The sequence below is a fragment of the Cervus canadensis genome, chromosome 11 (genome assembly GCF_019320065.1).
Source record: "Cervus canadensis isolate Bull #8, Minnesota chromosome 11, ASM1932006v1, whole genome shotgun sequence".
Taxonomy (NCBI): domain Eukaryota; kingdom Metazoa; phylum Chordata; class Mammalia; order Artiodactyla; family Cervidae; genus Cervus; species Cervus canadensis.
This window is the reverse complement of record NC_057396.1, coordinates 13,555,075-13,676,970: the sequence shown is the minus strand read 5'-3', so window position 1 is coordinate 13,676,970 and position 121,896 is coordinate 13,555,075. Positions and strand designations below refer to the sequence as shown.

The 121,896-nt window shown below is 41.2% G+C and overlaps 2 protein-coding genes across 3 annotated transcripts; both read left to right on the top strand.

The window, feature by feature from the left end:
- The first annotated feature begins 4,138 nt into the window (after positions 1-4,138).
- PIWIL4 (piwi like RNA-mediated gene silencing 4) lies at positions 4,139-60,816 on the top strand. Of its 2 annotated transcripts, none has more exons than XM_043482694.1 (20): positions 4,139-4,345; positions 5,887-5,965; positions 11,071-11,202; positions 16,521-16,735; positions 21,384-21,505; positions 23,788-23,868; positions 27,271-27,468; positions 29,183-29,294; positions 34,634-34,757; positions 36,052-36,169; positions 36,930-37,041; positions 43,204-43,388; positions 45,314-45,386; positions 49,735-49,935; positions 51,015-51,118; positions 52,940-53,010; positions 54,245-54,398; positions 59,495-59,620; positions 59,727-59,874; positions 60,556-60,816. In XM_043482694.1, exons 1-20 carry the CDS (start codon positions 4,286-4,288, stop codon positions 60,670-60,672), a joined length of 2,532 nt encoding a protein of 843 aa, XP_043338629.1. In that variant the 5' UTR covers positions 4,139-4,285; the 3' UTR covers positions 60,673-60,816. The 2 variants fall into 2 exon arrangements, with proteins under 2 accessions (XP_043338629.1, XP_043338628.1); XM_043482693.1 differs by having other exon boundaries at positions 4,139-4,372.
- On the top strand, positions 18,457-19,442 carry LOC122450380 (V-type proton ATPase subunit D-like). The gene has a single exon (XM_043482695.1). It carries the CDS (start codon positions 18,530-18,532, stop codon positions 19,271-19,273), a length of 744 nt encoding a protein of 247 aa, XP_043338630.1. The 5' UTR covers positions 18,457-18,529; the 3' UTR covers positions 19,274-19,442.
- Positions 60,817-121,896: the final 61,080 nt, after the last annotated feature.

Genomic DNA, 121,896 nt, shown 5'->3' with positions numbered 1-121,896 from the left:
AATATGACTCCCAAAACCTTCCCTCCCCAGTGAATATTTTACCTTTTCATTTCTACATTCCACATAACCAACCTGCCGAAGAAACTCAGGACAGCTGTTCACCTGAGTCTGCCTGCTTTCCCCTAAGAGCATATCACCTATATAAACCCTCATTTTGCTTTCTTGACCTCCTTCTCTTATTTTTGAATTCTTTATGCCATGAGACAAGAACCTACCCTCTGATATCAATAATAACTAATTATACAATTTGTTATTGTTGTTCAGTTGTTCAGTCGTGTCCGACTCTTTGTGACTCCGTGGACTGCAGCACGCCAGACTTCCCTGTCCTTTACCATCTCCCAGAGCTTGCTCAAACTCATGTCCATTGAGTCAGGGATACCATCCAACCATCTCATCCTCTGTCGTCCCCTTCTCCTCCTGCCTTCAATCTTTCCCGGCATCAGGGTCTTTTCCAATGAGTTGATGCTGCATCTGGTGGCCAAAGTACTGGAACTTCAGTTTTTATTACATGCCACACACTACACTGTGTCATTATTATTATTTCATTTAATCCTCAAAACAGTCAAAACAACCTTGAGAGGTAGCCATATCTTGGTGGGTCTTCGTGTTTGTTTTTTTTTTTTAATGTGGACCATTTTCAAAGTCTTTACTGAATTTTTTACAGTAGTGCTTCTGTTTTAGGTTTTCATTTTTCAGCTGTGAGGTATGTGAGATCTTAGCTCTCTGACCAGGGATTGAACTCACACCCTATGCACTGGAAGGCAAAGTCTTTTTTATTTTTTATTTTTTGATTGCTCTGGGTCTTCATTGCTGTGTGTGGGCTTTTCTCTAGTTGTGATAGGTGGGCACTACTCACTAGTTGCAGGGCTCGGAATTCTTACTGCAGTGGCTTCTCTTGTTCCAGAGCATCAGCTCTAGAGAGGCGGCCCAGTAGTTGTGGCACACGGGCTAAGTCCCCCCGTGGCATATGGGATCTTCCTGGACTAGGAATCAAATCCATGTCCCTTGCATTGGCAAGTTGACTCATAACCACTGGACCACCAGGGAAGTCCCTCAGTGGTTCTTTATCTAGGGCAATTTACCTTGCAAAAGACATTTGTCAAAATCTATGGATGTTTTTGGTTCTCACAATGACAAGAGTTACTGGTGTCTAGTGAGTAGAGGCCAAGATTACTGCTAAACATCCTATAATATAGAGGACAGATCCCCCTCCCCCCCAAATAATGCGTTATCTGGGCCAAAATGTGAATAGTGCCAAGGTTGAGAAATCCTGGCCTACCTTTATCTCCATTTTACGGTTGAAGAAACTGAGGCTAAATGAGATTAAGTGCATTTTCTTGAGACAGAAAGCTAGTGGGTTGATGGAGTTAAGATATAAATCCTAATCTTTAGGACTCTAAAGCCCGTGTGTGCTTGTAACCATGCTGTGAATTCCCTAATACAGGGAATACACAAGTGCCTTTAAAAATCATATGTGGAGGTCACAGTGTGAATTTGTATGTCAGTTATTATAATAATTATAGCATAGAGGTGAAAATGCAGATAATGATTGGAAATAATCAATATTTCTGATTTCATAATGAGTCAGTATTTGGAAAATTGAAAGGATTTGACTGACGTTGTCTGTGGTGTTCTCAGTGCTTCTCATCACTGTTAGTGTTCTCACATCAATATAAGTCAAATTCATCTGAGGCGATCAATTTGGAAAACATGACGTAAAGATTATTTTTATATTCACAAACAAAGCTCAGATTTTTCAGAAGTAGATTCCTTGCCCAGATTCTGTTCTCACCTGCCCTACTTTTTAATATGCATTTTATGATCATTCACAACTTTCAGACTCATTCATTTTCAAAGAAACATATTTATTACCGTGGCTTCACTGAGCCAAGTCCAGACTGGTCATCTCTGTCCAAGGCTACTATACCTCTTGCACTGCCAGCCCTTAGGGCTAATGGTTTCCCAAGACAACTGAATAAAAGAATATTCTGATGTGAAATATATAAATAAATAACTTCAATAAACAGCCTATACAATAAGCAGTCTATAACCTCTGCACAACTTTTCAATACATCCATAGATATATTTACTAAAGTTCTATACATATTCATGATTAAAGTAATCTTTGAAAATTAGGGTTAGAAGAGGAGTTTCCTTAAAATATGAAAGACTATAAACCTGATATTTATGGCAGACTCAGAATGGAAACATTTCAGAGATAGTCTCCTTAAAGTCAGGAAGAAAACAATATCAGCTATCACAGTCACTTTCAATACTATTCAGGAAAACTTGATCAACGTGATAAGACAAGTAAAAGAAGAATAAGAAGGGATGAGACAAAATTACTATTATTTGTATATGACATGATCATCTAAATGCAAACTTAGTGAAATCAAAGGACAAGCTATATGAACTAAGGAGTTCAGCAAATCTGATACCAACTTACAAAAATCAATATCCTGTATCTACATTAATAATAACCAAATAGAAAACATAATAAAAAAAGAGAAGCTTCAAACTACTAATAAGACTATGTTTCTATAAATAATATACAAGGCTTTTGTGAAAAAGTTAAATTTTATTAAAGGATATAAAGAGATACTTGAATAAATGAAGAAATAAAACTGCAAGAGTGACAGTTCTTCTGAAACTAATTTCTATATTCCATACAGTGCCTGTTGGAAATTAATCAGGAAATTTTTTGTCAAGAAGCCTGACAAACTTATTTTAAAAACTTATATGGAAGAATACAGTTTGCAAAAAATAAATCAATCAAAAAATCAAAGAATAAAGACTTTCCCCACCAGATTTTAGGAGTAATACAAAGAAACAATTAAAAGAGGTAAAGTACTGCGACTTCCCTGGCGGTCCGGTGGTTAAGATTCTGTGCTTCCACTGCAGGGGCTGCAGGTCGACCCCTCCTTGGGGTACTAAGATCCCACATGCCATGCAGTGTGGCCAAAAAATAAGTAAATGCTAAAGTCATTAAAAATTCTTTTAAAGGGATAAAGTATTGATTCTGAGCAGATATAAATAAGTACAACAGAAACGGAAGACACAAAATCAGATCCAGATACATATGGGAATTTGCTATTTCTTGACAGTGCCTCCAGAAACCATTGTAAGTTTAATAGATGATGTTAAGAGTAAACAGCTTACCAAAGTGATATAAAGTTAGATCCCTACCTCACATCATACATATCATATAAATATATATTTATATGTATATATATGAATAAACTCTTAAAGGATACAAGGTAGCTTATGTGAATAGAAAACATAAAATTAATAAATGTCATATGAAATCGAAAGAAATGAAACTGTTAGTCCCTCAGTCATGTCTGACTCTTTGTGACCCCATGGACTGTCCATGGAATTTTCCAGGCAAGAATAGTGGAGTGGGTTGCCATTCCCTTCTCCAGGGTATATTCCCAATCCAGGGATCAAACCCAGGTCTCCTGCATTGCAGGCAGATCCCTCACCATCTGAGCTACCAGGGAAACACAATGTCCTATGAAGTCCTTGTAAATTCAGGGCAGGGAAAATTTTCTTTCAAGAAAATCTCAAAAGCACAAACAATAAAATAGATTTGACTACATCGAAAGTAAGACTTGATTAGATAAAGAACTTCATAGTTAAAATTAACAAGTGATAAATCAAGAGTAGGTATTTGCTATGTTATGAAAAAAAATTCTTTCAAATGACAAGAAAAACACGAGAAGTGCAGTTTAAAACAGCCAAGAATATAAACAGGCAATTCACAGAACAATAACAGAAAAACCCTCACATCTATCACACAGATGAAGATACGGCTACCATTTTTTTAAAGCATTCCTGCACATTTTTATATTAATTTAATTTTAAATGAATCCTCCCAATGCCCCAGTAGATGAATCAGATATTTCTCAGAAACAACACTGACATGACATATTCTAAAACATCCAGAAGCCAGGAGCAGAAGTGAGCAGATAACACAGACAAAAAAGTGTGATGCAACCTTATATACACCTCTGATGGGCAAAAACTAGAAAGCTGGATACATTTGAGGGGGTGCGGATGCAAAGAAAAGTCTGGAGGCAGCCTCCCAACCCCCTCCGGCCCAGGCGCTGGCCCCGCCCCCGCCGCGGGAAGACGGCGGGCTGCGCGCCCGTCTCCACCCACGCGGGAGCCGGGCCTCGATTCTGCGGAGATCCACCTCCTCCGCCCCTGTTGGCTCTATGCGGCCCGGGTGCTGGTGAAGAAGCGCCCTCAGTGAGACTTGGCGGCCTCTGGGCTCCGCGGGGACATGAGCGGCCGCGCCCGCGTGAGGGCGCGAGGCATGGCCCGCAGCCCCGGCGCCGCGGAGGTGGGGCGCCCCCAGGGGCATCCGTCGGTGTGTAGGCCGCTTAGCAGCTGAGCTGTCTCCCTCCTACAACTCCTTCGTGGACACTGCCCTTCTCTGCACATCTCTTTTCCTCTCTAATAGAAAGCAGCGACTTCTCTTCTCTCTTCTCTTTCAACTTTGAGTCTTTCCAGGGTTTCTCATGTTCATATATATATATATATATTTCCCGTTGGGGAGCTTATCAGAGTAAGATATTAATGTAGATGTTTTGGCCGCTGAAAAGGACTGAAAGTGGGAGGCGAGTGGATCACTCTTCTGTTTTCTGAGTTTTAATTACTTCATTCGTTTTTAAGTCTCCTGGTGAAAAGGACTGTACCTTAAAGGTACTATTATTTGGTATGTAACATAATATGATTCATCTTGCTAATTTATATAAAGAGAAATAATTTCAAACACAACGGAAATTTAGAATCAACCGCTGTGCATAGGGCTCCTTATTAAACTTAGGCAGCTAGGTTGAATCGAGAAGCAAATCTGCAATTTCTGAGTGATGTTACACTTAGTATTTGGAGCAATACTTAGCAAAAACTTAGTATTTGGAGTAATATCTTAGACCAGAAGTGTTACCTGAGTAGTGTGTCGTCAATATGCCTTTACTCTCATAAAGAGACCTGTTGATTTCCCCCATTTAAAAAAAAAGAAATCAGGCCTCTTCAACAGGGAATTACTGTGAAGAGAAAATATTAATGGTTCTCTTCATCTATTTTGTGAACTAATTTTGGACCAGTTTTTTCAGGAGCCTCATCATCTGGCTGGTGGCCCAGATCCTCTGGGCTCAGTTTATTTTCTTGTATAAACTTGTTCACATCAGAGTCCCTATGTCTGAGAGCTACAGAAGCATAAGGTCTGTGATCATCTGTATGTGTCTTAGTCGCTTTAGTCGTGTCCAACCCTGTGCGATCCCGTGGACTATAGCCCAACAGGGTCCTCTGTCCATGAATTTCTCCAGGCAAGAACACTGGAGTGGGTTGCCAGTTCCTTCTCCAGGGACTGAACCTTCGTCTCCTGCACTGTAGGCAAATTCTTTATCATCGTCACCAGGAAGCTTGTGACCACCTGTACCACCTTCCATTTGATGACCTTCTTGGAGAAGGAAATGGCAACCCACTCCAATATTCTTGCCTGGGAAAATCCCATGGACAGAGGAGCCTGGTAGGCTACAGTCCAGGGGGTCACAAAGAGTTGGACACGACTGAGAGACTTCACTTTTGGGGGCAAGGCTCACACCTTTGCCTCCGGGGTCTAAAGGCTGTATCTGGCTCACAGCATTGAAATCAAAGATTCATGAATGGGGAACACTGTAGCTTGGCCTTATCTATTTTTCTAAAATGGGCAATCTTTCCTCCTCTTTCAAGCATCTTACCTGCTAACATTTTCTTTTCCTAGCTCGTGGTACTCTAATGACACAGGACATGATTTCCGTTCTCCTTCTCATCTCGTGATAATGTTTTGGTTTATGACTTAATATCTTAAATCTGACCAAATATCTTTACTCATTTCAGCCTCCATCTGTTGCACTTATTGATAACGAAGCATCCTCTAGCAGTGACTGTGATAGAACAAGCAGGATTTCACAGAAATGTAAGTGCAGCTCCGTCTGACCATTCGGTTGCATCCCATCTGAATGAAATAGGAGTGACTCGACCAAGCCTTTGAGCAGAAGACTCACTTCTTTTTTTTTTTTTCATTGATTTTAAAATGTACATTCTTTATATTTTGACATTATTATAAGATGTCTTATAATTGATAATGTCTTATAGTTGTTATTGGCCAGGGAACAGTCTTTTTTTTTCTGCAATCTATTTTATTTTTTCATTAATTTTTATTAGTTGGAGGATAATTACTTTACAATATTGTAGTGGTTTTTGCCATACATTGACGTGAATCAGCCATGGATTTACATGTGTTCCCCATCCCAATCCCCCTCCCGCCTCCCTCCCCATCCCATCCCTCTGGGTCTTCCCAGTGCACCAGCCCTGAGCACTTGTCTCATGCATCCAACCTGGGCTGGTGATCTGTTTCACCCTTGATAGTATACTTGTTTCAATGCTGTTCTCTCAGAACATCCCACCCTCGCCTTCTCCCACAGAGTCCCAAAGTCTGTTCTGTACATCTGTGTCTCTTTTTCTGTTTTGCATATAGGGTTATCGTTACCATCTTTTTAAATTCCATATATATGTGTCAGTATACTGTATTGGTGTTTATCTTTCTGGCTTACTTCACTCTGTTTAATGGGCTCCAGTTTCATCCATCTTATTAGAACTGATTCAAATGAATTCTTTTTAATGGCTGAGTAATATTCCATTGTGTATATGTACCATAGCTTCCTTATCCATTCGTCTGCTGATGGACATCTAGGTTGCTTCCATGTCCTGGCAATTGTAAACAGTGCTGGGATAAACATTGGGGTACACGTGTCTCTTTCACATCTGGTTTTCTCGGTGTGTATGCCCAGGAGTGGGATTGCTGGGTCATATGGCAGTTCTATTTCCAGTTTTTTAAGAAATCTCCACACTGTTCTCCATAGCAGCTATACTAGTTTGCATTCCCACCAACAGTGTAAGAGGGTTCCCTTTTCTCCACACCCTCTCCAGCATTTATTGCTTGTAGACTTTTGGATAGCAGCCATCCTGACTGGCGTGTAATGGTACCTCATTGAGGTTTTGATTTGCATTTCTCTGATAATGAGTGATGTTGAGCATCTTTTCATGTGTTTGTCAGCCATCTGTATGTCTTCTTTGGAGAAATGTCTGTTTAGTTCTTTGGCCCTTTTTTTGATTGGGTCATTTATTTTTCTGGAATTGAGCTGCAGGAGTTGCTTGTATATTTTTGAGATTAATCCTTTGTCTTTTGCTTCGTTTGCTATTATTTTCTCCCAATCTGAGGGCTGTCTTTTCACCTTGCTTATAGTTTCCTTTGTTGTGCAAAAGCTTTTAAGTTTCATTAGGTTCCATTTGTTTATTTTTGCTTTTATCTCCAATATTCTGGGAGGTGAGTCATAGAGGATCCTGCTGTGATTTATGTCGGAGAGTGTTTTGCCTATGTTTTCCTCTGGGAGTTTTATAGTTTCTGGTCTTACATTTAGATCTTTAATCCATTTTGAGTTTATTTTTGTGTATGTTAGAAAGTGTTCTAGTTTCATTCTTTTACAAGTGGTTAACCAGTTTTCCCAGCACCACTTGTTGAAGAGGTTGTCTTTTTTCCATTGTATATCCTTGCCTCCTTTGTCGAAGATAAGGTGTCCATAGGTACGTGGGTTTATCTCTGGGCTTTCTATTCTGTCCCATTGATCTGTATTTCTTTGTGCCAGTACTGTACTGTCTTGATGACTGTGGCTTTGTAGTAGAGTCTGAAGTCAGGCAGGTTGATTCCTCCAGTTCCATTCTTCTTTCTCAAGATTACTTTCGCTATTCGAGGTTTTTTTGTATTTCCATACAAATTGTGAAATTATTTGTTCTAGTTCTGTGAAAAATACCATTGGTAGCTTGATAGGGATTGCATTGAATCTATAGATTGCTTTGGGTAGTATAGTCATTTTCACAATATTGATTCCTCCAATCCATGAACTCGGTATATTTCTCCATCTGTTTGTGTCCTCTTTGATTTCTTTCATCAGTGTTTTATAGTTTTCTATATATAGGTCTTTTGTTTCTTTAGGTAGATATACTCCTAAGTATTTTATTCTTTTTGTTGCAATGGTGAATGGTATTGTTTCCTTAATTTCTCTTTCTGTTTTCTCATTGTTAGTGTATAGGAATGCAAGGGATTTCTGTGTGTTAATTTTATATCCTGCAACTTTACTATATTCATTGATTAGCTCTAATAATTTTCTGGCAGAGTCTTTTTTTTTTTTTTTCTTGTAGAGTCTTTAGGGTTTTCTATGTAGAGGATCATGTCATCTGCAAACAGTGAGAGTTTTACTTCTTCTTTTCCTATCTGGATTCCTTTTATTACCCTCTTCCAGAAAATTGCAGAAGAAGGCAAACTTCCAAACTCATTCTATGAGGCCACCATCACCCTAATACCGAAACCAGACAAAGATGCCACAAAAAAAGAAAATTACAGGCCAATATCACTGATGAACATAGATGCAAAAATCCTTAACAAAATTCTAGCAGATAGATTCCAACAACGTATTAAAAAGATCATATATCATGACCAAGTGGGCTTTATCCCAGGAATGCAAGAAATTCTTTAATATCTGCAAATCAATCAATGTAATACACCGCATTAACAAATTGAAAGATAAAAACCATATGATTATCTTAATAGATGCAGAAAAAGCCTTTGACAAAATTCACCATCCATTTATGATAAAAAGTCTCCAGAAAGCAGGCATAGAAGGAACATACCTCAACATAATAAAAGCTATATATGACAAACCCACAGCAAACATTATCCTCAGTGGTGAAAAATTGAAAGCATTTCCCTTAAAGTCAGGAACAAGACAAGGGTGCCCACTCTCACCACTACTATTCAACATAGTTTTGGAAGTGTTGGCCACAGCTATCAGAGCAGACTCACTTCTTGAGCATCCCGTCTTCCTTTCCTTGAAGCATCCCTCTGTGTTTGTTGTGTTTCTTTGAGACTCCCAAACAGAGACTGCCACTGAATTTCCTGATGGTGTTTGGCCGTTGGGAACCCCCAGACATTAGGAAGCCAATTTTTCTGATTTATTTGTTTCTTACTGAATAAATTTGGGAAAAAAAATTTAAAAATTCTTTATGACATACAAATGTCAACACTGTTGCCTTGCAGAGATGGTAGAAACCTGGTGTGCCTGTTTCCCAGTCTGTTTTCATTTCCCACCTGTAGTAAACATCACCGTTTGGTGGAAGCCCTCTTCCCTGCAAATCCAGATTTGACCTCAAGATACTTGTCGACAGGCTACTCTAAATAGCCCATAGCACACAGTGCGAGTTGGCTGCCCGATGTGCTAGTTTCCTAGGGCCGCTGTGATAGAGTACCGCAGACCCAGTGACTTAGACAATGTAAATGTCTGGTCTCATAATTCCAGCCCCTGTTGCCATCATGCAAGTGCCATTCCAGCTTTTCTTTGAGAATTTCTTCCCACATCTTCTGCACATCCTTGTGACTAGCAAGTGATGGAAACCCTTCATCCTTTGAGGGTAGACTGAATATTTTTACTTTTAAAAATTGTGGTAAAACATGTGGAGTGTAAAATTGACCATTTTAACGATATTGAAGTGCACAGTCCAGTGTGGCCTTAACAATATTCACATTGTTGTGCAACCATTGCCATTATCCATCTCTGGAACCTTTCTCCTCTTGCAAAATTGAAACTTTGTACACATTTAACAGTACCTTTCCATTTGCCCCTCACCCCAAACTCTGGCCGGCTTCCCTGATAGCTCAGTTGGTAAAGAATCTGCCTGCAATGCTGGAGACCTGGGTTCGATCCCTGGGTTGGGAAGATTCCCTGGAGAAGGGAAAGGCTACCCGCTCCAGTATTCTGGCCTGGAAATTCCATGGACTGTATAGTTCATGGGGTCGCAAAGAGTCGGACACGACTGAGCGATTTTCACCAGACTCTGGCAACTACCATTCTATCAGTTCAGTTGCTCAGTCGTGTCCCACTCTTTGCAACCCCATGGACTGCAACGTGCCAGGCCTCCCTGTCCATCACCAACTCCAGGAGCTTGCTCAGACTCATGTCCATCGAGTTGGTGATGCCATCCAACCATCTCATCCTCTGTCATCCCATTCTCCTCCTGCCTTCAATCTTTCCCAGCATCTATGGTAGACTGAATTTTTAGAAACCACCAGACATCATTTGAGCAGTAAGCTATATGGATAATTAGCAGGAATAATCAAATTTTTAAAAATGAAATAAATTTTGTGATTTTCCTGAAAGACTGACTCCACCAAAAAGGGTATGGACAGCAGTTTTGGGTGAGTGGGTAGTGCCATTTGGGGTAGTTGCAGATCATGACTATTTCAAAGGAAGGAGATTTGTTTACTATTAGTCATGTTTCTTTGTAGTAATAATTTTGTAATGTAAAATTGATATTTTCACATTATCTTCAAAGTGTCAAAGTTGTATCCGAAATCAGCATCTCTTTATACTCGTTTAAAAAAGAAAATATCCATCTGGAAATAGATTTCAATTTCATGTTTTCTAGAACCTAACACAGTGACATTCCCAAGGTGAAGTGGTGACTTTCATTCTCAGAGGAATGATCTAGCATAAAAACTGATGACAGCCTCTGGGCATTTCTCTTCCTGTGGTTGGGGAAGTTGAGAGATTTTCAGCCTCAATCTGTGCAGAAGTTGACGTGGACAATCTTAATGTGTAATTCTTTAGGTGCTACACAAGGGCTACAGGAGGGAGACCAGCTCTCCATTAGTGGGTGTGGAGCAGAGTGTGGGGAGAGACAGCCTCCTTCTTAGTCAAGAGGAGAATCAGAGCAGCCCCAAATGTTATATGAGGTGGGACTAACTCAGGGTCTGCTACGTTTAAGAAAAGACCATGCTTCCTTCACGATTTTCAATTTTCAGTCTGCAGACTTCTGTACATTCCCCATTGTTTTCAGTAATGTGGGTCAGTTTTATTAAAAGCCACAAAAATCTGAGTTTTGGTTCTAGATGCGTTTTTTATATAGAGGTTATAAGCAATATCACTAGCATGAAATATGAGATATTATGGTGTTTTCATCATATTTTAGATGCAGGTGGTATATCTTCGGGCGATTCTGGATGTACCATCAAGGAAAGAGGTGGGAAAGTCAGAGGAGACATCATGGACTTGGCTGTCTGTACCAGGGAGAAACTGGCCCATGTTAGAGACTGCAAAACAGGTACCCACTCTTCATGTTACTTACCTTTCTTTTTTTTTAATATTACCAAATCTTGCCTAAGGAATTTTAATTTCCAGATCTAAAATAAGTTCATATGTTGACTTCAAAGATATGTATTGAACATCTGCTATATTTTAAACATTGTCTAAGGGTGGGAGGGAGGGGACATATGTACACCTACGGTTAATTCATGTTGATGTATGACAGAAATCAAACCAATATTGGAAAGCAATCATCAATCAATTAAAAATAAATATAGAAAAAGAAAGGCAAAAAACCCAAACCAAACAAACAAAAACATTATCTAGACACTCGTTTTAGCCTTAATTCTCTCTTTTATTAATAGGAAGAGTAACATTTTCTGTAAAACTACATTTCATACATTGAAAACATTTTCTCCTTACCTCTGAGGTAGGGGTCCACGAAGATGCTTTGTCCCTTTCTCAACTTTTTCTTATATGGGGAAAAATAACCTTTCTGGACTTAAGCTCTAAAAAGAAAAGTGTAGCCTGTTTGGGGAATTCTTTATGCTGATGCTAGCCTAGGCGTACCCTTGAAATTACAACCTAAAATTTTATGTGTATTTTTGGAAAAGTAGGCCTACTGTTTTCATAGGAGCCTCAAAAGACTTTGTAATTCCCTCTAAAAGTTAAGACTCAGTGATGCAGAAAGCCTGCAGATCAGTCTTTTTCAAACTCTTTCAAACCGTGCAACAAAAATAAGATAAATCCTTATCCATCACACACTACACAAACACAATTGAAACAAAGTTTCATGAGGCAGCGTTGCCCTTCCAGTGGCCAGCTCTTGGATCCATTCTGTTGTATCCTAGTCTTTCTATAAAACGTGATGGTTCGCCTCACTTATTTTCATAACTGGAGCACTAACGAGACAAGGATTACAGTTTGAACACACTTGGTTAAGTGATCTCAAAGGGTTGCCTGCCTGCTTGGACATTCTAGATGACTTCTCTTTGTCCATTAATATGAGCAGCTAAAACACGTTGGCATGGCCTTTGGGAGGACAGTGACAAAAAAGCTTTCCTTTGAATAAAATAGCACAATGATTCCTTGTTCCTACTGGGTATGTACACATGTCAATGAAAAAAAGTATCGCCTACCATATCAGTAAATTAAGGGTGTTGTTAATTTATCATATCAGTACATTAAGGATGAGGGCTGCCCACTGCCAAGCCTTTCAGTTACTGCAGCTACTCTCCAACAATGTACCCTAAGGAGACTCGGGGTGGGAAAGAATACGACACTGGCCCCTATAGCTGAGGTGCATGGCAAAGGAATGATTTCAGTGAACCCTGACTTTTGCATCTTCCCAGGTAGTAAAGAATCCATCTGCAATGCAGGAAACCCAGGTTTGATCCCTGGGTCAGGAAGATCCCCTGGAGAAGGGAATGGCAACAACCCTCTCCAGTATTCTTACCTGGAGAGTTCCATGGACAGAGGAGCCTGGATGGCTTATAGTCCATGGGGTCTCAAAGAGCTGGACATGACTGAGTGGCTAACACTTTCACTTTCATACATAGCAAAGTGCTAAAGTCATTAATACAGGATGTCTGGCTTTCTTTAATTCCAGTCTTCTTTAGAGGTTCTGACTCCCTGGTCTTTGTTGCAAAAACTCCTGTCTATCCTGCTCTTCCCTTGCCTCCTTGCAGGCAGACTTTCAGAGTTATCTGAGATGCTGTGTTCCAAGCTTAAGCCCTTAGTTTTGTCCTCTGAACAAAACGTAATCCTCATCTTTTAAGTTGTGCATTATTTTTCCATCAATACACATGTCAAAACTGGGGGAATATTTCCTAAGGTACACAGGATACTCTTTCATCCTCATGACCTCAGGGCTCATGCTTCCACTTCCTCCATGAGACATGCAAAACAGTGACTGTTTGATAATTCTGTCCTGTAAGGCAAACACTGGATAATTCCTTCGGAGGAGAGGTGAGAGTACTTCCTTTGTGCCCTCCGAGTCTGTCCTGATGGAGTTTACAGCATCCTGGGCACCGACCAACTGTTTCACGGCCATCTCTGAATTTGTCCTATAAAACAATTTAAAAAATATGTATTTATTTATTCAGCTGTGCCGGGTGTCTTCAGGGTGTCCTGAATGCCTTGCTGCATTTAGGATCTTTGGTTGTGGCCTGCAAACTCTTGGTTGCAGTGTGTGGGATCTGCTTCCCTGACCGGGGATGGAACCCAGGTACCCTGCACTGGGAGCCTGAAATCTTTGCCACTGACCCAGGGAAGTCCCTGTCCTGTAGACTTTGAAGAGGTGAATAAAAGTTCTGTAGGGCCTGGAGTTCCGGGAAGCTCACATGGCCTTCCTGTGCCTGCAAAAAACAGAAGCCCAGAGTCCTGTCTGTTCTCATACAGGGAAGATGTGAAATTTCTTCTTCTGCCCCTTCTCTGGGGCTTACAGAGCCATCTAACCACTGACTGTAGTGTTTCAACATTTTCTGAAATATGATGAACTTTTGATTATCTGAATTTCCGAAAGAATGGCAGGGGTGGGGCGGCGGCCAAATTCATGGTAAAAACTGGAGAGTTTCTTTATAGTCTGAGAGCACCATAATTTCAGAGCAGCATCTGAAGCTCTTATCAAACCAAACAGGTCCCCTCACCTGCACACAGTAAAGTCAATCTACTGACATACCATGTTGTGGTGAAGGGAATTATTGTGAGGCATTGTATAAGGATGCATTGGCTATACAGTCCATTGAACTCTCCAGGCCAGAATACTGGAGTGGGTAGCCTTTCCATTCTCCAGGGAGTCTTCCCAACCCAGGTCCTGCATTGCAGCAGATTCTTTACCAGATTCTTTATAAGGAAGCCCTATAATTTCAGAGCAGCATCTGAAACTTGTCAAGCCAAGTGGGTCCCCTCACCCATGCACAGTGGTCAGTCTCCTGACACGCCAGGCTGTGGTTAGGGGGAGTGCAGTGTTTACTAGGAGGCCCTGTACAAGGAGTCTAGGACAGCTTGTGCTCAGAAAGCCCAAACTTCCTGATGTGTGTGTATGCTCAGATGTTCAGTTGTGTCTTGACTCTTTGCAGCCACATGGACTATAGCCAGCCAGGCTCCTCTGTCCATGGGCTTTCCCGGGCAAGAATTCTGGAGCAAGCTGACATTTCCTTCTCCAGGGGATCTTTGCGACCCAGGGATTGGACTCAGGTCCCCTACATTGACAGGTGGGTTCTGTACCACTGAGCCACCTGGGAAGCCCTATTGATTCTTAGGTGCCAGTAGGTCTCGAAGCTATGTGATCAAGTAGCTTGGTTGATCGAGACAGCTATGGTTGTCAAGTAGTTAACTTCTTCCATTGGGTGGGGGTTTTAGCATCTGTGAAACAACCCAGGTGCACTAGGTATTATTATCTGTTCACTAGGTATTATTATCTGGGTACTTAGAGAGGAGCGAAAGTAGACGATATGGGAGAGAGGTCTGTCTCAGGAAGGCTCCATGGGGTCTTGCTCATTTACAAAATTATCACTTGAATGATTTGAGTTGCACAGAATCAGCTGGAAGGCAGTCTTTGGAAGAAGTTCTAGGATTGTTGGGGTCCAGCCCCACAGGGTCCAGGAACACCAAAGGGATGAGTGGCATCGACGAAGAAGACAGACACATACAGAAGGTTGCATAGAAGAGGTAGCTTTTTTTTATTTTTAGGATAGCTCAGTTTTTGTAGAATGAATGTTACCTCCCCCTTAAGTCACCACATATTACATCAGATATTGGTTTCATGCTCCTGTCAATATTTTTATTTCTCATGTTTTTCCCCTATGCATTCTTCTGGAACATTTCCGATTACAGGGTTTTTTCTTAAATATCCCGTACATAGTCTTCTTGCCTCAATGGCCTAACATTTTCATTCTAACAAAACAATGTTCTACAAATCTCAGGTATAGTGTAAATTCTTTGGACAATAAAACAATACATGGGAAGGGTCACAGTAACATGTTTGACATTTCTGAGAATAGTACCATGAGAAAAACCTTGATATTTTTCTTTACCTGAAACCACAAAATCTCAATTTACAATGATTAACTATTAAACAGCAAAAACACCTCTAAAGCAGCAAAACACCTCTATTAATAGTGAGATAATGGCAGTGAAGCTGGTTAATTTAAATCTTCTATTAAAATCCTATGTACCCCATTTCCTAACTCTACAAAAATACCCATAATATCCCATGTTGTTTAAAGAAAGGGAAACAATGGACAAATAGCAGCAAGGAAATAGCAATAATGAAAACCCTGTCAACCAAGGAGCAAGTAAACTGAAGCAGTATATCTACTTCTAAATCTAAATGCCTCTACTATTTTCTATTCTAGAACATTATAATCTTTTAAGCAAGCAGCCAAACTGTACCTGTGGCCTTTTCTTTTCTGACTTGATGTTTATGGTCGTGTCCTGAGCCAGAGCAATCATGAGCATTTCCAAAAAGGCTTGGACTTTTCCAGGGAGGCCTTATTACTATATATTATATTTCCAAAAATTAATAGAAAGCCCAACAACAGTAAGACAGAAAGAAGAAAGGGACATACTGGGCCCCCGGGACAACCTCGAGGGGAAGAGCTGCCTTGCAGATTCCTTTCTCATGCCATGACCTTGTCCCCGGGACAACCTCAAGGCGAAGAGCTGCCTTGCAGGTTCCTTTCTCATCCTGGAGGCTCCCAAGGGGACATATTGGGCCCCCGGGGCAGCCCCATGTGAGGAAGAGCTGCCTTTCAGGTTCCTCTCTCATCCCATGACCTTGTCACGGACTGGGCGCATCCTGGTGGCTCCTGACGTATGATAGTTGAATTCAGATGTTTCTCTTCTCCCCAAAGGTCCTTCTCCCAAAGGTCAGTTCCTGCTCTTAGGTTCTTATGAGGCCTGCTTTGCCATTGTAATCCTTTTGTTTGTAGGGCTCTGCTTCCCAGGTGGCGCTAGTGGTAAAGAATCTGCCTGCTGATGCAGGGGACATAAGACACGGTTCGATCCCTGAGGTGGGAAGATCCCCTAGAGGAGGGCATGGCAACCCACTCCAGTATTCTTGCCTGGAGAATCCCATGGACAGAGGAGCCTGGTGGGCTACAGTCCATAAGATCCCAAAGAGTCAGCCAGGACTGAAGTGACTTAGAGTTGGGTGCATGCATGCATGTAAGGTTATCAGGCTGCCGGTTACTCGAGCTTACTTTGTGTCACTGAAAAAAAGTTCTTGCTTTCCAGCAACAATTAGCATATGCAAATGAATTTTTGAATGCTGTGATTAATATGAACATGATGTATTTTTTTCATTAAAAAATATTTTTTATTTGTTTTCTTCAGGTTCCAGTGGAATACCTGTGAAACTGGTCACAAATCTCTTTAATTTAGACTTGCCCCAGGACTGGCAGCTATACCAGTATCATGTGACATATAGTCCGGATATAGAATCTAGAAGGCTGAGAATTGCTCTGCTTTATAGTCACAGGGAACTCTCCAACAAAGCAAAAGCATTCGATGGTGTCATCCTTTTTCTCTCACAAAAGCTAGAAGAAAAGGTAAAGTATGGTTCATTTTTAAACACACACATATGCATATATTTATACTCCCCCATATAGATTTTAGAGGGTAGCTGATTTTCATGACAGTTGGGATAAGTGTGTTACTCACTCCTTTTCTCTTTCCTATTCCCATGCCTGAGAGCAAAAGACTTCTTAATTAAGACCTCATCAGTAATTGATTTCCTAATTAGGAAGCTACTGGTCTGGCATTTCAGAAAGAAGAGCTGTAATACAAATACTGCTTTTTTGACAGTTTTTTTCAAGGCAGAGTGTCCTTGAGAGAGGAATTCTTTTTAAACTTTTCCCCAAATAGGCAAGAATTTTAAGAAACAGCATTTAACCTGTGGCCTCAGACCTTTAAATTTATTCTTTTTTTTTTTTTTGCTCCTGTGCATTGTGTCCATCTGTCCAAAGAACTTTACATCAATCCTGATTCTAAAACTGTCATTTTTCATGACTTGTTCCATCATATGAAATAGGAGTTACTTATATCAGTCTTGCTCCTTGGAGGAAAAGCTATCACCAACTTAGACAGCATATTAAAAAGCAGAGACATTACTTGCCAATCTAGTCAAGGTCCATCTAGTCAAGGCTATGGTTTTTCCAGTGGTCATGTATGGATGTGAGAGTTGGACTGTAAAGAAAGCTGAGCGCCAAAGAATTAATGCTTTTGAACTGTGGTGTTGGAGAAGACTCTGGAGAGTCCCTTGGACTGTAAGGAGATCCAACCACTCAATCCTAAAGGGTATCAGTCCTGAATAGTCATTGGAAGGACTGATGCTGAAGCTGAAACTGCAATACTTTGGCTACTCGATGCAAAGAACTAACTCATTGGAAAAGACCCTGATACTGGGAAAGATTGAAGGCAGGAGGAGAAGGGGATGGCAGAGAATGAGATGGTTGGATGGCATCACCAACTCAATGGACATGAATTTGAGCACACTCCAGGAGTTGGTGATGGACAGGGAGGCCTGGCGTGCTGCAGTCCGTGGGGTCGCAAAGAGTGAGATGAGACTGAGCGACTGAACTGAACTGATATCAATCTTCCCTGGTAGCTCAGCAGAAAAGAATCTGCCTACAATGCAGGAGATGTAGGTTCCATCCATGGGTTGAGAAGATCCCCTGGAGAAGGGAATGGCGACCCACTCCAATATTCTTGTGTAGAGAACCCCGTGGACAGAGGAGCCTGACAGGCTATAGTCCATAGAGTCACAATGGATTGGACATGGCTGAAGCAACTGAGGCAGATGCACGTGTCAATCTTAAGGATATTTTTGAATGGTTATGACCTTTGGATATGGCAATTGCATGATTCATATCCATTTTTTACACCTTCTCATTTTTAGTCCTAAAATCAAAATATCAATATTGAGGTTTTTATCATATGCTTTGTTCTAAGGCAATATTAAAATTATTGCAAAGAAAAAGAACCAGTTTCTGTATGAAAAACTAAAGCAGAGTATTGAATTAAAACTTGATGCTTCTGTCCCCTGGAAAGTGTAATCATTTTAGTTCCTCATCTTGAACAGGATGACAGCAAGAGCATAAATATAAATTTCTAGATTCCCTGTGAACCTTTGTGAATCTCCTTAAGAAGTGCTTTTCTGAACACTCTTGGAGCCTTTTTATCCTTTTATGAAATTCTAAGATTTATAGGAGCAACCTGAGTGTTTATTTCATCTAAATATGGGATTTTAAAATTATATCATGTGGTAGAGAAAGACTCAGTGGCTGGGTTGTTGCAGCCACGGTTGCCCGACCAGGAACCCGAGCCGAAGAGTCATCGTCAGAATGTCGGGCAAAGACCGAATTGAAATCTTTCCCTCGCGAATGGCACAGACCATCATGAAGGCTCGGTTAAAAGGAGCACAGACAGGTCGAAACCTCCTGAAGAAAAAATCTGATGCCTTAACTCTTCGATTTCGACAGATCCTTAAGAAGATAATAGAGACTAAAATGTTGATGGGTGAAGTGATGAGAGAAGCTGCCTTTTCACTTGCCGAGGCCAAGTTCACAGCCGGGGACTTCAGCACCACAGTTATCCAAAATGTAAATAAGGCCCAAGTGAAGATTAGAGCAAAGAAAGATAATGTAGCAGGTGTTACATTGCCAGTATTTGAACATTATCATGAAGGAACTGACAGTTATGAACTGACTGGTTTAGCCAGAGGTGGGGAACAGTTGGCTAAACTGAAGAGGAATTATGCCAAAGCAGTGGAACTACTGGTGGAACGGGCTTCACTGCAGACTTCCTTTGTTACTTTGGATGAAGCTATTAAGATAACCAACAGGCGTGTAAATGCTATTGAACATGTCATCATTCCCCGGATTGAACGTACCCTTGCTTATATCATCACAGAGCTGGATGAGAGAGAGCGAGAGGAGTTCTACAGGTTAAAGAAAATACAGGAGAAGAAAAAGGTTCTCAAGGAAAAGTCTGAACAGGACTTGGAGCAACGGAGGGCAGCTGGAGAGGTGATGGAGCCTGCTAATCTCCTGGCTGAGGAGAAGGATGAAGATCTTCTGTTTGAATAAGCTTTCCTGCTCTGGTTCTTTCAGAAGGCCTAACATGTCACCATTTTAATTCATGGTGTGTAAGGTTGTTATGTGTGGCTATTTATTTTTTGGCTTAAGAATTTCACCAGTGGTAAAATTTCCCTGGATGTCTGTTTATGGGATCTACCTTTGCAGAATCATAATTAAGCAACAGTTAATCACCAATGAAATTTGTAGAACCTGTCCCGAAACCTATAGAATTTATGCTGCAGAAGTGTCACCCTACTTTAATTATACATCTGTTACAATTCATCTGCTTACCGAACATAAGAAAATCCCTTTAGGAAGCAGCAGTGCTCTCAGGCCAACACACATTCGTAGGCCAGCTACTCTGGAGCACCCTTTGTTCCTACCTCCTCACACACCTTGGCATCATTGTCTGAGATTGCTACAGCCATTCTTGTGTTAGTTACTATGGGACATCTCTCCTTAAGCTTTAGGAAAACCTTCACTTATTTTTCCTTGAATAACAGGTCCCTGGTCTGTCATGGGAACAGTTCTGCCAATTCAAATGTGACTATGGTATAAACAGTAAAATGATTTAAAAAAAAAATTATATCATGTGATTAGATTTAAGAACATGTAAGATCTGGATCTGTAAATTTAGAAACATTTTTATTCATCCTAAGTCCTTATTGGTCCCTCAATATTTTGTCCTATGACCAGATGTTGATAGCATGCTAGTATAGTCTCTCATACTTAAATGACATATTTCAAGGGTATTACTATCATTAAAGATCATCTTGTCCTACATACAGGCAGATTCTTAATCACTGGACCACCAGGGAAGTCCCAGACTTTTGTACAGTTATACCTGAGGCAAGAAATACTTCAGTGAAATATTTCATCACTTGTGAAAGGATGCATTGCATTTCTCTTTGTTTCAGTCCCTGCCCTACATTCTTGGTTCAGGCCGAAAGCCGTTAAAACTACACTTTCACTATAGAAAATACATAAATGCCTGCGAATGAACTGACCTCTTCTAATTCCTCACCCTTCTGAAAAATCCTTGACCATTGATTCTTACCGGCTGATCTATTCATTCTTTTATTCCAAAAAATCTGTACTGAGCCTTGCTTGGTCTAAGGAGCTTTACATTTAGTTAGGCACCTGGTATAAAGACCTATTCATGCATTCACTATACTGTTAGCATGTGGTTCCAGATTATAAGATCCCTAGGGCTTTCTCTAGGCCTTTTAAAAATGAAAGCAGATTTCCTGTCTAAACTGTCACCATTTTCTTCTCTCTCTTTCCACATTTACTTTCCCTATGGTCTGTTCCCTATCCTTTCCTTTTTTCTTCTCTTCCGCTCCTCTATTGTTTTTTTTTTAATAAACTTTTGAGAGGCTTCTTTCTGAAATCCATGAACTCAAGGTGGGCAACGTGCAATGTGCATGCGTCCTCAGTTGTGTCCAACTCTATGTGACCCCATGGACCATAGCCTTCCAGGCTCTTCTCTCCATTGTGTTCTCCGGTAAGAATACTGGAGTGGGTTGCCATTACCTACTCCAGGGGATCTTCTTGACCCAGAGATCGAACCCATGTCTCCTGCATCTCCTGCATTGCAGGCAGATTCCTTTCTGCTGAGTCATGGGGGAATCCCCAAGATGGGCAGGACACTTTATTAATAGGTTTTTGGGTATCCATGAAATCCTGTAAATGGGTACAGTATATACCTTGTTGTAGTATTCAAATACGTGACATTTTCTTGGGAGAATGTCTGTAACTTTCATCAGACTCTCAAAGTAGGTTGTGACCTGCTTTCCTATACCTCCCCATTCCCCCAAAAGGTCAAGAGCCCTGCTCCTGAATTCTCTTTGGATTGAATCTTTGAACCCTGAGTCTGGTTTTGATTCTCTGTTAAGAAATTTGAGAGTGGAGAGATGTGTTGCTTTTCTGGGATTAGCAAAATACAGAGGGGAAAAAAACCTTCCAAACGTAACCCGATGATTAGATGATCACTCACATTACTAACAGCTGCATCTTTGTTTTCGTTAGAGCCTGTGAAGCTTTGGCAGCTTTAGCATAGCCACATTCTGTGCGCTGGAGGATAAGCTATAGAGTCTGTTTTAAGTACTTCTTTTTCCAGGTCACGGAGTTGTCAAGTGAAACCCAAAGAGGCAAGACTGTAAAGATGACTATCACTCTGACGAGAGAGCTGCCGGCAAGTTCTCCTGTGTGCATCCAGGTCTTCAATATCATCTTCAAAAAGTAAAGTGCCTTAAGTGTGAATTTAGTTTAGGCCGGTGATACCTCTCCGCATAGAGCCTGGGTATTAAAAGTACTGACAATTTTGCAGGTGGTGTGCCGGCAGCAGTGTCATCTTGAGGGCAGTTTTCTGTGTACTTCCGTGTACTTGCGCAGAAGTGCGCACCACAGCCCATCACAGCCTTGACCTGGCACCTCGGTCACGATTCAGTATCACCTGCGTTGAGAATGACTCAGGGGCCAGGGCAGGTGCCTTTGCCCTTTTCCTGAACCCACTCCCAGCCTCCATCCCCAGACTTAAAAATTGGGTCAATAAACTGAGGGAGTGGCTTTTCTCCTGGCTGATTTGCCTTAGGTATGAAAGGTCATCACCCTCTGCGTTCGGTGCTTTCAGATCCCTTCCTTCCCCCGCTTGTCCCAGGGGAGAGGAAGGTTGTCACTGAACTTTTCAGTGTTCTTCAGACTGATCTGAGGATCACTTGCTTCAGCGTCAGCTTGGGTCTTAGGGGCAGCTTGACAAAATGCAGGTTCCCTAACCCCTCACTGGACCTAGTGAACAGAATTTTGTGGGTGGGACCTGAAAAATCCACATTTTTGGCAAGCTTCCCAGATGGGAGCTCAGAAGCTTGAGAACTCCTGTTTTCCATGCTGTTGGTGTGGATCACTAGGGTGATGTGTTAAAAACCTAAGATTTTAGCCCTTTGTTCTGGACAGGATGAGAGGAGCTTGGATTTACTGAGTAGGACACATAGAGGAATTTCCATCACACAGATACATTGATTCCTAATTCTGGTCAGAAGACTAGGCAAGTGTCTTCCGATCTTATCTGGGCCTCAGCTCAGGGCTGTAAAAAACACTCTTCAGAATCCATTTTTGCATGTGCCCCCCTGACTGTTTTAAGTCAGCTGACATTTGGAAGGTGCTTTGCAGTGACAGAGCTCTTTCTCTGGTGCCAGAGTTTCCTTGATCTTTACTCAGTTTCCATGAGGCAGGTATGATTAAACTCCCCATTTTACAGATAAGGAGACTGAGGCTCAGATGACTTTGGGTAGCCAAAAAGCACACAGTTGGAACGTCTGTTTTCAGACTTGCAACTCTTCCGTTTCCCCAGTGCACAGGGCAGCTTCAGACCAGTTATGTGTCACATTCCAAAAGCAGCCAGAGTTAGTTGCTAAAGAGGCAGCCTTGTCATTTGGTAGCAGTGAGGACACTGAACAGACTCATTAAAAACAAACTCCTCGGAATGTAAATTGGTGCAGATACTATAGAGAACAGTATGAAGTTTCCTTAAAAAAACTAAAAATAGAACTACTGTAAGATTAACTCCTGGTATATACCTAGTAAGAACTCTAATTCCAAAAGATACGTGCACCTCAGTGTTCATAGCAGCACTATGTACAATAGCCAAGCCATGGAAGCAACTTAAATGTCCATCAACAGAGAAATGGATAAAGAAGATGTGGTACATATATGCAATGGAATACTATTCAGTCTTAAAAAGAATGAAATAATGCCATTTGCAGCAATATGGATGGACCTAGAGATGACCATACTCATTGAAGTAAGCCAGAGAAAGACAAATATCATATGATATCACTTGTATGTGGAATTTTAAGAAATGATATAAATGAACTTATTTACAAAACAGAAATAGGCTCACAGACAGAAAATAACCTTATCGTTAGCCAAGGGGATGGGGAGTTAGAGGTAAACTAGGAATTTGGGATTAACATATACACAATACCATATATAAAATCAGCAACTAGGACCTACTGAATAGCACAGGGAACCATATTCAGTATCTTGTAATAACCTATAAGGGGAAAGTATCCAAAAAAGAATATACATATAGAACTGAATCACTTTGTTGTACACTAAAACCAATACAACATTGTAAATTAACTATGCAAAAAGAAAGAAAGAAAAAAGGAAGGAAACGGCCTCCTCATTTCAAAATAAGAACGAGGCCAGAAAACCCTGTGGACATGGCTTTTCTCACCTCAGCCTCCCCAGGCAGAATGTTGCAGTCACAGTCACAGTCCCTGCTAAGGGACACTTCCTTTTACAGTTAAACCCAGAAGTATTTTCAATTGTGTCATTCCCAATATGGAGTGATAGTTCTTGTATATACACTCATATGTATATACTGTAGCTAAACTTTCAGCATTATAACAATAAGAATTCTGGACTTTTCTAGTAGTTTTTATTTCAGCATGGGTACAAACTTAGAAGTGTACTGTTATAGACAGATGTTTAACACAGATTTAAAATACGTATACTTTCAGGATCTTAAAAAAGTTGTCCATGTACCAAATTGGACGGAACTTCTATAAGCCTTCTGAGCCAGTGGAAATTCCCCAGCACAAGTAGGTTTATTTATATTTTCTGTTACTCTGAAATTGTTATAATGTGAGCAGTATCATTTACGATGCAATATTATACCATTATGCCTCCTATGAGAGACTCTGTGGTGAAAAAGGTAATGGATTTTTTTAATTTTCAAGTTTTTTAATAGAATGGTGAATGTCAAAAGGTAGCAGTCTGTTTTCTTATATTAGTGTGTTAGATCATTATCATAAATCCTAGAATTCAGAAACTGAGCTTCCTGTGTGTGACAAGTAATAATGAGAGCAGAATAAAGTCTATTATGTTACACCTCATAACTGGGGCTCTGTTTTCTGGCTGACAGAACAGTAACACAGCCAGGGTGGTAGGTAGGAAATCATGATGGGTAAGAAGATGTCAGATACCCAAGCCAACTAAGCTGCCCTAGTGAATGATAGACCCATTAGGAACACTTGCAGAATCTCTATCCTAAACTAGGAAGTAGAGACTGCAGCGAAGGTGGTCTTGAACTGGTTGTTACTCAGCTTTCCAAAACATGTGGTTGAGCCAAAAACAGAGGCAACCAGTGACCCAAAGGGAGAAACACAGATGCCCCCTGACTTAGGATGTTTAGACTTAATGGCATTTTGACTTTACGATGATGTGAAAGCTATACACCGTCAGCAGAAACCACACTTGGAATTGTGGATTCTGACCTTTTCCTGCGCTAGCGATACGGAGTATGATACTATCTGGTGATCATGGTTGGCTGCCACAGCCACAGCGCCCGGGCAGCCACGAGGGCAAATAACTGATACACTCACAGCCTTTCTGAACCCATACAACCATTCTGTTTTTCACTTTCGGTACAGTATTCAGTAAATGACACAAGATATTCAGCACCTGATTGTAAAATAGGCCTTGTGTTAGATAATTTTGTCCAGTTCAGTTCAGTCGCTCAGTCGTGTCCAACTCTTTGCGACCCCATGAATCGCAGCACGCCAGGCCTCCCTGTCCATCACAACTCCCAGAGTCCACCCAAACCCATGTCCATTGTGTCGGTGATGCCATCCAACCATCTCATCCTCGGTCGTCCCCTTCTCCTCCTGCCCTCGATCTTTCCCAGCGTCAGGGTCTTTTGGCTAATGTAAGTGTTCTGAGCACACCAGGTTGGAGATGCCCTGATGATGTTCAGTAGGTTACTGAAGAAAAGGTTGGGTGTATTAAATGCATTTTTGACTGAGGCTGTTTCAACTTATGATGGGTTTGTGAACATAAAAACCCATTGTCAGTTGAGGAAGATCTGTACATAAAAGATAGAAAATGGATGCAGGGTGTTTGGTTTCTGCTGGGTGGAAGAAAAGGGCAGGGTTTCTGTGTGCTGGTTCAGTGGGTCAGACTGTTCTATATAAAGCACCTGATCATTCACCCTGTCACTTATATCTCCACCTGAATTAGAAATTCTCGTGGCTCCAGTGTTGTGACAAGCTGGCGTTGGTGCTGTTGCCAACCAGGGTTCTTCGTCTCCTTAATCAATAGAAGTTGATCAGAGAACAGACGAGAAATTCAAGCGGGGCTTTATCAGGGACCCTGCTGCAACAGGGAGGAATAAGAACAAGTAATAGGTTCCCTTGCTCGCTTACTCACTGAGGGGGCAGCTGGTTGCTTATGTGGGGTGAAGGTAGGGATATGTCCAGAGGTCGGGCCAGAGGGTTGGCTTAGTTGGTTTGCCCATCCCTTCTGTGGTGTTGAGGGTAGCAGGCATGCACAGTACCCTGCTTTTGCTCCCAGCTCTTCAGAAGTGGCAGTTGGCTTTTTGGTATATTTTTTTCTTTTTTGTATCTTGTTGTCCATAATTTGCCTCAACTGTGTACGCATCCAGTTACTTTTAGTCCTTTATAGTTTCTCTGTGTTTTGTTGCTTGAGGAGATGTTTGTCCAGGTGCCAGTATTGTGGCAAAAGGCCCCAGATCCCAGCCTGTCTCAGTGCTGGTGCACATGCTGGTCCTGAGCTGGTGTTTGGGGCTTCCCCAGTGGTTCAGATGGTAAAGAATCTGCCTGCAATGCAGGAAACTGAGGTTTGATCCCTGGGTTGGGAATATTCCCCGGAGAAGGGAATGGTTACTCACTCCAGTACTCTTGCATTAGTTTCACAGTCAGTGAAGTCCACAAGAATATCAACTGAAATGATTTCTTTAAAAAAATTGTTCTTTCTTGCCAGTTCCTGTAACTTTTTCTAGTTCAAGACTTCAGACTGTGATATTCATAAATGTGGAAAGGAGATGTAGCCATTGCTACAGTTTCTCTTGGGTGGCTATATATGACATCACTTAGATTATTTCTGTCTCATTGTGAAGTCTCGTTACTGTCTTCACCACTGAGTCATTGTGCGTTTCTGAACCTAGATGTTTGCCTGCTGGGACAGATCCCTCCATAAACACTTCAGTCTTACAGTTGTTTTCTCAGCCAGGGGCGAGTCTGCTCCCCAGGGGACATTTGAAAATGTCGGGAGGTATTTTTGGTTGTCACAGCGTGGGAGTTGCTGCTGGCCTCCAGTGGGTAGAGGCCAGGGGTATGCTGCACATTCTGCAATGCACGGGCTTCCCCGGTGGCTCAGTGGTAAAGAATCTGCCTGTGAAGTAGGAGACGAAAGAGATGAAGGTTTGGATCGAGATGCAAGTTTGGATCAAACCAAGGGATCCTAGGTCGGGAAGATCCTCTCCGGGAGGAAATGGCAACCCACTCTAGTATTCTTGCCTGGAGAATCCCACGGACAGAGGAGCCTGGTGAGCTAGAGTCCATGGGGTCACAGAGTCGAACATGACTGAGCACACCACATCACACCACACCACACCACACCACACCACACCACACCACACCACACACACACACACACACACACACACACACACTCACACTCTGCAGTGCCCAGAACAGCCCTTAGCAAAGAATTATCCAGTCCAAATGTCAGTAGTGCCAAGGTTAAGAAACGAAGCTCTATAGAAATGTATTTTATCCTAAATATGTGTTTAAAATTTCCCCTTATTTGCTTCCCTTGTGTCTCAGCTGGTAAAGAATCCACCTGCAATGCGGGAGACCTGGGTTTGATCCCTGGGTTGGGAAGATCCCTTGGAGAAGGGATAAGCTACCCACTCCAGTATTCTGGCCTGGAGAATTCCACATGGGGTTGCAAAGAGTCAGACATGACTGAGCGACTTTCATTTCACTTCACTTCATATGTTTAAAGACACTCCAGCTGGAAATAGCTAAAGTGTTAAGTCAGCTGCTGAAAGAAATCAGATTTAAAGAAAAATTGTTTCATAGAATTGAGAGAATTAGAGTATAAAGTCACCATTTTGAAATGTGTATTGTTCTCCTGATATAACATTTAAAACATTTATTTTTAAAAATATTTATTTATTAAACATTTTTATTTTTTTGAAGATTGTCCCTTTGGCCTGGGTTCGCCATTTCTGTATCACATTTTGAAAGCAAACTCCTGTTGAGTGCTGATGTGAGTTACAAAATCCTCCGGAATGAGACGGTTCTGGAGTTCATGACGGATCTCTGCCACAAAACAAGCGTGTCCTGCTTTACCGAGACGTGTGAGAAACAGCTGATTGGGCTTATTGTCCTGACAAGGTAAAAGCCTGCCTTTACATAGACTTTCCTCTAGAGATTGTGTTCTGTATGCCACGTAGGAAGAGGGAGAGCTCCGGGCTCCTCCCATACCCTTCCCTACCCAGTGTGGTCTGCAAAAACTGCTCCAGCCCCTCAGCCTGGGTCCCCCGCCTCTATTTCTGTTTCTGCCTTTTAGATTTCTGCTCCCACAAAGTCCACTCAGTTGGAATTATTCACTTCTCTCCTCTATGCTGCTCCGGAAGCCCAGTGCTTATCGTCACCTCTTTAGAGCCCTTTTATTTCTTTTTATTATATCACAGTGTAACTGAGCAGGACTCTGTGGGGCCTCCCCGGGCAGACCCCTGCCCCGTACCCTCTGCTTTAGCTCCTCTCTGAAGTACCCACATAGCAGTACCTGATGCTCTTTCCTTCACCACAGCCTGCTGTCAGGAGGCTGGCTTTACTGTGCTGGGCAAGCCGACCCAGCTTTGGTTCAGTCGCAACAAGACAGAGCATCAGGTTCATGTCTCATCTTCACTGTGAAGTTATGAGGTCCTTATGGCTGAGGACTTGCAGGCCTCTGGCTGTGTCTGTGTGTAATTTGCCCTCAGTGCATACTGAACTGAATGAAGTGTGGACAGTTAGGTGACGTCCTGAGGAACAGAAGCCCACTCTACGCGGCTGCCAGTCCATTGACACCATTTACAGAAGACCCGCTCGCCTTCTCCTAGTCTAGGTTGGAATTTCCACTTGAAGTTGTTTTTCTGGGTTGTGGAGCAGAGACATGGCGCTGGTTGAATTCCACACTGCCCCTTTATCCTCTTGTCATGAGCTCCGTGAATTAACTTATCACATTATTTCCAAGTCATTTGCAAAGTAGCGAGAGCCCAGGAGAAAAGTGACAAGGAGGTTTCTGTCCCATGGCTGGGTTGGCATGAGAGGGTGTTCCAAGCCACATCTTACCTGATGAAGGGGAGAAAGAGCTTAGAAAGATCTTAGCTGACCTGCTTTGCAGTTTTGCCCAGGGCCAGCCTTAGATGGAAGATGAAGCAAGCTGCCAGAATGGCATGGTTCATCAGCCTCCTTAGGATGCTTTTTTTTTTATCAGAAAGACTAGCTGGGAGTTCAAAAATTCTGAGTGAAAACAGAAGCCAACAGGAAGGTTTGGAGCCAAACTTCAGCCTTTGAATGTTTAAGCATGATTTACCTGAAGCTGCAGTGTCTCCCGGGCATGCCTCAGTGGCTCAGCTGGTAAAAAACCTGCGTGTCAAAGTAAGAGATACAGGAGATGCCAGTTTGGTCCCTGGGTTGAGAAGATCCCCTGTAGAAGGAAATGGCAACCCACTCCAGTATTCTTGCCTGGAAAATCCCATGGACTGAGGAGCCTGGCAGGCTGCAGTTCATGGGGTCACAAAGAGTCAGGACTGAGTGCATGTGCGCAAACGTGTGCACACACACACACAGAGTGTTTCTCAATGAGAAAAGCAGATGGTGGGCCAGCGATTATTCCTTTGGTTTTGTTGCAATACAGGGGTCCTCCCATGAATGGAAGAGTTCATCAACACTCTTCTTGGGTAAGAGCTATCTTTGTTTTTAAAGTGACTTTTCTTGAGTTATTGTCTTTCATAATATCTGAAATTCTGGAGGATAATACTGTGAATTAAAGTGTAGTGAACTAACCACTTACCTTGTAGCATTTCAGAGAGGAACTGAAAATATTTCTTGCATTTGCCAGATACAATAACAAAACCTACCGCATTGATGACATCGACTGGTCGGTGAAACCCACGCACACCTTCCGGAAGCGGGACGGCACTGAGATCACCTATGTGGATTACTACAAGCAGGTAGCGCTTGTTTCTCCTTTCCGCCTCATCTCCCTCCTGCTTAGCTCGGGGAAGGGCTATGGTCTGACACCTCCATCCTGTTTCCTTGGAAGGTTCCGCTGTGCTCACGGTTCATAGTTCCTCAAGTCCTTTACTCCCTGTGCGTGTTTTCACACCCTACTCTCCTCTTCCTTGACACCCATTCACCATCGGCCACTTACTGAACACCCTTCGGTCCTCAGCTCAGCAGTCAACTCTTTTTTTAATAAGATTTTTTTTTTTTATTTTGATGTGGACCATTTTTAAAGTCTTTATTGAATTCCTTACACTATCACTTCTGTTCTGTGTTTTGAGTTTTTGGCTCTAAAGCATGTGGGATCTTACCTCTCTGACCAGGGATCCAACCTGCACTCCCTGCTTTGGCAGGCGAAGTCTTAACCACTGGACTGCCAGGGAAATTCCCCTAGCTGTCAAGGGAGCCCTAGGACTTTTTCCCGCGGGTCCCCTGTCTGTACTTAACTTCTTGCAGTTATCACAGGCAGGTTATGAATGGTCTGACTCTCCCTCTTCAACTTTGAGCTCTTGATTTCTGGACACTCAGGGAATCTAGTAGAGGCTCAAACATTTACTGATGAAATCTCCTGTTGACTCTGGGAGCTGGGTTCACAGTGATGACAATTTCCCCATCCGCACCGTCCAACTTCAGTTCCTTTCACAGGCGCCTTCTCTTTATTTCATATTCAGTCATATTTCTGTTTCCAAAATCTCACCACTGTTTTACAAACAAAAAGAGAAAGCAAATGTGTTGACCTTTCTATACCTTCAAGAAGAGTGATCTCCTTTTCTTTCTTAGCTAGTTTCTTTAGAAGGTTGTCTAAACGAGCTCCAAGCACCTCTTCCGTTCTTCCTCCAGGAAGCCTCAGCTGTCTGGTATCCGGTTCTGCTGCCATGGAACTAGCTCTCCAAGGTCAAAGTCAGCTACTGTGCTTATTCTAAGGGGCTTTTGGACGCTAGTGGCTCTGGATGCTAGTGACCGCTCCTGGTGGGCTGACCTCCTCTTCTTTGGCCCCTCGGCATATCCCTGGTGGTTTTCCCCTGGGCTTCAGGTGGTTCTTTCTCAGCATCGTTCAACATTCTCCCCCTTCACTTCCCCCAAACATGAAATGGTATAACTCACCACAGCCCCTTTGCAGAGGATCTTTTCTTCATATTCTGAGATCACTTCTAATATATTTTTGTCTTGCCCCCCTTCCTAAATTACATCCTCCTCTCCATTTTCAGGCTGCATTTGCATGAATATCCTGCAGGCATCTCAAACGAACAAAATTCAGACTGAATTCATTGTCTTTCCCATGCCTGTCTCTCCTTGGGAATTTTGCATCTCAGGAAATCATTTTGTATTCTTCTTCTTCTCCCTCTCCGGCTCATTCAGTTGTCCTTACAGAACACATATGACTTTGGGCATTTGGCAAAGCATTTTGTGCAAAAAATGTTCTCCATTAGTGTTTATTAAACACAGAATTTGTTAAATGTTTGGGATTTTTCCTGCATGGTTAAATTCATTTTTCTTTAATGTGTTTGAGGACCTGCGACATATCTGAAAAGGGAATCATGATAAAAATCCCACTCACTTTCTTTGTAATGAGTTGTGATTCCCTTCATATCTATTGTAATTAGGGAGAAAAAGAAAGAAAATGGCACCAGTTTCTAGAATGCTTTCCTCTTTGTCCCAGGAAAGGAAGGATAAATTATTATATAGTCTACTCTCAAAGTGGAAGACATCCTTTTTTTCACTTCAGCTATAATGTTTTAATTTTTTCTATTATTTTTTGTTTTTTAACTTTTTGTTGTATTGGTTTTTGCCAGCATTTGTTTGTAGATTTTTTGATGACCATTCTGACTGGTGTGAGGTCATACCTCATTGTAATTTTGATTTGCATTTCTCTAATAATGAGTGATGCTGAGCATCGTCTTATGTGTTTATTTGCCATCTGTATGTATTCTTTGGAGAAATGTCTGTTTAGGTCTTCTGCTCATTTTGGACCGGGCTGTTTGTTTTCATGATGTAGAGCTGTGTGAGCTGCTTGTATATTTTGGAGATTATGCCTTTGTCAATTGAATCATTTCCAGGTATTTCTCCCATTCTGAGGGTTGTCTTTTAATCTTGTTTATTGATTTCTTTGTTGTGCAAAGGTTTGTAAGTTTAATTAGGTCCTATTTGTTTGTTTTTATTTCCATTACTCTAGGAGGTGGGTCAAAGAGGATCTTGTTGTGATGTATGTCAAAGAGTGTACTGCCTATATTTTCCTCCAAGAGTTTTCTGGCTTTACAGTTAAGTCTTTAATCCATTTTGAGTTTATTTTTGTATACAGTGTTAGGAAGTTAGTTTCATTCTTTTACATGTAGCTTTCCAGCTTTCCCAGCACCACTTATTGAAGAGGCTGTCTTTTCTCCATGATATATTCTTGCCTTTGTCAAAGATGAGGTACCCATAAGTGCAGAGGTTTATCTCTGGGCCTTCTACCTTGTTTCACTGGTCTGTATTTCTGTTTCTGTGCCTGTACCGTACTGTCTTGATGACTGTAGCTTTGCATATAATCTGAAGTCAGAAAGGTTGATTCCTCCAGCTCCATTTTTCTTTCTCAAGATCACTTTGGCTACTTAGGGTCTTTTGTGTTTCCATACAAACTATGAAATTCTTTGTTCTAGTTCTGTGAAAAATGCCATTGGTAGTTTCATAGGGATTGCATTGAACCTATAGATTACCTTGGGTTGTATGGTCATTTGCACAATACTGATTCTTCCAGTCCAAAAGCATGGTATATCTCTCCATCTGTTTGTGTTGTGTTTGGTTTCTTTCATCAGTGTCTTATAGTTTTCTGCACACAGGTCTTTTGTCTCCTTAGGTCCGTTTATTCATGGGTATTTTTGTTGTTGTTGTTGTTGTTGGAGCGGTGAATGGGATTGTTTCCTTAATGTCTGTTTCTGGTTTTTCATTGCCAGTGTATAGGAATACAAGTGATGTCTGTGTATTGATTTTATAGCCTGTAATTTTACTGGAAGACATCTTGATATTGACCTTTATACTTCTCTATTTTATCTTATCACGAAAACTATTGCCAAATGCTAAGAAAATTGGGGCATGGGAGAGAGTAAAGTCCACCTGATTACACAACATAGTGGGTAAATTCTTAACCATGCTCCAGGTAAATAGTAGAATACCCTCTTCTTAAACTGTGTCCCAGTTTTGCTTGAGCTGTTCCCAGAACTTCTAATGCTCCTGCATTTTCTTCAAGGTGCTGTCTTGGATTCTGCCTCCTTCATGAAGCCTTCCTTGATTTATCAGCCATAAATTGTTTTCACTACCTTGCTCCCTATTCCTTGTGAGGGACCCAGCCCCGAGTGGTGTAACAAGCGGAGGCTCCCAAGTCTTAAGTGATAAGTCCTGGTTGTGCTAATTTTCAATTACAGGACCTTGGGAAGTTATTTAATTTCTTAACAATGTTTCCTCATCAATGAAGAAGATGATAATAGCATTTGAGTCACACTTCTCTTGTTAAGAGCTTCCCAGGCGGCTAAGTGGTAAAAAAAATCCACCTGCCAATGCAGGAGTTGCAGGTTCGATCCCTAGGTCAGGAAGATCCTCTGGAGAGGGCATGGCAACCCACTCCAGTATTCTTGCCTGGATAATCCCATGGACAGAGGAGCCTGGCAGGCTGAAGTCCATAGAGTTGCAGAGTCAGACACGACAGAGCACACAACAGTCACACTCTGTTGTTAAGAGTTAGTGAGGAAAGGGTCTTATTTACCAAAGAGAAATAGACTCACAAACATAGAAAACAAATTTATGGTTATGAAAGGAGAAGTAGGGGATAAAACATATACACATGGGATTAACATATACACTACTACTATTAATATATATGTAGTAGGTAACCAACAAGGACCTACTGTATAGCACAGGGAACTATACTAAATATTTTTATATTTAGTATAAAAAAACTATACTAAATAACCTATAAGGGAAAAGAATCTGGAAAGAATTTCTATCTAAAACTCCATCACTTTGCTGTACAACAACATGACCTCATAAATCAATTATAGTTTAATTTAAAAAAAACACAGTAGTCATCCATTAGAAAAAGACTAAATGAGGAAAAATTAGCGTAGATGTATTATTTGTGCTTCTGGTCTACCTTGCTTTGTACATAATGTGTAGATAATGTGCAAAGGCAGGGACTGTGCTTCTTTTTTATTTGTATTTCCTTTATTTGTATTTCCTTCCCTGGAATATAGCAAGCACAAGATGTGAATTAATGAAGTCATGTATAAAAATTCTTTCTACCAATGCTTCTCCAAGCTTTTCAGCCATAGCATTGTTGTAATCACCACTTTAAATTGCTGTTTCCTGAATTGTTTTTTATTTTAATGACTTAAAGTCTTTATTGAGTAGAGAACCCCTCACTGCTGGCTTCCTGCATTATAATTATTGATGTCAGCATCATGTGGTCCCCAGGCATTTTGTAAATTACAATTCCAGTTGTTCTGTCATCAGTGTTGAATAAGCTATACTGGTGTTAATGGAAACTTTGCCTTTGGAAGGTAAATGAACTCATAGCAAGGTAAGAATGTTGAAATTCAAGTTTATGAAGGGAAAGGGAGTGGGGAAGGAACTAATGATTGCTGAGGACTTACTATAAACCAGACACCATGCTAATGGTTTACATGGGACATCTCTGGGCTCTTGTTCTCCTCATTTCATAGAGAAGGAAAGGTAAGCCCCTTCCCCAGTGTCATGATCCAAGTGGATAGAATATCTGTGGACCAGATTTACATTTGTCAGAGTTCAAAGCGACTTCCCTGTAACATCATACTGTCTTGGAAAGTAAGGACAGTTGTGCTCTTTGGGGAAATCTGAGGTTGACTCAGCATGACCGTTGCCTCCAACTTGTGTTTGATATTTTCATAATGAACACAGGTGCCAGAGCCAGTTAGTTGTATATGGTTCAGTTGGCCTCAGTCTCCAGTGGCAGTGCTGCACCTGGGGTCATGGTACTATGGATTTCATCCAGCTTAGGACTCTGGATGAAACTCAGAAGAGAGCAGGAAAATGATTGGGAAAAAATGGTATTGAATTATAAAAGGTAGTAATTAAAATCATGAAGCTGATCCTGAGATGTAAGAGATAGGTCCCACGAAGGAAGTAGAAATGAGTAGATTACCATGGGGATTAGTGGGGACTTTTTTCCCCTTCTATTGAGAAGATTTTCTTATCTATTCATTTGTTGCTTATAAGCAAGGATGCTCATTGTATTGTGTTTCCGTATTAACTTTTCCCTCCTTAATGTTGCATTCTGTAGCAATATGATATTACCTTATGTGACCTGAACCAGCCAGTGCTTGTTAGTCTGTTGAAAAACAAGAAAAATGACAACCCCGAGGTTCCGATGGCCCACCTGATTCCCGAGCTCTGCTTTCTAACAGGTAATGTTTGTATTTTATTCTCTCTCAAGTTCTTGATCACAGACTCATGACACATTGCAGTGGGCAAAACCTCCTTAAGTTAGATGAGTGCCAGAGCTCTAATTTAACCCAGGAAGGATGACTCAGGTAATTTATTTGATCACAGAGGAAGTGGGCGGGTAGAGCACTCTTTGGAAATTGGTCAGCACCGGTGAAGGTTATCTATTTCCTTTATCTCATGTATTCCATTTGTTACTTTGACGTTAAATTGGTTGCCAGATGTTTTCCTAAAACCAAACTATTTCCCCCATTTTTTGAACTTCACTGGGCTAGGTGTTGCTAGTGGTAAAGAACTTGCCTGCCAGTGCGGGAGATGTAAGACACCCGGGTTCAGTCCCTGGATCAGGAAGATACCCTGGAGGAGGACGTGGTGGCCCACTCCAGTATTCATGTTTGAAGAGTCCCATGGACAGAGGACCCTGGAGGGCTTTGGTCCCTGGGGTCGCAAAGAGTTGAACACGACTAAAGCGACTTAGCACGCATGCAGGCTAAGAAGTTGTGTGATTTAATTTTCTTCCGGTGTATTCTTTGAGAGGTGCCAAAATACTCTTTATTTTCTTTTTGCATGAGCTCCAGAAGGTAATCTTCACTCTACACTAGAACCCCCCCAAAAAAAAAAAAAAAAGACTAGCTAAGATTCTTTTAATCATGTTCATCTGATTACTAGGGTGAGACTAAGACGGGAGGACTTTCTACATTTTACGATTATGATGCTCGAATGAGTTTGATGTGCGTGTGTTTATTCTGCAATTAGAGAAGTTAATAAGGATACCATCCTTGCAGAGAGGGATGAACATTCTTAGTGATACTCTGGCATTTCACATCTGCATAGTCGTCTTGGTGGCCTCTAGCCACATGTGGTCACTGAGCACTTGACACATGACTAGTGCAACTGAGGGATTGGATGGAGCTGTAAGTGTAAAAATACAGACTAGACGTCTAAGATGTAGTGTGGAAAAAAGAGAAACTATCTCATGAACTCATTTTTTATATTGGTTATATGTTGAAATGATAATATTTTGGACATATTGAGTTAAATAATATATACTGTTTGAATAATTGCATCTGTTTCCTTCTGGCTCTTTTTAAATGTGACTACTAGAAAAAATTTTAAATTACAATGTGGCTTGCATTGCTGTCAGATGGTGAATCTGGTTCAGTTTAAGTTCAGAGTTTTATTGCTGTGTGCCTGAGATGGGCTGGATTGCATTGAGGACTGTTCATTTTCCACTTTGTTTTCGTTCACAATGTATAGGGATGCCTGGCCAGGCGACATCTGATGTCCAGCTGATGAAGGCTGTGGCTGAAGAAACTCGTCTCAATCCTTTGGTAAGGCAGCAGCACCTGGCCAGGCTTGCAGATGACTTCCAGAGGTATGGGGACATCTCCACATCCAGATGGTCTACAGAATCTCTTTATTGATGTTTGTTATCAGGAATAATATCTCACCCATACTGAGCACCTAGCGTGTGCCAGGCAGGGTAGTGGCACTGTCTGTGTATTGTCATATTTAACCTTTACGTCACCCCTGTGAAATAGCTAGGTTAGTCCTACGTTTTGTCAATAAGGAAACCGTGACTTTAAAAGATTTCAGAGTTTGCTCAAGGTCCATGGTATTCAGTGTTAGAATTTGGATTTGAAGCCTGAGCTGTTTGGCTCAGGGGCTTCTTCAGTGACTCAGTGGTAGAGAACCCACCTGCAATGCAGGAGATGCAGGAGACTCAGGTTCGATCCCTGGGTCTGGAAGATCCCCTGGAGGATGGCATGGCAACCCAGTATTCTTGCCTGGAGAATGCTATGGACAGAGGATCCTGGCAGGCTGTAGTCAATAGGGTCACAGAGTTGGACGTGACTGAAGTGACTGAGTACACATGCACACACTGTTTGGCTCAATGGCCCGTTTTGTTTACCAGAAGGCCACGCTGGGAGCCTTTCCATCCCTTTGAGTCCCCCATGGGTCCTCAGTCTTCCTATAACTCCTTTGAGCAGAGAAAAAATGGTGAGTAGAAATAGAATTGAGGAACCCTAAAAAAGTCAGTTTCTGAATAATTAACATTATAGTTTTATCTCTAATGATTAGCATTTTTAGATAGTAAGCATTTTTAATGATTTAAGACTCAACTCTATCAACAGAAACAAGGATGCTCGTTTTGAACTGGAGACCTGGGGGCTGCATTTTGGATGCCAGTTGTCTCTGACTGGCCGCATTGCACCTGCAGAAAAAATAATAATGCAAGACCACATGGTAAGTTCTGTGATTTTATTTTCATTTAAAAGTATTTTCTTGAATGTGTGTCAGTTTGATCATAAGTCAGAGTGGGCTTATAATATAATGTTCATTTGGTTTCTCCATGGCCTTTTCCCAGGTGGTACCAGTAGTAAAGAACCCACCTGCCAATGCAGGAGACGTTAAGAGATGTGGGTTCCATCCCTGGGTTGGGAAGATCCCCTGGAGGAGGGCATGGCAAACCCACTCCAATATTCTTGCCTGGAGAATTCCATGGACAGAAGAGCCTGGCAGTCTACAGTCCATAGGGTCGCAAAGCATTGGACACGACTGAACTGACTTAGCACAACTCATTTCCCCGCCTAAACCCCAAGGGCCCTGTATTTTCCTTTTTAATCCGGGTGTACGAGGATTTAGTGGCACCCAGCAGGTAGGTTAGTGTGATTGATGTCACATTTACAGATGCATTAGAAGACTTCCCTGGTCGTCAGTGGTTAAGAATCCACCTGCCAGTGCAGGGGACACAGGTTTGATCGCTGGTCCAGGGAGATTCCACATGCCACGGGGCAACTAAGCCCACGTACTGCAGTTGCAGAAGCCCATGGGCTGTGGAGCCAGTTCTCTGCAACAAGAGAAGCTGCCTCAATGAGAAGCCTCCACACTGCAACGAAGAGTAGACGCCGCTTGCCACCACGAGAGAAAATCCGCACACAGCAGTGAAGACCCAGTGCAGCCAAAAATAAATAAACAAAAGATGCATTAGAAAATGTTGCTTCACGCCACTGCAGTCAAAACATGTAGCCTATTATTGGGTGTTGTTTTACTCTTACATTGCTTAAAAAAATTTGTGGTACCTGAAAACATTGTTTTAACTGGTGGAGGTTAATTCCAGTAGACTCTGTTTCCTGATACCAGAGTTCTTTCTTTTCCCCAAAATAGAATGCTGCTCAGTTGGCGTAAACATGAAGAAATTCTCCCAGAGCTCACCCCAGCCATAGCAGTTAGGCAGAGAGGCATTCAGAAACCTGGAGAGACAAATCATTGCTTCTCTGGGGTTTCCACTGAAAAAAAAGAACCAATTTTATGCGAAAACTGTACATTCTCTCTTTTCCCCCCTCTGTTTTGCCCATTTTTTAAGCCAGTTACATTTCATTTCATTTTTAAAGGTACTCTTTTTCCCCTTATTTGATGCAGGTAAGTCAGCATGTTGAAATTAATGATTGAGCAGCGAATGTTTTTTTTTTTGGCAGGATGGGGATTCTTTTTTTTCATTATTGCTTTTTGATAATCTCTTCAAATAACCGAAATCCTTGTTGGAGAAGCTAAGGAAAAACTAAACACAAAACGTTGTCAAGTCCTAAAATGTACACCCCCGTTAAGATCTTGGTCAGGAGTCAGTAAAAAGAGGCTCGGTTTTAGTTCCACACGGAAAGTGAGATGTGACATATTTTAAATGGTCTGTTTCATCATCTCTAGGTAAAGTCACACTTGTTAGAGTTTTGTTTGCATATTTTCACCTGGAATCAGATCTCCATAGCAGTACTGAGTGCTCAGTCGTGTCCAACTCTTTGCAGCCCCATAGACTGTAGCCTCCCTGTCTCCTCTGTTCATGGGATTTCCCAGGCAACAACACTGGAGTGGGTTGCCATTTCCTACTCCAGAGGATCCTCCTACTCCAGGGATCAAACCCGCATCTCTTCCATCTCTTGCATTGGCAGGTAGGTTCTTTATAACTAGCACCACCTTGGAATCCCCCTCCATCGGAAAAGTGGCACTAAAGTGGAGAACCCATGGCCCCTAGGTTAGGGGTAGGTTAGAAGTGGCTGTGTCAGCGACTTCTCAGCTGATCCTGCTTCTTTGAAACTGGGTTTGAGAAACTGGGGCTTCCCTGATAGCTCAGTTGGTAAAGAATCCACCTGCAATGCAATTGATCTGGAGACCCCAGATCAATTCCTGGGTCACGAAGATCCCCTGGAGAAGGGATAAATTACCCACTCCAATATTCTTGGGCTTCCCTTGTGGCTCAGCTGGTAAGGAATCTGCCCGCAATGCGGAAGACCTGGGTTCAATCCCTGGGTTGGGAAGATCCCCTGGAGAAGGGAATGGCTACCCACTCCAGTATTCTGGCCTGGAGAATTCCATGGACAGTGTAGTTCAGTTCAGTTCAGTCACTCAGTCTTGTCTGACTCTTTGTGACCCCATGGACTACAGCACACCAGTCTTCCCTGTCCATCACCAACTCCCGGAGCTTGTTCAAAGTCATGTCCATTGAGTCGGTGATACCATCCAACCATCTCATCCTCTGTCATTTCCTTCTCCTCCCGCCTTCCATCTTTCCCAGCATCAGGGTCTTTTACACTGAGTCAGTTCTTCACATCAGGTGGCCAAAGTACTGTAGTTTCAGCTTCAGCATCAGTGCTTCCAAGGAATATTCAAGAGTGATTTCCTTTAGGATGGACTGGTTGGATCTCCTTGTAGTCTGAGGGACTCTCAAGAGTCTTCTCCAACACCACAGTTCAAAAGCATCAATTCTTCGACACTCAGCTTTCTTTATAGTCCAACTCTCACATCCATACATGACTACTGGAAAAACCATAGCTTTGACTAGGTGGACCTTTGTTGGCAAAGTAATGTCTCTGCTTTTTAATATGGTGTCTAGGTTGGTCATAGCTTTTCTTCCAAGGAGCAAGCATCTTTTAATTTCATGGCTGCAACCACCATCTGCAGTGATTTTGGAGCCCCTCAAAATAAAGTCTGTCACTTTTTCCATTGTTTCCCCATCTTTTTGCCATAAAGTGATGGGAACAGATGCCATGATCTTAATTTTCTGAATGTCGAGCTTTAAGCCAACTTTTTCACTCTCCTCTTTCACTTTCATCAAGAGGCTCGTCAGTTCTACTTTGCTTTCGGCTATAAGGGTGGTGTCATCTGCCTATCTGAGGTTATTGCTATTTCTCCCGGCAACCTTGATTCCAGCTTGTGCTTCATCCAGCCCTGCAATTTGCATGATGTACACTGCATATAAGTTAAATAAGCAGGGTGACAATATACAGCCTTGACAAGTTCTCCTTTCCCAGTTTGGAACCAGTCTGTTGTTCCATGTCCAGTTCTAACTGTTGCTTCCTGACCTGCATACAGATTTCTCAGGAGGCAGGTAAGATGGTCTGGTATTCCTATCTCTTTCAGAATTTTCCAGTTTGTTGTGATCCACACAGTCAAAGGCTTTGACATAGTCAATACAGCAGAAGTAGATGTTTTTCTGGAACTCTCTTGCTTTTTCAATGATCCAGCCGATGTTGGCAATTTGATCTCTGGTTCCTCTGCCTTTTCTAAATCCACTTTGAACATTTGGAAGTTCACGGTTCACATTCTGTTGAAGCCTGGCTTGGAGAATTTTGAGCATTACTTTACTATCATGTGAGATGAGTGCAGTCGTGCAGTAGTTTGAGCATTCTTTGGCTTTGCCTTTCTTTGGGATTGGAATGAAAACTGACCTTTTCCAGTCCTGTGGCCACTGCTGAGTTTTCCAAATTTGCTGGCATATTGAGTGCAGCACTTTCACAGCATCATCTTCTGGGACTTGAAATAGCTCAACTGGAATTACATCACCTCCATTAGCTTTGTTTGTAATGATGCTTCCTAAGGCCCACTTGACTTCACATTTCAAGATGTCTGGCTCTAGGTGATTGATCACACCATCATGGTTATCTGGATCTGAAGATCTGTTTTGTATAGTTCTTCTGTGTATTCTTGCCATCTCTTCTTAATATCTTCTGCTGTTGTTAGATCCATACCATTTCTGTCCTTTATTGTGCCCATCTTTGCATGTAATGTTCCCTTGCTATCTCTCATTTTCTTGAAGAGTTCTCTAGTCTTTCCCAGTCTATTGTTTTCCTCTATTTCTTCGCACTGATCACTGAGGAAGGCTTTCTTATCTCTCCTTGCTGTTCTTTGGAACTCTGCATTCAAATGGGTATATCTTTCCTTTTCTGCTTTGCCTTTAGCTTCTCTTCTTTTTCAGCTATTTCTAAGCCCTTGTCAGACAACCATTTTGCCTCTTTGTATTTCTTTTTCTTGGGGATTGTCTTGATCACTGCCTCTTGTACAATGTCATGAACCTCCATCCATAGTTCTTCAGGCACTCTGTCCATCAGATCTAATCCCTTGAATCTATTTCTCACTTCTACTGTATAATCATAAGGGATTTGATTTAGGTCATACCTGAAGGGTCTGGTGGTTTTCCTTACTTTCTTCAATTTAAGTCTGAATTTTGCAATAAGGAGTTGATGATCTGAGCCACAGTCAGCTCCCAGTCTTGTTTTTGCTGACTGTATAGAGCTTCTGCATCTTCGGCTGTAAAGAATATAATCAATCTGATTTTGGTATTGACCGTCTGGTGATGTCCATGTGTAGAGTCTTCTCTTGTGTTGTTGGAAGAGAGTGTTTGCTATGACCAGTGCGATCTCTTGGCAAAACTCTGTTAACCTTTGCCCTGCTTTGTTTTGTACCCAAGGCCAAATTTGCTTGTTACTCCAGGTAGCTCTTTACTCCCTACTTTTGCATTCCAGTGCCCTGTAATGAAGAGGACATCTTTTTTGGTGTTAGTTCTAGAAGGTCTTGTAGGTCTTTATAGAACCATTCGACTTTACCATTCTTCAGCATTACTGATTGGGGCATAAACTTGGATTACTGTGATACTGAATTGCTTTTCTTGGAAATGAACAGAGATCATTCTGTCGTTTTTGAGATTGCATCCAAGTACTGCATTTTGGACTCTTTGGTTGACTATGATGGTCGCAAAGAGTCGGACACGACTGAGCGACTTTCACTTTGAGAAGCTGAGTACACAAAATGTTCACAGGCCTCGGAGTGGCCTTGGGTGTGTGTCCTGGGTCACCTGCCAGCCAGTAAAGCTGGGAGTGTGGGTGAGAGGGCTGTGGTCCTCCTCACACTGGCTGTAATGGGAAAGAATGAATCCTGGCTCCAGACAGAACCTTTCTGGAGGCTGTACCCTTCCCCTGGGTTCTTAGGTGAAGGTTGCCCCTGAGGCTGAGCCCCTGCCTGGCCTCCTGTGTCACAGCCCTGGGAGCATGGCTGGGGCCTGGAGTGCTTGTGGGAAATGCCCTGACTGCAAAGTCAAGTCCAGGGCCACCAGCTGGCTCCATAACCGCTTTCAGCCGTCGCTTTTCAGTCTGTGAAACAGGGGGATAGAAATGCTTCTTAAACAGTACCGTGTGAGCGAATCACTGGGGAACTCGTTAAGACGCAGAGTCTGGTTCGGTGGGTCTGGGATGGGGCCCAGGACTGCATTTCTAACGAGCTCTCAGGAGACAGCGCTGCTACAAGACAGCACTCTGAGCAGCAAGGAATTAGCTTATAGTGTCCTTGTAAATTCTACCGTGGTTCTTCCTGCCTCACACACCAGGGGCTTTTGATTTGATTTCAGAAGGCTGGGGACTAGTCTGAAGTCTGCCCTCTTCAATGTTAGGAGCTTGTTTTTCCTGGTCTCCTGGGGAACCGTCCAAGAATAAGGAGCCTGTGTCTTGGCTTCATCTTTGCTTCTGGATATAGCTACTACTAGTGTAATGTGGAGTCTTAACTGTAGGGTTTGTTCATCTCAGTATGGTGACCTGGAAGATCAGTCATCAGCATTTCCCACTCACGATTTCTAGATGCCTAAAGCAAAGAGACCAAACTGGACAGTCACTCACGTGAGTCTCTGTAGTAAAGATCTTAGGTTTTTAGAGCTGGAAGGGAACCTAGAGATTTGTGGGGTTTGTTTTTGGGGTTTGTTTTTTTTCTCTTGGTCACACTGTACAGCTTATTCCCCCACCAGGGATTGAACCTGTGTCCTCGGCAGTGAAAGCTTGGAGTCCTAATCACTGGACCACTAGGGAATTCCTGGGAACCTAGAGATTTGAACCAGACACTTGCCTTTGCCCATGGCAGAGCCCCATGAGGTAAAGGACTTGCCAGCAATCTACAGGCAAGGAAGGGTGGACCTGGGATATCATTCACTTGCGTCCACTCCCAGGCAGTGTGTGTGGTGTTCAGATGTGAAGCACTTCTGTGTTTTAAGTCTGTGAGTAGTTAACTGTACTGAAACTCATTTTATTATGACAAATATGAAGTATTTCCACATTGTCTTTTTTTAAAATTATTCTCTGTTATTTTTCTCAGTGTCAACCTGCCTCTGCAGCTGACTGGTCCAAGGATATACGAACTTGCAAGGTTTTAAGTGCACAGTCTTTGAATAAATGGTTGGTTATATGTAGTAACAGAGCTGAAAGTGTGACAGAGAACTTTCTGAACTGCTTGAGAAGAGTTGGAAGTCCCGTGGGATTTAATGTGGATCGCCCCAAAATGTGAGAAGATGCTGAAAGTCCTCCTCATTTTTTTCATATGTTAATATGGTTTGGTTAGAAAGGTAATAGGAGGTAATGGCTGAAAAAGCTACAAATGTTTCTTTACGTCAATAAAATTTCCTGCTATAGAGTGCCGAGATAATAGTTATAAGTAGATAGAGTAGGCAATGATTAAAATTTTATCCGGTTAAGGTGTATCTTATGTTGGTCTTTGTAAAACTTTATTTTCATAATTCTTCCTAGGCATTAGTCTGATTACCTCAATGTCTTTCCAGTACTAGTTGAGGTATGAATTTTTAATAAGTTCATATATTGCCTTCTCAACTTTTTTCTGAATTCCTCCATATCACTTGTTTATAAAACTTAACAGCAGTCAGGATATTAACAAAACTTGCATTTCCTGACTTATTTGATAGATTTTATGATTTAAAATTTATTGTAAAAATAGATCTGAAAGAAGTTTTTATTCTTCTGGTCCTGTGGCATAAGATTAGTCATCTAAATAGTTTTCTGATAGAACCAGGTCTTTCATTTAGCCTTTGAACATTTATTGAGTATCTACTACTACATAGTAAATGATTTGCTATTTGCATGGGATGAGATAAATATGATGCTTTCAATTTAGTAAGAGATCCATTCATATACAATCACACTCAAAGCTGAGTATTGTTTTAATTTAGAAAAGACACAAAGTTGGTCATGTCTTACTTCATTGCTTAAAAAAAGATCAACAGATGCTTCTTTTTCTTTGCTGTAGTGGAGGTGCAAATGTCCTAATTGCCAGGGTGGGGAGTTATTCTTTAAATACACGGTTACTAATTAATTACATCATCAGCACAAGAATTATTGTAAACCATAGCTGTTCCCGAAGTCTCATTTTACAGTCGTCTAGAATTCTCTTCTTATCAAATCTGTTAACAAGTCTCCTGGTTTAAGTTTCACCTGCTCTACTTTCTCTTAACCCATGGGGTAAGAAGACAGGAAATGAAGGAAGCTACAGTCTCAGACCTGAACTCCATCAGAGGCTCTTTTTCACCCACATTCCAACAAGTCCGTGCTCTTGTTCTGTTCTTGGCCTGTTTTGTTTGCAAGCTCATATTTTATTCCATCCTTTTTCTCTCCTGTGACATATCTGTTTACTTATTAGATTTATATTCGTGGTTTCTCCCATCAGAAACAACATTGCTGATCACTCCTGTTGTAACCAACGAGAGGCAGATAGTGGTCTTGCCACCTGGCGGGCAAGCTTTAAAAGGCCCCCAGGCATTGGGACCGAGAGATTCCCATGTCAAGAAAACAGATCTATAAATTCCTCTGAGTGGAATTACTTTCTGTAACCTCTGGCCCCTAGTATACTGTAGCCACAGAACAAATAATTGATAAGTACTTGTCCACTGATTGATTGATTAATTAAGGCTAGATATTCCAGGCTCCATGCAAGGTGCCACTAAGGAAAAAAATCTTTTAGTTTGAATTATACAGATTAGCTGGATATCTTGATCTCATTAATCTAATGATTTTTATTTTAGAGTTCCCATGGAGATTCAGAATTACAGAATTTTTACTCCCAATTTAACTTGAACTCTGTTTCAAATGTTTGATATTGTGACTTGTGGTTTCAAAAGTACACTTTCAATTTCATTTTGAACAACAGACTTGTTTAGATAGAGTCTGTGGGAACTCTATACAATGGAGAAAACTTTAGTTTTCACTAATCTGTTTTTTATGTTAATAAAAATAGTAATTAAATGTTTCTGGCATACCTTGTTTGGGAGAAGCAATTTTAGACTCAAAAGGTTTCAGTTTAATGATTTTTTTCCCTCAAATTATAGTCTGTTATAAAAATCGACTGCTATTATTTTTAACACTATATGATTATGTGCTACTAAAATTTATACATTTTCAAAATTAATCTTTTTATGTAGCATAAAAGTACAAGAAAATCCAGCTGCATTTATTCACGCTATACAGAAACATGTTAAATATGAGATTCAGTTGGTAAGTATAGGATATTTTGTGTGTTTTAAGATATAATTTTTATTTTTCTTCATATCAGCCTTGAAAGAAGGAATTTGAACATATTCTTCCACATGTTTTCAAATAGCTGTGCATTTCCCCAAACACCCAATAAAGTATTGATCTTGGTATTTTAATCAGATATTTTATTTTCCTTTCATATTTCTAATATTAATTTTTAACCCAGGTGGCGCTAGTGGTAAATCTGCCTGTGAATGCAGGAGTCACAAGAGATGTGGGTTTAATCCCAGGGTTGGGAAAATCCCCTGGAGAGGGAAACGGCAACCCACTCCAGTATTGTTGCCTGGAGAATCCCATGGACAGAGGAACCTGGTGGGCCACAGTCCTTGGGAACCAAAAAGATTTGGACATGGCTGAGCACCCACCCCTTTATCAGCTTATTGGATATCTGCATATTTTTCAGCTTATTGGTGGGAGTCATCTTTTACTTAAGATTTAAGATAGATTGACTCCTATCTTATCCCATAAATGCTGGGGCACCCAGTTTTCTTCTCAGTGTTTCAGGGGGTTCTTGGAAGGTGTAAGTTTTCCATGTCACCTATGGTTCCATGTTCCTCTTCCTCTGAATTCTTGTCTCCCTTCATGGGTGCTCTTTCCTTCTGCTTTGTAACACCCTGAGGGACACCCACAATTGCTTCATTTCCCAAAGTATCGTGTGTGTGTGAGTGCATGTTGTGTGTGGAGAGGGTGTGTGTGTGTGTAGTAAGTGCATGTGTGTATGATGTGTGTATATGTGTGTGTAGTGTGTGTGTAGTGTGTGCATGTGTGTGTGGTGTGTGTGTGTGTGGTGTGTGTATGTGTGTATGTGTGTGTATAGTGTGTGCATATGTGTGTGGTGTGTGTATTTGTGTAGTGTGTGGTGAGTGTGTGTATGTGTGTGTGTGGTGTGGTGTGTGTGTGTAGTGAGTGTGTGGTGTGATGTGTGTGGTGTGTGGTGAGTGTGTGAGTGTGGTGTGGGATGTGTGTGTGTGTGTAGTGAGTGTGTTTGTGTGTGTGGTGAGTGTGTGGGGGTGTGTGTGTGAGTGTCTGTGTGTGTGGTGAGTGTATATGTGTGGTGTGTGTGTGTGGTGAGTGTATATGTGTGGTGTGTGTGTGTGGTGAGTGTATATGTGTGGTGTGTGTGTGTATGGGAGTGTATATGTGTGGTGTGTGGTGTGTGTGTGTGGTGTGATGTGTGTGTGTAGTGTGTGGTGAGTGTGTGTGTGGTGTGGGGGGTGTGTGTGTATGTATGTGTGTGGTGAGTGTGTGTGTGGGGTGTGTGTGGGGGTGTGTGTGAGTGTGTGTGTGTGTGGTGTGGGGTGTGTGTGTGTGTAGTGAGTGTGTATGTGTGTGTGTGGTGAGTGTGTGTGTGTGAGTGTGTATGTGTGTGTGTGATGAGTGTGTGTGTATGTGTGTGTGTTGCATAGCTGACTTTGCTGAGGGTTTGGGGCCAGGGCACGATCACATCACATACCACCATTCCAGACAAGTGAAAGTTGACTCACATTTTGGTAAAGGATTTCTCAGCCCTTCCTGTGTCTTGGAAATGTTCGCTCAGCCTCTCACTGTACTGCAGTGCTTCTCTGCCCCAGCTCCTATCTTATTCCCCTGGTTCATTCATCCCAGCTCCCAACCTTGCTATTCATATCTCACACAAAGCAGTTTAGTTAGGTACCTCTTTCTTTCCACAAAAATTTGCCCATAAGGATGTTATAATAAACCAAGGAAATCTCACTCTAAGAGCATTTATATTTCACTTAAAAATGTAAAATTGAACTTACAGAAAAGTTGCAAGAATAGTACAAAGAACTCTAATATACCATTCACTCAGATTCCCCGATTGTTTGATTATGTTTACTATCATTTTCATTTTCTGTCATTTCCTCTCCTTCTTCTCTCCCTCCCTCTTTCCCTTCCTCCCTCCCTATCTTATTTTTTTCCTGAACATTTGAGAGTAAGTTACAGGCATGATGCCCATTACCCTTTTCATACAGTTACGCACATTTCCTACGAACAAGGTCACTGTCCTACGGAACCACAGAACAACCATCAAAACCAAGGAGCAGTACCACCAGCTAATCTACCAACTCCATCCACAGTTCTCCATTTGTCCCCAGAAGGTTTTCTCTTGTGAAAAAATCTGCTATATTGCATTTAGTTGCCTTGTCTCTTTAATCTCTCCTTCAGTCCATAACAGTTCCATAGTTTCCGTTGACTTGGATGACCTTCCAGTTTTTAAGGGTATAATAGACCAGTTATTTTATACAGTGTTTCTCAACTTGGGTTTTTCTAATGTTTCTTTATCATTAAATTCAGGTTATACACTTTGGACAGCAATATCACAGGAATGATTTTGTATTCTTACCAGGGGTTACTCCATTAGGTGGTTTCTGTCAAGCTGCTTCTTTATAAAGTTACACTTTTTGGTAATTAGGGGTTTTTTGGTAGGAGATACTTTGAGACTGTGTAAATATCTTGTTTCTCATCAAACTTCACCCACTAGTGTTAAAATCCGTGGATAATTCTTGTCTGAATCCATTGCTACAACATCTGTGCGTGTGCTCAGAAGCTCCGTCGTGTCTGAGTCTTTGAGGCCCCATGTCCAAACTGTCCTTGGTTTTGCCAGGAGGAACTCCATTCAAGATGGCTTCTGTGTCTTTTTGATGTGTTCTTATATTTCTTGGAACACTTCCTTACTGTCTGACACATTAAGATATTCCAGGTTAAGTTAAGTTTTGCTGCCCAGCTCTAGAGTTGTATATTTCTCCAACGAGCCCTGATTCCTTCTGGAAGAGATCAGTATCACTAACCAAGTTCTGGGCACTGGGTGTGCTTACTTGCTGCTGGGATGTCATGGCCCCTAGGTCTTCCCAATGGGAAAAGCTAGGAAATATGTATATGTGTGTGTGTGCATGGGCTTCCCTAGTGGCTCAGTGGTGAAATGTTTGCCTGCAGTGCAGGAAACGTGGGTTCAGTCCCTGAGTGGAGAAGATCCCCTGGAGAAGGAAATGGCAATCCACTCCAGTATTCTTGCCTGGGAAATCCAATGGACAAAGGATCCTGGTGGGCTAGTCTGTGGGTCACAAGAGTTGGACATGACTTAGAGACTAAACTACCACCGCCACATGGGTGTGCATATATATACATGCACACTTGCGTCTATATTATTGCTGTATGTGTCTATGTATATATTAAAATATTTTATCAAAATTTTAAATATGAAATGTGTTCAGGTCCCCAGTTGCCACCCAGTGCCACAGGAGATGGTTCTCCCTTTCCATATCTGTAGCCCTTATCTCTGAGAGTGAGAAGCATGGCCCTTATTATTCTCCACATACTTCCTTATTTCTCCATCCCGGGTGTGTAACCAGTCTCACTTGGCTCCCACCTTCTTAGGTCCTGGTTCCCATTGGGCCACTCCTTGCCTAGCGCCAAATTCACAGGATGCAAGGCAGGAAGGCCCCTAAGATAATTTTTCTGGTACTTTAAAAATATTTTCTTCTGCTTTATATGATTCAGTGTAAATTTTAGCTTTTGATGTTATGATTTGGAACAATTCTATAGGTGAAAAAAGTTACTGTATTTGTTTTCTGTTGATTATGGCAGTGCTTATATTTTCTATAATTTGGGAGAGGGTGGTTGAAAGTAGAGAATAAAAGATAGGAAGGAGATGGAGTTAGGCCAAGAGAGGTCCTTCTGTGAGGGAAATACCTGACGGGAAGTGTAGGCAGTAACAGAGAAGACTGGAATTTACCAGGGCATCTGAAGCTTCTTTCTTTTTATTTTCCTTCCCGTCATACCCTACACTCAAGTCTGAGTAAACAAACAAACAAAAAGTGTTGTTTTTTCTTTAATTTCAGATGTCCAGTGCCTAATGGGGAAAAAGACTACAGTTTAAGCTAATTCTCCACTTTGCTTGTCTGTGGATGCAGTTGGGGAGTGGGGAGTGGGGAGCTGGAGAGCCACAGGGAAGGGTCACTGCAAAGAAGAGAGGTAGCTGGAGAAAAAGCTAGGTTGGAAGGGAATTGGAGGAAACTGACCGAATCAAATCAGGAGAGTAGCAGAGAGGAAGGAGGAGCCCAAGGATATGGTAGGATTGGAGGGGGCTTTGCAGAGCAGATGGCTGATGAGAAGGCATTTCAAAAGGCTTAGATTCATTGTCTTCTCTTTAAAGGCCATTTAAGAAAAGAATTGTCGGTGTGCTGTTTGCTTCTTGGGAGTGTAAGGATGAAAGATGTTTTGGAAATTCATTGTTTTTTAAAGCATCCTCTCAACATAAGTAAATTGACTTTCTTCTTTTTGTCGTTGCTGCTGTCTGTTTTGTTTTTAGGTGCTGTGCGTTCTGCCTTCTATGCAGACGAGCTATTATGATTCCATTAAAAAATATTTGAGCTCCGACTGCCCCGTGCCCAGCCAGTGTGTGCTTGCTCAGACGTTGAATAAGCAGGGGATGATGATGAGTGTCACCACCAAGATTGCCATGCAAATGATCTGTAAACTCGGGGGTGAGCTCTGGGCGGTGGAGATCCCGGTGAGGAACTGCCTGTCTTTTCCTTTTAGTGACCGATCAGTTATGAATTTTAAAAAGTGAATCAAAGTAGGAGATAATTTTCATGTGATTCTAGAAATATTTGCACTGTTTGTTTATTGGGTCGGTTTGTTGTTTACCTGTCTGCTCTGGATTCCATTATACACCAGCCACTGGGAAGGTCTGGAGGGTGAGTTGTGGCCCCTGTTCCGTGGAGCTTTAGTCAAGCTGGTAACAGAATATTTCATGAAAGAGAATCTAGTTTGGCATTGACTTGGAGGGACTTGATTGGAGCCATCATTTAAAATCTGCGTTCTGTGGCTCCTGCCTTTCCCTGCTTTCAGCAGGGCCCCTTGCAGAGGCCCCTTGTACCCTGGATGGAAAACCTGCCCCCCACACTCCGAGAGCTTGGGGAAAGAGCTGAGCCTGTGAGGTAAAGCTCCAGTTTGTGTTGGGAACTGAAAAAATCCCATTCTTTTTCCTGAACTATGGCCACCATGGAAGGAAGTGAGGAGCCTCAGGAATGAGGGCCCATTGCCTGTTCCCTTAATCAGGATATACAGGTTACCCCCAGCTGCTCCTCCCGGAGGCACGGAAGCACGCAGACAAGGGAGGATTCCTTAGAGAGCTAAAGTCCAACTAATAAAAATAAATGAAAAAAAATAATAATAAAAATAAATAAAAACAGAAAAAAAAATGAAAAAAAAGAAAAAGAAAAAAAAGAATGGGGAATGGAATTTCCCTTCAGATTCCTTCAGCCCTGAGGCAAGGGATAAATGGACCCACCGCTTTACCGGAACTCTTAAGCCACTGATGGCCCTTGCCCACCCCAACAGTGGCTGGTGGCCATTTTGGATTACACTGTCTCTCTTAATCAGAGTATGTACTATATTCCTCTCTCTGTCTTTAAATTTCTCTGGTTTCTGGTTTAATAATCTGCCTCAACTGGACCTTGATCTCTCTGGCGCAGAGTTTAAATAATTTCATAACTACGGAGAGTCTTTTAAAAACTTCATATTAAGTCATTGCTTGGGAAAATAATACCTCATTCCATTAAATCATGAAAAAATCTAATTTTACAGTTAAAATCCCTGATGGTGGTTGGTATCAATGTCTGTAAAGATGCATTCAGCAAGGAAACGGTGGTGGTTGGATTTGTGGCCAGTATTAACCCCAGAATCACCAGGTACTTGTAAAATTACCCTAACATAGTCTTCAGCTGTTTAGACTTTTACTTCTGATTTAACTAATAGCTATACAGCAAGGAATAGTTTGTATTCTTCACTCATTTTTAAAATATGAACACTTATGGTCACAAATTATACTCACATGTATAAATGTGATGGGTAATATTGGGGTAAAATTTAGCTTCAATAAAATACTATTTTTATACATACATTAGGACAGGCTATTTCTTATATGCTCTGTACTAGGAAGTTTACATTCATGATGTCAAGCAGTTGAGAATCAGGTTGCCTGGATTTATATCCTGATCTGCAACTTATCTATGCTGTGTAAATGTTCAAGACATGCTTGTTAATATTTTTAATAGTCACAGAAACTTGATGTGGTGGTTGTTTACTTACACAGCTTTGGGACTTCCCTGGCGGTCCAGTGGTTGAGACTCTGCTCTTTCACTGCAGGGGACACGGGTTTGACCCCTTGTTGGGGGACTAAGATCCCATATGCTGAGACACACAGCCAAAAATAAATAAACAAATAAAAATAAAATGCATCATCTTAAAAAAAAAAAAAAGCAAACATAGGCAGGATGAAGGATAACACATTAAACATTGACTTATAGTACATATTAAATTGTAGTTCTTAGAATCGTTTCAATATTTATAACTAAACAGTGTATTTTGAGGCTGTTTGCAACAGGTTTTCTTCCTAGAATTAAGCTCTTTGATTTACTCCATTAAATTTGTGATCAGGAATATATTTGGAATTGTGGGAAATGGATGAAGCAGCAGTTTGCATGCCTCCAACTTCATTCCAGGTTGTATGAGATCCCTGTTCTCTGCGTCACTTCTTAATCAAACACTCAAGGGACTTCTGGCTTCTTAGCAGCATTTCTAATTGCATCATGATTATTGCACATTTTTAGAGAACTAGAGAAATGGAGGTATTAGGTATCACTAAGTCATGATCTTCATTTTATAAGTGCTTTTAATTAATAATTTTAGCAAGAGAACTTGCTTCTGAAGTCTAGATTAAGTTAATCATGTTAAGATATCAATTCCCCAAAGCTTACCTATAGAAATGAAGTTTATACTTGAGAAATCTTTGAATAATTTGAAAGTGGAAGGTCTACTGCTAAACTAATACATTTCCTTATAATAATGTAGTGGCCTGTATTTATCGGTGCTTATTATGTACCAAGTGCTGAACCAAGTACTTTGCATATTTTACCTAATTTTTACAACAACCCTATGAGATACTAACTACTTTGCATGCCAAGTCAGTTCAGTCGTGTCTGACTCTTTGCAATCCCATGGACTATAGCCCGCCAGGCTCCTCTGTTCATGGGATTGTCCAGGTAGGAGTACTGGAGTGGGTTGCTGTTTCCTCCTCCAGGGTATCTTCTGACCCAGGGACTGAACCCGAGTTTTCTGTGGCTCCAGCATTGGCAGGCAGATTCTTTACCGCTGAGCTACCTGGGGAGCCCACTAGCTACATTACTATTTTGTAAATTTCCTTTGCACAAATGAGGAAACTGAGGCTTAGGTTCATATAATAAAGTCACACAGTTGGTGAATTTACCAGCCAAGACTTGAACCCAGAGATATCTGATGCTAACACTGTGCTTTAGTTTCTAGTATCAGTAAATTTTATTGAATGGGAGGGGGGTGAGGGAGAGCATTTTAATATAATAGTGATCCTATAGTGTAGACAAAGTTATGAACATTGATGTAGTTATAATGTCTACTTCTTAATTTAATACTTATGCATGTTTATAGCAGAACTTTCAAAGGTGAGCTTTACTTTGGTTCTCTGCTTTCTTTAGATGGTTTTCCCGCTGTATTCTTCAGAGAACAACAGCTCATGTTGCAGATTGCTTAAAAGTGTTCATGATCGGTACTAAACTCAAGCAGTGGGGGTGGGCTCCAAGGACTGCTCCTTCAGACCCAAAGTCCATAAGCTGCTAGCAGAGCAGACAGGTGGAAACAGACTCCTTAAGTCTCCCTGAGTCAATTGGCTCCAACCTAGTTGGAGACCCCAAAGCTGCGGCCTGACTCAGGCTGACGGATAGGTGCTGTGGAATTTGCATTTGTGTCTCTGTGTGAAAACCTGAAAGCCAGGAAAAAAAAAAAGAAAAATTGAAAGCCAGGAGGAAAGAAAGTTTGTTGCTGCTGGTGGCTCTGGCAAGCAGTTTGAAGGAGAGGGATGCAGTGGAAAGAGGGCTCTGGGGCTCCCATATCTGTTCCAACCCAGGTCCGAAGCTGGCTGGGCCACTGCCTAGCAATGTGACCTGTACAACTCCCCATGCCCCTAATCTGCTTCATCACAACTATAAACTTTGAGGGGTTGTAAATATTTGTTTCCCAAAAAGGTGCATTTGGTGATAGGTACTGGTAGTGGACTTATACATATGGTCATCTTCTACAAACTAAAGTGAATCTCCGGGACCATAAACTCTCCTAATACAATGGTGCCATATATGCAGGAAAAGAAATATTTTATCATATTACTTTCCCTTCACTTCAAAACCTGGTCATTTTTTTAGCAGTAGTTATGAAAAGTTTCTGTTGGGTAGGAGTCTCTGCTCTTTAGGCAGTTTCTTAAAGTGAGTGGAAATTTTTCAGAGTTCATATTGTCAGCAAGACTTATGGGTGAGTCAGTGTGAAGAGATGTTTTTTAGAGGAACAGCCAAGACTTTTCCTTATGTTTTCATATTTATGCTCATTAGAGAAGAAAATTACGTAATATTATCCAGTCTTTCCTTATTGAGAGGATTTAAAGATTTAAATAAACTAAATCAGTATTAATTTGGTTTGAGGGAATTTGTCTATTGCATAAATTAAATTTTAATTTATTGCTTAGATATTAAAATTTTACTAAAGATATATGCTGAGTTTGAGTATATATTATGCCACAGAAGCCATTATGATTCCTTAAATAGGAGAAATGCAGCAATGTTCCAGAAATTTATCCAATTTTATATTATTGCAAATACAACCCAGATTAGGTATTACCCTATATCACTGTGGTCTGAAATAGCAGGCTATTTAAACATTGAAATATGTGGGAATGTTATTCTTTGTTGGCATCGGACAAGTCATCCTTTTCTTACTAACATCAAATCCTGCAGGGGCACTGAACAGGTGGTATAAGCATAACCACGGTTTGCCAGCACGGATAATTGTGTACCGTGACGGTGTCGGCGATGGTCAGCTCAAGACACTCGTTGACTATGAAGTCCCACAACTGCTGAGCAGTGTGACCGAAGCAAGTTCAAATACCAGGTATCAAATGAGTATTCTTTTCCCACTTCCAATTCTAGGACATTCATTGTAACTATTAAAATTATTATGTGCATCTGTCTCTTATTTTTCATGCAGTTAAATTGTTCTCCATTTCTCCTTTATGTGAGTACAACCACCCCTAGATTGGAGGGTGGTTGGGATGATCTTACGCAAATCGTCTGGGTGCTGTGAGCTTTTGGGGGCCCTGGGTGAGGGTACCAGAAGAAGGCAGGAATCTCCAGAGCAGCTGACACTGAGATTCAGCAGGAAGCCTGCAGGGCTGCTGGCAGCTAAAGATGCTTCATACATATTAACATGCTGGGGGAAGAAAAACAAGCTCTGGTTTCAAATTTGAGGCCCAGATCAACGCACAGGGTGAAAGGCTCTGACATGCAGGCACTGATATGCAGCTCAGGTGTGTGAAAGATGCTGTGGGTGCTGTGAAATCAAGGCTGCATTTGGAAATCAGACCATGCTAAACACCAAGAACCTTCCTTTACTGTCAGATTTGTAGATTCGATGTCTTGGTTCATTATCCTCCATGATTATATCCAGTGGTAAGTGCAAGAAAAATGTTAGAACCGGAAAAATGGAGGAGGATTATGATCTTAAGATGGCTCCTTATAATCCTCAGGAGGATTATGATCTTAAGATGGCTCCTTATAATCCTCAGAAAGCTTTATATTCCAAGTTGTGCATAGCACTCCCTCTCCTCTGTAGGATTATACCATCATCACTACTGTCGAGGCTCAAAGGAGCCAAACCTTGACCTCATCAGTGACCATCAGAAAGGAGGGAGAGCATCATAGTGGAGTGGCAAAACCACCCTTAGCTGCATTCAAACTATCAGAGGCAAACTTTCTCATTCCCCACTGACCTTGGGTCACTTCAGTTCAGTCGCTCAGTTGTGTGTGACTTTTTGTGACCCCATGGTCTGGAGCACGCCAGGCCTTCTTGTCCATCACCAACTCCCGGAGCTTGCTCAAACTCATGTCCATCAAACCCATGATGCCATCCAACCATCTCACCCTCTGTTGTCCCATTCACCTCCTGCCTTCAATCTTTCCCAGCATCAGGGTCTTTTCCAATGAGTCAGTTCTTCATAATAGGTAGCCAAAGTATTGGAGCTTCAGCTTCAGCATCAGTCCTTCCAATGAATATTCAGGACTGATTTCCTTTAGGGTGGACTGGTTGGATCTCCTTGCAGTCCAGGGGGCTCTCAAGAGTCTTCTCCAACACCACAGTTCAAAAGCATCAATTCTTCAGCACTCAGCCTTCCTATGGTCCAACTCTCACATCCATACATGACTCCTGGAAAAAACCATAGCTTTGACTAGATAGACCTTTGTCGGCAAAGTGATACCTCTGATTTTTAATATGCTGTCTAGGTTGATCGTAGCTTTTCTTCCAAGGACCAAGCATTTTTTAATATCATGGCTGCAGTCACCATCTGCAACAATTTTGGAGCCCCCCAAAATAAAGTCTGTCGCTATTTCCATTGTTTCCCCATCCATTTGCCATGAAGTGGGGGGACCAGATGCCATGATCTTCGTTTTTTGAATGTTGAGCTTGAAACCAGGTTTTCACTCTCCTCTATCACTTTCATCAAGAAGCTCTTCAGTTCCACTTCACTTTCTGCTCTAACAGTGGTGTCATCTGCATATCTGAGGTTGTTGATATTTCTACCAGCAACCTTGATTCGAGCTTGTGCTTCATCCAGCTGTGCATTTCATATGATGTATTCTGCATATAATAAATTAGATAAGCAGGGTGACAATACACAGCCTTGACATATTCCTTTCCCAATTTGGAACCAGTCCATTGGTCCATGTCCGGTTCTAACAGTTGTTTCTTGACCTGTATGCAAATTTCTCAGGAGGCAGGTCAGCTGGTCTGGTATTCCTATCTCTTGAAGAATTTTCCGCAGTTTGTTGTGATCCACACAGTCAAAGGCTTTAACATAGTCAATGAAGCAGATGTTTTTCTGGAACTCTCGTGCTTTTCTATGATCCAACAGATGTTGGCAATTTGATCTCTGGTTCCTCTGCTTTTTCTAAATCCAGCTTAAACATCTGGAATTTCTTCGTTCATGTACTATTGAAGCTTGGCTTGGGGAATTTTGAACATTACTCTCCTGGTATGCAAAATGAGTGCAATTGTGTGGTAGTTTGAACATTCTTTGACATTGCCTTTCTTTGGGATTGGAATGAAAACTGATCTTTTCCAGTCCCATGGTCACTACTGAGTTTTCCAAATTTGCTGGCATGTTGACTGCAGCACTTTCACAGCATCATCTTTTAGGATTTGAAATAGCTCAACTGGAATTCCGTCACCTCCACTAGCTTTGTTCGTAGTGATGCTTCCTCAGGCCACTTAATTTCGGACTCCAGGATGTCTGGCTCTAGGTGAGTGATCACACCATCGTGGTTATCTGGGTCATTAAGATACTTTTTTGTATAGTTCTTCTCTGTATTCTTGCCACCTTTTAATATCTTCTGTTTCTGTGAGGTCCATACTGTTTATGTCCTTTATTGTACCCATCTTTGCATGAAATGTTCCCTTGGTATCTTTAATTTTCTTGAAGAGATCTCTAGTCTTTCCCATTCTACTGTTTTCCTCCATTTCTTTGCATTGATCACTGAGGAAGGCTTCTTATTTCTCCTTGCCATTCTTTGGAGCTCTGCATTCAGATTGATATATCTTTCCTTTTCTCCCTTGACTTCATCATCTCTTCTTTTCTCAGCTATTTGTAAGGCCTCTTCAGACAACCATTTTGCCTTTTTGTGTTTCTTTTTCTTGGGGATTGTCCTGATCACTGCCTCTTGTACAGTGTCACGAACCTCTGTCCATAGTTCTTCAGCCACTCTATGAGATCTAATCCCTTTAATCTATTTGTCTCTTCCACTGTATAATTGTAAAGGAGTTGGTTTTGGTCATACCTGAATGGTCTAGTGGTTTTCCCTACTTTCTGCAAGTTAAGTCTGAATTTGGCAATAAGAAGTTCATGATATGAGCAACAGTCAGCTTCCGGCCATGTTTTTGCTGATTATATAGTGCTTCTCCATCTTTAGCTGCAAAGAGTATAATCAATCTGATCTCAGTATTCACCATCTGGTGATTTCCACATGTAGAGTCTTCTCTTGTGTTGTTGGAAAAGGGTGTTTGCTGTGACCAGTGCATTCTCTTGGCAAAACTCTGTTAACCTTTGCCCTGTTTCATTTTGTACTCCAAGACCAAACTTGTCTGTTACTTCACTTCCTATGTTTGCATTCCAGTCCCCTATGATGAAAAGAACATCTTTTTTTGGTCACTTTTTTTGGTTAGTTCTAGAAGGTCCTGTAGGTCTTCATAGAACCATTCAGCTTCAACTTCTTTGGCATTAGTGTTTGGGGCATAGACTTCGATTACTGTGATATTGAATGGTTTGCCTTGGAAACAGAGATCATTCTGTCATTTTTGAGATTGCATCCAAGTACTGCATTTTGGAATCTTTTGTTGACCCTGAGGGCCACTCTGTTTCTTCTAAGGGATTCTTGCCCACAGTAGTAGATATAATGGTCATCTGAATTAAATTCAACCATCCCAGTCCATTTTAGTTCACTGATTCCTAGAATGTAAATGACCACTCTTGCCATCTCCTGTTTGACCACTTCCAATTTGCCTTGATTCATGGATCTAACATTCCAGGTTCCTGTGAAATACTGCTCTTTATAGCATCGGACTTTACTTCCATCATCAGTCACATCCACAACTGGGCACTGTGTTTGCTTTGGCTCCATCTCTTCATTCTTTCTGGAGTTATTTCTCCACTCTTCTCCAGTAGCATATTGGGCACCTACCAACCTGGGGTGTTCATCTTTCAGTGCCTGTCTTTTTGCTTTTCCATTCTGTTCATGGGGTTCTCAAGGCAAGAATACTGAAGTGGTTTGTGTTGGATCAATTTAACTGACCCAAGTCACCAGCATGCAATTTGGGGATCATAGGATACACTTTAGTAGCTGACAATGCTAAAGAGTTAATTCTCCTGCACCATGACATCAACTTTTAAAAAGTTTTGAGATTGAAAACATTAATATTTTTAAGATAAAGTGCCTAAAGTGAATTTTCAGTGATCTGGAGGTTTCTCCCATAATGGCAAATATTTGTTGTTGTTTAGTCGCCCAGTCATGTCTGACTCTTTTGAGACTCCATGGGCTGTAGCTCACCAGGCTGCTCTGTCTCTGGGATTTCGCAGGCAAGAATACTGCAGTGGGTTTGCATTTCCTTCTCCAGGAAATCTTCCTGATGCAGGGATTGAACCTGTTTCCTGCATTGCAGGTGGATTCTTAACCACTACCGGGGGTGAATATTTGGACTTTATCTATTAACACTTAACACCTGGTCATTCAGCATTTGACCCCAAGGTGTATGTGGTCTGTCCATCCACCCTCCCAGGCATGTGCTTCCCATTCAGAAGCAATGACTGGAGGAGTAAGGGGAGCTTCTAGTTCTCCATTTTTTATTCAGAAATTGAGAAGAAGAGTGAAGGTGAAACAGGGAGATGATTGCTAATGGAAAAAAGAATCGTGTCTCTGTGTATAATTCTACAAATGCTTTCGTTAGAAGTGCTAATTGTAATTTATTGTCCCGTGAACCATTCTTTCCCATCCCCTTTCAGTGATGGAAATTGGTCAAGTGATTGGACATACCACACTTTTGCAACAAATGAAGATGATCCTTAATTTAAAGATTGTTTATATTTCAGGGAGGAGGGGAGATTAGGGGTAATTTTAATTTTCTTTGTTTTGCAGAATTTTGTGAATGAATTAATTTATTTCATTTTAAAATTACCAAAAATATATAAATAAATAGAAATGGCTGCATGACTTGGTTTTAGTTCTCTCCATTTTCTTCTTATTATTATTATTACTATTATTTTTTACTTTGCTTGTCTGGTTTTAAGCCCCAAACTGTCAGTGATTGTGGTCAGGAAGAAGGGCATTACCAAAAATATACAAATAAATAGAAATGGCTGCATGGCTTGGTTTTAGTTCTCTCCATCTTCTTCTTCTTATTATTATTACTATTATTTTTTATTTTGCTTGTCTGGTTTTAAGCCCCAAACTGTCAGTGATTGTGGTCAGGAAGAAGGGCATGCCACGATTCTTGGCGGAAACCGGCCGAACTCTGCAGAACCCACCACTTGGCACTTTCGTGGATTCGGAAGCAACACGGCCAGAATGGCAAGTTTGTTAGAAAATCTGTTGTTAACAAAGCTTTGAACGTGTGTGGTCAAGTTTGGCCCTTTTCTGCATGCCTTCTTTCTCACAATCCTTCCTTTCCCCTCAGGTATGACTTTTACTTGATCAGCCAGGTGGCCTTTCGGGGAACTGTTAATCCCACCTACTACAACGTCATTTATGATGACAATGGCCTGAAACCTGACCACATGCAGAGACTCACGTTCAAACTGTGTCACCTCTACTACAACTGGATGGTGAGTGACGGCTCTGTGCTTAGTTGCAGAGTAGAACTCAGGGTATCCACCCGGAAGTTGTCCCCCAATTCACGTTTGGCACAATGCCTGTATTTCCACAGAGGAGGGATGAATGGATGGATGGGTGGATGGATGGCTTCTTAGTCCACACTGGATGAAACCCGGTCTATCATAGACATAAAACACCAGTAACTATTAGAATTCATTAGCTCTGATAATTTCTCAAAGACTTTACGATATACATTATTTTATACTGGTCTGGGAGGAAACCAGGGTATTGTTATTTCCAAGTGACAGATGAGACAGTTGAAGGCAACTCAAATATTGTGTCTGGTGGGAGGGCAACAGGCATGACTCCGTTCCACAGCTGCTGTCAAGGTCCAAAGCCAAGATTTGCTCTCAGCCCCTCAGAGCATCAAGTTGTAGGAAGCGTAGGTCAGCCCTCAGTGTGTGGTTCACAGGTCCGGGCGTCGTGAAACCAGACTGGCCCTCTCTGCTCCTGCATCCTGCCCAGTGAATTTAAGTTCTCAGTGAGCAAGGTCGCCCTTTGTTGCTGAGTTCTTACTGATTTACACACATTCTAACATATGTATAACTGGTAGATGAAAAAAACTCAGAAGAAATACCGCTTTGAAGAGTAAGTTTTCCTCTTAATTACTATCAATACGTTTTCCTCCTCAGGGCCTAATCAGTATTCCGGCTCCCTGTCAGTATGCACGCAAGCTGACCTTCCTAGTGGCACAAAGCCTTCATAAAGAACCAAGTTTGGAATTAGCCAATTCTCTCTTCTACCTGTGATAACGTGAACGGGAGGCATCACTGGTGGAGGATTCTGAGGAGCCCATGGTGTACTCTGTACAAATCTGCTATAAGCTCAAGGCTGTGGCTCCGGGAAGCAGATTGAGTGTAGTTTTAACTTCTGAGGGGAAAAAAAAAAAAACATAGCAACTGAACCTGAAATGGTTCAGAAGAAATAATGTTTTATTTTATTTTTTTAATTTTTTTTTATTGAAGGATGATATTGCTGCCCAATATTGTGCTTATCTCTGCCTTTCATCAACATGAATCAGTCGCATGGTATACACATGTGTTGTTTTATTTTAAAGAGCTTTGTGCTCAGGGTGAATTCTCGTTGTGGTGTATAGAATTAAAATGTACCATCACCTGTAAGGAATACCACAAAGTTAAATATCCCCTCAGAAAATAAGTGCTTGTGTGATGTTTTAATGGTAGGGTCTAATTTCCACCCTAAAATTTGCAAAAGTTTTCTTAAATTATGTTGTAGAGTGTTTTGTTGAGTGGTTTAAGTAGTTGTTAGAAAATAAAGAAAATTGAGAGCATCACATACGTGTTTATTGTTATTTGAATTTTAGTTGACATTTCAGGTGAACTTCATTATTTAAGGGTTTTCAGCAAAAACTCTTAGCCCCTAAACCACCTCACCATCACTTTGAGTTATATTTCCAAAAGTGAACATTTCACTTATTCTTTTTTTTTTAAATTGAACTATTGTTAATTTACAGGGTTGTGTTAGTTTCAAGTGTACAGCAAAGTGATTCAGTTATACATGAATATTTACACATGTGTGCATGCGTGCATGCTAAGCCACTTCAGTCGTGCCTGACTCTTTGCGATCCTGTGGACTGTAATCTGCCAGTCTCCTCTGTCCATGGGATTCTCCAGGCAAGAACAGTGGACTGGGTTGCTATGCCCTCCTCCAGGGGATCTTCCCAATGCAGAGATCAAACCCATGTCTCTTAGTCTCCTGCATTGGCAGGCGGTTCTTTACCACTAGAGCCACCTAGGAAGCCCATATATGTATCAGTTCAGTCAGTCGCTCAGTCGTGTCTGACTCTTTGAGACCCCATGAATTGCAACACGCCAGGCCTCCCTGTCGATCACCATTCCCGGAGTTGACTCAAATTTATGCCCATTGAGTCAGTGATGTCATCCAGCCATCTCATCCTCTGTCCTCCCCTCCTCCTCCTGCCCCCAATCCCTCCCAGCATCAGGGTCTTTTCCAATGAGTCAACTCTTCACATGAGGGGGCCAAAGTACTGGAGTTTCAGCTTCAGCATCAGTCCTTCCAATGAACACCCAGGACTGATCTCCTTTAGGATGGACTGGTTGGATCTCCTTGCAGTCCAAGGGACTCACAAGAGTCTTCTCGAACACCACAGTTCAAAAGCATCAATTTTTCGGCACTCAGCTTTCTTCACCGTCCAACTCTCACATCCATACATGATCACTGGAAAAACCATAGCCTTGACTAGACTGACCTTTGTTGGCAAAGTAATGTCTCTGCTTTTTAATATGTTGTCTAGGTTGGTCATAACTTTCCTTCCAAGGAGTAAGCGTCTTTTAATTTCCTGGCTGCAGTCACCATCTGCAGTGATTTTGGAGCCCCCCAAAATAAAGTCTGACACTGTTTCCACTGTCTCCCCATCTATTTCCCATGAGGTGATGGGACCAGATGCCGTGATCTTAGTTTTCTGAATGTTGAGCTTTAAGCCAACTTTTTCACTCTCCTCTTTCACTTTCATCAAGAGGCTTTTTAGTTCCTCTTCACTTTCTGCCATAAGGGTGGTGTCATCTGCATATCTGAGGTTATTGATATTTCTCCCAGGAATCTTGATTCCAGCTTGTGCTTCTTCCAGCCCAGCGTTTCCAATGATGTACTCTGCATATAAGTTAAATAAGCAGGGTGACAATATACAGCCTTGAAGTACTCCTTTTCCTATTTGGAACCAGTCTGTTGTTCCACGTCCAGTTCTGACTGTTGCTTCCTGACCTGCATACAGGTTTCTCAAGAGGCAGGTCAGGTGGTCTGGTATTCCCATCTCTTGAAGAATTTTCCACAGTTTATTGTGATCCACACAGTCGAGGCTTTGGCGTAGTCAATAAAGCAGAAATAGATGTTTTTCTGGAGCTCTCTTGCTTTTTGATGATCCAGCAGATGTTGGCAATTTGATCTCTGGTTCCTCTGCCTTTTCTGAAACCAGCTTGAACATCTGGAAGTTCACCGTTCACGTATTGCTGAAGCCTGGCTTGGAGAATTTTGAGCATTACTTTACTAGCGTGAGAGATGAGGGCAATTGTGCGGTAGTTTGAGCATTCTTTGGGATTGCCTTTCTTAGGGATTGGAATGAAAACTGACCTTTTCCAGTCCTGTGGCCACTGCTGAGTTCTCCAAATTTGCTGGCATATTGAGTGAAGCACTTTCACAGCATCATCTTTTAGGATTTGAAATAGCTCAACTGGAATTCCATCACATCCACTAGCTTTGTTCCTAGTGATGCTTCCTAAGGCCCACTTGACGTCACATTCCAGGATGTCTGGCTCTAGGTGAGTGATCACACCATTGTGATTATCTGGGTCGTGAAGGTCTTTTTTATACAGTTCTTCTGTGTATTCTTGCCACCTCTTCTTAATATCTTCTGCTTCTGTTAGGTCCATACCATTTCTGTCCTTTAGCGAACCCACCTTTGCCTGAAATGTTCCTTTGATATCTCTAATTTTCTTGAAGAGATCTCTACTCTTTCCCATTCTGTTGTTTTCCTCGATTTCTTTGCATTGATCGCTGAGGAAGGCTTTCTTATCTCTCCTGGCTATTCTTTGGAACTCTGCATTCAAATGGGAATATCTTTCCTTTTCTCCTTTGCTTTTCGCTTCTCTTCTTCTCACAGCTATTTGTAAGGCCGCCTCAGACAACGATTTTGCCTTTTTGCATTTCTTTTCCATGGGGATGGTCTTGATCCCTGTCTCCTGTACAATGTCACGAACCTCTGTCCATAGTTAATCAGGCTCTCTGTCTATCAGATCTAGTCCCTTAAATCTATTTCTCACTTCCACTGTATAGTCATAAGGGATTTGATTTAGGTCATACCTGAATGGTCTAGTGGTTTTCCCTACTTTCTTCAATTTAAGTCTGAATTTGGCAATAAGGAGTTCACGCCGCTGCGACGGACCGCGCAGAAGCGTGGCCGTGAGGAGCTACCCCTCGCCCAGGGTCAGGGGTAGCGACCAAGAGCGTCAGGCTGTGACAGCTCAGGAGCTGCAGCTGAGAGGAGCTTCCCCACGCCCGAGGGCAGGGTAACACACGCCTGAGGACAGGGGCTGCAGCCTAGAGGAGCAACCCCAGTTCCAAGGAGCGGCTGCTGCGCGGGCGCAGGAGGACCAAGAGGAGCTACTCCACGTTCAAGGTCAGGAGGGGCGGCCGTGAGAAGATAGTCCTCTTCCAAGGTAAGGAGCAGCGGCTGCGCTTTGCTGGAGCAGCCGTGAAGAGATACCCCACGTCCAAGGTAAGAGAAACCCAAGTAAGACGGTAGGTGTTGCGAGAGGGCATCAGAGGGCAGACACATTAAAACCATAATCACAGAAAACTAGACAATATGATCACAGGACAACAGCCTTGTCTAACTCAGTGAAACTAAGCCAAGTGTGTGGGGCCACCCAGGACAGTCGGGTGATGGTGGAGAGGTCTGACAGAATGTGGTCCACTGGAGAAGGGAATGGCAAACCACTTCAGTATTCTTGCCTTGAGAACCCCATGAACAGTATGAGAAGGCAAAATGATAGGATACTGAAGGAGGAACTCCCCAGGTCGGTAGGTGCCCAATATGCTAATGGAGATCAGTGGAGAAATAACTCCAGAAGGAATGAAGGGATGGAGCCAAAGCAAAAACAATACCCAGTTATGGATATGACTGGTGATAGAAGTAAGGTCCGATGCTGTAAAGAGCAATATTGCATAGGAACCTGGAATGTTAGGTCCATGAATCAAGGCAAATTGGAAGTGGTCAAACAGGAGATGGCAAGAGTGAATGTCGACATTCTAGGAATCAGCGAACTAAAATGGACTGGAATGGGTGAATTTAGTTCAGATGACCATTATATCTACTACTGTGGGCAGGAATCCCTTAGAAGAAATGGAGTAGCCATCATGGTCAACAGAAGAGTCCAAAATGCAGTACTTGGATGCAATCTCAAAAACAACAGAATGATCTCTGTTCGTTTCCAAGGCAAACCATTCAATATCATGATAATCCAAGCCTATGCCCCAACCAGTAATGCTGAAGAAGCTGAAGTTGAACGGTTCTATGAAGACCTACAAGACCTTTTAGAACTAACACCCAAAAAAGATGTCCTTTTCATTATAGGGGACTGGAATGCAAAAGTAGGAAGTCAAGAAACATCTGGAGCAACAGGCAAATTTGGCCTTGGAGTACGGAATGAAGCAGGGCAAAGGCTAATAGAGTTTTGCCAAGAGAACACACTGGTCATAGCAAACACCCTCTTCCAACAACACAAGAGAAGACTCTACACATGGACAGCACCAGATAGTCAACACCGAAATCAGATTGATTATATTCTTTTCGGCCATATATATATATACACACACATGTATATGTATTCTTTTTCAGATTTTACTTATTCTCTTATGGAACTTTATTTCACTTGGTAGCAGCTTCTCTGGTTGTGATCTTGTCTCCTATTGCTTCCTAAACAGTAGACGCCATCAGAAGAGAACTTGCACGGGCTCCCATCCATCTGCCTGCCTGAGGGCATCTGTGCCCATAGCCCCTGCCCCTCCCCTCGTTACTGTAAACAAACTGTGCTCCTGTGGAACCCCTCCACCTGTGTGCTAACTCCTGCTCCCTCTGGTCTATCCAGGATGCTGCTCTAAGCATTCTTCCCTTGCCCTTCTGTATCATCAATTTCCCTCTCACCCTGGATTCTCCCCACTCATCAGCATTATAAATATATTCTTATTTCTTTCATATTAAAAAAAGAAACATTTGTCCTCATGGTACTACCTCATTTCTTTGCTCCTCTCTACAGAAAAACTTCATCAACTTAAAAATATAGTCACAATCCTAAAGTTGGAAGTTATGTTTTCTCCAGTGGGAATTTTTAGGACTTCACGCCTGGGAGACGGCATCTCAAGTGACCCTGAGAGAATTGCTCTGAGGAGAGATGTGGAGGAGTCAGGTTGTATAGGTTTGCCACAAAGGGCAGGTATTCTGAATATCAAAACTATTTTTTTTGAGAATTCAAGAAATAAGATATCTCAAGGTATTTGGTGCTTTTCTATGTATGGGAAGATGCAAGAGTCTGGACTCACTGAAGTCACTCCTTTCATATGCATCTCAGCTCTCTGGGGCCAGTATCCTGTGTCTTTCACACCGAGTTCCTCAGGGCTCCCTGTAGGGAGTGGCTGCAGCCTCATGGCTTCTGATGGCAGGGACTCTTCTCCTTCCTGAGTGCCCTGGAGGGCTGGAATCCGGATGACTGTGCCATCCTTGTTTATTGATATGACAGGAAATATTACAGTTCTCAGCGTCTCAAGAGTCATCCATGACTGATGTATCCAGTTTCATATGCTGCTCAGAATTTCACCACAACCATTACAGCAAAAATCACTTTGGTCAAAGAGGCAGTGACTTCCATTTATTAAATCTGATGGTTGGTTCTCTGTCCTCATCTTTGCTGACCTGTCAGTATATTTGACCCAGTTGGTCATTTCCTCCATCTTGCGTCACTCCACGTGGCCTCTAGAGTAACACTCTCTTGGTTTCTCTGCTGCTGCGCCCAACACTCATTCCATATCCTTTGCTGGTTGTCCCTCATCTTCTATCCTTTTCATGTGTGAATGCCCCAGGGGTGAGAATATGGCGGCATGCACAAATATTTTGATGCAGGAAAAGACTGGAGTCCAAATTCTTCTCCCAGGGGAGAGAGTGTGTAGAAGGCTGCAGAAGCAGGGAGGGGAGAGCAGACACCAATGCAGAGATCGTATAAGAGGGCACCAGACACAGGCTTTTCCTATTTGAGAGCATTTGTCCAGGCTGGGCACAGATGCACCCAACATGGGATCTTTTCTAGTAACAAAAATCTTTGCTGGAGTGTTAAGGGGTAGGGAGTGGTTAATATATTGCAGGTACAGTACCAAGACTTGACATACATATTTAATCTTCATGACAGCTGTACGAATTAAGCATTATAATGACCATTCTACAGATGGTAAAACTGAAGATGAAAGATGCCATGTGGCTCATCAAAATTTGTAAAGTTAATCATTGTGAAGGGAGAATTTTCCTCAGTTGTGTTTGACTCCAAAGCCTGAGAGATGAACCGCTAGACTCTACCACCTTAATAATAGGTACTAAAAGTTTAAAAAGCTTCTCCCAGAGTTCTTAGATGAGGGAGCACCTTATACACTTTAAAGTTGGCATTATATATAGCAAGTCTTCAGAGGGAAGGCACTGTTCAAACCCAGAGTGGTTGTGTTTTTGTGTTGATGATGTGGTTTTCCTCCTTCTAAGTACAATGATTATGTAAAGTGCCACCAACTAACAGCCAACATGTATAAACCTACATGTAGCATGTTGATGAGGCAATGCTAAGGTTTATAGAACTCCTCATTCTTTTACCCGGTTAAGTAGTGGCCAAGGTGGTGGCTCTTTACCATTTTAACCCACCAGGGGGCACACAAGGACTGTTGGATGAGCTCAGTAATGTCTGACTCTTTGCAACTCCATGAAATGCAGCATGCCAGACTTCCCTGTCCTTTACTATCTTCCAGAGTTTGCTCAGATTCGTGTCCGTTGAGTCAATGATGCTATTCAACCATCTCAGTCTTCCATCATCCCCTTCTTCTCCTGCCTTCAGTCTTTCCCAGCATCAGGGTCTTTTCCAATGTGTCGGCCCTTCACCTCAGGTGGGCAAAGTAATGAAGCTTCAGCTTCAGCATCTGTCCTTGAAATGAATATTCAGGGTTTATTTCCCTTAGGATTGACTGGTTTGATCTCCTTGCTGTCCAAGGGACTCTCAAGAGTCTTCTCCAGAACCACAGTTAGAAAGCATCAGTTCTTCAGTGCTCAGCCTTCTGAGAATAGCCAACCTCAAGTGAGCTCCCAGAGGGCAACATGGATTAGGAAACTCTGCATTTGAACTTTGGTTCCAACTCTTTCAGCTGAGGGATATAACAACTTTGCCTCCTTAAGACTCAGTTGCCCAATCTGCAATATGAGGAGAGGTTGGATTAAACCAGTGGTGCTAAACCTTGGAAACATCAGAGCTTCCTATATTTAAAAACTTTATATATATATAAAAAAAAGCAGACACCTGAGCCTCTGGAAATAGTGATTTTATTGGTCTGAGGTGAAGCCTGACCTTCATCAGGTGATCCTGATGATTACTCAGACTTGAAGAAGACTGGGTCTAGGGCACTGGGTTTGAATTCCAGAAACAGCATTTACTAGCTCTACAACTTTGGGCAAGTTACTTCACCTCTCTGAGCCTCAATGTCTCTACCTGTAAAGACATCTAACAGTGTCCGTATTATCAGATTGTGGTAAGGATTAGAAATGTCCAATCTGGGGCATCTGGGTTTAATCAAGAATGCCATGTTATTACACTTCATGAGAAGAAAAGGATCAAGTGACGTAATTTAGGCAACGAGTACTCACAGGTCCACGTAATGTGCCAGACGCTGTAGTTCTGAATTCTTCTGAAATCTTGCTTAAGGAAATCTTCATGTTGTCTCTAGACAAAATCAATCTACCAGTTGCTGTTTTAGGGAGAAGGCTCTCTGGTTTTGCTTTTATCTGGGGAGTAGAAAGGAGACTCTGGAAGAGAGCACACTTTAAATACATTTCTGCAGCAGCCATGAAGTACACGAATCACACCTCCCACAACTGACTGACGACCTCCAGCTGCTACACTCAGGGTCCACCGCAGTGCTGACTTTGAGAGCCGGCTCTTCCCAGGCTGCTCCTTACTGACTGGGCATAACAGAGGTGGTAGATTTGGGTCTTTTCTGCCCAACATGGGACTCTATTATTCAGCAGTCCTCTTTGACTGCTCCCAGAGCAGAGCACACCACCCTAATGACAGAAAGGGAAGAGGAACTTAACAGCCTCTTGATGAAGGTGAAAGAGGAGAGTGAAAAAGCTGGCCTAAAACTCAACATTCAGAAAACGAAGATCATGGCATCCAGTCACATCACTTCTCGGCAAATAGATGGGGAAACAATGGAAATTTTTGACCAAGGCTTTCTGAGAACTGCCCTGTGGTCTGGAGCTCTTCCTGCCCACCCCCTTCTCCTCCCTGGCTCCTGTCATGGACCCCGGTTGGCATCTTGGTCTGTATTCTCTCCTCACTTCTACTTCCTCTCACCTTTGTCCTTCATGGGCTTTTCTCACGACTCTTGCTGTTTATTCACAAGCTGTGTCCAACTCTGTGACTCCATGGACTGCAGCACACCAGGCTTCCCTGCCCTTCGCTGTCTCCTGGAGCTTGCTCAAACTCATGTCCATCAAGGCAGTGATGCCATCCAACCATCTCATCCTCTGTCATCCTTTTCTTCTCCTGCCCTCAATCTTTCCCAGCATCAGGATCTTTTCCAATGAGTCAGCTCTTTCCATCGGGTGACCAAAGTATTGGAGATTCAGCTTCTATCAGTCCTCCCAATGAATATTCAAGGCTGATTTCCTATAGGATTGATTGGTTTGATGTCCTTGCCATCCAAGGGACTCTCAAGGGTCTTCTCCAACACCACAGTTCAAAAGCATCAATTCTTCAGTGCTCAGCCTTCTTTATGGTCCAGTTCTCACATCCATACATGACTACTGGAAAAACCATAGCTTTTACTACTCAGACCTTTGTCGGCAAAGTGATAAGTCTTTTTAATATGCTGTCTAGGTTGGTCATAGCTTTTCTTCCAAGGTGCAAGCGTCGTTTAATTTCATGGCTGCAGTCACCATCCACAGTCCACATCCACCATCCACAAAATCACCATCCTCCTGATTTTGGAGCCCAAGAAAATAAAGTCTGTCACTGTTTCCATTGTTTTCCCCATCTATTTGCCATGAAGTGATGGGACCAGATGCCATGACCTTCGTTTTTTGAATGTTGAGTTTTAAGCCAGCTTTTTCACTCTCCTCTTTCACCTTCATCAAGAGGCTTTTCAGTTCCACTTTGCTTTCTGCCATAAGGGTGGTGTCATCTGCATGTCTGAAGTTGTTGATATTTCTCCTGGCAGTCTTGATTCCAGCTTGTGCTTCATCCAGCCCGGCCTTTCACATGATGCACTCTGCATTTAAGTTAAATAAGCATGGTGACAATGTACAGCATTGACGTGTTCCTTTCCTGGCTTCTCACAGTAAATCTCTGAGATGTCTAACTCTGCCCTGGTGTCTGTTTGTTGAAGGACACAGACTGACACAACTTCCTTAAACATTACATCATTTCTAAGTTTTTAACAAAAATAAACTGATTCTTAATGTTAGGAATCCACTGGCTACAACCTGAAATTTAAAAGAAAACTACCTACCTTGAGATGTCATATTTTAAGATATTGGATTTCAAGTTAGCGACTTTCCATGGCAGTTTACTCTTAAATCTTCCCAACAAACTTCTGCATCTCAGACATGAAATATAAACTGCTTTTGAGAAGTGCTGTCAAAGGCCTGAGTTTTGTTGCTCGGATTAACGTGTACTTTTCACTTCAATTTGACCCACTGCCTCCAGCCAAGATAATCCTACAGTCCCAACAGGAATGATGAGGAAAGGACTCCTTTTTTTTTTTTTTTTGAGGAAAGGATTCCTTTTGAAGCAAGGACTCCTTTTGAGCGAGGACGACTGAAGAACAAAAGATGAGATCAAGTTCCTTGAGAAAGCTTTTCTAAAAATCCTTAATTAATTATTTTTAAAATTATAAAAAATCATAGATGTTCATTATGGAATATTTGTGGTGGAAAAAATACAATGTTGTGGGAAATATCAATACAGCTACTACTCAGAAGTATATTCTGTCAACACTTTGATATATACTTTTCATCTAGTCTTTAGCTATACCATATGTATAGTTTTATATACTTCATTTTTACATAAGATTATAACATGAGTTTTATCCTATTCAGTTAAAAATTTTGTAAGCATTAAGTTTTAATGATTGAATAATATTTTACAGATGTAATAATTTACTTGTTCCCCTCTCTTTTTTAAAATTTACTTCAACAACAAGTGATTTATATGTACACACATTCTTTTTCATATTCTTTTCAGGATACTGAACATACTTCCCTGTGCTATATACTAGGACCTTGTTGTTTATCCATTCTATATATAATAGTTTTCATCTGTTAATCCCAGATGCAAAACTGTTATGTATAGTTCTCTTTATTATAGTGATAGGTTGTTTCCAATTTTTCTTTGCTATAAAAAGATAGCTTGATTTTTATTCACAGTATTTTGGGTTGCTTTCTTGGGTTAGATTACTAAAAGCCAAAATTCATAAATTCAAAGTTAGAATAGTTCCAAGGTACTTGATTTATGTTGCAATTTTTCCTTCAAATGTCATATTTTATACTCACATAGCTCATAAGCTTCATATATTCTCATTAGAGGCAAAATATTAATACTTTGTTAGTATGGTAGATAACAGATAGTTTGTTCTATTAATATTTATTTGATTATTGGTATAGGTAAGCAATTTGAAAATGTTTATTATTAGCCTTTTATATTTTCCATTTGTGTTTTTCTTACCATCTATAACGCCTTTACATTTTAAAGATATTAATACTTTGACATACTTTTGTAGCTATGCCCCTAATTTATTATGTGCTTTTACATTTTGTTTATGCATTTTTTTAGCTTCAGAAATATAAGTTTTATGTATTCAAATTACCACTGCTTTCTTTTAAGATTAAGAAAGCACAGTGGGATTTGAAACCTAGAAAATCTATCTCTATCTAGAGATTTGACAAATATGACTTTTTTGTTTTAATTTCTTTTTCTGTAATGCTATAAAGCCATCTAGATTATATTTTAGTGTAAAGTGAGGATATAAACTATTTTTTGCCCAAACCTGGAAAAGAATTGATGGATTAAAAGAAAAGCAAATAGAAATCCTAAAAATGAAAAATAGAAGCATTGAAACAAAAATATCAATAGACTTGTTAGGCAGTAGACTAAAAATAGATGAACAGAGGATGAAGAAATTGGAAAGCAGACTTTAAGAAATCACTTTGAATGCTGTACAGAGAGATATATGTGGAATGTAAAATGAGATACTTCACCACACATTTGGTAGAAGTTCCAGAGACAGGAAATACAAAGTATGAGGTAGAAGGTGGAGGATTTTCAAGAGATAGTGCCTTCAGATGTTCCAAAATTGAAACATATATTCTTAGAGTGAAAAAAAAAAAATCACAAAGCTTCCTACCTTATACAGTGGGATGAAATTGTAGAACATCAACTATAAATATAAAGGGAAAAATCCTAAAACCATTCCTGAGAAGAAGTATATACTTGCAAATTGCCTGCAAAGAAGCACAGACACCTCCTGTAGACTTCACATTTTGAGAATAGATGAGTATGGCAAAAACCATCACAATATTGTAAAGTAATTATCCTCCAATTAAAACTAATTAATTAATTAAAAGAATAGATGAGAAAAAATTGAATAGTGTCTTTGAAATCTTGAGAGAAAAGATTAATGAAGCTAGAACTCTATGTGCAGCTAAATGATCATTGAAGAACGGGTGATGAATTAAAAAATTCACAGATCCACAGACTCTTGCTCAAAGAACTACTAAAGAATGTACCTCAGCATGACAGAAAATAAATCCATTGAGCAAAGCAAAGATGAGTAAAGAATATTAGTAAAACATGTTGTAAATATAAGTTAATATTGGCTGTTTATGAAAACACATTTTTTATTTCCTGTTAATAAAAGTTGGAATTCATTATAGGCAACAAGAACCCAAGTGAGATGAAACATTTAGGAGGAAGTTAGGTTTTACTTGAGTCCTTATCTTATTAGGAAGGAGGTTAGAGATAATAGCTTTACACATGATTAGAAAATAATGCTAGATTGCATGTAGATTTCTTCTAAAAGAATAAAAATACCATCCAAAGGAACTTCCTTGGTGGTCCAGTGGTTAAGACTCCACGCTCCATGAAGGAGGCTGAAGTTTTATCTCTGGTCAGCGAACTAGATATTGAATGCTGCAACTAAAGATTCTGTGTGATGCAACTAAGATCCAGTGCAGCCAAACACATTTTAAATAATAATAATAAAATACCATCCAGGGATTTCCCTGACAATCCAGTGGTTAAGACTCTGAGCGTCAGTGCAGAGGGTGTGGGTTTGATCCCTGGTTAGGGAACTAGGATCCCATAGTCCCATCCCATGTGGCATGGCCAAAGGGGGGATAAAAAATATGGTTCATTACTTTGAATCAGTAGAAGGGAAGGAAAGAGGATACTTCAGTTCACTAGAGGACAAGAAAAGAGGAAGAGTGAAGAAAAAAGAACATGGTACAGAAGATTTAATATACTACATATTAAACTATTACTGGGGAATGTGAGATTGGATCTAAAAAACCTAGCAATATATTATATATAAGAGGTACATCTAAAATGAAACAACATAGAAAGTTTGAAAGTGAAAAAATAAAAAAAATGACGACTTTAATTTAAATAGCCAAAATAAAGCTATTGGTATCAAACAAAGCAGAATTTGAAGTTAAAGGTAGGGATGTTACATATTTATAAAAGCAGCAAAATAAAATACCCAAGGAGATATTATCATGAATGAATAGCCATGGATTAGTGTAACTTTGAAATATAAGAATAAAACTTAAAGAATTACAGAAAGAAATTTACCAATTTCTTTATTCAACTTCATTCACTAAATGAAGAAATTTACCAATTTCTTTATTCAACTAATTCCAACATGTGTCTCTCAAAAACTGATCAAAAAGACAAAGTCATTAGAAATTATATGGATTAACTGAAAAAATTTGATACATATGATTTAACAATAGGCACAGAGCAAATCTGTACAAATTCCAAACAGTTGATATCATTTATGGACACTGTTCTAAACAATTTGGAGTTTAAAGGAAATCACACTGGAGAAATATTTTTAATTAGAAAAGAGTACTACATAATAAAAGACCTGAAGGACAAGATCAAATTGATATTTATAAGGAAATGTATGGCTTAAATGTGCATACTAGAAACCAAGACTAAAAATTATTTAAGTAAACATTTAACTGGAGAAAGCTAAAGAACAGAGAAAACCCAAAGAATGAATTAGGAAATAAAGATAAAGTACGTATTAATGAAAAATAGCATGAATTTAAAAGTTCAATGGATTATGAGAAAAACAAAATTTAATTCTTTACAGAAAAACAAAATCTAATTCTTTAATTTATTTTATTTTTTATTATGGAAATTTCCAGAAATGGATAAAAGTAGAGAATGGTTTAAAGAAACTTCATTGCTCAAACTTCAGCAATTACCATGTCAATCTTGTTTCAAATATACTGAGTCACTCTTATACGTCTTACTGTATATTTTAAAGCAAATCGAGACACCTTACAATTGAAATCTGGCTCTTTGCCTTGAAAGACTGGTAGAAAGAAATTTCCGTCAGACTCAAAAAGAGAAGACAAAAAGAGAAGAAAGAAGTTTTAGACAGATTCATTAACAAAAAGGAAAGACTGGTAGAGAGAAGTTTAGTCAGACTCATAAACAAAAAGAGAAGACAATAAAGCAATATTAGGGATAAAAAAATAACAATAGATATTTTTAAATGTCATGAATATTTTAACACCTTTATGTCAATACTTTTGAAAATTTGAAAGAAAGGTGTACTTTTCTAGGACTATGAAAAGTAAGACAATTTACTCCAAAAGAAATAGAAAAATTTGATATGGTATGGTGGTTAAGAGCATAGGTCTTGCAGCCAGACTGCTTGGGCTTGATTTTGGCTCTGCCTTTAGTGTGTAAGCTTCAGCAAGATAACCTAATCTCTTTTTGCCTAAGTTTTCTCACTTAGGCATGGGAATAATGGGAATAATTCCCATTAAATGGGAATTTAAATAATCCCCATTAAATGGGAATTTAAAATAATCCCCGTTAAATGGGAATTTAAAATGATTCCCATTAAATGGGAATAATAACTATACCAGGTCAGGACTTCCCTGGTGGTCCAGTGGTTAGGTCTCCAGAGATAGAGAGTTAGGACCAGAGATAGTAGGCCCTCTCACTGCTGAGGGCCTGGGTTCCCTAGTCAGGGAGTTAAGATCCCACAAGCCAAGGGACACGGCCAACCCCTTCCCTCCCCTTCTTCCCTGCCAAAACCCAAAGACTGTACTTTGGTCATAAGACTGTTGTGTCAATTAAATTTGTTATTGAAATGCTTAGATTAGAACAAAGGCCTGGCACCATGTAAGTATATTTGTTGTTGTTTAGTAGCTAAGTCATATCCGACTCTTTGCGACCCCATGGACTGTATGTAGCCTGCCAGGCTCCTCTGTCCATGGGATTTCCCAGGCAAGAATGATGGAGTGGGCTGTCATTTCCTTCTCCAGCATAAGTATTACCTACTGCTAATATGGTAGTGACAGAATAACAAGAGCTCACTATTAATAGCCAACATTGTCCTCCCTAAAAAGGAAACAGAGTCAGAAAGATTTACAGCTGAGTTTTCAAGGAACAGATAATTCCTATCTTATACAAACTGTTCCGGAGGGTACACAAAGAGACAAAGCCATTCAGTTTATTTTATGAGACAATATAATTTCATTCCCAAGCGAGTCAAAGATAGTATAAAAAAGAAGACTACATACCAACCTCACTATAAACATCAATGTAAAAAGTCTAAGTAAAATATTAACAGATCCAGGTTAGCAGAGTAGAATACTCTTCAGAAATATAACCCAGCATGATTTTCCCAGAATGTACAGAAGCTTTAACTTGAGAAAATCTGTCCTGTCATTTACCACGTTAGCAAGTTAAAAGAGACAATCCACATGATCACTGAAAAGGTGCACATTAAGCTTTGAAGAAAATTTAGAACAAATTTGTGATTTAAAAAGACATTCTTAACGAAGTATAGACCGAAGAAAACTTGAACATCTTTGACTTGGAAAAAGGCATCTAACAAAAACATATATCATAATAAATTTTATCATATAACATAGAATAAGTTCTTAGAAGCTTTTCTATTAGGGTCAAAAACAAGACAGAGATATCCACTACCATATCATCAATACTGTGTTATATATTATACCTAATATAATATGTAAATACAATATATAATCCTATGTAATTATTATTTATTGTATAATATACATTGTTGTTTTTCAATCATAAGTCATGTCTGATTTTTTAGGACCCTATGGACTGCAGCACTCCAGGCTTCCCTGTCCTTCACTATCTCCCTGAGTTTGCTCAAACTCATGTCCATTGAGTCAGTGATGTCATCTAGCTGTCTTATCCTCTGTCAGCCCCTTCTCCTCCTGCTCTCAGTCTCTCCCAGTATCAGGGTCTTTTCCAACATATATATATGCATATATAACAGACACATACATATATATATATATATAACAAAATATATGTTATATAATATATAACAATAATATAGCATTTAGCAGTATTGCATTAAAGTTTCTAGCCAATAAAGCAATGGAGATACACGGATCTAAAAGAGACAAAGTTATTGTTATCTGTTTTTGGTATGACTGTCTATTTGGAAAACCTAAGAAATTCTACAGAACTGATAAAATTATTCAAAAGGATAAGTCATATAAAACTACTTTCAAAAACAAATAGCATTTTCACAGGCTAACATTACACAAAGAAACTGAAAAAATTCTGGTTTAACGACAAAGTGATTTAATGCCTAAGGAAAAATAAAAACTGTAAAATTTTTTGCTGAGAAAATTTCAAGAATGGTATTGAAAAAAAATATAACAAGATTTTTTAAAAGTAGACAGATAAACAGTACTCACGAATAAGAAGATTCAGTATGGTAAAGATGGCAACTGTTTTCCAAATAAATATAAAATTTTAATAGAATTCTAGTAAAAATCCCAACGTAGTTTTCCATAAAACTTGTAAAGTTATCTCAAAATTCATGTGACAAAATAAAAACCCCCAAATATCCAATATAATTCTAAAAAAGAATCACAAGAAAGGAATGCTTATTCCATCCTGTATCGGAGTTTATTTTGAAGCTAAATGAGTAAAACAGAATGGCTTTGGTTGAGTCATAGATAAAGGTCAGTTGTACAAATGAGAAATTCCAGAGCAAGTCACTACATATATGGACATTTATTTAATGGAGCTGGCATTATAGGTCTGAAAGGAAAGGATTAAGGACTCAATCAAAGGAACCAGGTGGATGAGCTTATGACGCTAAGAAAAGTGAATTTTCATCTTATATGAAAAACAAAAATGAATTTCATGTAGATTAAAATCTAACAACTAAAAACAAAAATTATAACAACCAGAAGAAAACATAGTGAATATTTTTAAGATATTAGGGTAGGGAAATTTCTTCCTTTAGAAGAAATGGAGTAGCCCTCATAGTCAACAAAATAGTCCAAAATGTAGTACTTGGATGCAATGTCAAAATCAACAGACTGGTCTCAGTTCATTTCCAAGGCAAACCATTCAATATTATAGTAATCCAAGTCTATGCCCCCAGCCACTAATGCTGAGGAAGCTGAAGTTGAATCAATCCATGAAACTACAAGATCTTCTAGAACTAACACCAAAAAAAAGATATCCTTTTCATCATAGGGTACTGGAATGCAAAAGTAGGAAGTCAAGAGATACCTGAAGTAACAGGCAACTTTGGCCTTGGAGTATGAAATGAAGCAGGGCAAAAGCTAACAGAATTTTGCCAAGAGAATGCACTGGTAATAGCAAGCACCTTCTTTCAACAACACAAGAGAAGACGTTACACATGGACATCACCAGGTGATCAATACACAAATCAGACTGATTATATTCTTTTCAGCCAAAGATGGAGAAGCTCTATACAGTCAGCAAAAACAAGACCAGGAGCTGACTGTGGCTCAGATCATGAACTCCTTATTGCAAAATTCAGACTTAAATTGAAGAAAGTAGGGAAAACCACTAGGCCATTCAGATATGACCTAAATCAAATCCCTTATGATTATACAGTGGAAGTGACAAGTAGATTTAAGGGATTAGATCTGAGAGACAGAGTGCCTGAAGAGCTATGGATGGAGGTTTGTAACATACAAGAGGCAGTGATCAAGACCATCCCCAAGAAAAGAAATGCAAAAAGGCAAATTGGTTGCCTGAGGAGGCATTACAAATAGCTGAGAAAGGAAGAGAAGTGAAAGGCAAAGGAAAAAAGGAAAGATATACCCATCTGAATGCAGAGTTCCAAAGAATAGCAAGGAGAGATTTTTTTTTAAGCCTTTCTAAGTGAACAATAAAAGAAATAGAGAAAAACAATAAGATGGGAAAGACTAGAGATCTCTTCAAGAAAATTAGAGATAACAAGGGAACATTTCATGCAAAAATGGCCACAATAAAGGACAGAAATAGTATGGGCCTAACAGAAGCAGATGATATTAAAAAGGGGTGACAAGAATACACAGAAGTATACAAAGAGGAACTTAATGACCTGGATAACCACGATGGTCACCTAGAGCCAGACATTCTGGAATGAGAAATGGGCCTTAGGAAGCATCACTACAAATGAAGCTAGAGGAGGTGATGGAATTCCAGCTGAGGTATTTCAAATTCTAAAAGATGATGCTGTGAAAGTGCTGCACTAAATATACCAGCAGATTTGGAAAACTCAGCAGTGGCCACAGGACTGGAAAAGGTCTGTTTTCATCCAGTCCCAAAGAAAGGCAATGCCAAAGAATGCTCAAACTACCGCACAATTGCACTCATTGCACATACTAACAAAGTAATGCTCAAAATCCTCCAAGTTAGGCTTGAACAGTATGTGAACTGTGAATTTCCAGATGTTCAAGCTGGATTTAGAAAAGGCAGAGGAACCAGAGATCAAATTGCCAATATCTGTTGGATCATAGAAGAAGCAAGAGAATTCCAGAAAAACATCCATTTCTGTTTAAAGTCTTTGACTGTGTGGATCACAACAAACTGTGGAAAATTCTTCAAGAGATGGGAATACCAGACCACCTGACCTGCCTCCTGAGAAATCTGTAGGTCAAGAAGCAACAGTTAGAACCAGATATGGAACAATGGACTGGTTCAAAATTGGGAAAGCATTACATCAAGGCTGTTTATTATCACCCTGCTTATTTAACTTCAATGCAGTGTACATCACATGAAATGCCTGGCTTGATGAGGCTCAAGTTGGAATCAAGATTGTGAGGATGGGGGAGGGAATATCAATAACCTCAGATATGCAGAATACACCACCGTTATGGCAGAAAGCAAGGAGGAACTAAAGAACCTCTTGAGGAAGGTGAAAGAGGAGAGTGAAAAAGCTGGCTTAAAACTGAACATTCAAAAAACAAAGATCATGGCATCCTGTTCCATCACTTCACGGTAAATAGATGGGGAGACAATGGAAACAGTGACAGACTTTATTTTGGGGGGCTCCAAAATCATTGCAGATAGTGACTGCAACCATGAAATTAAAAGACGCTTGCTGCTTGGAAGAATAGCTATGACAAACCTAGACAGCATATTTAAAAGCAGAGACATTACTTTGCTGACAAAGGTCTGTCTAGTCAAAGCTATGTTTTTTTCCAGTCGTCATATCTGGATGTGAGAGTTGGACCATAAAAAAGGCTGAGCACCAAAGAATTGATGCTTTCAAACTGTGATGCTGGAGAAGACTCTTGAGAATTGTTTGGACTGCAAGGATATCAAAGCAGTCAAACCTAAAGGAAATCAATCCTGACTATTCATTGGAAGGACTGAAGCTGAAGCTGAAGCTTCAAATCTTTGGCCACCTGATGCAAAGAGCCAATTCATGGAAAATACCCTGATGCTGGGAAAGATTGAAGGCAGGAGGAGAAGGGGATGACAAAGGATGAGATGATTGGATGGCATCACCAACTCAATGCACATGAGTTGAACAAGCTTTGGGAGATGGTGAAGAACAGGGAGGCCTGGTGTGCTGCAGTCCACAGGGTCACAAAGAGTTGGACATGACTGAATGACTGAACAACAGGGTGGGGAAATATACTTTATACATTCTTAAGCATTACATAAAATAGCATAAATTTTAAAAATTTATAGCTTCTAGCATGTCAAAATGTATTCCTAATGACAAATGAGATGCTAATTTAAAAAGACAAGCAGCAGACTAAAATAATATATTTGTAAAATACTCACAAGAAAAAGATTACTACTCAAAACATGTAAAAAGCAAAAGGCTAGCAAGCTAATTTTTTTAAAAAAAGAAAAAAACACTCAATAGAAAAATGAGAAAAAAGGTGAACAAAAAATTCATAGTAAACGGAGCCAAATGACTAATGAACATATCAGATGATGTTCAAGTTCACCAATAATCAGGAAAATTTGAAATAAAATGTTAATGAGGTTTAATTTCACTTTTATATGTTTGGAAAAATTCAAAAATCTGCTAATACTAACCTCTGTTGAGAATGTAAGGAAACATTGTTTTATTTTAGAGTGTAAAATCACACAACTGTATTGGAAGGCCTATACGTTACAAACCAGTAATTTTATTTGAGAGTCTCCTTAAAGGAACAGAATGTATAAAATATACTTCAATCATACCATAGAATACCATACAGCAGTTAAAGGTGATAGCTAGGTCTGTGTAAACCTACATAAATGGTTCTCAAAATAATTTTGGGGTTTTTTTCACCTTCATTGAAGTAAAGCTGACAAATAAAATTGCAAGATACTTAAAATGTACACTGAGGTGGTTTCTTCAGTGTATACATGGTGAAGGGATTCTCACCATGTAGTTAAGTATCACTTTCATCACCTCAAATGCTTATGTTTTTGCAAAAAAAATAAAAAGAAATCAAGACATAGAATGACGTGTATATGATGCCACTCTTGGAAAGTATTTTAAATACAGGGAAATGTTATTTCCTGGTTTATAGGTGTGAGCATACACACATATAAGAGGGAAAAGTGGAGACGGGAGATTACACATTAAATTGAAGACATCTCTGAGGCTGGGAGGATTGTGAGACTGAAGCTGTGCATGTTGAATGAAGGGAATCTTCTTTAAAAAACATTTTTATTGAAATATAGTTGATTTACAGTGTTGTGTTAGTCTCAGGTGTAGAGAAAAGTGATGGAGTTATATTTTTTCAGATTCTTCTCCATTATAGGTTTCTATAAGATATTGAATATAGTTTCCTGCGCTGTACAGTAGGTCCTTGTTGGTTGTCTATTTTACATTTTATGTATAGTAGTGTGTATATTTTCATCCCAAACTTCTAATTTATCTCTCCCCAACTGCTTTCCTTTTTGGTAACCTTAAGCTCGTTTTCTATGTTTGTGAGTCTATTTCTGCTTTGTAAGTAAGTTCATTTGTGTCATATTGTAGGTTCCATATATAAGGGATTTCATATGGTATTTGTATGTCTCTATCTGACTTACTTCACTTAGTATGATACTCTCTAGATCCATCCAAGTTGCTGCAAATGGTATTGAGTGAAGAAAATCTAATTTCCATTCTATTTGTTTTTTAAAAATTAATCAAATATCACAAAGCGGTAACCAACAGCTGTCAATTCCTGGTTGACGATACATGTGCATGTAGATCCCAGGTTGATAATGAGAAAAATACCAGATAAATCCCAATTGAAGTAAATTCTAAAAAATGTCTGACAGTACTCCTCAAAACTATCAAGGTCATCAAAAACAAGAAAAGTCTGAGATACCGTAGTAATCAAGAGGAGCCTAAGGGAATCTGATAAACAAGTATAATATGGTATCTTAGATCGGATCATGAACAACACAAGGACATTAAGAAATAACGAGGGAAATTTGAAAGAAGTATGGATTTTTGTTAACCATAATGTATCAAGACTGGTACATTTGGGAAGATCCCCATGAGAAGGAAATGATAACCCATTCCAGTATTCTTGCCTGGAGAATTCCATGGACAGAGGAGGCAGGCTACAGTCCATGGGGTCACAAGGAGTCGACACAACTGAGTGTACACACGCACACACACACACACACACACACACGTACATGAATTATGACAAATGCACGGTACTGATGTAAGGTTTGTCACGATTCATGTACTAGTGTGTGTGCGTGTGTGGGGGGTGTATGTGGGAACTCTTTGTACCATCCAGTCAACATTTTTAAAAGCAGGATAGATACAGTATTATTCCAGTTTTGTGTATATATGTGTAAAAAAAGAAAAGGACAAGTGAAATGTTTATCAAAAATATCAGACAGTGATTAGGTCTAGATGGTGGGCTTAGGTTTTGGCCTTTCATTTTCTCTTTCATTCTTTCACTTTTCTTAATTTCTCACTTTCCCAATTAGCTTTGATATCAGAAAAAACTCAGAGTTTTCAAGCTCCTACCACTTATTCTATGGCAGATGATGTATTGATACAGATCAGATACCAGGGGTTTCCCTGATAGCTCAGTTGTAAAGAATTGTCCTGCAATGTAGGAGAACCTGGTTCGATTCCTGGGTCGGAAAGATCCACCAGAGAAGGGATAGACTATCCACTCCAGTATTCTTGGGCTTCCCTTGTGACTCAGCTGGCAAAGAATTTGCCTGCAATGTGGGAGACCTGGATTTGATCCCTGTGCTGGGAAGATCCCCTGGAGAAAGGAAAGGCTACCCACTCCAGTATTCTGGCCTGGAGAATTCCATGGACTATACAGTCCATGGGGTCACAAAGAGTCGGACATGACTGAGCGACTTTCACACTTTCACTGTCAGATACCAGGAGCATCATCAAGACTTGACAGGTTTCCTACTTGCACATTGGGGTTATTGACTCCATCCTCCTAACATCTTTTTCCTAGATTGGCTACGGGTACTTGCTAACAGTGGAAAACCCTAAAATCTGTACCAGGAATTTCCGAGGAAGAAGCCTGAGAATTTATTTTTTAAGAAGCCTCCAGGGGATCATTTTTTTTTTTAAAGTTGTTCCTGTAAGTTTAGAAAACTGACTCAGCTAGTTCTCTGACTCTAAGACTCAGCTTAGCATGAGCTCCACTGTTAACCTTTCTCTATCCGTCAGGCGCTTAGGAGCATGCACATGGAACTCCATCACTGCTTTCCTTGTAATATATTCTACTTAGTTGTTTACACATTTGTCTCTCTAACTGTTATGCATATTTTTTGTGATCTCAATGAGGGCATGTGGTTGGTTCTCAATACATGTTCCTTGGGTAAATATTTGTGAAAAGATAGATAGAAGGGTGGGCTGCTTTTACATAAACAGGGTGATTCTGAGAATTCCACCAGCATCAATCTTCAAGCCCCTCAAGAATGGTGTCCCTAGTTGCTTTGTGATGGGTAGGGTGAGCTCTTTTATCACCTCTGTAGCATGAAGCATGATAATATTCATTTTATTCTAAACTATTGAATTGGCCAAAAAGTGAGTTTCACAAGCTCTTACAGAAAACTTGAACAAACATTTTGGCTAACCCAATACATTGATATAGGCTTGGATAATGGTCAGAGAAGCAAAGTGTAAATATGTAACCGAATGTTCGGGGAACTGTCGAAGCCCAAACTCATATTTGGTTAATTGTGCTTACAGTGGGGCTTATATGTGTGCATGTTAGTCACTCAGTCACATCTGACTCGCTGCAACTCCATGGACTGTAGCCAGGCTCCTCTGTCCATGGGATTCTCCAAGCAAGTATACTGGAGTGGGTAGCCATTCCCTTCTCCAGGGATCTTTCCAACCCAGGGATAGAACCTGGTCTCCTGCCTTACATGCTGATTCTTTACTGTCTGAGCCAATGGGGAAGCCCATCCAATGTTCAGTATGAAAGCTTCTAGTCAAATGTAGCCTTGGAAATTTGAAGTAATTAAAATTAAATGAAATTTAAAAGTCAGTTTCTTGGTCATACACTTCAAATGTTCAAAGGCCACACGTGGTAGTGTTTATTGTATTATAAAGTATATAGAGTAGCTCCATGATCACATAAAGCTGTGCAGGAGACAGCTGACATATATTATTCCTCTCCATTCTTCAGAATCAAAATCCAGTACTTCTCTAACACAAAGCCTTTTCTCATCCCCCCAAGCAAAGTTCTGTCTGGTTCACAGTGCCAGGCATGTCCAGGGCACTGAGAAATCAGAGAGGAAAAGAAAATGTGGCCAATGCCCTGCTACAGCTGACAGAGGACATTTGGCAGGAGACACAAGAGATGCAGGTTCAATCCCTGGGTCAGGAAGATTTCCTGGAGTACAAAATAGCAAGCCCCTCCAGTATTCTTGACTGGAAAATTCCATGGACAGAGGAGCCTGATGGGCTACAGTCCGGGGGTTGCAAAGAGTCAGACATGACTGAGCACGCACACATTCAATGTGTGTGCATCTATTTGTGTGTGTGAGAGATACTGGCATGTAGTGAGTAGGGGTCAGGGATGCTGTTGAACATTCTGCAAAGAACAGGACGGCCCCTCCCCCAGCCAAACATTTATCTGGCCCCATATGTCAATAGTTTTGAAGTTGAGAAACCCTGGCTTAAAGCCTTACTTGGGAGAGGGACCCACAAGCAGAGAGTGCCAGTATAAAGTGGGAAGTGAAAGAGGGGAGGTACAGGAATGCAGTAAGAAGTTTCCCAGAGTGAGTCTAGAAGGAGCTGACTCCTTCTATGGTCCCAAAATGCTGGGCACAGTCCTCTCTCAAACAGAAGTGCTGCTTGATGCATCCTGATGTGAGTTACTTTGCTGGCTGAAGAAGCGTCTTCTAGAACAAGGTGCAGAAATCTGTTGAGTTAAATTTGCCACCAGAGTCTTCAGAGAGCCCTGTCCTCGAGCAATTGTTCCTGCAAGATGTATTGGAGGATTTAGTTCACATACCTTAGTGGCTTAAATTATGTCTCCCTAGCAGCATCAATTAATCATGAAGTACATTGTCAAGTCAGAACAGCCAACTCTGAAAACACAGATGCCGTACATCTGGAGCCAGAGAACACGGAGATAGCAACTCCATGGAGAAGAGATAATCAAGCCCTAATTTAATGCAGTCATCCCCTTTGACTTTTAGAGACTTACCTGTTACTTTCCAGTGTGTTGGGGGAAATTTTCAGAAGCAATGTGTGTAAATACCACCTTACCTTTTTTCCTCCCTTGAGAATGTTTTCACCTGTTAAGCTCTTGATTCCAATTTTTTATAAAACCTCATCCTGCGCTAATTAGAAGTGTCTTGGGTTGCACATCACATTTTACACAAAGATTTAACATCCAGGATAGACTTAAAGGCTTCCAACTCACAAAGAAAGTTGTAAAAGTTTTACAATTTAGTAAAACGTAGGCAAAGGATAGAAGCAGGCAATTAACAGAAGAGGAAATGCAGATGGCTAATAAATATCTGAAAAAGTTGCTTACCTTCGCTAATGATCAGGAAAATGCCAATTAAAACAACAGTGGGGCTAGGACGAAAAGAAGGCGCTTGTAGCCTGCAGAATCAGCCTTCTCCAAAGGCGGATTCCGGGTCAGAAAAAAAAAAAAAAAAACAACAGTGGGCTACCATTTCATGCCATCATGCAGGCAAAAATTAAAATCTGAAATACAGAGTAGTGAGAATGTGGGGAAACAGAAACCTTCATATGTTGCTGGTGAGAATGTAAATTAGCACAACTATTCTGGAGAGTAATTTGGCAATTTCTGTTAAAGTTGAGCATGTTCAGACTCTATGAGCCCTGGTACCATACTATTTGAAGAGTGAATATTGTAAACAAGGTAAACATCCATTGGTAGAAGAATAGAAATAGAGTGGAATACTATTCAGATGAATGAAATTCATCCGAATTCAATTAAGATGAATGAAATATATTGATATATGTTGTTGTTTAGTCGCTAAGTTGTGTCTCTTTGTGACTGCATGGACTCTTTACTACTGAGCCACCTGAGAAGCCCATATTCATATATACTAATGTACAAATCTCTCTGAAGCACATACACCATTGAATGAAAAAAGTAAGTCACAGAATTATATGAAAAACATGAAAACATATATAAAAATCTTAAAGCCAAAATAATGCTATTCAGTAGTTATTTATATATAGGTTAAAAATATACACAAAGGGCATACACCAAATTCACAAAATTGTCTCCAATGAAGGGGGAGAATGGAATAGTGAGGTGAACAAATAAGAGGTCTAACTCTATCTTATGAAGTTCTTTCTTTTAAATGAGGAGCAAAAATAGCAAACTGTTCCCACTTGTTACTTCCAGATGGAGGGGTGTGGGCGTTATTCCCTGTCGCCCTCTGGATCCACACTTTACCCTTCTCCACCCTCATGCCCCAGGAGGCTGGTCCCTCTGCTTGACCTCCCAGCCTTCTGACTCCCGCTGGGTTCATCCTGCTGGGAACAGGGGCAGAAATGGGAGGGAGGGAAGGAGTCTGGGTATTCATTCCTCTACACCATCCCTCTCGGCAGAAATGAAAGCTCCTATTAGGAAGCCTTGTCTTGTCAGGCTCTGGTAACAACACCCCATTTGTGCCTTTAAGATGCTAAGGTCTCCTGAATGCTTGAGGTACAGCAGCATCTCTTATAGTTTTCTTACCCCTCACTCACTTGTTTGCCATATATTTCCTATCAGGACCCTCCTTAATACAGGGATATAAAGTGTTTGCTATTTTTCTGCAATCTTTGTATTTTTAAACCTAAGCAAACAGAAAAAAGAAATATTAGAGATGTAAGGAGTTGAGAGGGAAGAAGTCAAAAAAGTAGGAAAATCTTCTCAAGAAACTGGGATGCCTTGGGGAACTAGGCATTTGGTAAATGAGGACCTTCACACTGGTATTGTCTGTGAATTGTGTTCCCTGCTTCTCCTCCCCGTGGACCACACAGCCGTCCCATCCTCCTGTAGAGAGGCAGCCTGGAGCACTCGCCCCCACCCTGTCATCAACTTGACAAGTAACAAAGACGTTGCTCTAAGCCATCAATTTATGCTCCCTACTCGATTTTGCTTGATAAACTTGCCTGAGTGTCTCTGCTCTGTCAACCATTGAGCCAAAGGCTAAAGTGCAGTCATTAGTGCCAGCCCACCTCTCAAGGGCTTTACAGCTTGGAAGCAGGACAGGGCTGCACAGGATGGGCTATTTTTATAAGCAGAAACTTGTTATTTTATTTTCTTGTGGCAAGAACTGATTTGCTAATGTACTCTCAACAAACGTTTAAGTGTACAACAAATAATTTTTGACTATAGGCACAATGTTGAAGAGCAGGTCATCTTGCTTAACTGAAACAATGTCCATTGATTAGTAATTCCCCATGTCCCCCTCTCCAGCTGAGTGAGCACCATTCCACTCTTTTATTCTATAAATGTGACTGTTTCAGGTACCTCATGTAGGTGGAATTGTGCATTATTTGTCTATCTGTGATTGGACTATTCAATTAGCATAATATTCTCAAGTTTCATCCATACTGCTGCGTATGCGGAGTTTTCCTCTTTTTAAAACCAAATATTATTTCCATTGTATGTATATATCATATTTATTCACTTGTTGATGGACATTTAGGTTGCTTCCACATCTTGACTGTTGTGAAAAGGGCTGCAATGAACATAGGAGACTAATAGCTCTTCAAAATTCTGATCTCCATTATTTTGGATAAATACACACAAGTGGGATTATTGGATCATATGGTAGTTCTATTATTAATTTTTTTTGAGGGACTTTCATAATGCTTTACACAGCCATGCACCATTTTGCATTCCCATAAAAAGGAGGGCTTTGTTCCAACTCTTCACATCCTTGACAACACTCATTATCTTTTGTTTTCTCAATTATAGCATTCTGACAAGTGTGAAGTGATATCTCATCTTGGTTTTGATGGGCATTTCCCTGATAATTGGTGACTTTGAGCATTTTCCATGCACCTTTTGGACATTTGTATGTCTTTGGAGAAACATCTGTTTGAGTTCTGATTGGGGTTATTAGAGGTTTTTGTTTTTTTTTTTGCTGTTGAACTGTAAGAGTTCTTTATATATTTTGGAGATTAACCCCTTTATCATATTATATATAGTTGCAAACCATGTATACGATTTGCAAATATTTCCTCCCATTCCATAGGTTACCTTTTCACTGTCAGTGGTTGGTTGATGGTTCCTTTGCCATGCAGAAGCTTTAGCTTGATGTAGTCTCACGTGTTTATTTTTGGTTTTGTTGCCTGTGCCTTTGGTGTCATATTCTTGAAATCAATGCCAGTATCAATGGCATGAAAATTTTCTTTCAGAACTTTTACAGTTGCAGGTTAAGTCTTTAATCCATTTTGAGTGAATTTTTGTGTACAGTGTGAGGTCAGAGTCAAAATCTGACAAGCTAGGGGTTTGCCTCAGTCTCGGGGGGAGCACAGTATGGAACTCAGTGGGATCTTCATGCAGAAACGAAGGCTAGGCTGAGATTACCAGGAGAGTCTAATGGTCATGAGTTCAAGAAATGATGGCTAAACACAGCGTATGAGACCCTGATACAGATTCTGTGAGAGAAACTGATGAAGTCTTCGCCTTCAAGAGCAGTGCTGGCCAATAAAACTCTGTGCTGATGGGAAAGTACTATTTGGAGCCATTTGCCACATGCACTTACTAAACATTTGAAATGTGGCTATTACAATGAAGAAACTGAATTTTAAAACTTTATTTAATTTAAATTAAAACTTAAAATTCTGTATGTGGCTCATGGTGACCATCTTATACTGTGCAGTTCTAAAAACTCACAGTCTACTAGGACAAACAGCAAGTTATAATCATAATGATTATATGATGCCAAAATCTGGAATAATCTTTTTTTCTCATTCAATAAACATTTATTGCCCAGGTGGAGGGTGGTGGGAGAGAGAAGAATTGGAAGTTTGGGATTAGGAAATGCAAACTTTTATATATAAGATGGATAAACAACAAGGTCCTACTGTATAGCACAGTGAACTATATTCGATATCCTGTGATAAGCCATAATGGAAAAGAATATGAACAAGAATATATATATATATATATATATATATATATATATATATATGTATGTATAACTGAATCACTTTGTTGTCCATGAGAAATTAACACAACATTGTCAATCAACTACAATAAATTTTTTTTGTAAACCCAACATTTCTTGAGGGTGTGATTGATTTGTGCTGGCACCACAAGACAGAGATAATTTGGTTTTGGCCTCTGCCACCTAGTAGAACTTAACCAGCCAGGTCCAATCCTGAACTTTGAGAATCTTTTTGTAACATGTAGAGTTGTGGGTGCGTGCTAAGTCACTTCAGTCACGTCCAACTCTTTGTGACCCTATGGACTGTAGCCTGCCAGGGTCCTCTATCCAAGGGATTCTCCAGGTAAGAATACTGGAGTGGGTTGCTGTGCCCATCTCCAGGGGATCTTCCTGACCCAAGGATTGAATCCACTTCTCTTACGTCTACTTGCATTGGCAAGTGGGTCCTTTACTACTAGCGCCACCTGGGAAGAACACTCAGATATAAATAAACCTCACTGAAACTAAGATCTTTATCAGCATGGAACTGGGGAGTATTTAATTAGATGGGCCCACTCTGAGCCTCAGAATCTTGACTGTGATCATCAACTGTGATCATCAAATGCTCATTTACACAAATATGACAACACTGAGAATGATCCTTTAACTTGGAACTATAGGAAGATCACAGAGGATTCGATGGTAATGCACCCACACCCAAAGGTAAGGACCACACCCAGTTTACACATCACCGTGTCCCTGAGTATAAGCCAGCTGTAAGATGCACAGAGATTCTGATACCGATCCCTCGTAAGTGAGAGTTGACGAGAGCTCTCAAGCAGCGCGGCTGGGTTTAAACGAGGGGCCCCGTCTGGATTACCTTCTCTGAGTCTCACTTTGCTCTTAGCAGAACTTGAGCTGCAGTCTGTGCTGGAACAGTCCCTTCCTCCTCCAGGGCTTTGTCACTCAGGTCTTTTTTGCTTTGTGCACTTACTCAAAGCATGAGCTTTCTCAGCCGTTTCTAGGAAAGGTTTTGTCAGACGTGGCTGTGACTCCGTCCCTAGCTTGGGCCCTCCGAGCCTTCACCTACATCCTCTGCTGCTGTCGCGTTCTTCCAGTGGGATGACTTTTCCTCTAAGTGCTGTGGTCTTGGGAGCATCGTTTTAAACACATTAACAATTAAACATAACCTCTCCTGCCTCCTCCACTGCTACCTGAGGGGCCTTGCTGCTAAATCATGAACAGGAAGATGAGGGAATATGCAGACTGACCACTGACAATTCCTTACACCACGCAGTGGGGCCTCAGCCTCTTTGAGAACTAACGCCCCTCTTCTCCTGCTACATGGTCACCGTGGGCAGTGGCTATGATCATAGTGTGTCCCCACTGTGGCCAGAGATGACTGCTCTCAAGGTGAGCAGACTTTAGAACTAGAGGGCAGTAGGGAGACAGGGGGAGAGAGACAGCGACGGATTCCATCAGATACTGGAGACAGCATGGGCTCAGAACTGCAGAGTCAAGTGGACATCAGATAAAGTCGGTCCACAGAGAGTGATAATGATGAAGCAAATGCACAGAGAAACACAGCTTTCCCTACAGCATTCCACAGCCTAATCCCTGTTTTTGTCCAGGCCAAGCTACGTTACTTCTTTGGTCCACAAGGCATCCCTATTTCCTTAAGATAAATTTCCCTGAGTTTGCTGAAGTGAGTTGGAGCAAGTTGATTTCTGTGTGCGCATGTGTGTGTAGGTGTGTAGGTGCAGACACACACCACAGAAGCTCAGTGAATGAAAGATGTGGTTGGTAGAACTTTATTCTTTGATTTCTATCCTTGGTATCTACACTTCTGTGTAATCCCCTCACCTTGAGATGTGGGAAGCAGGGAGCTGTAACTTGGTTCTAACCCATAAACCACAGAATAAGGGAATTTTGCAGTCCCTATATAAGCTGATTTTAAGTTAATCAAATAAGACCTTATTCTGGGTGGGTCTGACCTAACCAGGTAAATTCTTTTTTTTTTTTTTTAATGTTTTCACACTTTCATTTATCTATTTTTGGCTGTGCTGGGTCTTCACTGATGTGCATGAACTTTCTCTGGTCCCAGCGAGTGGGGGCTACCCTCTTTTTGGGGTGCATGGGCTTCTTCTTGCAGTGGCTTCTGCTGTTGTGGAGCATGGGCTCTGGGGCATGAGCTCAGTAAGTGTGGTGCAGAGGCTTAGATACCTCTTGGCATGTGAGATTTTCCTGGGATTGAACCCATGTCCCTGCATTGGCAGGTGGATTCTTTTCTTTTCTTTTTGATTAATTTTTTATTGAAGGATAATTGCTTTACAGAATTTTGTTGTTTTCAGTCAAACCTCAACATGAATCAGCCATAGGTACACATATGTCCCCTCCCTTTTGAACCTCCCTGCCATCTCCCCCCTATCCCACCCCTCTAGGTTGATACAGAGCCCCTGTTTGGGATCCCTGAGACATACAGCAAATTCTCCTTTGCTATCTGTTTTACATATGGTCATGTACTCTTTCCATACATCTCACCCTCTCCTCCCCTCTCCCCATGTCCATGAAAGTTAGTCTACAAATCAGAGATTCATCATTCCTTGCTGGCCTTAAATAAATGAATGAGTCCTATAGCTACAAAAAAAAGTGAATTCAACTTTAGGGAAACAAAATTGGCCACCCTCAAATGTCCCTTTGGAATGTGGGTTATTTTGAATTGAAAACAATCAAAGCCTAAAGGACTCAGAAAGAAACTTTGACCTTCCCCCTTAACTGCCTAAAGGATTTAGAGGGTTTGCTCCCAGAATAGAGCTATCACCACAGATATCCACAAAGAATATAGGTCAGGGCTAGCGGGGGAAATTCTAGGCAGGGTGTAGAGATCAGAGTCCATTCTGTGTCCCATTGTCTCTGCCTGGCCCAGCAAACATTTATTTGCCAAACATTTGCTTTTCCATCTTCATGTGAATCTCTTTCCTCCCCTGTGAAGTCCCAAAATACTACCTTCAACATCCTCTTTGGTCTCTAGCTGAAAGTAGTATTTAAGGTGAGGGTTTCAGCCATTTTGGTGAGTGCTTCATTTTTAAAAATTCTTCAACCAGCCACAAAAGCCTAGAAGGGTAGAGGAAAGGTTTTTCTTCCCTGACATTACCAAGCACAACCACATGAGCTTGGAAGAGGACCCCAAGCCTCAGATGAGACCCCAGGTCTGGTTGAGACCCCAGGCTTGTGAGACCTTGAGCAGAGGACCCAGTTACATCATGCCTGGACTTCTAAACTAGGGAAAGTATTTTAAGTTCTAAGCTGTTGGTTTGGGATAATTTGTTGCACAGAAATAGAAAACTAATACAGAATGGGAATGAACAATTGTGGGTTTTTTTTTCATATTTGTCTCCTTCCCCCCACTTTCTTCTTTAAATAACAACTGGCACTGTATTTCACGTCTGATCTGTAATTATCTAGATGGGCCCTAAAAGGTCAGATTAGCTATATTCCTAGCTCCTAATTTTTTTTTTTTAGCCTTCTACTTCAACAAAATCTTATGAAGATCCTTACTTGGCTCTGGCTGTCCCATAACTGATGGCTTGTCATATGGAATAGCTCTGCCACTGGCAGTAGTAAAGAGAGTGGGAGATGGGGATTTTTAGGAATGCCTGGTCCCCGGACAAAAACCTGCAGAACATTGTGCTCCTCTGACACAAAACTCAGGCCCAAGGCTTACTGCTGAGACTTTCCTCATTTCTTTGCAACATAGAGTTCTCTGGGGAAATTGGGCAGAGATTCTGCTTTCTCGGGAAGAACCCTGGTTCATTGCCCACCTCTTTATCCCCCACTGGTCTGAATTCAGAAGTTATGGGCACTAGCAGGATCCTGGCCATTCAGAACTTTCCAGAAATCATGAAGCCTAAGAAGTTTGAGATTTGGGTGTTAGGGCTGTTTAATCCTCTAGAAACCAACCCAACTGTGCATGAGTGCGTGCTAAGTCACTTCAGTCATGTCAGACTCTTTGCGACCCTATGGACCCTAGCTCGCCAGGCTCCTCTATCTATGGGATTCTGTAGGTATGATACTGGAGTGGATTGCCATACCCTCCTCCAGGGGATCTTCCTGACCCAGGGATGGAACCCGCATTTCTTACATCTCCTGCATTGGCAAACAGGTTCTTTACCACTAGCACCACCTGGGAAGCTCAAGTCAACTGTAAAAGGACAGGCATGGTCCTGAGCCACCAAATAAACAACCACAGAAATGATTAGTCAAAATGTGATCACAAAGGAGATGTATAAGTTTCTGTGAGGATTATTAGGGGGCTCCCTAGTCTAGTTCGCAGATCTGGGAAGGTTTCTTGCTGCTGCTACTGCTGCTGCTGCTAAGTCACTTCAGTCATGTCTGACTCTGTGCGACCCCATAGATGGCAGCCCACCAGGCTCCCCCTTCCCTGGGATTCTCCAGGCAAGAACACTGGAGTGGGTTGCCATTTCCCCCTCCAATGCATGAAAGTGAAAAGTGAAAGTGAAGTCACCCAGTCGTGTCTGATTCTTAGCGACCCCATGGACTGCAGCCTACCAGGCTCCTCCATCCATGGGATTTTCCAGGCAAGAGTACTTAGGAGGTAATAATACTTAAGCTGAGATCCAAGAGCCAACAATTGTTATCCAGAAGATTGGTGCTGGGGACAGAATTCCGGACAGAGGGAATAGTCTGGCATCTTCATGGAAACGTAAATTATGTTAATGTGGCCGCAAGGCAGAAATAGAAAAGAGGTGGGCAAGACGAGGATGGGGAGGTGGGCAGGGGCCAGACCACAAGGTGCCTAAAGGTTCTGGTTGAAGGCTTTTGCTTTCAAAAAGCAGTGGGAACATATAGAAAAGATAACTAATAGGGACCTACTGCATAGCACAGAAAACTCTACTCGGTGCTCTGTGGTGAGCTAAATAGGAAGGAAATCCAAAAAAAGAAGGGGTATATATATATACATGGGCTTCCCTGATGGCTCAGAGGTAAAAGAATCTGCCTGCAATGCAGGATACACAGGTTCAATCCCTGCGTCAGGAAGATCTCCTGGAGAAGGAAATGACAACCCACTCCAGTGTTCTTGCCTGGAGAATCTCATGGACACAGAAGCCTGGCAGACTACAGTCCATGGGGTTGCGAAGAGTTAGACACTTAGCAACTAAACAGCATGTGTGTACGTATGGCGGATTCACTTCGCTGTACAGCAGAAACTAACAACATTGTAAATCAACCTTACTCCAATAAAATGATAATTTTTTTAAAAGCAATGAGAAGCTTTGATGGGGTTTAACCAGAAGAGTTACACATACAGATGTGTGTTCTGAAAATATTGCTCTGGCTGCTCTGTAGGAAACTGACTGGGGGTGGAGGACGGCAAGAGGGGAAATGGGAGACAAATGAGGAGCTGCTGCCGTAGTCCAGGCGAAGGGTGTGGTGAGAATGATGGCAACAAGGGATGCAGGGAAGCACATGGGCTCCAGGACTGACTACTGTGGAGAGGGAGACACACCATCAAAGATTTCCCTCTCTCTAGGCGTTATCTCCCAGGAGAGGCTTCTTGTGTTTGCTTTCCCTTCTTACAGGACAAAGACAAAATCAGGCCCATCCACACAGCAGCTGGAAGACAAAGGCAACCCAGTTAGGCTGTAACTTAGTCTCACAAAAGCTCTCCAAATATCCCATTGTCAGGGATTCCCACAGTATCCAGAGCAGAGGCACAGTGTTTTCCCTTGATGCTCACCTGTTTGATCAGAGTCTTTGAAAAAGGCATTGAACTTCTCCCCAGGGAGGAAAAAGAAATAACTTGTTAAATAACATGAAGGGGTAAATGTCATGTTATATAATATGTTCAAAACACTATATTGATGTGAACCCGTTGGGCTTAGCACAGTTTCTGAAGCCCAAGGCTGCTGGTGTTGGCAATGATAAGAGAATTATTTGGAATTAGAAAAAAAAAATGTCCTTACATTTTCTGATCAAAAGTCTAGCTTGGAAGGGGCAGTTTGAAGTAAGAAGAGTCAGGGCACCATTGAGAGTGAAAAAGTGCAAAGAGAGGATTTGGGGGACATTAAGTCTATGTCTGTTTTTAAGAACATTTATTAATTTATCTTATTTAGGCTGCTGCACATGCCATCTGCTTTGAATCATGCAGGAACTTTCATTGGGACACACGGACTCTCAGGTTGTAATGTTCAGGCTTAGTTGCTACGTGGCATGTTGGATCTTAGTTCCCCAAACAGGGATTGAGCCTGTGTCCCTTGCGTTGCAAGGCGGATTCTTAACCACTGGACTACCAGGGGAGAGCCCTCCAGTTTGTGTCTATTAAAGAGTGATGTAGTAGAAAACACATGGCCTTTGGAATCTGAGTTTGGTTCACATTCTGCTTCTTTCATTTCTGAGCTGCATAATGTTGAATAAATGTCACCCTTTCTGTATCACAAAGATTCCTTGGGTCAGGAAGATCCCCTGGAGGAGGAAATGGCAACCCACTCCATTATTTTTGCCTGGAGAATCCCCATGGACAGAGGAGCCTGGCGGGCTACAGTCTGTGGGGTAACAAAGAGTCAGACACAACTGAGCGACTAACACACTTTTCTGTATCACAAATGGTGATAAAAACGTCTATGTCTCAGGTTATTATGTAAAGTAAGACAATGAATTCAAAAGCAATACAAATATAAAATTAGCTATAAGAATATATTGTACAACATAGGGAATATAGCCAATATCTTATAATAACTATAAATGGAGTATTCAGTTCAGTCATTCAGTTGTATCCCACTCTTTGCGACCCCATGGACTGCAGCACACCAGGCCTCCCTGTCCATCACCAGCTCCTGGAGCTTGCTCAAACTCATGTCCATTGAGTTGGTGATGCCATCCAACCATCTCATCCTCTGTCATCCCCTTCTCCTCCTGCCTTCAATCTTTCCCAGCATCAGGGTCTTTTCCAATGAGTCAGTTCTTCCCAACTGGTGGCCAAAGTATTGGAGCTTCAGCTTCAACATCAGTCCTTCCAATGAATATTCAGGACTGATTTCCTTCAGGATTGACTGGTTGAATCTCCTTGCAGTCCAAGGAACTCTCAAGAGTCTTCTCCAAATGGAGTATAATCTTTAAAATTATGTCACTATATTGTGCACCTGTAACTTACATTGTACAGCAGCTGTATTTCAATTAAAAAAATATTACCTGGCACAGAGTAAACATTCAATAAATGTCAGCAGCAATTTTGTCATGCTTATGCTTCAAGGAAAAAATATTTTGATTCTTGGAACTGAATGGAAAATTTTCCACTTTCACTAGTTCTGGTGGAAAAGATAACTTTAATTTGAAATTTAGTGCTCACAAAATAGTTTGATTTAAAAAAAAATCAGCAAATATTTATTGAGTATCTTTTGTGTGTTAATCATTTTGCAAGATGTTGTGAAAGGACCCAAGGGACATAAGACAAACATACAGACAAGTGGGTGAGACACTATGTAGGACCCAGAATGGAAGCTCAGTTAGGGCCAGGTGGGCTAAGCTGCAGGCGAGGCTGGAGTGGGTGGAGGTTCTCATAAATGACTATTGCTCTCTGGGAGGAGGGGTGGGGCTAGAACAATGGCTTGTGATAAGACCTATTTTCGCCATGTCTGAATGCAACCCCTAACTGCTAGTTCAGAAAAAAATAAGAAGAACATTTTCACCAAGCAATTAAGAGTTGATATGGAAGGCACTGGAATAAAATATGGCAGCTTTAAAATGTGTGAGATTGCTCTGATATTTACCAGCAAAGCTGGAGACTTCTGACCTGTATCTAAGGGACTTATAGCTCCATGAGTTTTCAACAATAATTAAAAAAGAAAATCTGCTTTAGAAACAGCTGCCAGAGAAACCTAGCCTGAACAGACCCCATCGTGAGAGATCTGAGGACTCCAACCAATTTTCGATTTATTTCAAATTCACATGTATGCCCTGAACTTCTTTTCTGTGACGGTCATGTGGGGTACGATGCTTTGTTGATGATCTCCTGGGCGAGTGGAGGGGACAGGCATGTAAACAAATTATGAAAGAGCATGCAGAGTACAGCAGTAGAGAGGTGTTCTAGGTCCCGAGGGCCCACAGAGGAGGGTGTGATGTTGGGAGCAGGGGAGGATATCTAAGCTGGGTTTGACAAGAGAACAGTAGGATGCATAGAAGGATGAGGGAATGGAAAGGTGTGAAATAGTCTACAGGAAATACAGGCAGGTGAAAACTTCACACAAGCCTCACCTCTCCCCGCTCTCAGGAGGACACAGCTGTGGACAACCTTTCTTGCTTTCTGATTCACAGTGTGTTGAGCCAACATTGCCCCAAATACCTTCACATTGTTATTCAATGTGTCCACTTTTAGCTTCAAGTCCTGATCCTTGTTCAAAAACAGATATATTTTCATCCGTAGCTGTTCATTTTTACTTCAGTGCAGGTGAGTTCCACGTGTTGTATTAAGAGATGGTTTATAATACTTAAAGAGCAAGAATGTCTAAATTCCAGCTACGAAGCTCAGTTATGTTAAGCCTCTCCCCACCCCTCACTCCCATTGGCTTCAGAACCTTTGCTCAATTGCTTGTGTATTTAAAACTTTACAAATCTGCTGGCTTATAACGATGCTGACTTTACTATATATGTTTTCAATTACATTTTCTTTTTCTTGGATGCATTCCTAAGACCCTCTAGCAAATATCAAGATGAGTCTTTTAATCTTAACATTAGCCACAAGTTGGTCTTTACCTATAGTCTGTTTCTTCCTTTTAGATACAACATTCTGAGACAATCAAAGAAAGAGATTTCTCTCTTCCTTTTCTTTTTAAAATTAAACTTACCTGGAAATGCACAAACTGTGCTCTATTCCTCCTGTGGCTCAGACCCAGCTCCTCAGAGGAGAGCATGTGCCTGTCTCTATAATTGCTTAGGTTGCTATGCGAGTTTCCAAGCCTTTCTCCCAGCCATGCAAATACATATTTTGTGTCTTGCCAGGTATTGTGTGCTGCTGTTCTTGGCAAAATACTTTGTTCCATTACTCTCCTGCCCAGAGGCAGAGAGAACAGAAGGCCCTCTGGAAGTCAGTCTGGCAATTCTGTTCCTCCATGCAATTCAGAAGGTTCTGAGAATAGGACAAGGTGTCATTGAAGTAGCACTTTAATGAGATATTCAGTAGAAAGGAAATATTGAAGTTTGGGGGGAGATAAGAGACTTGGAAAGCCCCAAATCTCAGCAAGTTGGTCATTTCTGAGAAGTGGTTATTGGAAATATTGCTAGCTTCAAAGAAGATCTCAGAGAAGAGACTGTTAATTGGCTTCAGGTGTCTCTGGAGATGGCCATGACTTTTTCTAATTATGAGTCAAAACATATCTGAGATTTGGTGAAAAGAGGGTGGGGGAAAAGAGGAAGGGAACTGACCTTTAGTAGAAGGTCCAGAGCAGCGGTCTCCAATCTTTTTGGCACTAGGGTCTGGTTTTGTGGAAGACAATTTTCCATGGACCCAGGTGGGGGAGTGGTTTGGGGATGATTCAAGTGCATTAATTTATTGTGCACTTTATCCCTATTATCAATACATGAGCTCCACTTCACACCATCAGGCATTAGATCCCAGAGGTTAGGGACCCCTGGAGAAGATCTAAAGCTGTTTATGAGGCCAAGGGCAGTCCATCCTTGCTCTCAGCAGTGGCTTGCTGAGGAAAGGGCGGCAGGAGCAGGTGTGGAGAAGCACCTATGTCTCTCTCTGGGGCTAAGAGAAGGTGGTAGCCTGCATGTATAGACCAGCAGGGCCTCCGAAGAGATGCACATTCTTGTGTGCTAAGTCACTTCAGTTGCATCTGACTCTTTGCAACCTTGTGGATTGTAGCTCACCAGGCTCCTCTGTTTCCTCTGTCTAGGATTCTCCAGGCAAGAATACTGCAGTGGGTTGCCATGCCTTTCTCCAGGGGATCTTCCTGACCCAGGGATCGAACCCACATCTCTTACATCTCATGCATTGGCAGGGAGGTTCTTTATCACTAGGGCCACCTGGGAAGCCCTTGATTCCAAATCTGCTCTTCTTTGCACCATATGAAACCTCATTTCAGGAGGAATTATCTCAATATGATTATACTCTTTGAACCCCAAAAAGAGTCCTTTGGAGGGCTCATGCTTAGGAAATGGGTGGGGTAGGAGGTTGCTAGGGAGACGACATCCGTTACTCCAGGTAGCATCACTGACTTTGGAGAAACTGTCACCATTATTCAGAACTTTGGGGGAAATCATTGGAATACTACTGAATGAGGCCAAGGAAATCCTTCAGGATAATTTCAGTGGTCTCAGGGATATCTTTGAAGAATAAGAACAGCATAGTTGGAAGAAAATAAAGTGATGACATTTGAAACTGGGGTACTTTTTCAAGTCTACAGGAGAAGAAAGTTTGCGTGATATCCACAGGGATTGGAGAGGAATGGACTGTGTGACACCGAGGGAATTGGAACTGATGTCAGCAGATTTTGTTCCCATGGTCCTCTCCTCTTTAGACCATCTTACACTCTGCCATCCCAGTTGACAGCCATGACATGATTCAGTGGCTCTCTTCATCTCCATAAGGGAAAGTTCACACTCTAAACAAAAGTCAGGGGCCCTCACTGATGTAACCCAGGCCACCTCTCCAGCCTCAACTCTTTGCTTATTACCCATTGCCCCACCCTACCATGACCTTTGACCCTTTGCTATGTTCTTATTGCACTATTTGCCTGCAAAAGCCATGCTTCTTAAAGATGGTACACTTGCACATGTTGCTTCCTTGGCCTGTGATATCTTTTTTTTTTAAGTCATCAATACTGAATGCAAGTCTTCTATTTATTTTTTTAAGATTTTTTTGACGTGGGTAATTTTTAAAGTCTTTATTGAATGTGTTACAATATTGCTTCTGTTTTATGTTTTGGTTTTTTGGCTCTGGGACATGTGGGATCTTAGTTGCCTGACCAGGAATTAATCCCATACCCCTGCATTGGAAGGCAAAGTCTTAACCACTGGACCACCAAGGAAGTCCTGCAAGACTTTTTTAGGAAGACTCATTCAAGGGGAATTAATTACTACATGCTTCTCTCTACTTTTCACTTCATGTACCTACTGTACCCAGGGTAGTTGACCCTTGTTATTAATAGAAGTTTCTGATTTAAATTCCATTAGTTTGAATGCTATCAAGCAATTGGAACATTCACAATATATAAAAATGTGCTAATTTTGCTGGTACTTCATTTTGTATTATATGTGCTGGGAGGCAGGTTTCCAGAAGGTGATTACTAGCTAGTGAGTGAATTTAGTCAACCACTCAGCATTTGCCTCTCAAAGTGACATGTTTCCCTGCTTGTGGTCACATAGGCAATAACCTCATGAAGGGATGAAAAAATTTTGTAGACCCCTACCCACAATATTACCTATTCAGCCCTATACAAATAGCTTTTCATGTAACTCTTACAAAACTCCCATGAGTTCTTATTAAAATTCCTATTTTACATGTAAGAAATTGGAAACTTCAGTACTTTTCCCACACTTAAACAGTCAGCAGGTGAAGTCAAAAATCAAGCTCAGCTTCAAAAACAACAAAATGGATCAGAGAATATATTACACAACTTGCACCAGTGATTTCTATAGTTGGTGAAAAGGGATAAAGACTTTCAAGAAATTTAATAATGGGATTATTCTTGACTTTAAAAAAGGTTTTCAGTAAATGAAACAGAGGAGAAAATTATGTTAGAGAAGAGTTTGGTGATTTGTGGATGCTTGAAGTTGTCCTGACAAAGTTTCTGGACACAGATCTTCAGTTGTTGTTGCTATTCTGTTACCAAGTGGCGTCCAGCTCTTTGCAATGCGGTGGACTGCAGCATGCCAGGCTTCCCGTCCTTCACTATCTCCCGGAGTTTGCTCAGACTCGTGTCCACTGAATCAGTGATGCCATCCAAACATCTCATCCTCTGTCGACCCGTTCTCACCTTGCCCTCAATCTTTCTCAGCATCAGGATCTTTTCCAACCAGTCAGCTCCTCACATCAGGTGGTCAAAGTATTGGAGCTTCAGCTTCAGTGTCAGTCCTTGCAGTGAAGGACTGCATACTCAGGGTTGATTTTCTTTAGGACTGACTGGCTTGACCTCCTTGCAGTCCAAGGGACAGATCTTCAGGAATAGCACTTAATGTTAAGGATCTGCCCTTCCTTGGCCTCCATGTTGGTAAATCCAAGCATCAATCCACAGATTTCCATAGTAATGGGCAGAGTCGATTATGTCTCCTCCTAGAAGAGCTCTCTTTGCCTGGCTTCTGGGACCCCAAGCTCACCTGGGTCTCCTCCTTCCTCACTGGCTACTCCTTCTCAGTCTCCTTTGCAGGTTCATCCTCATCTCTCCAGCCTCAAAGTATCAGAGGACCTAGGGGCCCCTTGAGTCCATTCTCCTTTGTATTTACATCCTTCTTGACCCTTTCTAGTCTCCTGGCTTTACATTTCCGCTATAACCTGACAACTTCCTTTGAGCCCCAAGCAATGATAATTCCAATGCCTACCAGATAACGATATTCCAGTTCTCCAAGTTGGATACCTGGTAGACATCTCAAACATGAAATGTCTCTAAGTGTTTATCTTCTCCTTCAAACCTGCTCTATTTTTAGTCTTTCACATTGTTGCTGATGAAAATATGCTTCCAGTTGCTTCAAACAAAAGCCTCGAGTCTTCATTGATTCTTACTGATCCCTCACATCCAATCTGTAAGGAGATTTCTGTCAGCCTGAACTTCAACATCGACCCAGAACACGGCTACTTCTCACCACCCCCACTCTGTCACCTGGCCCAGATCATCGTGCTTCTCTCTTGGACTGTAGAGGATTTTCCTAACCATTCCCTTTCTTCCACCCATGCCACCTACTCCCAACCTCCACTGTTCTCAGAACAGCAGCCAGTTGATGCTATTAAAGCATAAATCAGATGATGTCACTTTGTTAAAAATATCTCTTAAGGCCTCCTTTGCTCAAAAACCTCTATATTTCTCAAAGTAGAAACCAAAACCTTTACACTGACTTATTCTCTCTTGACACCATCACCAACTGACACACCATATACTTCTTTTTTATATAGTAGACATTATCTCTTTTCCCTTCCATCAGAGAACAGACATTTTGTTCTGCTTTACTTCTTATGATTTTTTGTGTCACCTACCTAGGCAACACTGGGAGATATTGGGTGCTCAAGAAGCATTTGCCTAATGTTGCAATGGAATGTCATTGAAGGCCAGTCCTTAGTGATGTGATTCTGTCACATGGGTGGTGGATGCCCTCCTGGAAGAGAGTAAGGTGCAAGTTAATATGGGAAATAAATTAACAGCAGTATAACTGTTGCTCTTGAGAGTCCCTTGGAAAGCAAGGAGATCAAACCAGTCAATCTTAGAGGAAATCAACCTTGAATACTCATTGGAAGGACTTATGCTGAAGCTGAAGCTCCAATACTTTGGCCACCTGATGCGAACAGCTGACTCATTGGGAAAGATTGAAGACAGAAGGAGAAGAGGGTGACAGAGGATGAGATGGTTGGATGGCATCACCAATTCAATGGACGTGAACTTGGGCAAACTCCAGAGATGGTGAGGGATAGGGAAGCCTGTTGTGCTGCAGTCCATGGGGTCACAAAGATTTGGACATGACTTAGTGACTGAACAACAACAAATGTTACAGGTGCTTATTTGTGATACTGGTTTCCCAAATGGAAACTTCATTCTTAATGAAATCCTCTTTTCAAATGACACCTCTTTCTGAATTAACCAGTGCAAACAAACCAAGCCAGTGCCGATTTTATTGTCAAATGTCAGTAGAAAACCTGTCTGATGCTTTACAAGGAGTCAGCAATTGCCTGGGCACCCAAGGGACCAGCTGGGTGGTGGTGAGGACAGATAAGGCCTATCCTTCACCAAGACCATTGATGAAGAATGGGCTAAATTCACAAGCTTTGAGTGAAACTTTTCCCTCCAAAGAGTCTGATTTTTCTTTATAGAGTTCTAGTGTTAACCAAGGATCTTTCCTGGTAGCTCAGCTGTTAAAGAATTTGCCTGCAATGCAGGAGACCTGGATTCAATCCCTGGGTCCGGAAGATACCCTCAAGGAGGCCATGGCAACCCACTCCAGTATTCCTGCTTGGAGAATCCCATGGACAGAGGAGACTGGTGGGTTATAGTCCATGGGGTAGAAAAGAGTCAGACATGACTGAACAACTAAGCACAGCACAGTGTTAACCACAAGCAGAGATAAATTTTGTTTAACACAGTAGACGTGATCCCAGCAAGCTGCAAATCAACATTCCATGAATTCAGTTATGTGAAAGGAGGTGTGCACACTCTTAACAGGACCCTGATTAGGGGCTTATGGGGTTTAGGGAGACTCCTCAATCTCTCTATAAGTACTATAGAGAGATTTTAATACTATTTAACAGGTTTTAATACTAAGTCATAGGGTTGTTGATATTATCTGAGTTGATCAGTACATATGAAAGCGCTTTGTAGAGTATGAAGTGATGTCTAAGTATTGGTCTATGACTAAGTAGTAAAACATTTCATAAGTCAAAATGCTCTTCCCATAATCATCCTATGATTTATCTGTCTTGTCAGTTTGGATTGTTACTTACAAAGCTGAGTCAGATTCTTATTTTTTTTTTTACATTTATGTTTTTTTAAAATCACCATTTCTGTTGTGAAAGCTGAAAGTTGCCTGGTCCATTCATTATTTGCTCGATCAGTTTATGCAAAGAAAAAAGAAAAAAAAAACAGGTGCTTTAGGTCAGCATCTGCTTAAATGGATGATTTTCTGAACTTTCCTAGGCCTTCACCAAATTGCTTAGGTTGGCCACTTTTACAGGTTGAATTGTGTCCCCCAGCACCCCAGCCCCCCTGACACTACAAAAAGACGTGTTGAAGTCCTAACTGTCAGTACCTATAAGTGTGACTTTATTTGGAAACAGGGTCTTTGTAGATGAAATCAAGATATCCTTAGGTGAACCCTGACCCAGTAACTGGGGCTTCTCCATAACTCAACAGTAAAGCATCTGCTGACAAAGCAGGAGATGAGGGTTTGATCCCTGGTCAGGAAGATCCCCTGGAGGAGGAAATAGCAACCCACTCCAGTATTCTTGCCTGTGAAATCCCATGGACAGAGAAGCTTGGAGGGCTACAGTCCATGGGGTGGAAAAGAGTTGGACACAACTCATACACTAAAAAGCAACAACAATCCAATAACTGGTGACCTTATGTAAGAAGAAGAGGCACAAACTGACACACGGAGGGAAAACAATGTGATGACACACACGGAGACCTGTAAGTGATGACGAAGATTGGGGTGAGGTGCGCAAAAGCTGGGGACTGCCAGCAACAACTGAAGCTAAGAGAAAGGCACAAAACAGACCGTCTTTTAGAGTCTTCAGATGGAGCATGGCTTTGCTGATACTCGGATTGGGATTTCTAAACTCCAGAGCTGTGAGAGAGTAATTTCTGTTGTTTTAAGGCATGGGGTTTGTGTATTTGCAGCCCTTGGACTCTCCTGGTGGCTCAGATGGTAAAGACTCTGCCTGCAATGTGGGAGATTGACCAGGGCTCAATCCCTGGGTCGGGACGACCCCCTGGAGGAGGGAATGGAAGCCCACTCTAGTATCCTTGCCTGGAGAATTCGATGGACAGAGGAGTCTGGTAAGCTACAGTCCATGGGGTCGCAAAGAGTCAAACACAACTGAGTGACTAACATTTTCACTTTCATGTCGTGTCAGTCCTAGTAAACTAAACACAGCTGCTTCCCACACTGGCTCATTTGAGCCGGGCCTGGTCACTGTGATAGGCACATGGCTTATTGCTTAGGTTTGATGAATGATCTGCCAAGTCCACAAGACTGCTAAGAGACAATGAGGAGACCTTGAAATGAGAGGTCTGGAGTGAAGGTTTCATCCATTTATGTTCCCTAATGAGCAGGCTTACAACCTCTGTCACATAACTGACTGTACTAATGAACGACTGGTATAAAAACACCCTTCTTGTTGGTTTCTTTCTCCCATCACTCTCTTTCCACTTGTACTTGTGAATGGTTTAAAAAAAAAAAGCAGTTTGATGTTTTTAAATTTGTTTTATAATATTAAATTTTCGAACTTAGGCAAACTGCTTTGTTTTTTTTCTACACTCTAGGGTAAGGTCGATGCATATCCCCCCCCCCCCCCACCAAATATCTTTGGGGCACATATAAGTGCATTGTTAGAAATTCTCTATTTTTACTTGTCTTCATGTTTTGATGCCATTCCAAGATTTATTTAGCTCTTTGAAATACATGTATATTCCTTTCTAAGATATCATATATTGTTAGGTTTTTATTAGTGAAAAAAATGAAGGGGAAAACTAGCAGGCTTATGTCATCTTTCATCTTTCAGATGAAAGAGAAAAACTCAGGAAACTTAGTGACCTGCTGCTTCAGTAGCCCACAACCCTGGCTGCACTTCATAATTACCTGGGGCCCTTTCAAAATATTGTCACTTGAGTTCTACCCTTATTGGCTCTGATTTAATTGATTTGAGGTAGGGCTTAGGCTTTGACACTGGTTTAAGAGCCCCAGACAATTCTCACCTCTAGCCAGGATTCAGACTCAAGAACTGTTGCAATGATCTCATCTCGCAGAAATGTTGAGATAAAGCCAGGTTACTGACTTGCCCTGAATCAAAAAATCTAGTGCCCAGCCACTGCATCCTCGGATCATCCTGCTCTCACCTCTCCATCTGCATAGTTCTTGGCCATTCATCAATAGTTAGCTCAAGTGTTGATTCCTCTCTTCCTCTCAGGGCTTTTTCTGCCCCACTGACTCTTAACTTCACAGGCCAGGTCAGGCCTCTCCTCTGTCCCCTCACCTTTCACAATCACTAACCTTGTCACACACTCTTTTTCTGTTCATTTTTAAAAATAATTAAGTATAGTTGATTCATAATATTATAGTAGTTTCAGGTGTGCTACTTAGTGATTCAAAAATTTTTATAGACTGAGCTCAGTTTAAAGCTATTAAAAAATATTAGCTGTATTATCTCTGTTGTACAATATTTATATATCCTTGCAGCTTATTTATGTCATACACAGTAGTTTGTGTCTATTAACCCTTTACCCTTCCCTTGACCTTCCCTCTTTCCTCTCCCCATTGGTAACCACTAGTCATTCTCTATATCTGTGGGTCTGTTCCCATTTTGTTTCATTCTTTGTTTTATTTTTAGATTCCACATTGAAGTGATAACACAGTGTCTTTCACTGACTTATTTCACTTAGCATAATACCTCCCAAGTCCATCTATGTTGTTGCAAATAGAAAAATTCATTCTTTTTTGTGACTGTGTAGTATTCTGTTGTCTGTATATATCACATCTTCTTTACTATTTGTCTTTTGGTGAGCACTTAGGTTGCTTCCATATCTTGGTATTTGTAAATAATGCTACTGTGAGCATTTGGATGTATGTTTTCAAATTAATGTTTTGGGTTTGTTGTTTTTGTATACATATCTGAGAGTGGAATTTCTGGGTCATATGGTAGTTCTACTTTTAGGCTTTGAGAAACCTCCATACCATTTTCCATAGTGGATGCACCAATTTATAGTCCTTCCAACTGGGTGCAATGGTTTCCTGTTTTCCACATACTTGTCAACATTTGTTATTTGTGGTCTTTTTGATGACAACTATTCTGATAGGTGTGAGGTAATATCACATTGTAGTTTTGATTTGCGTTTCTCTGATGTTTAGTGATGTTGAACATCTCAGGTGCCTGTTGGCATCAATGTGTCTGTTTTCTTCGGAAAATATCTATTCAGGTCTTCAGCTCATTTTTAAAATAGGCTTTTTTCCCTCCAGAAAGCAGAAATAGAAGGAACATACCTCAACATAATAAAAGCTATATATGACAAACGCACAGCAAACATTATCCTCAATGGTGAAAAATTGAAAGCATTTCCCCTAAAGTCAGTAACAAGACAAGGGTGCCCACTCTCACCACTACTATTCAACATAGTTTTGGAAGCTTTGGCCACAGCAATCAGAGCAGAAAAAGAAATAAAAGGAATTCAGATTGGAAAAGAAGAAGTAAAACTCTCACTGCTTGCAGACGACATGATCCTCTACATAGAAAACTCTAAAGACTCCACCAGAAAATTACTAGCTAATCAATGAATATAGTAAAGTTGCAGGATATAAAATTAATACACAGAAATCCCTTGCATTCCTATACACTAACAATGAGAAAACAGAGAAACTAAGGAAACAAGCCCATTTGCCATTGCAACGAAAAGAATAAAATACTTAGGAATATATCTACCTAAAGAAATAAAAGATCTATACATAGAAAACTATAAAACACTGATGAAAGAAATCAAAGATGACACAAATAGATGGAGAAATATACCATGTTCATGGATTAGAAGAATCAATATAGTGAAAATAAGTATATTACCCAAAGCAATGTATAGAGTCAATGCAATCCCTATCAAGTTACCAACGGTATTTTTCAGAGAACTAGAACGAATAATTTCACAATTTGTATGGAAACACAAAAAAACACAAATAGCCAAAGCAATCTTGAAAAAGAAGAATGGAACTGGAGGAATCACCCTGCCTTACTTCAGACTATACTACAAAGCTACAGTCATCAAGACAGTGTGGTACTGGCACAAAGACAGGAACATAGATAAGTGGAACAAAATAGAAAGCCCAGAGATAAATCCACACACCTATGGACACCTTATCTTTGACAAAGGAGGCAAGAATATACAATGGAGAAAAGACAACCTCTTTAACAAGTGGTGCTGGGAAAACTGGTCAACCACTTGTAAAAGAATGAAACTAGAACACTTTCTGACACCATACACAAAAATAAACTCAAAATGGATTAAAGATCTAAACATAAGACCAGAAACTATAAAACTCCTAGAGGAAAACATAGCAAAAACACTCTCTGACATAAATCACAACAAGATCCTCTATGATTCACTTCCCAGAGTAATGGAAATAAAAGCAAAAATAAACAAATGGGGCCTAATTAAACTTAAAAGCTTTTGCACAATAAAGGAAACTATAAGCAAGGTGAAAAGACAGCCTTCAGAATGGGAGAAAATAATAGCAAATGAAGCAACAGATAAAGGATTAATCTCAAAAACATACAAGCAACTCCTGCAGCTCAATTTCAGAAAAATAAATGACCCACTCAAAAAATGGGTCAAAGATATTTCTCCAAAGAAGACATACAGTTGGCTAACAAACACACGAAAAGATGCTCAATATCACTCATTATCAGAGAAATGCAAATCAAAACCACAATGAGGTACCATTTCATGCCAGTCAGGATGGCTGCTATCCAAAAGTCTACAAGCAATAAATGCTGGAGAGGGTGTGGAGAAAAGGGAACCCTCTTACACTGTTGGTGGTAATGCAAACTAGTACAGCCACTATGGAGAACAGGGTAGAGATTCCTGAAAAAACTGGAAATAGAACTGCCATATAACCCAGCAATCCCACTGCTGGGCATACACACTGAGGAAACCAGAACTGAAAGAGACATGTGTACCCCAATGTTCATCACAGCACTGTTTATAATAGCCAGGACATGGAAGCAACCTAGATGTCCATCAGCAGACAGATGGATAAGAAAGCTGTGGTACATATATACAATGGAATATTACTCAGCCATTAAAAAGAATACATTTGAATCAGTTCTAATGAGGTGGATGAAACTGGAGCCTATTATACAGAGTGAAGTAAGCCAGAAAGAAAAACACCAATACAGTATACTAACACATATATATGGAATTTAAAAAGATGGTAATGATAACCCTATATGCAAGACAACAAAAGAGACACAGATGTATAGAACAGTCTTTTGGACTCTGTGGGAGAGGGCGAGGGTGGGATGATTTGGGAGAATGGCATTGAAACATTTATACTATCATATGTGAAATGAATCGCCAGTCCAGTTTCGTTGCATGATACAGGGTGCTCGGGGCTGGGGCACTGGGATGACCCAGAGGGATGGAATGGGGAGGGAGGTGGGAGGGGTGTTCAGGATGGGGAACACATGTACACCCATGGCTGATTCATGTCAATGTATGGCATAAACACTACAATATTGTAAAGTAATTAGCCTCCAATTAAAATAAATAAATTTATATTAAAAATAAATAAATAGTTTTTTAACATTGAATTGTAAGAGTTATTTATATGTATATTAGATATGAACCTCTTATCGGTCATATCATTTGCAGATATTTTCTCCGATTCATGTTGCCTTTTCACTTTGGCAATTGGTTTCCTTCTCTGTGAGAAAAATTTTAAATTTAATTAGGTCCTATTTGTTTATTTTTGCCTTTGTTTATTTTGCCCTAGGAGTCTTCCCTGGTGACTCAGATGGTAAAAAAATCTGCCTGCAATGCAGGAGATTCAGGTTTGCTATCTGGATCATGAAGATCCCCTGGAGAACAGAATGTTTACTGACTCCAGTATTCTTGCCTGGAGAATTCCATGGATAGAGGAGCCTGGTGGGCTACAGTCAATAAGATTGCAAAGAGTCAGACACAACTGAGTGACTAACACTTTCTCTCAAGATTCATGTCAAATAATATTCTGTCTATGTTTTCTTCTAAGAGTACTATGGTTTCTGGTCTTACATTTAAGTCTGTAATTCATCTTGAGTTTATGTCTCTATGTGGTGTTAAAGAATGTTCTAATTTTGGGAATTCCCTGGCAGTCCAGTGGTTAGGACTCCTCACTTTCACTGCTGTGTGCTTGAGTTTATTCCCTGGTAGAGGAAATAAAGTCCTACAAGCCATGCAGTGTGTGTGTGTGTGGGGGGGGGGGGTTCTAATTCCATTCTTTTATATGTAACTCTCTAGTTTTTCCAGCACTACTTATCGAAGAGACTCTTTTCTCCATTGAATATTTTTGGCTCCTCTGTTATAAATTAATTGACCATAAGTGCATGGGTTTATTTCTGGGTTCTCTATTCTGTCCCATTGACCTGTGCGTCTTTTTGTGTATGTGCCAGTTTTGATGACTGTAGCTTTGTAGTATAGTCTGGAGCCAGGAAGTATGATACTTCCAGCTCTGTTCTTTCTCAAGGTTGCTATGGCTAGTCAGTCTTAGTTCCACACAAATTTTAGAATTATTTGTTCTACTTCTGTGAAAAATGCCATTAGTATTTTGGCAGTGATTGCATTGAGTCTTTAGACTGCTCTGGGCAGTATGCTCATTTTAATAATATTAAGTCTTCCAATCCACGAATGTGATATATCTATCTATTTGTGTCATCTTTGATTTCTTTTGTTAATGTCTTTTAGTTTTCTGATTACAGGTTTTTTCCTCCTTAGATTAGATTTATTCCTAGATATTTTATCCTTACCACACATTTTTAATTATAGGACTTTCTTTCCACTAGAGAGTAAGCTCTTTTGGGGAGACAGGAAATGGCCAAGTGGAAAATCATAAGAGTTTGTTCCAAAGTTCAACAAAGATGAACCCCACAGTAGTTGCAGTTAACTAATTTGCATATAGTTTTTATGATCAAATTCATCTCTGATCTTCATTAACTTCTCTTGACCTCTTGTTTACACTTATTTTCTCATGTTTATTGGATTTTTTAATTAAAAAAGTAATCCTCACTCATGGTTTGAAATTTGGAAGGCACTAATAATTACAGAGATAAAATAAAATTCCCACTGAAACTTCACCTGAAGATTTGTTGTTAGTGTGATTCCTCAGTTAATCTGGGCTTCTCTAATAGCTCAGATGGTAAAGAATCTGTCTGCAATGCAGGAGGCCTGGGTCTGATCACTGGGTCGGGAAGATGCCCTGGAGAAGAGAAGGGCTACCCACTCCAGTATACTTGTCTGGAGAATTCCATGGACAGAGGAGCCTGGCAGGCTACAGTCCATGGGTTTGCAAAGAGTTGGACATGACTGAGTGACTAACCCACTTTCAATTAATCTAGCATTTATTGAGGGCCTATTATATGCCACCTGGTATCAACACCTGGGTTCAAGCCAACCCTCCATCTCTGTGTCTTTTATTTGTAAAATGTGATTTGATTGTAAAATGTTCATTCTCACAATTCCATAAAGTGAAGGCCTGAGCTCCGCTGGTTACCATAAAACACAACGTTAAGAATGAGTAAGCAGGCATCACAAACAGCTGCACAAGTTGTACTCTGTCAACCCCAGGAGGTGTCATTCACGTTACAGTCCACATGAACTGCTATAGCAGACACTGCGCAGTGACAGACTTGAAGACTGGAGCCTGCACTGAGCCCAGGACTATAGCCCAGAGCTGAACCAGAACATCTGCAAGTTGTGGAGTGACAGGGGGCTAAATCACCTCGGATGGATGGTCAAGCCCCATGACCCACTTAGCCATGGCACTGAAATACCTCACTCATGTTGACCTTCCAAAATGCTCTGAAATGCTGCCAGTAAAACAGAACAAGAGGAGGAGTGCTGGACAGCGAGCTCTGCAGAGCAAGTCAAAGGCCACGCTTACTCATCTCAAGGCAAAGCACTTTTTCTGAGTATAAATCAGGAGGATGTGTTGATGGGCTGACCGCAGGAGAAGGAAGGCTCCGGGAGCACTGAGAAGATGTAGTGGGGACTACTCCTTGGGCCAGAGAGCTTGCAACAGATACATCCATGTCTGCTTGAGAAACATCCAAGCTGATTCCCAGCCATCTTGGGGAAGTGAACAAAGATGACAGGGCTTTCTTCTCAGTAGGGAAGTGTTGGCCATATCCCATATATCTTCAGAGTGAGAAACAAAGTGCTCTCCCCTAAACTCAGAAAAACCATTAGGAGGAAGAGTTAGGAGGATGGTGGGAGGAAAGAAGCAACAAAAGACACCTATAGGAGAGGCAGGATGATGAGCTTTAATAATCAACATTGTAACTCTAGCAAACCTTGGCATTTCCAAAGCATTTCATATGCTTTTCCCATTTGGTCCTCTCAAGCACACTGTGAAGTTGGAATCATCAACATTTTACTAGTAAGGAAACTGATGCTCAGAGGGACCTGAGATCTGGCTCCTGTATTTCAAGGGCCACAGGCAGGACCTGATGATCTCCACATGCAGCCAAAGCTTCTGATAACACATCTGAGTTCCCATTGTAGGGGAGAGGCTCAAAACTCATGGTGGAAAGACGGTCTCGGGAAACATTGGGAAGGATGGTTAGGAAAAACTCCTAGAAAACCCCACAGGACTCTAGCAGGCTGGACATCTTTGATCTTGCTGGGGATTGCTCCCTGATCCCTCAAGGTCTGGCCCTTGATCACTCTCCAGAGTCTTTACTTCCTATTATTCTTATTTCTGAAACTCCCAGCCCCCTGAAGCTTAGCCATCTTGAACTGCTACTCTTCTGTACTCATGGAGAAGATAATTCTTTCCCTGCTTAGTTGCCTACTCCAGGAAGTGTGCCCTGATCCTCAGAATGGGGGCTCCTGCTCTGAGTTCCAATAGTTTCCTTTTCATCTTCCTTTCAAAGCAGTGACCAACTGGCTATTAGCTGTCTTGGTAGTTCTTGACACCACCTCCCACAGAGATCCCCCATTACTACTAGCCAAGACTTCACCCTCTCTCACCTGGTGACAGCTTCATTTCTGCTTTTGTTCCCTTATAGTCCATCCTCCATGTGGCAGTCAGAAGCAGCTTTCTAGATCTAAATGAGAATATATCACTCTATTTCTTAAAACACTCTATTGAGAAGCTGGCAAATTACAACTGGTTGGCTGAATGGCCCTGAACATGTTTTTGTAAAAAAAAAAAAGTTTTATTGAAGCACAGCCATGCTCATTTATTATGTATTGTCAATGACTGCTTTTGCTGTGAAACAGCAGAGCTGAGGAGTTGCCACAGAGATCCTCTGATCTGCTAGGCTCCCAATATTTACCATGTAGCTCTGTACAGAAAAACTTTGCTGAAAAACTCCTGTTTTATCATCATCCCATCTGTTTGGGTTATCTATTGTTAAATAATAAACCACCCCAAAACATAGGAGATTGAACAACAGCAATCACTAATTTTGCTCATGAATGTACAATCAGCACATGGCTCATAGGAACAATGCTTCCCTGCTCCATGTGAGGTCAGCTGGGTGCCTGATTGGGGTGAAGGGTCCACTTTTTTAAAAAAAATTATTTTATTCAAGTATAGTTGATTTGCAATGTTGTGTTAATTTCTGCTGTGCAGTAAAGTAATTCAGTTTTATATATATATATGTATATATACATATACACCTTCTTTTCATATTCTTTTCCATCATGGTTTGTTCTCTGTGCTATACAGTAGGATCTTGTTGCTTCTCCATTTTACATATAACAGTTGCATTTGCTAACCCCCAAATCCCTGTCTATCCTTCCCCAACTCTCCCGCCCTCCTTGGCAACCACTATTGTGTTCTCTAGGTCTGTGACTGTTTCTGTTTTGTAGATAGGTTTATTTGTGTCATATTTTAGATTCTACATGTAAGTGATATCATATGCTATTTTTCTTAATCTGACTTACTTCCTTAGCATGATAATCTCTAAGTCCATACATGTGCTACAAAAGGCATTATTTCATTCTTTTGATGGTTGAATAGTATTCCATTGTATGCATCTACCACAACTTCTTTATCCATTCATCTGTTGATGGATATTTTGGTTGTGAATAGTGCTGCAATAAACATTGGGAAGCATGTATATTTTCAAATTATGGTTTTCTCCAGATATATGCCCAGGAGTGGGATTGCTGGATTATATGACAACTCTACTTTTAGCTTTTTAAAGGCCACTGTTGGTGGGTTCCTTTTTTTCCCACACCTTCTCTACCATTTATTTGTAGACTTTTTAATGATGGCCATTCTGACCAGTGGAAGGTGGTACCTCATTGCAGTTTTGATTACATTTCTCTAATAATTAGTGATGATGAACATTTTTTTTTTCAGTGTGCCTGTTGGTTATCTGTATTCCATCTTTAGTGACATGTATTTAGGTCTTCTGCCCATTTTTTGATTAGGTTGTTTGATTTTCTGTTATTGAGTTGTATGAGCTGTTTATATATTTTACAAATTAAGCCCTTTTTGGTCACAGTATTTGCAAATATTTTCTCCCAGTCTGTAGGTTGTTTTTCCTTTTGTTTACAGTTTCCTGTGCTGTACAAAAGCTTATAAGTTTGGTTAGGTCTCATTTGTTTATTTTTGCTGTTATTTCCATTGCCTTGGGAAACTGAGAACTGTTCACTGCTTGACTGGTCCACTCCCACGGCTCACACATTGATACCCTCTGTTTTCTGAGAGCTCAGCTTGAACTCTTATTCTAGAATTTCTGTTCCCCTTTGTGGATCTCCCCAAGGAGCTGTTTGGATTTCCTTGTCGCATGGGTTCCAAGAATAAGTTTTTAAGAGACAGTAAGTAGAAGCTGTCTTTTAAAACTTGACACAGCATCATGTTTCCTGGTTTCTATTGGTCAGGCAGCCACAGATTCAAGAGGAAGAGACACAGATCCCTGGCTTCTTGATGGGATCATGCATGTCCCAAAATCTAGGCTCCCCATGAGCCAAGCATGGACCCCCACTCTGCTCTCGTTTCTGCACACTCCCCCTTATTTACTTTGCTCCAGCCACACTGGCTTTTTTGCTGCTCCTCAAACATGCTAAATGGGTTGCTTTCTGCCTTTGTCCTGGCTCTTCCTTGTGCCTATTCCCACGGGTACCCTCTCATCAGCTCCTTCCCATCTCTCAGCTTGACTGTCAACTCCCACTGGTGGCCCTCCTCACCTTCTCATCCAATTCAGTCCTCACCCCAGTCACTCCCTCTTGAACACATCCCTTTCTCTTCTTAGCATTTATCTACCTGAAATTCTCTTGTTTCTTGTTATGTGTTACTTATTTATTTACATGTTTACTGTCAGCTTCCCCCTCCCACAACAGAAGGTAGAGATCTTCAGGGGGAGGGATAGATTAGGAACTTGGTATTAAAATATACACACGGCATGCTTGTTAAGTCATTTCAGTTGTGTCCGACTCTTTGCTACCCTATGGACCATAGCCTCCCAGGCTCCTCTGTCCATGGGATTCTCCAGGCAAGAATACTGGGGTGGATTGCCATGCCCTCCTCCAGGGGATCTTCCCAACCCAGGGATCAAATCTGCATCTTGTGTGGCTCCTACATTGCAGGCGGAATCTTTGCTGATGAGCCAATAGGGAAGCCCAAAATATACACACTACTATATATAAAATAAACAAGGATATACTGTATAGCTCATGGAGCTATACTCAGTATTTTATAACAACCCATAAGGGGAAAGAATCTGAAAAAGAATATATATGTATAACTGAATCACCTTACTGTATATCTGAAACTAACACAATATTGTAAATCAACTATACTTCATTTTTTAAAAAAGAAGAAGAATGCAGGGACCTCCCATTATGAGCAGGAAGCCTGTTTATGTGTTGATATATCAACCATCACCCAGTACAGACCTTGATCAAAGGAAGCATTCAATAAAAATATGTTGGCACAAGGACTAACTGTCCCATTGATTACACTGTCCTTTAAAGGCAGGTCTCACCAAGTGTGGTGCAGTCCCTGACACACCATGAGTGCTTATTAAGTCACTGTTGAAAGCATCTGATTTGAGTATCCTTAAATCAGAAATAGGAAAATCAGAGGTAGGTATCAATCCACCCCACTTGGCCTGTTCCTTATAGATTAAGCTATAGGCTCAAAAGAGTCTCTCTGCTAGTTGGTTGGATTCCAGAACTGACAGCATGCACTCTCTCCATCCTGTCTCTCCCTTCTTACCTCTCCCTACATCTGTGTCTCAATCTCAAACAGCTCTGAGGCTGCTCTTGGGATGTGTGTGGTCCATAGCGTACTCCATGGTTAGATGCTCATAGACTCCAGGGACCACTGTTGGTCCTGAGACTTTCCCAAGTGTTTGGATCTGCTACAGGGTGGTCCCAAGATGAACTTAGGACATAGACCTCTGACTCACTCCAGAAATGGGACCCGCTAGGCTATAATGTGTGAGTCCCAGTGTTGAGCCATGAATAGCTCTGTCCAACCAAAGTTTGTCAAGTGAATAATTGAGTGTGAGGATAACCCAGGTCCCCCATCTGATTCTCTATGCTGAAGTTAAAGAAGGAAGGTGCAGATCTGGCTGTGAGTCCCAGGGTCTGAGTCCCAGGCCAAGGGCTTCTCCTCTCCTGCCTGTTCCCTCCTGCGTCTCTTCCTTTCCACCCTGAACCCCTGTCTCTACACTCACTGCCCTTCGGACTGGGAACAGTGAGCGCTGATGCTGGGAACCTTGGGAAGGAAGGATACCCATATACACATATATTCTAGAAAAAGAGGAGAAAATGGGCCAGAAGATGACTCTGGGCTCCTGCTCCTTAGGGGGAAAAAAAGTCTCAAGAAGGCATAAAGTATAAGGAACCTGGTGATTCTGTTTTAAATAAAACCTTTCTCCTACATTAAGTTATTTCAAATTTAAATGACATCTTCCTCCCCCTTGGCCCCTGCCCCATTGCTCTCTCTTTTTTGCAGTGGGGAAAAGTGAATTTCACTGATTAAAAGCAGCCCATGATGGGCCTGCCACCAGCTACTTCTGAAGAGACATGTTCAATTAAAACAGACAGCATTTCAAAGACCCCAGTTGGGCATTTCATATCCTCAGCACTTTCTCCAACGTGTCAGTGTTACCTGGGGCAGTTCTTCCTCTTTTTTTGATTCTCCCCCCACTGTGAAATTTAGGTCAGTGACTGCATAATCCACAAAAACAACCCTGGCTGCCTGTCTCCCTCCTCCCACTTCTAGAGTTGGATGTTTGGAAATACATCACTGGGCCCAAATATTGCCCCTGGCTGACTTCAGGGTTTGCATGGGAACCCAGTCCTAGAGTGCTGGGTGGCTGGTAGGCTCTGCTGCCCACAGGACCTGTGATGAGTAAAGGGCCCCAAAGTTGGTCGTGTGATCCGATAATGAAGTCAAGCCCTGCTCCTGGCCCAGGGGGCTGGTGTGCTGTCTCACTGTGATGTTAAACTCAGCCCCACATTGCAAGTCAATGCTGCGGCCTCAGAAGAGCCACTGGCCCTCTCTGGGCCCGTATTTCATTTATAAAAGGAGGTGAGCCGGCTGCATTTCTACACCATCCCTTGCTGCTCTTGCGTCAACGCTTCTGTGCTTCGACAGAGCCTTCTGGGGACAGGTGCCCTCTCAGCTGGTAAAGAGCTCTTCTATGAATCGGCTGAGGGTGAGTCTATGTCCACTTGTGTCTCTGGATGCCTTTGTGAGAATGTCCAGGTCCCAGGGAGATGCAGAAATGGGAGTCTGGACAGAGGAGCCTCCCCCAGCCAGACGAGCAGAGGGACTCAGTTGTCTTCCCATACACGAGCCAGGACAAGCGCTGTGCCTGCCACAGAGTCAGCACTATGTCCTCAAACATGAAAGTAAACTCCGGGCTTGGACTGGGCTGACTGGAGCCAGTCCCAGAGGAAGAGGACCCAGAAAATGTCTCTCTGCTCTACTCCTGTCTCTGGCCAGCTTCTCTTGCATGAGAAGGTATCTGGCACTTGCCAGGTGAACTCAGGAAAACCTCTTCACACTACATTTTTCCATGGGAGAAAGCAGGGGAGACTGCAGTAGGAACTGTCCACTGGTTTTGTCTGACCCCGCCTGGCCCAATGTTGCAATCCTGACAGGCCGCCTGGGGACACACTGGGGTGAGCTGTGGTCACTCATTCTCTGTTGGGTCACACTCACTTCAGGGACATATTGCTAGGAGAGATCTTAAGATGTTATAGAGTCCAACCTCTACAACCTGCTGAGAGGTTGGAGGAACCTGAACCTGAACCAGGCTCGGACAGAGGAAGTGGCTTGCCATGTCCATACAGAGTTATTGACCCAGTTGGCGGGCCAGGGACTCCTGACTGCCCAGCTGAGATAATCTCCGTCATCTCATGGCCTTCATACTATCCTAGCTCCCTTCTTCCCTGTTTGAGAATTAGTTAAACTCAATACAAGGGGTGTTTATGGAGCACCTGCCTTGTCCCAGGCACTGTTTGAGAGGTAAAAAAAATCACAGACTCTGATCATAAGAAATTCAGTGTACACTAGGGAGGAAATTTCTATAGAGAAAGAAGTGCAGGTGAGCATGATAAACCCTAACCTGAGCCCTGGGAGTACCTTCCTCAGTAACTGCACTGACTATGTTGAAGTATAAGTGATGTCCACTTGACTCCAAGATCTTGGAACCCAAGGTGTTGGCTTGTTAATTTTGTATCCTCAATGCCCAAGAGAGTGTCTAATACATGTTAGGTGCTTAATAAAAAGATACACACACACATTAATAAATGAGCAGATGTTTTACTTAAACAGTAATCTGAAAAGTTATTGAACATTCCATGCTTCAGTTTCCTCATGTATGAAATAGGGACTAAATACTTTTTCCAAGTCTGGTGGACTAGTTTGTATCAGAATAACTCTCTTATTTAGAAAACTATAAAAGCAGAACTATATATATTTGAATTATATTAAATATATCTACTTATGTGTATATGTGTATATATACATATACCATTACATAAATGCATATTTTAAAAATTACATTGTATATAGATAAAATATAGTTTTAAAGGGTATTGGCAGGAACAAGAAAAGTAGGACTCCAATGGTCTAAACCCCAAGGAGAAGGAAAAAGGGAAGATAGCCCAACATTTGGGACCAGTTTTTTCCCCCAAAGTATTTGCTGGTTTCCAGCAGCAGCCAAGAGCCCAAGAACAGGAAAGAGCACCTAAGGAGCTAAGAAGCTGAGCAGGGTTTCAGCAGTCACTCGGGTTTGGGGAAGTTAAAAATTGGAATTAGCTGTCCCAGGATGGAGACATACGGAAACAAAAATGAAAAACCATAGAAAAAAACATGAATTGGAACCACTAGACATCACAGGCTGAGGCAGAAGTTAGAATCAGCTTAATCTCAGAATCTATGAACCTGATCTGCTTCTATCTTAACTGCCTCCAGAAGCAGAAGTAAATCCTCTCTGGAGAAAAATAACATCTCCAGAACCTTGAGCTGTCTCTACCATTTTCTATGCACAGTTACTAGCACTCAATCCCAAATCATCAGACATACCAGGAATCAAGAACCGAAAGCAGCAAAGTCAAGAGAAAGATTGGTAAGAGAAATAGACCAATGAGAGATCCAGCTACTGGAATCATCAAATATACATAAAATGGGTATAACAATAATGCTTACTAAATAAGTTAATACATGTTTAATGCTCAGGATATTGCCTGGAATAGTGAGCCTAAGATAAGTGTGTGTTACATATAAAATAAATATTCTGGAGTAATGGGGGTTCTGTTAGAAAATATTATTCACTAAATGGACACTTATTGGATCAGGTAGGCACTGCACTCGGAGAAGGCAATGGCACCCCACTCCAGTATTCTTGCCTCGAAAATACCATGGACAGAGGAGCCTGGAAGGCTGCAGTCCATGGGGTCTTTAAGAATCGGACACGACTGAGCGACTTCACTTTCACTTTTCACTTTCATGCATTGGAGAAGGAAATGGCAACCCACTCCAGTGTTCTTGCCTGGAGAATCCCAGGGACGGGGGAGCCTGGTGGGCTGCCATCTATGGGGTCGCACAGAGTCAGACACGACTGAAGTGACTTAGCAGCAACAGGCACTGCACTAGAGCCTGACATTACAAACAGGTGAGGATCCTTGTTTAAGATTACAAACAGGTGAGGATCCTGGATGACGATGGAAACTGTAACCTAGCAGGACTCTATTGGTCCTTCCCATGATAGAGCCCTCCCCCTAGGTCTTCTGCTTTAGGTCCTCTCTGAAGTACCTAGATACTCAATAATAGTATCGGATGCACATTTCCTGAATTGTTTTACAGGTGCAAAAAACCCAGCACCAAATGGAAGAAACTTACTACTCGATGACCACGAGCATTTAGTGCCCAGACTTACTGGCACCAAAGGACTGATCATGACATGACACTGCCCTGTTACCTCACTATCAACTGATCAAAGAACTGTGAATAAACTGATCACATACCCTTGGACTCCCCTCCTTCATCTTGCCTTTAAGAATGCTTCTCTGAAACCCATTAGGGAGGTTGGTGTCTTGAGCACTAGCTTCCCTGGACTCCTTGTTTGGCACCCTGCAATAAATGGTGCACTTTCCTTCACCACAACCTGGTTTCAGTAGATTGGCTATACTGTGCATGGGTGAGCAGACCCAAGTTTGGTTTTTTAACAAAATTTCTCTGTATGGGAGTATCATATAAGGTTGTTTTAAAGAAAAGAAAGAAAGGAACAATCATAGTGTATGGGCCAGTGGATCTAAGTAAACAAAGAAATAAACACTATGGCAGGGACTGTGAACAGGGCAGTGGTCAGCTGGTGTCTGATGCCTCCCTATAGCCCTTGGCATTGATTTGGGCCATCTCCAGTTCCTCAGGCAGCTGCACTTGTCAACAGAATGCTCATTTTATACACCAGAGAGCAGAGACTCAGAGAGCTTAAGGGGTTTGCCTTGGTTGGCCAAAGCAGAGCTTGTGTTCAGATCAAGACATTTCCTAACTGATACCTAGTATTCTTTTTCCCTTTCTATTATTCTACTACTTGAGAATATGGGACTTTGGGTTGAGATGAAGATATATAGTGTATAGTAAGACCCTCTCTTACTAAGTTCCAGTTGAGCTATTTCAAATCCTAAAAGATGATGCTGTGAAAGTGCTGAACTCAATATGTCAGCAAATTTGGAAAACTCAGCAGTGGCCACAGGACTGGAAAAGGTCAGTTTTCATTCCAATCCCAAAGAAAGGCAATGCCAAAGAATGCTCAAACTACTGCACAATTGCACTCATCTCACATGCTAGTAGTGTTCAAAATTCTCCAAGCCAGGCTTCAGCAATACATGAACCGTGAACTTCCAGATGTTCAAGCTGGTTTTAGAAAAGGCAGAGGAACCAGAGATCAAATTGCCAGCATCTGCTAGATCATCAAAAAAGCAAAAGAGTTTCAGAAAAACATCTATTTCTGCTTGACTATGCCAAAGCCTTTGACAGTATGGATTCTGAAAGAGATGGGACTACCAGACCACCTGACCTGCCTCCTGAGAAACCTGTATGCAGGTCAGGAAGCAACACTTAGAACTGGACATGGAAAAACAACTGGTTCCAAATAGGGAAAAGAGTACATCAAGGCTGTATATTGTCACCCTGCTTATTTAACTTCTATGCAGAGTACATCACAAGAAATGCTGGGTTGGATGAAGCACAAGCTGGAATCAAGATTGCCAGGAGAAATATCAATAACCTCAGATATGCAGATGACACCACCCTTATGGCAGAAAGTGAAGAGGAACTAAGCCTCTTGATGAAAGTGAAAGAGGAGAGTGAAAAAGTTGGCTTAAAGCTCAACATTCAGAAAACTAAGATCATGGCATCCAGTCCCATCCCTTCATGGAAAATAGTGTCAGATTTTACTTTTTTGGGCTCCAAAATCACTGCAGATGGTGATTGCAGCCATGAAATTAAGAGACGCTTACTCCTTGGAAGGAAAGTTATGATCAACCTAGACAGCATATTAAAAAGCAGAGACATTACTTTGTCAACAAAGTTCTGTCTAGTCAAGCCTGTGGTTTTTCCAGTGGTCATGTATGGATGTGAGAGTTGGACTATAAAGAAAGCTGAGCGCCGAAAAATTGATGCTTTTGAACTGTGGTGTTGGAGAAGACTCTTGAGAGTCCCTTGGACTGCAAGGAGATCCAACCAGTCAATCCTAAAGGAGATCAGTCATGGGTGTTCATTGGAAGGACTGATGTTGAAGCTGAAACTCTAGTACTTTGGCCACCTGATGCGAAGAGCCTACTCATTTGAAAAGACCCTGATGTTGGGAGGGATTGGGGGCAGGAGGAGAAGGGGACGACAGAGGATGAGATGGCTGGATGGTATCACTGACTCAATGGACATGGGTTTGGGTGGACTCCCGGAGTTGGTGATGGATAGGGAGGCCTGGCGGGC

Excerpts from the sequence above, each read along its gene's own strand:
- LOC122450380 (XM_043482695.1), top strand. The coding sequence starts at position 18,530 with ATGTCGGGCAAAGACCGAATTGAAATCTTTCCCTCGCGAATGGCACAG.
- PIWIL4 (XM_043482693.1), top strand. The coding sequence starts at position 4,286 with ATGAGCGGCCGCGCCCGCGTGAGGGCGCGAGGCATGGCCCGCAGCCCC. Across the intron at positions 49,936-51,014 it reads TCTGGGCGGTGGAGATCCCG|TTAAAATCCCTGATGGTGGT; the intron begins GTGAGGAACTGC and ends CTAATTTTACAG. Across the intron at positions 51,119-52,939 it reads ATTAACCCCAGAATCACCAG|ATGGTTTTCCCGCTGTATTC; the intron begins GTACTTGTAAAA and ends TGCTTTCTTTAG.